The sequence below is a fragment of the Opisthocomus hoazin genome, chromosome 4 (assembly GCF_030867145.1).
Source record: "Opisthocomus hoazin isolate bOpiHoa1 chromosome 4, bOpiHoa1.hap1, whole genome shotgun sequence".
NCBI classification, from domain to species: domain Eukaryota; kingdom Metazoa; phylum Chordata; class Aves; order Opisthocomiformes; family Opisthocomidae; genus Opisthocomus; species Opisthocomus hoazin.
In genome coordinates this window covers 77,618,178-77,752,308 of record NC_134417.1, presented here as the reverse complement: position 1 = coordinate 77,752,308, position 134,131 = coordinate 77,618,178, and the positions used below count along the sequence as shown (strand labels likewise).

General features: G+C 41.8%; 1 protein-coding gene across 8 annotated transcripts; it reads left to right on the top strand.

Moving 5' to 3' along the window:
- Positions 1-42,009: 42,009 nt before the first annotated feature.
- On the top strand, positions 42,010-101,089 carry ZNF438 (zinc finger protein 438). Of its 8 annotated transcripts, none has more exons than XM_075419648.1 (8): positions 42,461-42,914; positions 43,991-44,072; positions 44,607-44,622; positions 72,647-72,784; positions 79,747-79,803; positions 89,066-89,170; positions 93,834-95,685; positions 97,280-101,089. In XM_075419648.1, the coding sequence occupies exons 5-8, from the start codon at positions 79,776-79,778 to the stop codon at positions 97,890-97,892; spliced, it is 2,598 nt and encodes an 865-aa protein (XP_075275763.1). In that variant the 5' UTR covers positions 42,461-42,914; positions 43,991-44,072; positions 44,607-44,622; positions 72,647-72,784; positions 79,747-79,775; the 3' UTR covers positions 97,893-101,089. The 8 variants fall into 8 exon arrangements, with proteins under 8 accessions (XP_075275764.1, XP_075275767.1, XP_075275765.1 ...); XM_075419646.1 differs by having other exon boundaries at positions 44,569-44,622; XM_075419647.1 differs by lacking the exon at positions 72,647-72,784 and adding an exon at positions 57,858-57,932 and having other exon boundaries at positions 44,569-44,622.
- Positions 101,090-134,131: the final 33,042 nt, after the last annotated feature.

Here is a 134,131-nt window from a genome sequence, read left to right as displayed (position 1 = left end):
GCTAATTCAGCAGGCCACCACTCCCCAGACACAACGTGTAGTGCTCTGACACCCCCTTTTCTTTGAGATTTCAGGCATTCCAATATTTTGGGCCATTTATTGTAGAAGTCTCCTGGCTTCTGTTTGAGAAAAAAAACAATTTACTCCAACAGGAGGTAGTCCCTTATGAGATACATCCAGCTGGCCACAGCGGGGGCCGGCCTTGTAGTCTTTACAAGCAGGATACGTTCACATGCCAAGATCAGCAGAAACAAAATAGATGACACATCTACAGTCTGAAGGTTTGTATTCCCAACAAACCCAAGCAGAAATAAGACAGGATGGGGAGCCAGGTCCAAATCAAGCATTTAATTCAAACATTTACATGCCTGAGATCAAACTCTTGGATTATGGATTAAATCCATAAGATGTATAGGAAGGCGGGAGCTGCCTGTGAATTGTCTCTTAGACATGTCTGGGGACATTTTGTGACATCTGTTGTACAAGCTTGGGTTTGTAAAACCCACATGCAAAACAGTGGGTTGAGACCAAACTGCTCATGTCTGAAATTTTCACTCTGCTTGATACGAGGCACTGCCAAACCTCCAGCAGTATCTGTGTCTGAGGCTCTTTTTCCTCTCATGCCACACACCTTGACCTGATTGTTGCTTGTGCAACCACTTGATGCTTTGGGAGCCATGTATCAAGGAGAGACCTGCCTGGGAGGAGAGAACAGGGATTCTGTCTGTTCTCTGATCCTTAATGTAGTTTTCAGCTGGAGTTGATTTAAGTCTTTCTGTTCAAAAAATCTGACATCAGTCATGCACTCTCAGCCACATGAGGTAACTCAAGATTTACAGCTTTCTGTTGGGTGACGATTCAGTTTGGAGTAGTTTTGTCAGGATGATGTTCACTGCTGTGATCTGGGGACACTTTTGGCTCACCCTTGTGCTCAGGATTTGATGTCCCAGCACAGAAAGCAGAAGAGCACTGTAGCTCAATAGCACTTTGCAAAACATGCTCCCAGGACCTCCTGGTGAAGTTGCTACAGAGCCCCAAGCCACCTTCTCTGTCTTCTCCTGGTATTTTTCATAAGGAACGTGCTTCTAACAATTATTTCTACTGAAGGTTCTTGCAGCTTTGTGGACTGAAGCCTTGAGCACTGACCAGAGAAGGCCCTGATGAGGCTCACCCCTACCAACAGGTGCCTGACTGCAGGGCATGCCCCAGCTCTTCCTCCAGCCCCCTCACAGCTGGAGGGTGACAGCCTTGAGGGTGCAAACCTGCACAGTGCTGGAAGCCAAGAGCTGCTTTCAGGGGCACCTGGAGGAGCCAAAGGTACCAGATCACTGCTAAGGGCACCTTGTTGTTTCTATTTTGAACTAACCAGAGCGGACTTTCTCTTTCACCACACATTTTGGTTTGAGAAGAAGCTGGTGTCAGCAGCTGCCCATCACTGAGAGACAGAAAGTGCCGGATCAGGAGCTAAAATGGGCCTCTGTGCAGACCTGGCACTTCAGCTCTGCATTCACTGGGGAACAATTCAGGGCTTCTCTGTGCTCAGTGAAATACGGCACAAGAGGTGTCCTACCCCAGGCAGTTTTGGGTGCCTGTTGCATTTGAAAACTGCCTAGCAGTGGGCTGATGATTTTTAGAGCAGTTATGGACCTTTGGGAAATCTTGTGTGATAGAAAAGTCCAGAGGGAACAAAATATGATACTGTTATTGTTGGGGGACTGGGGTAAGGCTGCTTGTGATAGTCATGAAAGATACGTCGATGCTGTGCTGGTACAGACAGCTCCCTTGTCACACAAACTCTCAGAAAACAAGGGCACTTGAGGCTAGGAGGTGCAGAGCTCCATGAACACAGTTTCATTGCCTGGAAATAAAAAGACCGTTGATTAAATGGACTTATTTCATATGTTTTTGACAGGTTGAGCTCCTCTTTTGTCTGTGCTTACTTTTTTTTCATCCTTCACTGCATACACTCCAAGTATTTGTTAACACTCTGGTTTTTCTACCAATAAAACCTCTTCTCTGAATTGCTCCCCGAATCTGTGTAGCTGCATTCCTCCCTGTCTTGACAGAGCTCCAAGACACCATCCCACAGATAACTTGCCATGCAACATCTGTCTGTGTGTATGTAAATATATATATGTAGTGCACTTGGTGTCCCCTGTAAAGGCAGGACTGTATACCTTAGAGCTGTTTACCATCAGCGTGAGCTTGGGCAACAGATGTTTTTTGCATTTCGTTTTCTCCCTCCCCTCTTCACCAGAAAAGAGACTAAATAGAAGTTACTCATTTGACCAAGCTTCATTCCTGCTGGACAAATTTGGCACTCTAGGGGTGCCTGAACTGCAAGGGCTAGATCAGACCTGAAGCTGCTGTATTTGTGTAAGTTAGGCAACATGTGCAAGACAGCCAAAATCCCAGGCCAGCAGATCTGGGTGGTGACCTCTAGCAGAAGTAGAGAAAGCTGGCCGAGGCTGCACATGGAGCTGTGCTGGCAGCATCAGTGGCTGAACGCTGCCTGGAAGTGTGGGCTGCCAGCAAGGAACACGCAGGAGCAGAGTCCGTGGCTGTGCCCTGCCAACACCCAGCGATGGGCAGAGGAGTGGTGCGACGTCTGTCCACGGGCAGGAGTGTAGGCAGCATCTTCCAGCAGGCAGGATGAGGCTGGCTGGTGCCCACAGGGAGGTAGAGCTCTGCGATGCCACCCCATGCCCTGCGGCTCAATGACACCAAGAAGAATTTGCACCCAAGACATCTTTTCCTTCCAGTTAAAAAAATGCAGCTAGCAGTGAGTTGAGTGAAGAGTGAACTCTCAACGCACACATCTCACATCTAAGTGTCTTTTGAAGGCTTCTAACTATTTATTCTCAGCCCTGTTATTGCTTTCTGTCAGCCGCCCTTCCCCCTTCCCCATCCTCTGAAAGTTTCTCCCGGCTTCCCAGCGGAGCGAAGCAGCCAGCTCCAGCATCTGCTCCGTGGTCACCCAGAGGCGTGTGGGACCGGGCTGAGCTAAAAGCCCCGGCTCGGCTGAGCTGCATGGAGCCGCCTCAGCTGGCTTAGGCCCGGGATGCAGCTTATCTGCCAACGGAGAAGCCACCCATGGATAATGGAAAGTGAGTGTAGCAATGGAACATGTTACAAAACTCCTATTGACTTCATGGGAGCCGACCGGCAGAAATAACTGTGTACTTACACTAGGGAAGTAACCTGGGACAGTAAATTAATCTCAGCAGTCCTAGCTTCAGGGGTTCTTGAAGCTATTTTGTGCAGTTTTGGTTTGCATGGATTTGTTCCCTATTAAATTCATAAGGATGGAGCCAAACTTCTCTCAAACTGCTGAGCCGTGCTTTGTTTGGGGATTGTCAGAAAAACAGACAAAGCCAGAGCTTTGTCTGACTCCCACCTGGAAGCAGAAATCGGTCCACGTCTGCTGAAAGGCTTGTGAATCTCTGCAAACTTGAGTCAAACTTGGCCTGGGATCCATATCTGTGTCCACCTGGCTTCACGCCTCCTTACAGGAGATCCACCCAGCTGTAGCTCAGGGGTAGGACGAGTCAAGCTTCGTGTATGAGCTGGACCACCCATGATACTGGTTGAGTCAAAATGCAAAAATAAGAGCCATAATCACAGCAAATAGTGGAAATTTTGGTTTCCTCTTTAATAAGAGATGTGTGAAATTCAGGGGAATAAGAGTAGAATGTCTACATGACGTAGGGAGCACGTATATTACTCATTTCACTTTTTGCAGTTAAAAATGGGCCCAGCCCAAGCACCTCCAGGGAAGATCAGATTTGTTTCCAGACCGATGTTGGTATTCCATTTTTGAATGTCAGTGGAGCAGAAAACAATGTTTTTCTTTTAAAGTTGAATTTCCAGCTGTAGCGCTGTGAGGAGCAACTCTGTGGTAAGAGAGAAGAGAGAGGAAACCTCTTGAGTTGTTGAGGATTATCATGCAGCACGGGGAGCAAGGGGATGAATGCTCTCATTATAAAGGTGCCTGGGCATGGGGGAAACAGCTTTCCCTCCATGGGTGCAGGGGCTGTCTGGGCTGCGGCATTAGCTGGGCTGCTTCTCAAGAGTTGCCCCTCACCTCCTTCCTGCCTACCCACATGAACATCTTGCCTGACAAGGATTATGGGCTAGAAAGAAGATGCTGCTCTCCCTCTACCCTGCCCGCTGCATGGGGTAGTGCAGCCCCTCACAGCACTGTGACTGGTAGAAATCCTAGAAATATAGGTGGCACAGGTGGGGAGCGTGGCTATAGTAGGGGCACCATCACTGAGTTGGAACACTTCTGGGGAAGCCTCAAGTCACCTGAGATAATTCTTCTCTGGAGCCGCAGCTTGGCGGGCACAGCCCCACCTGCAAGAGCCATCAAAGGCACCACCATGGGGAACAGGGTCCCCATCACAGCCACTTGAGCGAGCACTCACTGCAAGAAAGAAATTGAGGTGCTGGAGCACGTCCAGGGCAGGGCAACGAGGCTGGTGAGGGGTCTAGAGAACAAGTCTTATGAGGAGCGACTGAAGGAACTGGGACTGTTTAGTCTGGAGAAGAGGAGGCTGAGGGGGGAGCTTATCGCTCTCTACAACTACCTGAAAGGAGGTTGTAGTGAGGCAGGTGTTGGTCTGTTCTCCCAGGTAACTAGCAATAGGACAAGAGGCAATGGCCTCAAGTTGCATCAGGGGAGGTTTAGACTGGATATTAGGAAGATTTTCTTTACTGAAAGAGTGGTCAGACATTGGAACAGGCTGCCCAGGGAAGTGGTTGAGTCCCCATCCCTAGAGGTGTTCAAAAGATGTGTAGATGTGGCACTTCAGGACATGGTTCAATAGGAATGGTGGTGTTGGGTTGATGGTTGGACTTGATGATCTCAGAGGTCTTTTGCAACCTATGATTCTACGATTCACTCAAGAAGCAAGTCCATGCAGTCTTTCTTCCTCTGCCCCAACTCACCCCTCTGCGCTTCTAGCCTGGAGACCACCCAGCTCCCTTGGGTCGCCCAGAGCCCTCTGCCTTTCAGGAGCACAGCTGTTGAGTGACCTGACAAAGAAACAACAAATTTGTTACGCCTGTTTTATATTTTTATTGGCACTAGAACTTGCGTGACAGGAGAAAGGGAGAAGTGAAGGACATGCTCATGTATCGTCACTGATAACACTGGAAGACAGCCACAAGAAAAGTCCTCACTCACTATGCAGCAGCCCTGTAACCTGTAGAGGAAGCAAGATGCGCTCTGCTGGAAACTTCTGTTTGCTTTCACTTGAGAACTAGCACCAAGGCAAAGATCACACTCTGCCAGGTCTGCTTTTGCCTCAGCACAGGCGAAAGCTTTATTGCTTGTAGAATTAAACATAGGTTTCAGATTGTTTTTCTTAAAGTGGTTTTTTCCCTTCATGCTTGCTTAGCTGCCTTTACAACGGTGCTGCTGGCCGGATGTGCACATTGCAGCAAGCACGAACATTTGTAACCTTCTGTGAGCTGAGACACTTTCTTTTCCCTTCAAAGGTTCCCACAGCTGATGCTGAGTGGCTTCCCCTTTCTATTCCTGCACCAGTGAGTCATTTCCCCATCTACCTTCTGCCTACACAGCCCAGGTGCTGACGGCTTCTCTGGGATGCTTCATACCAAAGAGATTTGCTGAATCAAGGCTACATTAAAGTATTTCCTTTTTGTTGACTTTTTCAAAGATTTCCCAACTCTTTTTTTTTTTTTTTTCATCTCTCTCTTATTGTAATGTTTCATCACATCTACAAATTAGCTTCATCTGCAGACTTCATTCATTTTCCATTGATGGCCACGCCAAAGAGAGGTGCTTTCAAATTGATTTTTTTCCTCTCTCTGCAGTGGAGAGAGAGATGCCAGCTGGGGAGCAGGAGGTGTGTATGTAAACTGCTGCGGGGAGGACAGGGAAGCAGCTCATTTAATCAGGGCTACAAGGAGGTTATCAAAAGGTGAGATTTGGAAACATGCTGCTGTGAAGTCTGTGCGCTTAAATGGAGGATCCAAAGGAACTGTGAGAGTAAGGTCCAAACTTGAACTCTGGTGCACCTACATCAGTGTCTTAGTTTGGACCAGCAGCCAACTTCCAAAGCGAGTCTCCCAGTTGTCCTTGCCTCCTGTGCTTCCTTTTGACTTGTGGAGTGGATAAACCCAACGCCTTTCAGATGAAACTCCCTCTTGAAAGCATGCTCCGGGAGCCCACCTGGTGCACTCCATCTGCAAACCCACATTCAGGCAACGTCACGCTTCAGGTAGCCCGTCATTCCCATGCAGCAGCTGATGAGGGGCCTGAATTTTAGGCTTAAACTAATAAAAAATCAAACCTTCAACATGAACAAAGGAACAGTGGCCAGCGCTCCACTGTGCATCATACACAGAACACCTATTGATATTTCAGAATAAGACCATCTACGTTCAATAACCGTGTTTAAAAAGATGTTCATGAAGTGACATATGTCATGAGAGTTATCAGTACAGAGCTGTCTAAAAGATGTTACCTATATTGCATATGAAGCCCTTTTACACATTTTAGAACCCGTTTAGTCTCCCTGAAAATACATATATTAATATCTATGTAATATATAGATAATAATTATTTATATATATTATATACACATAAGATAGTCTCCCGGTGTATGTTGTGGCTTTCAACATAGAGGATCTATTCTTCACTCATGCTAATCTCTGTAAGGGAATACATAGGTTCTGTAACACGTTGTTTTGTCCCAGTTCTTCTCTTGTACACAGAAACCCTGTAAAATTACTGAGGTATAACCTGAAAACAAATAAATCTTAATATCTGAAACATAAACTTTGCTGCCGCTGCTGTATCTTGCTCTACAGGATACAAGGATCATGAAAAGCAGTTATAGTAGTGAAAGCTTAATTATTCTTTACTAATTACTGGCTGAAAGAAATTAAATGTCAAGGGCGTCTGTAGTAAAAAATGGCATCATGTATGATATAATTAAATACACAAAACCATGTTTAAATAGCTGTAAGTTTCTGGCTAAACCAAATCAACCAAAAAATTCAAAGACAATATTGACAAAAGCCTTTACATCATGCTGTTGTGAATAAAAGTTTGCCATAGATACCTTGTTAGTTTTAATTACGAATTCTCTGGTAGGTTAAGGTTTATTCTGCATTTTTATGATTATTCATTTTTATTTCTATGGTAACAAAAGCCAATAAAAATGTTATATTAAACAGTTGGCATATTTTGGGGGAGATAAAAAGATAAAAATGAGTTGATCAATGTATAATATCACCTTGTTACATATATAGATACGGATATAGATATAGATATGTTATGTAAAGGCTCTGGGAAGAGCTATCAAAATCTGTAGTGTAACTGCTACCAAGTTTTGTGTCTTCAGCAGTTTTGACCTCACGTGATCACAACAAAATGTCTTAAACTGGATGTTCCCGATGTCAGCGTGACTTGAAAATGTTCGTGCCACCTGAGCGAGGCATACAAAAGCCTGAGCAGAGCAGGGATTTGCGGTGGCTCCAGGGTAAGTTTGATGATCAGCTGGGGCTTCTCCCTTGCTGCAGCTCCGGAGAATCTCAGTGTTGCTCTCGCTGACAACTTTTATCCTAGGTTTCAGGATGAAGCAGACATTACCGGCATTAAAAGAGGAATGTATGTAGTGTAAATGCTGACAGAGACCAAACAGGAGCAGCATGAACTGTTACGGTAATGGAAATCCTTAAAAGAAGTGTCCTAACTCTACATTATTTAACCCCACAAACCTTGATTAATGTTTATGCCCATCGACACGTTCAGTTTTTAACATCAGGTGCTTCCATCTGATTTGAGAGGCGGAAGCGCAGCCACCCCAGCTCTTCGGCCGCGGTGCCAGCAGTGCCGGCGGCAGTCGGGCAGCAGGCTGGCTGCCGGCAATCTTTGTTCTTTTGTTCCCCCCGGCCCCACTTCCCGGCCCGGACCAACCTCCGCGCAGCCTGGTCGTGGCTTTGCTTTTTCCCCCCCTGCTCCTTGCTCACCTGCAGTCTCTGTTCATATTGTTTTATGGTACTTTGGACAACGGGTTTTAACAGCTAAACATAAAAGCCACTGAGAGCATAAACAGGAAACTTGTGTTTAGGTGGGAGTGCCTAGGAATTTTATACTGCTGACCACAGAGGCCATGGGAGAAAGGAAATAGGAAAAACACTGTAAATACCTGGGTGACTAATGACTTGTGCTGCTCATCTGGCTTTTCAGAACATGAAAAGTTCAGCCTCTTCCAGGCAAACCAGTGCAGGGCAGGCACAATTTCTCAGGTCGATACTCTCCATGGCCCTCGGCTGCCTGTCTCCCCGCTCCGCTCCCACCGCAGAAAGCAGCTCGTTCCTAAGAAGCCAAATAGACCCGCAATAAATTTCCGCCTGGCCCTCGAGGCTGCGCGGATTGCCGGCGGAGGGAGGGAGCGTATCGCGGGACGGTGCGTGCCCGCTCTCCACGTTCGCACCGCCTAAGAGGATTTAGATGAAAGAAACCAAATTTGCACCCCCCTGTTTTGAGCTGAGGCAGCAGCTGGGGTTTGGGGCAGCGTGCGCCTTTGTCCGGCCTTCCGTCGCCGGCTCCTGAAGGGGCTGCCATTGTTCCTGAGGGGCCTCCGGGGGCCGCTCCCTTTTATCGCCAACCGCATGGCTTGCGAGAGGTTTTGTCTTTTGCTGACGGCAGCAGATTTGGCTGATCGGCATCTCCCACGCGACGGCGCTGGGGCGGGCCTTCCGAGTTGGCCATCTGCACAGGGGGGACCGGCAGAGCGGGGCGTTGTGGGGGCCTGGCCAGTCCCCTCCCGGGGCCGGCGCTGCTGGTGACACCGCGACATCTGGCCACCTTCACCAGGAGCGCGGGGTCCGGTTTCACTCAAAAGCCAGGACGCTTTCTCAGACTGAGGTTGTGAGGCGGCAGAGATGGGGTGAAAGCAGATGAGGATGCTCCCCAAGTGTCACATCTCTGGAGAAAAACAGAATGACTTGTCCACTTTCCGTCAAGCTCCCATGAAAAAAAATAACCTGCAAGTAATACTGGTGTGCCCAGGCCGCTTCAGAGAAGGGCCAGGGATGGGAGTCCTGGTTCAGCAGCTGGGGCTTGCCGAAATGAAGCGTGTTACTAAATAGGGGTGGAATTTCACTCATGGAAAGTTAAGCACATCTGTAAGCATTTCTCTGAGTCCAGGCTGGGATTTCATCCATAATGAACTTGTTTGATTGTGATACGATAAGCCCTGGCAATGTTTGGCAGGGAGCTGGGGAGGACAACTTTGTTAACATCCAGGCATGATCACTTCCAGACTGTCCAAACACCAAAGTTTTACTGATACAGAGCTATGTATACACTTGTACGTATATACTACTTGTATGTGTACTTGTGTCTATAGGTTATGTAGATGTACAGGTGTAGGTACAAATTGACCCAGTCTATAATAGCATGTACCTTTTCCTATGCAGTTATAAAAACAGATAGGGAAGGTGCTGTGATCACAGAACAGGAGGCGAAACAGCTACAGTTAGTCTCCTTCATTTTTCCATGAATATTGGAAAAGCGCAATGAAAGATGCCGGGCTCTCTAAAGTCTCCTCTTTTCCTAAGGACAAGCATAGACCAAGAATACAGCTGGACAAGATGACCAACACTGTGTTTCCATCCCAATTTGAGAGCACCCGCTCAGACTCTGTCTTCTCAGTGGGCAGTGCCTCACCTGCAGCAAGCACACAACCCTCCACTGCCGAAGCAAATAGCTAAAGGCTTGTCAGGCAGCTGAAAAACAACATTGCCAAGTGGCAGCCCCAGGGCCAAAGTCCCAGAGGGACTTGGCAGTAGCAGTGTTGCGCTGGTGAAGCCCTGGCTCCCCACCGCAGCCCGTGCAATGTGGGTGCCTTGCTTTCCTTGCGTGTCACCTGGAGGGGGTCGCGGTGCTCGGAGGGCAGCAAAGCACCCACAGCACTGCCCACAACGTGCTGCATGGCTAATTCGGGGTGGGAAGGGCATCGCTCCTTCCGCTGAGCTGGGTACCGAAGCCAGCTCTCACACACTGACCCTGAAGCTGTGTCCAGAAGAGCGTAGTGGCCAAAGCACCTCTCAGGGTTTTACTTTGAAATCCCTTTTCCCGCATAATACTGAAAAGGGGCTGTGACCCAAGACTCTCCTCGGCTAAATACCCGAGCTGCCAAGCTGCAGATTTCAGGGATTCCTTTTGAAACTCTTCCACTTTGTACAAAGCGATTAAATATTCATTGGCGCGGGGACCGGGAGCCGGTCTCCTGGATGAGCACCCCCACCGCAAGCCGCAGAACCCTTTTCACTCCCACCCTCTGAATGTTTAATCAGCTCATACAAAGCAGAGCGGCTTCAGCAGGGGGGCCTGGGAGAGACTTACTGGTCACGGTACACAGCAGAGGGACCTGATCCCAGGCCGCTGCTCCAACACAGGCAGATGAAGGATTGAAGCGTTCGGCCCAGCATGGCTGCGAGCGTGTTCTCTATTCACAGCGGAGGATGTGACACTCCCTTTCTCTCCTCCCCCCCATGCCGGCATTCATGCCGGTTAGATGTGGTTTAACCACCTTCGAGTCCAGCAAGAAGACAGGATGAGGAATGCTTCATTTGTGTCCTGAAAACTGTACAAAATGAACGGATGAAAATTTGATGAGAAGTTTTTCAGACATTCAAGCACCTCTCTTAATAATTCAGATGTTTGACTTTTTTCTTCAGTATGCAGTAAGGATTAACGCACTTTGGAGATGATATAGAAACTTTAGTTTTCAGAAAAGAAAAAAAGCCTCAGATTTTAGAACAAAAATCCCATCTAGGAATTTGGCACTATTCTGTGAGCTTCTATCCTCCTGATTCTCTAAACTGGTGACTGGCACAGGCTTTGCACTGAGATTTCAGCACAGAGAGATCTTTTGCAGCCAACCTCTAATAAACAAAGTTCACAGCGGAAATGCTGACAGGCAGTGATCAAAGCAGCACCCTCAGGTGTTGCTGTGATATACTGCTTGCTTACTAAAACACAGCAGTTCAAACAGCCTGGCTGTATTTAATTGGGATATACAGTATTTCCAGATCAGAGAGCTCAACAGCAGAGAGGGTTTCTCTTCCATCTTTCGCTCTGCCATTGTTCTGCTATTTGCTCAGAAGACAGACATTTAGGACACCAAGTTTTGGTGTTTCATCTGGAACAAGGACTCTAGGACTAGCCCTAGCGTTGCCTTCAGTTTTACAGGAGTCTGCCCTGTGAGCACTCACCTGCTGTTCCCACTCAGAAGACCATGCTCTCCTCTGCACAGCTGCATGGAGCAGCCCTTCCCCACTGGCAGCTGAACATATTTACCTCAGTCACACCAATTGCCTATGTAAAAAAGTGACACTAACAGTACACCATAATGTAGTGTTGTAATGTTGTAGTGCTGTATTACAACAGAGAAGGAGCAAACCATCCCACTGATGAATTCTTGGAATTACCAACACAGACTCTACCAGTCACCATTTAGGACTTGCTAGAGTCTGGAGCAGTGCTTGGCTCCATACTCAAAGTCCACAACTCATTCTCTGAAATACAGATGTGTGTCTAAAAGTTTGGCTTTGCCTGACTGTTGGAGATACACGTCATATCTCAAGGACGCCAGCTGGATCTGAACTGCTCTAACCCTCAAACTGGGATTAGTACTGAGAGACTTCTGTAGCAACATTTCTTTCAAGAGACCTCTGCAGCAGTTAGAGAGAATGGAAGGGAAGCCTTTCAGACAGTAGGATCCGCTCCTATCCCAGGGAAAGCAAGGGAAACCTTGCCTGCCAGGTGCTACATACTAAACATGATGGATCCAGGTTCGAGGTGAAGCCAACTCCTTTGGGGTACGGTCTTCTCTACTCTCAACACCATGCCCTTGGATGCTGCACATGGAACAGGGTCCATAAGATGGGGAGGGCACAAGCCAAATGCAGAACCGTGGATGAGCATGGTTCTCTCCACACTCTTTCACCACTGAGTCATGGCAGGGGACAGGCTTTGACACCCAAAAGCGTGTCCAGAGAAGGGCAACGAGGCTGGTGAAGGGTCTAGAGAACAAGTCTTACGAGAAGTGACTGAAGGAACTGGGGCTGTTTAGTCCAAAGAAGAATAGGCTAAGGGGGGACCTGATCGCTCTCTACAACTACCTGAAAGGAGGTTGTAGTGAGGCAGGTGTTGGTCTGTTCTCCCAGGTAACTAGCAATAGGATGAGAGGCAATGGCCTCAAGTTGCATCAGGGGAGGTTTAGGTTAGATATTAGGAAAAATTTCTTTACTGAAAGAGTGGTCAGGCATTGAAATAGGCTGCCCAGGGAGGTGGTTGAGTCCCCATCCCTGGAGGTGTTCAAAAGAAGTGTAGATGTGGCACTTTGGGATACGGTTTAGTAGGCATGGTGTTGTTGGGTTCACGGTTGGACTTGATGATCTCAGAGGTCTTTTCCAACCTATGATTCTATGATTAAGATGACAGTGATGTTGCATGAGGGAAATGTCAGAGAGAACAAAGGACTTCTCAGGAAAGCATATTTATTTCTTGCCCAGTTCTCTCACAAAATCCACTGCAGTCCTGGATCCTGGCTCTCAGCCTTAGTCGTCTTAACTGAGCAGTTCAGACCCCACCACTGTCACCTCCCTCCCTCTTTTGTTGGTGAATTCCTATTCATAATCAGTTTCTACTTCTTGGTCCCACCATCTATTTGTGTTTTTCCTTTAGTCAATTTTTTGCCTCCTTTCCAGTTGCTCTGAAGAATTCCTTGTTTACACTGTCTCCATGCTGGCAAGGATGTTTCTGAGAGCTCCCATCCCTGAATTATACCTGGAGCAACCACTACTGGAGAAATCCACTTTCTTTGACTTTGGATGGAGTATGTTCAGCCTGTGGTGAAGATGGTGCACACATTAGCTTTGTCCCAGGCGGGAGCTGAGAGGTGACATAGCATGTGCAGTCACTCTGGGTGGACGAATAGCATCTTCTCTGCTCCACTTTAGAAGCTCTGAGAAACCTGCATGTGTGCCTTAAAGATGGGATGTATGGGGATATTAGTTGCTAAAATAAAAATGTCTCTACTGAGCATGGGCAAAGTAGGTGTTATTTTAAAAGTGTCTGACTGGAACTAAACGAGAGACTTCTATAGAAACACCAACAGGCATTTCACAACTGAAAAGACCACTTTGCCTCCCCTCCTACATTTTGAGTCACTGCTACAAAGCCCTGAGAAATTAGATCTTTCTGAAAAACAGTTTGTTAGCATTTTTCGTAATGTGAACAAAACAAAATATTTTCTCAATTCCTGTTCCCAGAATCCGCTAAACTGTTTTGATGAAATTTTTTCCAAAAATTCAGCCTTAGGCATACACCTGGAATATAAAATAGCAGCCCAAATGGTTAAAGTTTGACAAAGTCTCAAAATGTGGTTTTATAATAGGAAATATTGGGAAAATTTCATATTATGCACTGTTAGCCCCGCCTATTAAAAATATTTCCTTATGTGTAGCAAAGAGCTTTACACAAACTAGCATTTGCAGATGTCATCACTATTTCCTAGTTTGCAATAGCTCAGTAATTTTGACTTTTTCAAAATTACCAAGTGCAACAGGACAATATTAATGGAATAATCCCCTTGATGAATTGATTTTTTAAAATAAAAGCTTGCTTTGAATAATGCTGAAGAAAAATACATCTCTAAATCAACTAATTTCCATTTAATTACATGGATATTAGTTAAAAACAGCTGAACAGACTTCTTATTTTTTAATTGTGAAAATTCTCTCCCAGGCTGAACTGTGCTATGCCAAGTTTCTGTGCCGAGCACATTTTTACGGTCTAGTTATAAACCCTAGAAAAACAACGTTTATAGGAAATGTTGACACAACCTTAACTAAAGTGGTGCTAGCTGACACCTCTATATTTTCAATTTGGGGATTTCTACTGGGAAAATATAAACACTAATGCAGTAAAGGAAGCCAACTATAATAAAACCCTCATAGTCTTCCTGTTCACCCCATGAAGACCTACTTCAAAAAGCACCAACTCAGACTGGAGATGAGTTGAAGTTAACTGCATTCCTCTGAGGGTACTAAAAATTACCTGCAGGTAGTTCAGCCTTACAGTTACTTGCAAGACCTCAGTTTGGTCAAAGCCACGTGAATATCCATTAAAAAGTCCTGAAAAGAAAACGAGAATGTGCATAAGCTTAAAAAAGGGTGCTAGTCCATTTATATCCTTCCTAGCACAACATAAAAAGAGGAAAATAGACTTTATAGATTCTATTGAAACAAATGTAATTACACACAGGGGACAAATACAAAGATGGAAAGTGCAAAGTGAAGTTAGCTTTCCTACCTGTATCTTTTAAGTCTGGCTCACCTAAAATTAATTAATAAATGGAGAGCTGGGGCCCTGCTTAGCCTTCTTTTTAAATGTGTTTTCACAGATTCATGGACCAAGTAAGATCAGAGTGATTGCCAGGGCAGCTTCTGGGTCTTGATGAAAGAGATCTGAAAGTCTTGGGTAGTTGATCCTGCCTCAAGAATGAAAGCCAATCATGTTAGTGATATACTGGAAGTGATATATAGTGAGATGGTGTTGGAGGGAGGAGTGTTGGAAAAGGTGGTAGAGTAATCTCAGAACTTAAATATGATGGAGCCCTGGAACAGGCTGCCCAGAGAGGTTGTGGAGTCTCCTTCTCTGGAGATATTCAAAACCCTCCTGGACGAGGTCCTGTGCAGCCTGCTCTAGGTGACCCTGCTTCAGCAGGGGGGTTGGACTAGAGGATCCCCAGAGGTCCCTTCCAACCCCTACCATTCTGTGATTCTGTGAAATTCAGAATGAAAAAGAAATTATATTGTTTTAGGGCAAATTGTGCTGAACCAGCCTGATCGCCTTCTGTGATGAGATGACTGGCATCGTACATAAGGGAAGCACAATGGATGGCATTTACCTTGATTTTGGCAAGATTTTGTAGATTATTTCCCGTAGCATCCTTGTAGCCAAACTTGGGAGATATGGCCTGGACGGCTGGACTTGAAGATGTGTGGTAAACTGGTTGAATCACCAGGTTCAAAGGACAGCAGCCAATGGTTCACAGTCTAACCGGTAATCAGTTAAGTGGCTTTCTAGGTTTAACAGTGGGATTGATAGCGTTTGATGTCTTCCTTAGTTTCTTGGACAATAATCTATAATGCACTCTCAGCAAATTTGTAGATGATATCAAGTTAGGGACAGTGGTCAATATGCTGGAGGGAAGAGCTGCTGTTCAGGAGGACCTTGAGAAGCTGGAGGAATGGGCCACAAGGAAACTTCAAGTTCAACAAGGCAAAATGCAAGTCCTGCACCTGATCTGAATTAACACCATGCAGCAGAACAGGGTCAAGTCAGCTGATTTAGTAGTGGCTCGCCAAGATGCTGAACATGTCAGTAGTGTGCTCTGTGGCAGCAAAGGTCCACCTGCGTACTAGGCTTTATTAGGAAGAGGAAAGCCAGCAGGTCAAAGGAAGTGACCATTCTCCTCTCTTTGACACTCATGAGACCTTGTATGAAATAATGTGTCCAATTTGGGGTACCCTGGTACAAGAGAGATATTGATAAATGGTGGAGAGTCCAGAAAAAGGCCAGCAAGATGCTCAAGGGGCTGGAGTACCAGGCACATAAGGTGAGGCTGAGAGCACTGGCTTTGCTGAGCCTGGAGATCAGAAGGATAAGGAGAAATCTTACTGTTGTCTTCAATTGCCTAAGAAGTGGTTGTAGAGAAGATAGAGCTGACTCTTCTTGAAGCTGCACAGCAGAAAGATAACAAGTAAGACACATCAGAATGGAAAATTCCAGTTGGACACAGGGGAGAAAAAATCCCCATGAGAATAGCTGGACAATGGCCAGGCTGCCCAGGGATGTTGTGATAACTTTGCCCTTAGAGATACTCAAAACTCAGCTGGATAAGCTAACCCTGCTTTGAGGAGCAGGTTGGGCAAGGTGACATCCAGAAGACCTTTTCAACCTGAATGGTTCTGTTTCTATTTGCTATTTAGAAACCGTCCTGACTTGCCAGTTCAAGATCTGGGTGGGGAAACCAAGACTTTCCGATGTCACTTCTGGCATTTACTTGCTCAGCGGAAAAGGAGCCTGTGGGACAGTGGCACTCTGAGCAGCAGGCTGATGGGTTTCAGATGCCGTTCAGATTCCTCCTTCAGACAAACTGGCTGCTGATGGAGTTGGAGACTTGACTTTTCTGAGAGTCCAGCCTTCTCTGTTTTTAAAGAAAGGCAGGCTGAACTCTAGCAACATTAGGAAGTATTAGCCTGACTTTTTCTTCAGTTGGTATCATACATAACCTTCACCTCTTCAGAGGTGAACACTAAAAAGTTATGTAAAAAGCCAAACTGAATCACCCCAGTAAACAAATGCAAAACATATTGACCTTGTCTCAGACCTGTAATGACCTACCCTTCTACAGCTGTAACCCAGGCCATTTCATGCAGTTAACAAACTGTAGTCCCCTGATTCAGTGAGACACTTGCTGCTTTTACCATTACTTTTGTGTTAAGCCTAATTGTCTATTAAGAAGGTAATTTGGGTTACACTGCAATTAAAGTCAGACGTACCTGACCTTCTGCAGCTCCTAAGAGACTTTTTGCTAAGGTATCTCTATGAGCAGAAAAGCTTTGGATGATGTTTTTTTTAACCTTGCTAACGTTTCAGCCATGCTGGCAGCAATTCATGTAGTTTCTGCCCGCTGTCTCCTCCTTCTGTTTTCCTCAAAAGGTTTCTCAAGATATCACAGTAACCTTGGCAAAAATGTGAAGTGTACTTTAAGGTTAATGCTAAACTTCTGTAGTACATTATTTTAAGGTTTAAAAGAAAGATAGTAAGTTCCAGTATGTACCTGTCAGTACTAAATGATTGTTCATTTCCTGTGAATTGGGAATAAAGTAATAACACACATCTGGTGAGCAAAGACATGTTGCTTATTTCTTTTTCTTCTCTGAGCCATATCCTTTACCAGCTGTGAGACATCACCATGCAGAATCTCCAAATACCTTTGAGGAAAATTAAAACAAAGGAACAGAGGGCTTGAAGGGACTCCCTGTGTCTCGGAGCCCAGTCCCCCGCTAGCCCCAGGCCACATCACAAGATGCCTTTTATCAGCTGTTCTCACTCCAGCCTACAACCCTCTTTGTGCCCCCATACCCCATTGGAAGTCTGCTCGCTCCACTGTTGATTGCTCAGCTGGCTAGGTAACGTCTTTCAGCTTCCAGTTAAAATGCATTCATGGGCAGTGTATGCCCATTTGTTCTTGTGCCAGCACTGTACTTTATCTTCAAAAGATCTTTTCCTTCCTTGATACTTGACCTCTTAGTATATTTATGGTGAGCAATGACATTCCGTATCAGCTTTTGTTTTGCTACACTAAATAAGTCAAGTGCTTCTGGCCTCCTTATGCAAAGTAGGCTTTCCATTCCCTGTCATCACAGTATCTCTCTGCTGGCCTTGTTCCCAGGTCATCTTTGACCCAGGGGGGGCATTGCTGGACAAGATGTTCCAGATAAGGTCTCACCAACTTATTTTGTTAGTTGCTAACCATTTTCTCATGTGACTCATGCCAGAAGATGACATGCGAAAAGGATATACATCACCAAATGTACTAAATACATTGAGAAAAATCCAATTGTAAATATCCTTCCCTTCTTTAATGTAATATTTCTAAATGTTAGGTGCTTGTAGGCCTTGCAAGACAGTGGAGTTTTGATGGCAGATTCTGAAGCACACATTAGAGCCTAGAAAAGGAGGCTGAGATATGAAAACAACAGCCATGGAAACACAGTGACCAGAATGAAAAGAGTCCAAGGGAGAGCTGAAGTAAGATTTATTACTGTACTGCAACGGATGATAAAGGAGGTGATTAGAAATTAACTGTCAAATTCAATTCTTTATACTCTCCTGGCATGAAAAACACTTGAAACATAAAGATACACATTTACATGAATAAAAATCTCAGCCTGTGGCATTTTCACAACATCTTCCATTTGAAAGCATTAAGGATGGCAAGTGAAATTTACTTTATGCTATAAATACTGTTTGCTTCCTTCATATCTCCAAGTCAGAACAATAGAAAAATGTAACCAGTATGATTAACTGGAGAAAAGAAGATCCTTTGCATTTTTCTGGACATGCATTCAGACTACTTAGCTCTTGAGTAACTTAATGTAAAAGTTTAAATTTTATGTTCTCATTGTTCATTTCCGAGGCGTGACCTGAATAAAATGCCTGGGGGAAAGAAACCTGAAACAAAAGGTCTCATTAATTGAACATTAGTATATGGTCTTTTATGGAATAAAATTGAAATGTATACATTGTTTATTATGATACTAAAATTACAAATTTCTTCAGACTTTCACAGCAGTTCCAGAAATCAAGAGTCTCTTTCATGATTGCTGGCAGCACTGAGCTATGCCCCAGTAGAGTAATTTTCTCTAGTATCATACACCACATAAATATCACAGCTTTTTCGGATGGTAATGAATCTTAGAGGCAAAAATTTTTTTCCAGCACTTTCATATTATATTCATAAAGGTGTGAGGGCAGCTTGAATCATTAAACATTAAACTGAAGGCAGCATTTAGAAGAGATCTGAATGGGGACCTCCCCGCTGGATTAAACGTAATGTTCTCCTAGCAGAAAATGGCTAACTCGGCTCCACGCAGGAGGTTAGCTCAACCGCTGCGATAGTTCTCAGAGAGAAGAAATTGTGGTTTGTGCAATTTTGCTTTATGTAAGGAGCAGATTCCCAGTCATCGTTTAGATGCAGTTGCATTACGCAAAGTCTTTGTACCTTTTCTGCCCTTTGTGGTTCTCTAGACACATGAGTGTTGTCTTTCTGCATGTAAATCTCGGTGTGTTTTGAAGATATTTTTTGTTCGTGACCTGCCTACTGGCTACGGCTCAGATTACAGTGGTTTTCAATGGACGTTAAGCACATGCCGGTACTTTTTCAGGCAGGAATGACCTCTTGAATGTGGAGCTGTAAAATGCAGCTACTGTGTTTACTCAGTTGAGGGACAAATCGTGCTCCACAGGTCTCGTATTCTCAGGCTGGTTGTAAACCTTTTTGTTTTGCTTATACTACATTCTGGGACTCAAATTTCTCACCTTCCTGGGGTCGCTGCCTGTACAAGACTCTTGAAAAATAAGACTGATTCAGGCCTAGTTGTGCGTCAGTCACACATCCAAATCCCTGTCAGCTCAAGCATAACGCCCAATAATGGAGAAAACTCAGCTGCACTGTTGCTACATGGGATTGTCTTTTTTATTCTACTGTCTTCAAATGAGGCTATTTCAGGAACTGAGAATAATTCCCTTCAAGCAACAAAGTTTATATAGCCAACATAAACAAACCTATGCCTGCTTCATGCCAGGGGAGGAGAGAAGGGGATGATATTTCTCTTGCTACCAACATAAGCTCTTTGGCTTGAATAGTATTTTTGGCAGATGCTACCATATTTAACTTCCCACAATGGCACTGTTTATTTAAGGTCAATGTAAAACATCCCTGGCCCTTCTCTTAGATTTTTCAGTCCGCCAGTTGACATTCATGTATCCTTTTAAGCACATTTTTTTGTGGTGCCTTTGGAATTACTACTTGGTGCCTTTAAACTAAATACATCCAAGCAACGAGAACTCCATCTTAGCAGGGCAAGGAGATCAGCTGCACCAGCTACACAACAGCTCATGGATTTCACTGCTTTCTGTACATCCTGTTCTCACAAGTAGTTCAGAGGAACAAAATAACTGCCAAACCAGCGGTCTACCTAGCCAAGTACCTTGTCACCAGCAAAGATCAGCTGTGATTACTTAGAGAAGAGTGTTAAAAAAGTATAGAGGTGCTCTGCCTAATATGTACTTGACCTTCTGGAGATCATTTTGCCCAAGGCTGCAGTGTTTTGTTTTATCAGACTGACCTATGAGTAATTTACTTCTGGTTTTTGCTCTCTGCATTTTTGTGGTATAGGAAATGTATTCGCAGCTATAAATCTTCCCCAGCTTTGCATTTGATTTTAAATATGGTATCTGTAGCTGTAAAAATAAGTTTCAAATCCTTACAGCAAGTTTACTAGGTCCTTACAGACAATGGCTTATGGTCAGCCAACACAGCTTCAGTTTTCTACAGAACATAGTCGCTATTTTTCACCCACAATTTCAGGGTGAAGCCTCCTTCTCTAGTGAGTCCAGTGACACTGTTCCCATTTATACTCGTTATGTGCAAGTTGCTGGTCTCTGGCTTTGCGTATGCCAGAGTAGAACTGCGCTCCAACCAAAGCCACTGCCTCATAATATCCAGCTGCTCTGCAAGTTGCCACAGCTGCTGCTGAGCCACCACGGGCTGCCCCTGTGAGTCTCTGTGGCCACAGCCATAGGACATCTCTGGCCAGGAGCACCCTGCAGGTTTGGGGTCAGACAGCTTGAGCAGCCAGTACTTGCCCTGGCATTCCCCAGGGATGGCTGGGGAATTCAGTCTTCACCTTTCTTGTCTGCTGCAGCAAATATGCTGGGGATGGACTTACTATCTGCATCCTGCCTAATGTTTCTCCCAGATGTGTTATTTCTGCTAAACAGCGTTTACTGTTGGTATTTAGGTAAAGCTTTGGCTCTGGATGCGCAGAGCTTCTGGTCATGCTCTTCTACTGTTTTCCTCAGGTGATAACATCACCTATTACTTTGGCACCCTCATCACCTTCACTGCTTTTTTCCTGTACTTCCCTGTGACATAGTGTGGGTGCCAAACACAACCCAAACAGCTGTCTGCAGAAACAGTGTCTCCCAGAGGAGGGGCAGAATGTGCACAAACAAGGGCTCTGTTTTCCTAAGGACACCTGCCAGAATCCTGCTGATGCACCAAGCATAGGAAAATATTTGGCACAAGCCACGTCTCCAAAGATTTCTCTCCTTGTAGGTACTGGAAAATATTTCAATTTTAACATACGTATTTCATTTTTTTGGTTCTGTCTCTATAAGTGAATGCTTCTGCCTTTCCCTGCTGCAGTGTCCCACCAGCACCACCACTCGCAGTTTCTCAGCTCTCTCAGAGCACTTACCCAGCCCTATTTTAGCTCCTGCCTCAAGGTGAGTGGTGTGAACTGCTGTCACGCTGCACTCTCTCTGCTCTGTCCTGTGCTTCTGAGAGTTTTCTTTTTCCTCAGAAGACTTCCCCTAACACTTTTTCAGTTTTTTAAGTCCTTGGACTTTCCAACAAATGCATCTTCTTAATGGCACTAAGATTATTTTTTTTTTAACCCATTAATGGGTACTGCCTTCACTGCTATACTTACAAATTGTGCTGAGGTAGTGGCATGACTAGAATATTAATAAACAAAGCACTAGCTTGCTCAGGAAACACAGGCAAGATTAGATGGAAGGAGATACACTGCTCTGCATTCAAGGGCACATGTGTGTGCTGGGAGACCCAGAACATGGAAGAAGTTACAATCTCTGGAAGCTAAAAGGGGAAAAGAATATGAGGGTTTTGATTGCAGAGATTATGAAATATTAAATAGGGAAGACCTGAGTCTTTTTGTGTCCAAAAAGAAGAATCAGCCAAAGGACACGATTTTATATTAATGAGGGATTTCAACAATCAGGTATTCATTGGGGAAAGAATGCAACAGAACGCTGATGTCCAGAGAGTTCAATGTCCAGAGAGTGGCAATGTCGTTTAGAAAAGTGGAGGAAGGAGTCAGAACGTGGGCTTTTCCGGATTTGATGCTAAGCAGTAAAGAATTACGTGAGAGTGTGTGGCAAAAGATAACGTGAAAGAGTAACCTTGGTGTCAGAGGGTATATGATCCTTGGAAAGGAAATGAAGAAGAGAAAAAAAAAAGGTGATGGACTAGAAGTATGGAGGCTTCAATGAACTAATGATAGCTGATAGCTAAGAGCACATAAGCATTAAAGACAGCTGTAAATTCCTCAAAGAAATGTTTCTAAGGACAATAGTATACATTATTCCACATCAGAGAAACTATAGACAGTGTAAAGAGAGACCAAACTGGCTGAGCTATGATCATTCACAATATGTGCCCAAAGGAAGTAAAATAAAACCAAGTCAGATTACTCAGGGCACAGAAAAAAAGTAGCCTGACCATGTAGGACCAAAATCTGTGCTTTGTCTTTCCTGGTTCTGTTTTTTCTGATCCAAAATTAGATGCAAAGAGGAAGAGACATGAAGCCAACAAATTCAGCAGTAATGAAGGCGAATCCAAGGAAAGTGATGGTTTCTATTTAAAAATGAAGGAAAGCTATAAAGCCAAGAAGGCTGAAGTAGATAATTTTGCATCACTTTTCACTCAAATAATCAGCTCTAACCAGCTGTCTAGTGCAATTAAGACTAACGATTGCAGAGTTTAGAACAGAGAATAGCTAAAGGAACTCCTAGACAAGGCTAGGTGCTTTCACTTCAGTTGCACCTGCTTGATAAACTCCATCTGTGGATGGCACAAAACCTTGGTTAGAAAACTGTACCCAGAAGAAAAAAATCTATCAGCAGTTCTCTGTTACAGTACAGGTATATTTCTGGAGGGCTTCCATAGGAATCTGTTCTGGATCATTTTCTGCTTGATGTCTTTCCTGAGGGTCTGAATAATGCAATATATTTAATGAGTTTGCAGATGACATGGAGATGGAGGGACTGCAGATGGACTGAACAACGGGATTAGAATTCAAAATTATCTTGAAGAAATTTATTGAAGAAATGACCTCCAAAACCAGAATGAAAATGAATAGGGACAAGTGCAAAGAACTATGCTTGGGCAAGAATGATCACCTGAGCGGGTCGCAGGGGGACCTGGCTGCCGGTCAGCTCTTCAGGTAGGAGTCTGGAGTTGCAGTGGGTCACAAGCTGGGCAGGGCTCAGCACAATCACGCTGTTTCAAGATGACAAACTCAATACTGGAGGGCATCAGCTGGAGCACCATACCCAGTTTTAACCCATGCCTCTCAAAAAGCATGGAAACTAGTTCAGAATGATTCAGCAGAGACCAGCATGAATGACTGGCAGTCAGAAACACGACCTGGGAGGAAAGCCTGAGAGAAACACCCTTGCACAGCCTAAACAACACAGAAAGAAGATAGAGGGAAAAGGAACTATACATGATAACTGTTTTCAAATATATAAAAGGTCCCATTAAAAAAAGTGGGGTTTTTTGTAAAACCACAGGCTTAGATTATAGCAAAATTCTTAAATTCAGCATCAGGTAAAACTAACTAGTGGTAAAGTAGTAGAGAGCTAGATTAGATTGCCTGCGAGTGGGGAAATCACAGAACTGCCATCACTGGAGGTTTGTAGGAACAGGTGAGACAGACAGCCGTCAAAATACGCCTAGAAGTAGTTTTTCCTGTTAGTGGGTAAAGAGTTGGGCTTCATGATCTCTTGACTACCATTCTAGCCATATATTCAATTTTATGGAACTGTGCTCATTTATCATTCAATTTTGCAATTTGTTCACATGCTCCCTTTGGAAGGAGTTCATTACTTAGAGGCCTAAACCTTACTTGTTTATCACTTGCTTTTGGTGGATTTTTAGTGTTAAAATTCATGATGGTCCTGCTTTGGCTAGTATACCTCTGTCCTCCTTAAAATTTGGAGCCATCCCACTTGCTTTCAGGTTTATAATCCATGCATTTTTGATGACAACATTTCCCTCTGACTCTACAAAAACCATCCTCTGAACTGGAAGTGCTGTTCTTGCCCTTCTCATTCCTGCTGGGCACACTTCCCTGCCACTTGGAAAGTCTCACACAGTGATGCTGTCTTTCTGGTCTTGCACCTTATTCCACAGATCAGCATTAATTTCCCTATGTTGTCTGCACAGAATACAGCTCCACAGACTGTTTTGAGGGACACTAATTCTTGGCATCAGACTAGACTATGTAACTCTTTTTGCATGGTCAAACCTATTCTGTGGTAAATAAAATCAGGAAGGATTAACTGGATCACTGTTTCTATCCCTATCTATGCTATCATTCCTAGATAGAAGATATTGAACAGAAACTTGAAAAAGAAAAGAGTATTTTGAGACTAGACTAATGGTAAGCATATTCAACTTTTTAAGATGATGGGTGTTTGCCCTTCAAAATACAAAGAGGAGAATGATTAGAAGAATGAAGGATGGCGGCAGGAGCACATGGCTTGAGTGTCACTTCATGGTACAGGGACAGGTTTTGTTGATCTTCAAGATTTTCCCTGGAGTAAGCGGCAAGGTAAGAAAGAGAATCAGGAGGACCTGATGACTGAGGCCAGCTCCTCCTCTTTTCCTTAACCCCGCTCTTCTCAGCAATTCATTCTTAGAGATTTTGACTTGTGCTCAATTTCCCTAGCAGCAGAGTTCATATGTACTTGATTACTTACACAGGAGAAAATTTAACCATGAAAACCTCATATGTGAGGGATTAGCTGAGGGCAAAGTAGGGCTCTTAAACTCTTAATGTAAGTATGGTCATGACAGCACAGTTTGATTAAATTGAAACATTTCACTTAGCAAAGTATAGATTTAATTCTAATAATTTCAAAGGTGTCAAAAAGGAAGGGGTACTCATTTCACTCATCGTGTACTGTCTGCACATCTGTCTCCCTGAGGGGAACAACGAACAAACCCTGCATGGAAAAAATAAACCATTACCTTTCCTGTACATCACTCATCTTCTGGTACTTGCAGTTGTTATGGACACATCTGCATGATTTCTACAAATCCTATTACACCTCATATACAGAAATGAGGTTAGCGATATCAAGTTTTATTTGAGAGGCAGGACACACTGAGGCAGACACTGTTTGTCTGTATTAAGATAAAATATACTTATAAAAGTTCTGTCTTTTATTTTCTGCAGATATAAAAAAAGCCTTACTTGTCATGCAAATGTTCTTCAGGATACTACTGCTATCTTTTTTATATTGTAAGTTTCCTCACTGACCATGGTTTTCATTCTTAATTTTTATGTTTACCATCAGTCATGCAATTCCAATTGACATATGATTTGATTTTTCTGCTACATAAACCAATTTTACATCAGTGTAGTTCCAGTAACCAGGGCTACACACGCCATAAGAAAAGCACCAAGCTCTTTTTTATTTCCTTTAGATTTTCCTTCCTAAAGTTCTCGGGACAGATTCTTCGCTGATTTATTTTTTTCTCTGTTGTCTTCTACATGGCTCTGCTGACTTACTCTGTTGGCAAAATCTGCCCTCCATTGTTGCAAGTTAACTTTGAAATGAGTCAGTTAAAATTTCTGCTGTTTTGTTTTCTTGAAACCTTTCCTCTGGGTTGAACATTTTGAGCCCTCTTCCTGCCCCCGTAGGCACCCATGTGATTTGCTAAAAAAATTGGTGTGAAATTGCTGGCCCAACTTGCAAGAGAGGTGCCTAAAAATAACCACCTTGCAATCAATGGCCGATCTGAAGAAATCTGGTTTATACTTTTTATGTGATGTGATAAATTACTGCTGTGCTGTATTACGAGTTTATACTGAGAGTGACTCAGGTGGATGGTATGAGCTGCTCTATCCACCAGCTAAGGATCTGCCTCACTTCTGCTTCATAGAGAAGTGAAAAAAGCAAAGCAGATTTCTGACTGGTTCTGACTTCAGTAACAGCGAAGCAACTCTGCAGGTGTGTGTGGAGACTGAGAAAGCGTGCAGTCGTCACCCTCTTACTATTGCCACAATTTAAAAGCCAGTCGGCAGCAGGAACAGGAAGCGAAAAGGTCACAAGAGGACAGTGTCCATGGCCAGCATCAGGTTTCAGAGTAGGGACCATAAGGGAGAAAATGAAAAACATTTGGACTTAATCAAGGCACTGAACTAGAAAAATGAAGAACAGTTGAAAGCTGCAGAGATGGGGCATTGTACAAACTTCTTTCCTTGACTGCAAAGTAACCTTGCAGTAGCTTCGGCTACTGAGAATAAGGAAGGAAGAGGTTGGTAGAAACTGTGGCTCTGAGATCTACCCTAGAGCACTGGCTTTCTATAGTGTAGTAGCAACAATAAAGGCAGAGGAGGGAGTACAATAGGAAAGGGGTCTGGGAGAAAATGACATACATTGCTTAGAGCTTTGCTCCTCAGCAGATAGCGCTTTTGCGTCTTTGAAAATATGCATTTCTCCTAGAAGTAGCTTTTCAGTTGCCATCTTCAATTTTCTGCTCAAGAATTCTCCTTGTCTTTACATATACTATGTAAATAGCAGGTAAATCTTGAGTTATATAAAATAACATTGTGGATAATATGCACATATATTTGCTTGTATTTATGTAAAAAAAAAAAGTGGTGAGGACAGCGGCACAAAATGAGATGAAAGAAGACAAGATGCTGGAGTCCTTCCTACCCTTTGAAAGGCCTGTCTGCACTACAGCTTTAATGAGCTAAAGGCGAGGGTATCTAACTTAGTTCCAGTCCTTTGTGTTTTGTCACTAGTTTGGAAAAAACAGTGCTGAAGCACAAAATCAGGGGACTTTCTTACATTTGGTGGCCTGCCCATACTTCAACATGAAAGCATATTAGAAAAACTGTAGTCCTGGGCATCCCAGACAGGCAGACACTGAAAATGCTCGACCTCAAAGGCTATCCTTTCAACTGCTGTAAATTGGCGTAGCTACTCAACCGAGCAATGCAGTGCTGCTCGATATGGCAGTGGTATAAATTTACCCATCAGAAGCTGTACGCGCATGTATGAGGTTATTGAATAAGCAGGGATTCCAGTTAGATGAGGGTCAAAATGGATGTTGTGTGTCTAAATGCATAATTTCTTTTTTTCTTTACAGCCAAAACAAAAACTAAGAAAAATATATTTTGTTCATGTGCAGAGACTAAGGCAGATTTGCTATAAGACTGGGTAAGCATGTCTTCTGCAAAATTTTCTACAGAAAGACAGATTTCTAGCCCAAGATTCAGGACAGAGGGATGCTCGTGAGTAGGAAAAAAGGGACACAGCAATTATTTTACATGGGCTGTCTTCTACCTTTTAGAATCACATTTAATGAAGCGAGACAATTAATTTTCAGTATAATCAAATGAAAAGTTGGACATTAAACTCTTTTTCCCATTCTAGTTTGCAGCTGCAATTTCTCAGCTTTACCAGCTTGAGGACCCCTATGGCCACATCCTTATCTACAGAAAACTGGCTCCATTAAGAATAGAATGATGTTGACTTATATTATATAGAGGTGTGGCCCTCAGTCCAGGTATGTCTTCAGTTGGATGTGGGACCCTGATTCTCCCATGCATTGCTTCGTATGCAGCTGTCTGGGCAAACCAGCTGCAAACTGTGCATAGAAAGCTGCTCAAGTACCAGATAGTAGCCTGCATCTATTTTGCATGAGAAGTATCATACATAAAGACAAGGTAGTGCAGAATCAAAGCAACCTCTTGTTCCCTCCCATAACATACAGGAAAAGGATGGAGCATTGATCCCCACTGAGGTAAAGATTATGTAATAATAATATATTAATACAGAGAAAAATGAAATACAAGTAATTTTTTGATAGAAATATGTTCTTTTCAGTAAGGAGACTTAGAAGTTTGTGGGTCTCACATAAAAGTTCTTTTTAAATTACGTTTTGTGGCAATTCTTTCTAAAAATGGCTGTGGCGTGCAGTAAATAGTACAGTCATTGCTTTGAAAAAGGCTGTGTCTGCAGTGGTATGAAAATAAAATCCCACATCAAAGAGTACAGTACAAGTTAGCCCTGACCCACAGACAAAGGATATTTATGCACGGATGTGTGTGGAGTTTTTTCTAAGCAATGCTTTTCCATTTTGTTGTTTTTGAACTGCAAATATTTTTCTCTTTTGTTTTCCCATCACTGCTGAAATGTGTTCTTTTTCAACCTTGGCAGAGTACTGGGCAGGTGTACTGAACGCCCCAAACCTGAAACTGAAGGGATGCTCGCATGGTTCACTCGAAGCTGGTAGAGTTTATTCTGGTATCATTTAAGCCAGATTTATGCTGATGGAACACCTCTGGGTGAAGTCCAGGTCTTCTTGAACTCAGGGCAAAGACTGACTCCAAGGAAAGCCAAATGAAATCACCTTACAGAGAAAGTGTTGGAAATACCTTTGTTATTTATACATTCGACTTCAACCAAGTGATCTAATTGTTGATGAGTTTCAGTAAAGTACATCCCAACTGATACCATTAAAGTCAACCGAGTTTATCTTTTTTTACATATGTGGGATCAGGATCCGGGTTTGTCTAAAGATTTTTATCATTCATTTAAGTGGAAGAAGCAAAGCTAAAGGTTCTTATTTACAGCCGAATAAAGATGTAAAAATAAGAGTAGACGTAGAGAAAAAGGAGAATTACAGTGAAATCCTCTGAAGTGTCCGGCCTACTAGGGAGCAGCTTCTGTTGCTACTGCCTCTGCCAGCCTGTACAGTTACATGCCATCCTTATGTTTCTCTTCCAAAAGCCTCATCAAGGAGGTTTCTGCCTTTTCTTATGTTACCTTGCTCACCTAGAATATCACCAAGCAGGTTTTGTACTCCTTTTTACCTCTTGAAAGTGTTGGCAGCATTTTAATGTTTGTAAGTGGTATCTGTGCCAGCTAGATGGGAACTCCTTTTCTTTTTTTCAGCCGTTACTGCTGTCAGAGGCAAATTTAGCCATAGGTGCCAGGCAGTACTCATTAATGTCCTACCATGTACGTGTGTGGACTGCTGCAGAGGTCCTGGGCTCAGTCCTCTCCTTCAGAAGTGGTACGTTTAGTTCCAGCTAGGAGTCACTGAACATGAACATCTAGCAGGCACTGTCAGAGCAAATGAAGCAGAAAAGGTGCTCCCAAAAATCAGTGGACACAAATATCTCCCCTCTGCTTTCTGAAGAGATGCCAATTCCTCCTGCGTATACACCTGGTAGAGCAGCACTGCTCAAAGAAACATCTCAATCTTCCATGGCAACAAGCCCAGAAGCTGATCTGCCAGCCCCAGCCTGGTTAGATACTAACAGGCAGTAAGTGGGGGTAGCCAGCTTCCCAAGGAGCAAGAGCAACCTAGTTCTTCTGCATCATGGACAACTTTCACACTGCTGCTCTGGTGCTGCAACTCTTAGGTGACTTCTAGGACACAGATTTCTAGGAACTGTCCTTTGCCTTTCTCACAATTTTCTAGGAGGCCCGATCATCCAAGCTCTGTTTCACCACCTATCCCAGGAGTCCTGCTAGCTGCCTGAGCCCACAAGCATGTCTCATATCACGTGCAGTGATTCCAGAAGAATAGCTCTTCAGTCTTCACCTTCCTGCTCCTTCTTCATTAAGCATATTTCCATGTCCTCAGAAGCCCTATGAAACTACACTGCCAAATCTGTTTGCCCACACGCCTGCCGATGCAGGTGTACTCTGACAGACCTGCTTGTGGCACTCAGCAGCGTCCCCAGCATGGCCTGTCCGCAGGTCAAGAGCGGCACTGGCAAAATCATTAGATGCCAGTGGAAGAATCATGGCAGTTGCCAGTTTTAAGCCCAGTCTCCAAATTCCTATAGTTTCTGGTAGGCATCCTAGAATTCTCCATTAGAGAAACCACTGTGGAATAGCTTCACGGAATACTGAAGAGTTTATTCATATAGGCATAGAGCTGCAGAGACTGTATGATTAACAAGAAAAGCACCTTGACTCTGGAAAAAAAAAGTGGTACGGGTGCACTGCTGTTTAATATGCTTTAATTACTTCACTTTTAATGAATGAATAAACCAATCCAATGGAACAACCCTGAGCAGACTTATCTTGGAATATCTCACTGATGTCCCCCATGGCATACCCACTCTTTGCATCTTTCCTGTCTATTGTTTAGTAAAAAGGACTTCTAATTTTGTACACTTTATTCTTCAGCCTGTTGTAATTAGGAGTATCCCTTCAAAAACTTTATTTCATTCTCTCTTCTGTAGAGAGAAAGCTTTTACATTAAAAATCAAAACCGCCCTTCTCCCATATTCTGGTTTGGTATTGTGCATACTCTGGCATCTTGAATTTTACCAATGCAAATTTAGAGACGGGAAAGATGTAGTTATTTATCCATAACATAAAACATGCTTTGGTACATGTTCCTAGCTAAATATATAAAAAAAGACAACGACCAACTCAACAACATCTCCTGAAAAATTTACATTCTCAATTCAGTGACATTTTTCATTATGTACCTTCATTTGGCTTAGTACGCTATGCATGAAAGCATCAGATCTAGAATTATCAGTGACAGTTACTAAACTTCAGCTTTTACCTCCTGTTACTAGGGTTGGTTTTTTTTATTTCAACATAATTCTGACTACATTTTCAAGTCTAAAGCATATAATTCATAAAAAATATTAAACAGACATTCAGATGCATTAGAACCTTTGTTCTCTTCTCAGAGTCACCCATTTCATCTCTAGGACTACACTTATGTGTTAAAGGCTTGAAAATCTTGTACTGAGTGTCAATATCAATTAATTAGTGATGATTTAAATAACCTTATTGTGTGTCATTTGGGAAAAACCTGGTGATAGCAAAACTTATACTTTCTCCTTGTTCCTTCCAGGTACAAATCAAAGTTTGACTCCCTCACACTCAGCCTGTCTTTCAGATGTGTAATTTATATCCATTACATTTCATCTCTAGATATGATGCTCTGACTCTCATGTAACCTAAATTATGTAATATGCATGCTCATGAATGAAAGGATAGTTGTTGCTTTTTTAAAGGAAATAAACAGCAGGGTATACATCATCATTGTTATCAAAGAGAGCTTTATTGAATTATTCCTTTGACTCTAATATGAAACACCCCATTTTAAAACTCAGTAACTCAAGTATGAACAAATGGACTAATAACATACTTTTCTGACCAAAGATTCCTCTATTCCAGTGTCCTATCCCTTAGCAGATATGTAGGGAAGAGTATTACAACAAAAGCATATTTCAGTACTTCCTTGGAACACCCTCCCACCTTCCATAACTTGCAGACCCGCGGCTGCCTATTTTAAAATTATTTTTAACTATATTTTATATATTAAGATGATATTATCAGAATATAATAATATGTACTGTATATTATTATAGAGATTATATTTAGCATACTTGTCATTATTAGGCTAACACCTTTCTTTAGCTTTACTCCACAAGCTGCAAATTCTAGCTAGATTGCTTGTGCCAAACAAAAGCACCCTCCTCGCTTTTTTCCGGACTGGCCCTGCTGCTCTGGAACTCGGCATGGGGGGAGCACCTGTGGGAGACTTCACGTCTCAACAAGGCCTTGGCATGGAAGCAATCCCAGCAGATTTCAAACTCCTCACATCTTGGGTGCATCTATTGCATAATGACCAGGATCTGTCTTATTCCTTTGCTGTCCTCTGTACCAGAGGTATCACGAGGTTCCTGAGACCAGTCATCTCCGTTCTTCTCTCTTACATCTGCTAAGTAATTCAGCGAGTATATTAAATTTCCCTTCACTTGTGTTCTTGTTACTATGTGGACTATAATTGGTAGGAATTCCCTACGATATCCTGCATCCTTCTTGTGACATATTTTGCCCTTAACCAAGGAGACAAATTACCAAAATGGTTCCATTTCTTTCTGTGCAAGACACAGATGTCCTGGCACAGGATTTGCACTGAAGAATCACAGCTCAGTATTACCTGTCTTTTCCTTCATCTCACTGCTAGACTGCTCGTGGCCAAGAGCTGGACTGTCACAGGTCTTACAAGCTTCTTTCCTTAACTTCGCTGCTTAAGAGATATTTGCAATATCGCTTTTTCTCTGGTTTGGTTTTTTTTTTCCTGCCGGTCAGTCCCCTGGTAGTAACATAGGAATCCATTGAGAAACTTTGTCGACATCTGAAAGAGGAAGAGTCTTAAGCGTCTAGAAGAATATTATGTCCTTACTGGTTTTGCAGCAATAAGTAGGTAGGGGAGTACAGTGACCTAAAATAGTACCGTTGTGTGGGATTATTGGACATAAATTGTGACATATTTTAGGTGGCAGTGGCTGGCTGAGCTAGCAAGCTCAGAGCATCCCAGACGTAGTACTGGTGTCCTTTGAAAAACTGGGATTCAGGATGGTCCTGAATGGGACAGAGGTGGACAAATGTATAGGGAATCAAGGTTCAGGAATTTTAAGACTATTGGAACAACATTTCTTGCCTTATGCTGTCCTTTTAAGAACATACTGTTCATGGTTTTAAAGCTAAAATTTGGTTTGGTGCTTGTATAACTTTTCTATTTAAGGATCACAATGTACTATGAGCATTAGATTATTTTCACACACACCTTCTGAAATTAGGCACTTGCTATATTAATAAGCAAAACACATAAACTGGCTTTTCTCATTTAAAGTACAGCTCTAGCTTTTTCTTGGTGGACCTTACTCTCTAACACCTTTTAAATATACCTATGTACAAATAATACATATGAAAAATAACAATAAATGTGTCAACTATGTAAAACACTCGGATAATAAACTATGAAAATTATTAAGCTTCTTCACTATTGATTAAAAACTATAATAGTTGGTTTCATATATAGAATCATAGAATCATAGAAAGTTTTGGGTCGGAAGGGACCCCTAGAGGTCATCTAGTCCAACCCCCCTGCAGCGAGCAGGATATATATGTACGACATGAATCCTGAAAAGAGAAAGTACAAAGAATTATGAAGAATAAACATAAATTTTGAATGCTTTTAAACATACTGATTTTCTGGGGGTTTCAGAGGACAGACTTTTGTTTAATTGAATTTCTGGGCTGTTGCCAGGCTGTCACTATTCCCTAGAGCAGATTCTCTGGACATCAGAAGCTCTCCCCTGGAGTTGCATCTATAGACATTAAAGATTCAGGGTCATTAGATACCTTAAGCTGGAGAGACAGAGGACTAGGTCCTAATTACAGCTTATGCCCATTTAAGGTTCTTTAAGCTTGATGCAGAAGCCTTGCTGCAAATGAAAATCAGGACCTCAGTCGCTTCAAAAGCACTGACAAAAAAGGTTAAAATTCTGTTTAACTTTCTCTTCTTATCAAAGTCTTGGAAAAAGAGAGCCTTTCTACAACCACCGAGGCACTGCATGTTTTATCTGAAGTCTGCTGTTTAAAAAGGGCAATTGATTTTTCCACATTAAGGGCAAAATAGCAGGAGATCTGTGCCTCACTAACTCTTACACACATACCTGCTAGCAACAGAGAAGCTCACTATTCAAATCAAAATGGGATTTCTGGGTTTTAACTGTGGGTTGCAAGGCTCAATTCCTTTTGCCTTGTCTTAAATTAAGAGCCAGAAATTATTTCCCCATGAGACTTCAAGTTAGATCTTTGCCAAGTCCATGGGTCACTTGATTGCATCCTGAAGTTTACTCTAAACTTAGCTGGTGATGTGTCGATGTGATGAGGTTTCAGCACATGATACTTCACAGTGACCGAAGCTGGTTCCCATGATTTTTTAATTCCATTGGGGAATAGGAGTACCTAAAATCTGAATATAATTTTCAGGTTTTTATTCCATGTTATATTTTTCCAGAAATGCAAGCACTTAGGAGGACCTTTGATTTCTCACTTCTGTCTGTAGGCCACAGAGTTATTCATGGAAATGAAAAACAAACCTGCCATGTAGATGCACTGCTGTGAAAAAAAATATTACTAATTAACTGTGGAGTAAGTGACGGTGATAAAACCTCTTGGTAATATGCCTGGCCACTGTGGGACAAGAGGTCACGCTTCACGTGCCAAGAATGACAGCGTGATGCTACAGGGCTTTGAGAACCAGTCGGAGAGTCAGTTCTCTAGTTCAGTGACCTCACTTCAGTGGGAACTGTACAAACACAGAAGTTGACCAAATAAATTTAGATGTATTTATAACTCTCCTGTGTAGTGAAGTATGCTGAAGACAAGGGATGTAGAAATTGCAGATTGCCAGTAATGGTAAAAGAAAACAACAACAAACACAACTTTAAATATATATTATATAGAGCAGACAAGAAGAAAAAAACAACAAAACAAACCAAACTTTCCAGAGAAGACTGACAAAAGCTCAGTGACACTCAGCTTTTCCATATCAGGATCCTTTTCCTATCTGGTTCGCCCCTGAGAGGAGCCTCCATCTTCTTTAACAGTCTGGGCAGAACAGATTGGCTAGGGTCCTCCGAGGAACCTTGCAACAACATTAAGGCTTCCTTGCCTCAGTGCCTAACCGGAAAAGGAGAATATCGTTTTCTTGCTCACTGGGTATCATTACAGAGAAAGTATTCGAATTATTTCTTTAAAATGAAAGAAAGGAAATACTAAGTAAGAACTGCTTGAAGAGGTATTAAAGAACTATTTTAAATTTCTTGAGGTTAAAATGAAGACAATTCTTTGCAGTCCAGTCTCCCACACATCCCTTTCCCCTCACTTTGCAGAGACCTATGGGATGATGTAAAACAAGTCCAGAAGCAGCACAGGAGATTGCAATTTTCATTAAAACCATGGGCTTATACTGTGATTCAAGAGCAATTCTCTCACCCTCAGCTCTGCAGCTCTGCCAGACAGTGCTCCATGCGTCACCTCTGCACTCCCAGCAGGCCTTGTGCAAACTGTATCCTGGGACAATCGCCCGCAAGCAGCGAAGACCCAACGAGCAAGTCTTCTGCATTGTGAAACTGAAACACAGAGAGGCAATTCCTTGTACTACAGCACAGACATACTGCAAAAACACATACAAATGAAGATTTTTATGAGAACGTGCAATAAACCCTCCAGAAAGCTAGTAGTGCATCCTTGCCATGGATCATCAGGTGTTAAAAGAAGAGTTACCTGCGCAGGGTTCCTGCTCTAGTCATTGCCTTGAAAGCGCTCTCTATGAGCTGTAATCGTCATTCAGAGGTTTATTTTTACGAAGCACCTCTTCATCGTCAGCGTAACAGCTTCACCAACTAACTCAAAATTCTAAGCAAAACTAACAATCCTTCAGTCTCTGAAGCACGGCATCATTTATTACTACACAGCATTTCTGGAATAAGAAATACGCTGGCAAAGTATTATTTCCTGCATTTCTGTTACAAAGGGCATTCTATGCTTTCTTTGGAAAAAGACGCCATATTTGAATTTTTTCAGTCTTGTAGTACTTGTCCCTCCTTTCAGGCTTCATTGACAGTGCTACAGGAAGATTCGTAGCAAATACCCTTTATTCCCTCGGATGCGTAGCAGCTGGGCTGGTTGACAGACTTACAACTCTGCACATTTTTCAAATGTTTCCTTAACTGCTTTTTAGGAACAGCTATTTTTAAACACCCTTTGTTACTTCTAAGTTGTCCAACCTTTATGGAAATTTCTTTCCAAATGATTACAAAATGGCCTCTTCGCTACTTCTGAATCATTCATTTCTGTCCTTCCCATTTAATCTTGTGTTTATTTTCAGTTTCCCTTCCCTCTTTTTATTCTGTTTGCGAAAGCTTATTTTTCCCGTATTTTTAAGTAAAATTTCATTTTTTCTATCCTCCCACTTTAATAATATTTTTATTTATGTACTTATTTCTCTTATCTTCCTATTTCCCAAAAATTTCTGCTTTTTTTTTTTTTCTTTTGCTTTCCATTGCTATAGTTCTTTGTGGAGGCATTTTAGTCCACAGCAGTAGTAAAAAATATTTTGTGATGCTAAGAGAAGTGAGTTTGCTTCTTCCTGCTTGCAAGCCTGCAGGTTTCCTCTCAGTCATCTGGGTTTCCTTGGCTTCTCATTAAGAAAAACAAAAAAAGAGACAAGAACTATGTGTTCTTGGCTTGTCATAGTATTTTATTACCTTGAAGCACAGAGATCAACTTGTTGGGCATAAAATGAAAACTTCATAACAAGCAGCTTGTTTTTTTAAAATAATTTTTATTTGGCACCACCAGTTCATTCCTTTCATGTTGCTGAAATCTATTGCTGTCTTTGAAAAATCAGTCATCCTAAGCTGGTACAAAATCAGTTCAAAGAGAGATTTTTCTTACTTCATGATTTCTTAGAAGCTTTCGAAAGTGTCACCTCAAGAGAAGGATAATAAATACTTAAAATATGTCCTACTCTCTTCCATGAAGCAATAATAACGGATATAAATTCTGGCCTTCCACATATCAAAACACAAAAGCTATGCTGAAAGATTATTAGGAGGTTGAGAAATCACATCCTGAGAAGTTAGGAAACGCCAACCAGCATTATTCTGGTTTTCATGCACTTGAAGATGATGATACAGTTCTTAGTTATGTGTGTCCCCTTTTTTTTTTTTTTTCAAAACAGAACAAAGGTTCACTAAGTGAGCAATTACCGTGTATTTGCTTTTTCTTCATGGCTAGGTAAGTGATGCACCCTACAGACCTCCGTTGTTTTGGCTACTGGGCCAACCACTAACAGTGACGGATTCTCATCTTCTGTGGAAATGAAGTTGGTTTTGACCTTTAGTCTGCAAATTTATATTATTGTAAGGGGAAATATGAAAATTAAGCATTTTGGATCCATTCCAGGATCTGGAATGGGATGTGTTCTTTGTGTGCAAGACCATTCTGCTTGTTGTCCCCAAATTTGATCCTTCCTTCTTCTACCTACTCCTGCAAGTCTAGCTTGTCTCATTTCAGCAGACTGAAGTCTATCATCTACTTCCCTATGGACTTCTGCCCAATCTCAGTCTTCTTGTGCAGTTAGTTTTAAGATACGATCAAAATCATTATCTGAAAACCTCCATTCGGCCATCCTCTAACACTGGTACTTGAACTCTGAAGAGCTGGGGTTCATCTACTTGAGGTAGTTGCCGTAGGATCCTCTTAACCGCCAGAGGAGAAGAAATGGGAATTTACTGGGCACCACTGATCCATTAGAGACTTCAGGAGATAAATTGCTGCCCAGGCTTCTCTGAAACACTGCCTTAACACTCATTCACTCTGAATATTCACACAAAGGTGTTTCTTAGTAACATAGTAACTGCCCTTCCAATTGCTGGCAGGATTTGTTTCAGATTTTCGTCTCATTTTCGTGAGCTGTACCTTTTTAGATCTGCTCTTTTCCTTGGATTTTTTCCCCCATATTTATTTTACTTGCTTGTTCGGCTTAGTAGATCTGGATCTTGGCTTCTTTATTATCTTAATTGGCATTTCTCCTTTTTTTTTCTCCAAGAGCAGTGTTTCAGCATTTAAAGGTTTGACAGGTTAATGATGACAAAAAGGAATATACTTAAACCTCATTATATTTTTGAACTTCAAAGAGTTTTCCTCATATTTATTAATGTATCCTCACAATATTTAAGTCAGAATTATCACTGCTGTTTCAAAGCTAGGGGAACTGAGGTGCAGGCATTAAAGCCTTACTGTCATATATATTTGGTAGAATAGCCAGCAGGAGGCCTAATCTGTGGGAAGCAGGAGAAGTCTGGTACTTAGAGGTTTCTCGAAGCTTGTGTTCGGTGTTGTCCAAGTTCCCCAAACTCTTTGAGTCTGTGCTCTAGTGCAGTGAATTTAAATACCCTAATCATCTTTTAAAAAAACACAGTATTCTCAAAGGCTGCTGTAGTACTCCAAACTTAACTTAGCTAAACCACAACTAACCTAAACCATTCTCTACCTGGTCTAAACCAAACCAGTACTATGCAATAATACCTTACTGCATGTGGGTGGATTTTCTCCCAACATGATACAAAATTCCTCCATGTACACCAATGTGCAAGAGAGGATAGCAGACTAACGATTCATGTTCTGACACTTCACGGATGATGTGAGGGAGGGAATATTACAGCTGTCTGTTCAAGCTGCTCTCCCCATCAAGGCTTCAGTTCAAAGCACTACAGAAGATAGTTTACTATAACGTATTGGCATTTCCATTTGTGCTGATATATGGCAAAAGCATTACTGTGCAAACATCTCTATCGATTTAATTCTGAAAATACACTACATATTGCTAAATATAAAGAAATGAATGTGGATTTTAATAGCATGAACGTTTTTCAGCCAGTTTATTACCCTAAACTACTAAGTAGTCCACATTAATACTGTACATCATAAAATTCTTAATCAGGTCAGTATACTCTTCAGTTATGTGACAACAGTTACTATGTGATAGTCCACTACCACTCTTAAAATTTATAGATGAGGGAGGAATAATATTCTCTACATAATATTTATTCCAAATCACTACCAATGCAATCTTTAAAACATCAGCTCTTTGTCCATTGTAGGTTGCAAAAGGAGAAAGAAATATCTTCATTGGGTATCATAGCTTTCATTTTATTCTATTGTGTTGATTGGTCATTGGTTACTAAATTCTGTTTACTTTCCATTCTTAGTACAAACTTATTCTATACTTTGCTTTTAAGAAAAACTCCTTCACAAAACCCTGTAAAAGAGAATTGAGATCACTGATACACTTTTCCATAAAATATTCAGGAAACAGTACTTCAGAATATCATAACCTAGGATGTTGAGGTGCTACTCTACACCAAGTATTATATTCAATAAGTTACAATGAAATAATTTTGCCAGCATTGTTTTAAAACTTGATATTCCAGATTGACATAAAGTTCTGTTGCTACAAAGTTTCTATTGTTTATCATGAACGAGGTTTGAGGAAAATTAATATGCTATTAGAAATAACTGATCTTTTCTGTGCATACTGAAAACAGGCTATAATGGAAGCTTGTATTGTCATCAGATCTCTTTTCTTTTTCACCAGGAACAGATACATCCATCATAGTATTTTATTATATTTTTAAATGAAAACTAATAGCTGGTAAAGGCACAAACACATTTGCACATCAGAATGAATATTTTGTGTCTCTCTGAGTGGCATGTAATATATCAAGAAACATCGTATGCTATTCATGCATCATTTGTGGTTCAGAAAGGCAGTACAGTTACTGAATATAGCAATGGTTTTGCTTAAGCAACAGTTAAGACTTGTGTGACTTCAAAAGGTATTATAATTATTTAAGACCACTTGGAGGATTCACCTTCTAATTAATTGTATTTTATAGGTTCTGTAACTGCAAAACACTTCAGCTTTAGTAGGCACAAAAAGGTGAAGAAAGTTTATTTTTAATTTTCAGTTCCTGCTGAAATTATAAATTACTTTTAAATGAAGTATTCTGAGCACAGGAACAGTTATTTCAGATAGAGAGCCTCCAAGTGGAACACGCAACTGAAGGACAGTATCGTCTCATAAATGTACGTTGGTTCTGAAATGACTTTGAGCCAGCCTGCCTGTTTTATCACCTCACATTTCATTTGCCAAGATGCAGTTACTGTATTCATAAAATTGTGTTTATGGTCAAAATAACTAATTCTAATTCACATATATTTTCATGAAATCTGAGTTCAAAAGGAGACTAAACTTTTAAGTTCCTTTTATTGTTTGGATACACTAGAAAAACAGTTTTCAGGCCCAAAGGCTTGGGATATCTGCTTCCTTAGCTGTCACTTTGCAGTGAGCATCAGAAAGAGATTTTCTGAAAACTGCACATATATTTTAAATATACTTCTAATTGTTAGCATACTGTGTAAACCTACACAGTTCAAATTTCAGCTTTAGGTACCTGTAGAGAAATGTAGATATTTGGAAGTCATTTCATATTCCTTGTATCTTCTCCCACACTGACCCCTATTTTTGCCATTTTTGGTGCTTTTGGACTTAATGCCACAGCAGCAGCATGATTCTAAGCACATGATAGCAAAATATGTCAGAATTAAATGCTTGCCCTAACCCCATTTTCCCCCTTTCCCTTGCTCCCACTTCTCAGGAGCTGTGCCAATGCTACTTCACAGAATCTTTGTTCCGGCAGCGGCTGGGGGTTCCTTCTCATCCCCTTTTTCCAGCAAAGGGCTACGGCACAACAGAACAGCTGTGCTGAGTGTGGGCTTACAGGAGATGGGGGTGTCCTGGAAAAGCACACGCGAGCGAGGAGGTTGTGGAGATGGGAGACAGTTCTGCATCACAGGACGATACTGGAAAAGGAGGTGGCCCCAGCGACCAATAATTTTTTAAGTCCTGCAGGAAGAAGTCTTTTTCTTCTCCACAAGGATCAGTTTTGTTGAAGAAAAGATGGTTAGAAGGAGGAAAAAAAAAAGTTTTTTTCTGACTGTTACATTTCCCTTCTCTTTACGTACATATTCTACACTTCCCTTCTTTCTTCTGCACCTTCTCACCTCCCTCCTGCCCAACTTACTTCTCCCTTCAGCCTTCCCTTAAATCCTGTATTATCCTGTCTTTGTCACACTTCCATTTTGTCTTTCATAGAATCATTTAGGTTGGAAAAGACTCTTAAGATCATCAAGCCCAGTCGTAAATCTAACACTACCAAGTCCACCACTAAACCATGTCCCTAAGCACCACGTCTCCACATTTTTTAAATACCTCCAGGGATGGTGACTCAACCACTTCCCTGGGCAGCCTGCTCCAATGCTTGGCAACCGTTTCAGTGAAGTTTTTCCTAATATCCCATCTAAACCTCCCCTGGTGCAATTTGAGGCTGTTTCACTTCGTCCTATCACTTATTAGGTGGAAAAGGAGACCAACACCCACCTGGGCACACTGCTGGCTCACGTTCAGCTGGCTGTCGACCAACACCCCCAGGTCTGTTTCTGCTGAGCAGCTTTCCAGCCACTCTTCCCCAAGCCCGCAGCGTTGCATGGGGTTGTTTTGACCAAAGTGCGGGACCCAGCACTTGGCCTTGTTGAACGTCATACTATGGCGCTCGGACCATCAATCCAGCCTGTCCAGATCCCTCTGTGCAGCCTTCCTGTCCTTGAGCAGATCGACATTCCTGTCCAACTTGGTGTCATCTGCAAACTTGCTGAGGGTCCACTTGACCCCCTCGTCCAGATCACTAATGAAGATATTAAACAGAACTGGTCCCAGTACTGAGCCCTGGAGAACACCACTCGTGACTGGCCACCAGCTGGACTCAACTTCCACAACTCATTGTGCCTGGCCATCCAGCTATTTTTTTACCCAGCAAAGAGGATGCCTATCCAAGCCATGAGCAGCCAGTTTCTCCAGGAGAATGCTGTGGGAAATGTTGTCAAAGGCTTTGCTAAAGTCTAGATGGACAACACCCACAGCCTTTCCCTCATCCACTAAGCGGGTCACCTAGACATAGAAGGAGGTCAGGTTAGTCAAACAGGACCTGCCTTTCATAAACCTGTGCTGACTGGGCCTGGTGACTTCGCTGTCCTGTACATGCTGTGTGATGGCACTCAAGATGGTCTGCTCCATAACATCCAATCTAAACCTCCCCTGAAGCAACTCAAGACCATTTCCTCTTCTCCTATCATTCATTACTTGGGAGAAGAGACCAACCCCCAACTCACTACAACCTTCTTTCAGGTGGTTGTAGAGAGCGATAAGGTCTCCCGTCAGCCTCCTCTTCTCCAGGCTGAATGACCCCAGTTCCCTCAGCTGCTCCTCGTAAGACTTGCTCTCTAGACCCCTCACCAACCTCACAGCCCTTCTCTGGACACCCTCCAGCACCTCAATGTCCTTCTTGTAGTGAGGGGCCCAAAACTGAACACAGTGCTCGAGATGCGGCCTCACCAGTGCCGAGTACAGGGGCACAATCACCTCCCTGCTCCTGCTGGTCACACTATTCCTGAGACAAGCCAGGATGCCATTGGCCTTCTCAGCCACCTGGGCACACTGCTGGCTCATGCTTAGCCGGCTGTGCTCCCCTCTGACCCGCTGCTTGCAGGTCCCTCACGCCCATTTCTCAGCACAACTCCTCTACTTTCCAGAGACTCCCGTTTTCCAGCCCGCCTTCCCGAAACCCCCAGTCCCACCGCCCCTAACCCGCGGCACAATGACGGTCGGTTCTGGGGCCGGCTGGGAGCCCGGCTGCCCCCACGCCAACAGCTGGCTTGGGAGGGGAGGCCGCACCTCAAGCACAACGGTGCCCGGGCAGTGCCAAGGGCGGCGCGGCCGAGGCCCGGGCGCTGCCCACCGCCGCTTTCCCGCCAACGCCACCCCCCGGCGGCGGCACTGCGCCTGCGCCGTGCAGCGGGCTGCCCGCCCACACGCGTACGGCCTTCCCGCGGGCCGGGAGGCCGCGCCGTCGCCGTGACGTCGCGGCGGCGTGACGCAGGCACGCAGAGGGGCGCGTTCGTAAGTTCCCTTCCCCCCGTGGTGGTGGGGGCTGTGGCCGGCGTGGGCGGGCGGCGCTGGGGACGGCGCGGGGCGCGGCTGCTCTCGCGGCTGCTCTCGCGGCTGCTCTCGCGGCTGCTCTCGCGGCTGCTCTCGCGGCTGCTCTCGCCCTCCCCGCTCCGGGCCGTGGGGCCGGGCGGCGGCAGGGCAGCGCGGAGGTGCGCGCTCTCCCCGGCGGGCCCCGAGGCCGCGGCCTCGCCCGGTGAGAGGAGTGCGGGCCCCGAGCGCGGCCCGCGGGAGCGCTGCGTTAGGGGGTGCCAGGCCCTGCCGGCGCAGCAGGGAGCGGCTGCGGTCGCCCGGCGTGGCGGGCGGTGTAGTAAAGGTCGGCGGCCGGGCTGCCGGGAGGCGCGGAAGCGACTTCTGCGGTTCTCTTGCGCCTGTTCGTCAGCGCACGTGGCCGTGGGCGGGAGCGCGCGGGGTCCCTCTGCCAGCGCGGGTCGGGGCCGGGCCCGGCGCTGGCGCTGCCGTGGGAGCACAGGCGCTGGGGCTGGGGCCGTGGCCAGGAGCCCGGGGGCCGGAGGGCTGCCGGCCCTGCCGTGGCTGCGGAAGCGAGCGCAGTCAGCGGGCGCGGTGTTCGCCCGTGGCGGTGCTGGGGCTGCCGGCTCGGGGGTCTGGTGCAACTTTTGGTGATAAGGAAATAAAGCACACCGCCCAGCTGCTGAGGGGTCTGGTGCGGGTGGCGTTGGCAAATTAGGGAGGAAACTGTCTGAAAGCAGCGTGAAGGGAGTTCTGGAGCGACTGCGGCACCATCCGCGGCGCGGCGGGTTTGGAACAACCCGAGAGGTTCGCTGGTTTAAATTTGTAGTGTCCAGAAGTCGTGCTTTATTAGAAGACTTACCTGAATTAAAATTGGTCTGGGACATCTTATGTTTTGTTGGCACTCTTTTTATGCTGTCTTGTGCCCAGTTCCTTTCTTTTTCTCCACGCCAAGTAAATCTCGTCGAAGCTTTTTAATGTGTGTTGAAATCTCGGTCAACAGTCTAGCCCTTAAATGATGTGTAGGTTACCTGGCTTCATGTAGATATTATGGTCTTGAATTTGCTTGTACTGATTCATTTGAACCTGTAATATGCTATTAAAGATGGTCATTCATATTATTATTCCATAATAAAAAGGAAAGAGGAGGGTAACATAAGTTGGTGTGGCACAGCTCACTTGGATTACAGTAGGTTTTGTGTGTAGTTTTTTGGGGTTTTTTTTTTTGCAAGACCATTTATCAACCAAAACCCTGAGCTGCTTCTCTTTTTTATCTTTTTTCTTTTTTCTTTTTTTCCCTTTTTTCCTTTTTTTTTGTCTAACCTTATTGGAGCTAGTTATTTTTAGTACTAATTCCAGTAATTTTTTTAAAGTTATTTTTATGCAAAGCAAAATATGTAGTTCAGGAATGAATGAAATTTTTTTCCACTTCAGTAGTGAGAAGAACAGGATTTTTTCAAACTTAGTTTGTCAAAAATCAAAACAGAAGAGGAAAGAAAAAAGCTTTTGACAGTTTTGGTGAATGTTTAAAATATTTTTTGTGATGATCTGATAATGATGTTCTGAGCGTTTAATTAAAAATATTATTGGGTAGTGATAACTGGAGAATCAAAAGAAAACTAGCCCTGTGATATGGTCCAAATGTTTTTAACTTCTGGGCATGCCGTTGAAGTAATAGATTTTGGGGTGACTAAAACTTTGCTTTGAAAAACATTCTAATTACATTCATGAAGGAAATACTGGCTTCCTATGTATCCTTTACATCTCATTTGTGAGAGTATCAGAACTAGCAATGATAGTGACAGGGTGAGGTATTTCTCACTTTCACATAAAAGTTTAGATATATGTAGTGGTTGTCATACCTATATGTTTTTGATGTACAGGTTCAATGGTTATGCTGCGTTAGATGGAAGGAGCATTCTTCATCTGTGACTTGGGGTGTTTCGAGGATTTTTATGTGCAGAGGTAATAAGTTATTTATGGAAGTGGTTTAACATTTTAAGTGTCTATATGAAACTGGTGATGGTTTCATGTATTTATTTGCACCTAAGGAGGTAGATGTTGTCAGGTCAAAGTGAAATGGTCAAATGGTGAAAGTACAACTTTGATCTGAGGTTGGCTGAGTGTTACTGCAGTTACAATTACAGAAACTTACAGGGTTTTAAAAGTATGTGGTCAAATCAGGAATGTGTGAACTTTATCAGTTATTTTAGCAATATTTATTCAAATAGTTATTATTGCAATTTCTAATCTGAGGTACTGTTAATGTATGGTAAGCTTCAGAAGAGAAGCCATTGTATTTGATCTATTGAGAGCAAACATGTTTAGTAGAATTCTTGTTTTTTTACCGCTTTCTAAAATGTATGCCTCTTTTTTATTTAATATGATTTTCTGTCCTTTGCTAAATACATTTCCTGAGATATTGGGACTTTCTGGTTTTTTTTTGTTTTCCTTGAAACAGGAATTAAGATGGCTGAAATATTTTATTGGCCTTAGCAGCAGCAGGATGTATAAGGTGGGTATGTTGAAAGAGTATGGTTAATATCCTTGCAGAATATTTAAATTTTTGATTACATGTCTGAACACAAAGAAATGACATACAGTAAGCTAGGGTTCTTCCCAGTGGCAGATGTAGGTAGCTTCCCTACTTTCAGTTGTGGTAAGCTGCTACATGCTTAGCAAAGGTTACACGAGTAGATGCAGGCAGCATTAGGTAGCTGATGCTTTTTCATTTTGCATGCTTTAATAGAAATTTTTCTTTTGTAAAACTGGCCTGAGAAAATACCACAAAATTTTTTTGAATCTTCTATTCAGTGTTCTGGTTAAATGTGATCAAAGAAGAAAAAGATTCAGTTGCTATCCATGTACTGTGCTTGTTACGTAGACAGTGTTTATTTCTATATTTGATTTGCTGTTTGTTGGTTGTTTTTAATTCTTTAACATCATTGAGGGTGTACTCCAGTGGGAGTGTAGTCCAATGATAGGAATGGTTTTCAGAATTTCCATAAAATATGTTAGTGGTTCAGCAGCAATAAAAGATGTTTTGATGCTCATCCTCATCTGCAGTCAATTTAAGATTTTTGTCCTTATTTGCTTAGACTTAATGCTTAATGTTTATCATTATAATTCACTTATGGAAATCCAGAATGTGTTTTTATGTAAAAAGATCTTTTTTAAACAAAATTTAAAACATGAACATACTTTACAAGACTGACATTGGCAAACAAGAACAGCGATGCTTGCATAATAGTTGAGCACTTTCTCATGAAGTGTATTTGCATGTTGTTGTTATCAAAGTTGAATGAAATGCAAACTTATTCACAATCTAACGATTAAAAATAATATAGATGGTGTGGATCTTTAATGTTGGGGTTTTTTAGTTTTGAAAAGAAGTTGTGATGATTTTTTGATTTCATGCTTTCTCTTGCTGATATAACAAACAGGTTCTTACTGTCAGCTTAAAATAGCGTTTGGAGAATGCTGTCTTCTTTGTATTGTGCTTGCTGTATATTACTGTTGGTCTTGTCAACCCTTCATGACAACACACAGAACAACTGGGTAGAAACCATCCTGTTCTTCCTGAGATTTTTTAATAAAGTGTGTCTTTGGCTTATTATAGCACTATATTTGCAGGTATTGGTTTGTACTTAGTAAGCTGGTTAAACCCAGCATAAGTAGTATTCAAGTATTATTTTTTTTAAAGGACCAATTCCATGGGTGTCTGTGGTGTAATTAAATGCTGTAGGAAATGTTATCATTGTTTGTGGAGCAATACATCTTACTGTGATAATTCTTCCTAATTAATATCAAAAATGTAATCAAAACACCATAAACCGAATTGTGGTAGTACTGTACTGTGTATTAAACATGGATACAAATGTGCATAAATTAAGGAGAAACTATCTTTCACTTGTCATTTCAGTCTTTTACCATTTCAGGAAAGAACTACTTCCTCACCTAAACTGTGAACTGTTCTTTGTATCATTGGTTCTTTCTTGCATCTTTTTGAAGGGCGTACAGTACTGAAAGCCTTGCCTGAAGAGAGGCTAGCCGGTGTCCTGGTACCAGAACAGGCTTAGTGTTGAGCTGTCAGTGTACTTTCAACTATTGTGCAAATGGGAAGGAAAGAATATAAAAGTAGCTCGATGCATCTTTCAGAGTTGTAATGCATTGTGGTCACTTCATTTCTGGTTAAGCTTTTCTAAAAAAAAAAAAAAAAACAAAAACCTTTATTTTTTTTGAAGAGTGAGTTGTTTTCTTCATGGGATCATATAAAGAGTAAAACTATGTGCTACTGAGTAATGAATGTATGTATTTTTTGTAGTGGGACTTTTAGAGGCTGCTATAGGATGTTAATTTCTGTGTGTGAGTCCTGTAGTTTCATTCTGTGGCTTAGTCCTTCATTGTTTTTCAGAAAGTCTAAGCCCAAGATCATTGGTTTAGGAAAGGTATCATGGTTAATGCTAAGAAGGGGTCACGTGCCGACCTGAGCTTCAGAGCTGAACTGTCCCAGCCCAGCTGAAATGCCTGTGTCACCGCAAGTCACTGGACAGGTGGGGAGGTAGGAGTGTTCTTGAGGCTTGCTTGGGTGTTTGCCAGGAGAAGCAGGTGCAAATGAAATGGAAAAGCAGCTCAGAAAATTTGCTTGATGGGCATAGGAGTTGTTGGGGCACATAAACTGCTCCTGGCAGACTTACTAGGACCTATTAGTGATGTTGGTTTGGGATATTAAGTGTCTTCTAAGTTAGTTTCATGGAAAATTTTTGCTGTTTGTTTGAGTTTGGCTGACAGATCAGAGCAATGTTTCCACACTCAGCCTTCCACATGAAGCCCTATGTTACTGGTAAGTGAAGGTTGAAATGTCTGTAGGAAGTATTTAATGATTCTACCTGACCCAAAACAGAAACCAAATGAAACCCTTAAAGGTGCGTTGTCTTATTTTTGGTGCATTATTAATCTGTTGTAAAGGACAATTGCAAGGGACTCTCAGAACCTTGTCCCTAGGGAAAGGTCTTCAGAAGAGAAAGGGATACATGATTACAAATTACAGCTTAGACCAATGTCACTTCTATTGTTCCCGTGCATCTTTGCCACTTCGATTTTCTTACATATATGTTTGTGGTTCTTTTGGGTGAACCGTAGAAAATAGGGATGTTCCTGTTACTGATTTCTGTCATTTTGAGCACACTTTAGTCTTAGACATGTCATTGATTTTAAATAGCAGTGATACAGAACTTAATTTTGGTGTTTTATTTGGCTATACTTGACTGGTTAGCCTCCCTAAGTGAGGTTACAGTCTGCCAATTTTCTCTGAGTGCCTCATATTTATATCAGGCTGCTGTTTCAGTGAAGTAGTGCTACATACACTAGGACATGAGCTTCTGACAGTTCTTGGTTTTGCTCAGCTCAGTCAAAGCAAAACAGGTGGTGGAGAAATAAGGTAGTTCCATATTTTTAGGAAGCAAGGCAGTAAAGTTTAAATATCGGCATTCAGTCTGAGGTCAGTCACCGCTGATGATACACATTGTCCTAAAGGTAACAGTATATGAACCCCCAAAATACTGTTAAGGAATCAAGAAGGATCAGTCTATGAAAACCCACGTAGTTATGTTGTGTATAGAAGTGTGCTCTGTGTCTGCACACTTACGTTATCAGTCTGCTAGTGAAATGTCCTCAGTTAACAATGTGGATGTATAGTGGGTTTTATTGCTTTTGTCATCAACACGTTTTGAGGCTTTACTGAAGAAGGAAAACAAATTAGTATTGGATTTAGAAAGAAGGGACTGTTCTGTATTACAGGACTGTGACTGAGACCACCCAAATGCCTTCAGCTGGTTTTTGTTATTTTCACAAATAGATTGTTCTTTCAGCAGAGTGTTTAAGAACAGAGAGTTGGGTCGATCACTCTATTATGTTTTTCCCTAAATGGCAGTATTAAACTTTACAATACTGTTCATGATTGAGAAAAGAAATCTTAGACTTTTTATTCTCTTGTAGTTTTTTCGCTTCTTCAGATGCACCTTTTTCTTGGAAACTTGTGTAGTTTTGGCTGGCTGTGCACTCCTTAAGGGTCAAAGTAATATCTATCATAATTTATCATATTTTAGTAAGTTAATTCAGGGATGTTGTATGTTTTCCATAGTTCTTGTAGGGTAAGTAGGATGTAGAACGTTCTTGCCGTCCTTGTATGCTTGCATGATGTTTTCTGTTAAAGTCTTAATTTTTCAAAGGGCAGATCTGCTGTGTTACGTTACAGACTTGTTCTTACACCAAAGACACCACACTTGGTGCCTCATTGAAGGTCTAAAGATGAAAAGTTCACGTACCTGCAGTTCAGGGCAGTTACCTTAAGCTTAGTCTGTGTTTATGTTCTCTTGGAAACGAGTGATTTTCTTTCTAGGGAGATATTCTGATGGGCATATGACAAAGATCAGTGGACTGTAATGGGTGAGATATGAGGAAGAAATTATGCTGAAGGATAAAAAAGCAAAGACTACCCTGGCCTGAAATAGTAAGTCTTCACTTGTTCACAGTGTGACATATTCAAAGTGAGGGATTGCGTGTTAAAAATCTTGTTTCCAAGAGCTCTGTTAACTTCTGATATCTGTGATTATACTTGCAATCGGAGTAGACAAAGGAGAACAGCATGAGGCATGCCATCACAGTGTATGTGGTGCTGGATGCCTCCTCTAAAAAGGAAGGTGTAGAGGAGAGGAGATTCAGAGAAAAGGCTAAAAGAATGATCTACAGGCATAGAAATTTCCTTATATGAAGTGAAATTGAAAAAAAATGTTAGATTGTTTAGCCTTTGAAAGGCAGTGAATATGATGAAGTGTAACACAAGTACACAGAATGATGAATGGTTTGAGAAGTAATTCAAGAGCTTTTGTTCTGTTGGCTCATGCTATAAGAGTAAGGGGATGTTCTATGAAATTAGGGTGGCACATTGAGAAAGGAAACTTGAGAAAGGATGTATTTCTTAGTAAACTGATAAGACAGCTCTGAAACGTAGCGATAATTTTAATTTAGAAAAAGTCTAATAGAAATTGGATAATTTAGAATGCGAGAATATTTACACAAGCTCAGGTTACCTTTTTTGTGAAAGAATATAACGCCTCAGTTTTGTCACTTATAAGATTATTTTTACCATCATGATTTTTTTCTAAAGCTCATCTAAAAACTGTGTATTTATGATGGGAGTAAAGGAATTATGTTTTTCCCTAGTTTGTTTACAAGAGAAGTGGTTACAGTGTCTCACTAATTTGTTTGGTCTGTATCCCTCTGTTAGGTTATATCTAGGTGAAATACCTGCCAGGTACTATGTGTAGCTCTCTTAGGAGTATCCACTTTGTTTTTCTTGTCAGTGGGGATGTTGAGGATGAAGCTTTGGGGAGTAGCATCAGGGTCCTCATCAACCTGGAGAGAAATTACGTAGGGCAGTTGTGTTTGTGACTTGCCACTTGTGAGATGCTGTTCTGTTCAGCTTTGATTTTTCTGTTGCCTGGGCTCATGCATTAAGTAGGTGTTCCTGCAGTAATTTGATCCAAGTCAGTACACAAATTTGTTCTGTACCTAGAGAGATGGAATATTTAGGGTGGGTGAGATGAGCTAACACTGGCCTTCTGTGTCATCCAGCCAACTTCCAGCAAGTATGTAAAAAGTCATAAAAAATAGCAGTAGGGGTATCTTAATTAAATGAGCATGCTTGTCGCTCTGCCAGTCTCTCCTCTTGGCATGGTTCAAGTCCTAGAAACTGTGTTTGTTTTCAGTCTCTATCAAACTCAAATACAAAGTTCTGTGATAAAAGCACCAAAAGCAGTGTTCAGCAGTAAAAGACTACAGAATCAGCTTTTGCTCATTCCTACTGAAATGTCCTTTTCACTCTGTTTAATGGAGGCTGCAGTTTTTACTTTTGTTGTGTTTAGCAACAGATTGGCTTAGATATGTTGTATTTGGCTCTAGAGCAGCAAAGAACAGATGTCAGAGAGGTGCTGTGACAGGAATAAAAAGATTCAGAAGGCTTGTGGGAATTTGGAGAGTGAGGGGGAAATCTTCCTCCTATTTTGTCCCTGCTAGAATCCATATTATAACATTTAGAGTTGCAATTCAGTTCAAAACTTGCTGTGCTGTAAGGCTTGGTGCGTTGGCGCAGGCATTCTTTCCCACAGCTCAAATTGTGGAAAGAGAGTTTATTTATAAAATAAAATATGCCTGTGAAATTATAATTGATACCTTAATTGTGGATAACTCGCTTGAAAGATGGTAGCTTAGTGACCTGCGGAATGTGTTCCTGGTTTAGAATAGCCACGATTTATACTGAAACATTCGCCCTGTATGAATCTTAAAAACGGAATTCCCCTGTCAAGGCAGACAAACTTCGGTAACTGAGAGGTGGTCTGTCAGGGATGATGACCCTAAAATAATGGTTAATTTTTAAACATTATTTAGGGTTGGAACATCTAAATAGTAAGTTTTGCCATTTGGGAATTGTTGCTATTTCCAAAAAACTCATTTAAAAGCCACCACTACATGTTGCCAGTCTTTACATAAGCAGGTGGGTGCCAGATGTATGTGGGATCCTGGAGAAGTTTGTTTTGGTTTCTTTAGAAAAGCTGAAAAATTATGGGTTCTGTATTTAAAGACTTTGTTCTAGATCATTTAATCGTAAGTACTTGTAAGGTTTCTTTTACATGGCAAGATTTCACTTTTAAAAGAAGCATGAAACTGTAGATTCCATTTAGGCTAACTCAAGATCTGCAAGGATCGTACCCGTTGTGGGTTTTTTTATGCTTTCGTGCAAGTATTAAACCTACGTTATGTACCAGCATGCTGTGAAGTTAGCTGTGTACTGCAAGGAGAGCTGGTTTGAGATGATATTAAGATGTAATTGATCTAATTCACTAGAAGTTTTGAAACCTTTTTTGAAGGTGTTCTTCCATCTAAAAATCTTCAAGCACTTGGTATATAATATTGATGGCCATGGGAAAGTGAATTTTTTTTCTGATTTTGAGACACAGCAGCATATTTTCACAAGGTTAAAGTAGAGCAAGCTCTTTTATTTTGCTTTTTTCATTTTTAAAATGAAACTGCAGTTGCAGAAATGCAGAGAAGCAGAAAAAGTTATTAACCAACTAAGTTCGTGGGAACTCCTGACTGTAGAACGGGTTTGTTCTGCAGATGTCTCTTCCTCTTTCAGGAAGCTGTTCATTTCTGGAAAAAAGCAAAAAAAAAATCAAGAACTATGAAATGTTAATTACAGAAGTGGAGTAATGGACTTTAATTGGACCATCGAAAATGCAAGCCAAGGAAACAGAGTGAAGTCTTGATGGCAATATCTAATGATTTGCAAAGCATCCTACCCCTGGAAAACAAGAAGCGGAAAAAGAATTGTCATTTGGATACTGGACTGTACCTATATACTATTGAAACTACCCTGTCTTAACAGAAGAATAGGACAGGAGAACTATCCCAGGCCTTGTTTAACCTGGGGAGATTTCAGTGATGGGAGAAATAATCATCTTGGGCAGTCTAAGCCTTTTTTTGTCTTAGTGGAATTGTGTTTTAAAGCGTGTGATGTTCAATAATGAAAACAGTTTACTTGAGTTGTCACTTTATGACATTTCATACATGAAACACTAGAAAGGCCATTTCTAAAATGTTTATTAATAATAAAAAGTTAATAGATAAACTTCAAAAATTGGTGGAGTTTAGTACTGGTTGGCCCAGAATAACAGTCGTGCTTGCTTGGAGGGTATTTACAAAGAAAAGTTTCAGGTTTTCTTTAGCAGTCTCTCTCTCCAATACTTGTCTGTGAATGGTGTAGTTATCTGATAATTCAGTCTTTGGCAGTTAAATTTAGAAAACTGCTTTATATTGGAAGGAGGAAACATTTAGCATATATACTTGCAGTATATATGCCATATACTTGGATGGGTATATTAACAAATGTGTTGACTGAATGTAGATGCCCCCAAAAGAGGAAGTTTTAAATTTCAGTTGAAATCTAGTTGTATTATAAATAATTGTATTTAGAAGCTTAATATTTTTCAAAACTAGTATCTTTGGAATTCACTTTTTCATTATGAAGTGGGTTCATAGGCTCAGAATATGACATCCTTCACTTCCAGGTTTTTAGAGTTAATTGTATTTCTTTCTGGAAATAAGATGAATGCTAATAACCTCTCCATTAAAAACATTACTAGTACTGGTACATTACTAATTTTCAGATGTAAATTCTAAAGAGATTCTATAAAGAGCAGATGTGGTCAGGTGGAAAATGTTGTTGGTTTGCAAAGGAATTGTACGTTGGTGGTGCACACTGTTACGAGCCACAGTGCTGCTTCAGGGTCCAGCAGATGAATCAGTTGCAAAGTGATGTATTCGGCTTCTGACATGCTGCCTGCACTTGCGAGGCACAGAAAACACTGCCCAGTGCAGTTGCCATCAATTCGTTTGCGCGGTAAGGGTCCTTGTAGTTTGCTCGTGGCTTCTAACAGACTTCAGAATTGTCAGTTCACCTTGCTGTGAGAAAGGCTGGGGTTTTATGCACGTTGGAACTGTCACAGGTCGCTGAAGAAGCAATAGCAGTATTACTGGGAGTATTTTTGCTTTACCTCTACAAGTGCTTTGCAGACAGAGTGTCTTGCAACAATATGGAAATATTTTTCTGACCGATCAACAAATGGTGTTATGTGCTGTGGACAGATTTGTGTTGAGTTTATAGCCATCGAAAATCTAGTGTCTCATCTATGATTGCAGTTTTCTTGGTAAACATCTTGTATGGATATTGTACTGCTGAATATTTGATCTTCTGTGGAGACAGGCAATTTTAGGAGAAGTGACTTTAATCTTAGAAGAGTGTATATTGACTGAGAGAGGTAGTTCAGTTTGTTTTCGCAAATCACTAGCCCTTAGAAGTGGGATTAGGCTTAGTGCAGGAGAAAATGGAATGTTCCCTTTGTCTCCAGAATAGGTCAGGGTGCTTGCTCTTTTCAGCCGCAATCTCAGTAAAACAATCAAAAATATAATTGTTTCATATTTCAGTTTTATTTCCTGAAGAATGGGAGTTAGTTACTTGTGCAGGCCATAATGTCAGCAATGACTTTTAGGTCCTCTTGATTGTTACTTCTGCACTGCACCACATCTGCCCTGTTTGCATGCCTGTGCTTGGAATTCTTATGTGCTGTTTTTGGATTTTTTTCCCCCTTCAATTTTATTTGTTTAGCAATTCCACTGAGCGGGTAGCTGAGTAGACTTCGGTCATGCAGGAGTTGGTTGTGCATGCGGTGTTAGTCAAGGCAAAGACCCGCCTTAGATGTGAAGGCAAGGAAAAGGAAACTAGATAGAATCCAACAGAACAGATGAGAAAGAAGACTTTGGTAGTAAAGAAAGGTATGTAGATGCACTGCAAATGCAGTGTGTGGTGATGCGGTTCTGATTTGTACTTTTAAGAACAACTAAAGAAGCACGTAGTTTAAAGTAGTAAGATAATTTATTGAGTTTTTTAATCGTATAAGTATCTATCTCTTTTGGGTAGATCAGGTATAGACTAATAGTCATTTTAGGGAAGCTTATTATTTTTATTTACTATAGTGAGAATATATTAATCATAGTTTTAATCAATGAATTAATAAAACCACTAATGTTTGGTTGCTCTATGCTCATCTCTCTTTAGCATCTGGTCAGGGTTATGTGCTAATACTTTATCTGGTATCTTTATCTTGGCATTATCTGTTGGTAGATATAAAGGAATACAATTTTGCTCAGTGGGGAGCTTAAAAAAAGTCTCTTGCTCCATTAAGATGGTTCCCAGGTCTGTGTGAAGAACATGCGTGTGTGATCACTGTTTACTTTCAAAATGGCACTTGGAGGCTTTGTAATTAGGTTGACCTACAGTCAGATTACTCAAATTCTCTAGTGTCCCTAGAGAATAGAAATTGCTTCACCAGCAAGCACGTAGGGTAGCTTGAGCCCAATCTGTTGAGCTGTGGGGTTTATTTCAGAATTTGGGAAATTGATTTTTATGGAACAGATAACTGAGGGAGTTGGCATTCTTGCTTGGATAATGTACTATTTAGTTTGAAAGGAAGTTTCCCATGACTAAATAAGAACAAGATGTTTGACCACCTTCTAGGGAGGAGACTGTGTGGTCAGCATAAAATGAAAAGAAATAATTCAGAAGAGAGAACTGATCATTCTTACATGATGTTTGAACATTTGCGTGTTTCTTCTGGGCGTTAATTATACTGCATACACATGGCAAGAGGAAAGACCAGAGGTTTTGTTCTCTTCTTGGAAGTATAGCTTTATCACATTGTTGGGAATTTATAGCCTAGTAATATATAGTGTTTTTTCCATTCCTGCATTTTGCAATTGGTTTGTGCAGCCTTATAGTTTGGCAGCTGGGCGCTCACTTTTTCATGATTTTTTTTGGCAAGAAAGGGTTACTGTTCACATTTCCTGTGTAATTCCTTCTGATCTTGCTGGGCTGTAATTACTTTCTTGATGTTAAACATTCCCAGGCTCCTATAACCTTCTAGCCTGCTTGCACTGGCCAAGTTTGTCCCAGGTGATCATGTGGGCGAACCTCCTGTTTTTAAGGATAAAAATCTCTCCTTCCTGTGTAAGATAGGCTACATACTCTTTCCTTTGCTGTGCAATCCCAAGAGAAATCTTTTAAAAAATAATAATAAGGTAACACATCACTCTTTGAGGGTCAGATTTAGCAGCCAAATAGACAATAAATTAAATGTATGGGTTTAGAATTTGCTGAATCTTGGTTGAATGCGAGTTCGCTTTAAAGATTATTTTTTCTTAATACATTTGGAAAATAGGTAATGATATAAAAGAGTTTTTGACTGTAGTGTCTTACTTTTGACCATACAATTGGCAAAACATTTTAAGCTAGTTTAAATATAGAACTACTTAGTTGAGCCTTCAGGATTTTTTTTTCTTTTGAATTCTTTGCAGTAGCTGCATATCTTACAGAAAACGAGAGGATATTACTCGATTCTCTTTCCCATGTAGTTCAATTATCCTGTATTTCTTCTGCTTTTCAGTTTGTGGTATATAAGCAGTAAACACAAGGTATTATTTTGTTTTTAAATAGAAGTGACTGCATACCGCTGAAAAATTTTGACTTCAGAGGTGTGGGAACTGAAGTGTTCTGTTCTGCAAAGGCACAGAAAGGTTCTACGTGCCACTGCTCAGCTGCTCTTTAGCTTTAATCTGGAGGAGCCACCTGTAAGAATGCAAGTGAAGGTTGCTTTCCATGACCTTTATGCTATTTTCCCACAGTGCCAAGAAAGGTGCAAGATCATGATGGCAGGCTTTTTTTAGGATGTGAGGAGTTATAGTGTGCTGATACATTGACATCGGTGGGTGGGTTTTTTTTGCTGCTGACAATGTCAGAGAAAGTAGATGGAGGTTCTGTGCACCATTGGTTCAAGAAGTAGCTCAAATTTTGATACTTCATTCCAGAGTGATCTCATTGGCTTATTATCCTGTTACAGATTATTTTTTTGTCCTGGTGCTAGTCTTACTACCTCGTGTATTTAAATGGCTGCTGTGTGAAATTCTCAGGCTGCTAGTAATTCTATTTTGTTTAGCTGTGGTATTGTGCTTGCAACTCAGATACTCAGAAGTCTTCCCAGTAAATGACTGACTGAAGTCTCATGAACGCGTAACTGTGTGTGAGCTCAGTTGGGATTATACTTCGAAGAAAATGTTATGTAGGTAATAAATTGTAGGAGTTCCAGCCCTTTTCTTAGTTAAATTTTCATGCATACCAATGCCAGTATATAAATAGAAGTTAGGGCAGTTGTCGTATGTGTTGTTAACTATGCTGCTATGCTAGTGAAGGATAGGAAGAGTAGATTTTAATGAAAATGTCTTTTTAGTTTTTATCAGGAAGTCTTCTTGAATTTGATGGCTTAGTTATAATTGGCATGCAGTCAGTGTGCTGCCCAGTTGTTAATTGCATGCTCTGTCATATAATTGGGAACATGGCTGTCAGAGAAGCCTGATTTTGTTGATGAACGCAGAGGTTCTTACTGGCATATTATTCAACACACAGAAAACCAGTCCTGGGATAAAGTATTTATACAGTAGTCAAAAAAACCTATGAAGCACTGAGTAAAACTGAACAGACAGAAGATGATACTGGTGGTATCTTGTAATTAGACTGTTCCTTTATCATTTTGTCATGGTCTGCATGGGATCTCCAGGTACCTGAGATTTTATAGGAGGCTTCATATGAAGAGGGCTTACCTAAACACATCCACTTGGGTATGCGTTAAACATGTTGCAAACATTCTAGGCTTCCTGTGCTACGAAGTGCAGCAGGATAGTTATTTGGTTAAAGCTTTTTTCAAAACAGCTTACTTGTCACTTTATATTATGAAAGCACTGATGAATTTAGAGTTAGTTGAAAGAGAGTACAACTGTATTGAAGCCTGCTTTCTATCTAATAGGATGTATAGATCGTCTTTCCTTTCTCTTTTCCTGTGTAATTTTGCTCGTGCTCAGATGAAGACAGTGAGGAATTACACATCATATTGTAATTAAAGGTAGTCTGTTTTAAATTTACTTTGTAAAGTGCTTAGAGTGTAACTGACCTGACTCTCCTTTATAAATTTTGCCTTTGCAGTGGAAAAATACCCTGACTGGTAATGAATTTTATTCTACAAAAAATAAGTGGTTTCACAGTCCTATGCAAATAACCTCTTTTTTATGTAGAAGGCATGTTACAGGACGTAAGTTGGTGGTGTTGATCTTGTGTGTGTGTGCAGCTTGATCTTCTAGTGGTTTAACGTAAAACTTTTGCATTTATTATCTCTAATGTACTGAAGGCAAGGTGATGCACGTAGCTGTGATGCAGGAAAGAACTGCACCTAATCTTAAGTGTATTCAGTGCAGAGAAAGCAGCTGTTTGGTTTTAATGAGCTACTATAGAATTAAGGAATAATCTGAATTTAGGTGAGCTTTTAAGCTTTCGGACAATGTAGTCAGCTGTATTTTTATATTCAGAGTTCTAAAAGTTCTCTCCTTGAGAAGACATATAAATTATTGTTATGACAAAATGCATAAATATGTCTAGGATTTGATGGTAATTAATTCATTTCACTTATCTAAGGCAAGATTGAATGCCTCAGTTTGAACCTGGCTATAAAAAGTAACATGTAGACAAATTTAACACGCATCAGGTTTAATAGCACAGTTCGTAGAACTGCAGACACTTTGCTTTTTAAATGCAGTGGTTTCTCACTTTCAATGTTCACAAACTGAAGTTTAGTCACAGAGTGCCTCTTGAATGGATTTTTAAGCGCATTTTTTATGACCCTGCCTTTCTTGAGTGACTTGAACTATATGTAACAAAGTATTAAGTACTGCTAAAATGTTGACTAGTGCTCTGATAGAATTATGTTGTTTACCATTGGTGTGCAAAAAGAATGATTGGTTCTTTGAGTTTTCTTGGATTTGTCCTGGTTCAGAAGATGCTGTGTATCTGCTGATGGGAGAATCTTGGAACACATGTTCTTTGTGCAGCTGTCTTTAAGGATCGTTTTTCTAGAGACTGGATTTGGTGAGCTATCTACATGAGAGTTCCACAACGTTTTGGCTTCAAAATGGATTTGTGTTGCACATCAGCTTTTTTGTGGTCTACATTTCATCTTTGGTTCTTTGTGTTTACACACATATTACATACATATAAATATATATGTAAATGTGTTAACACTGATGTTTTTATAGGAATTGGCTGTAGTCTTCATTCTTAGACAAGTATTAAACATACATAAGATCTTTTGGCAGTCCTTTGTATACTAGGTATGTACATTTTAATTCCATCTTTCTGATTCCTGTTTATGTAGTAATGGTTGCTGACTTGATGCACCTACTTTTGCTAATATTTATTCTTTAATGTATTTACGTATTTTCATTCTTAGAGTTCTATATTGATGCATTAGGGAGAAAGAGAGGTGAATCACAGAGCAGAGATCCCAGTGATGCAGGGGGAGAAGGTGTGAGGGTACTGTAGTTGCACAGTGAGAGGTTTTAGAAAGCAGAAATGCCAAAGTTATTCCAATCATCATTTCTTTTGAAAAGTTCATTTGTTATTTAACAGACTTTGTTATTTAACAGACACATATGTCAGAAAGCAAGAATTAGCAAGTTTGAAAAGGATGTGCTAAAAGGTAGTGTGTTCTTATGGGTACACATTACAGAATCATAGAAAAAGTTATTTTGGAAAGGAGCACTGGAGGTCATCTGCTCAAATGCCCAGGTCAGAACAGGGCTACCTTCACAGTTAGGTGAGGTTGTGGAAGACTTTATTTAGCTGAGTCGTCATCTCCATGGATGGATACTACATAGCATCTGGACAACCTTTTCCAGTGTTTGACCACTTCCACTGTGATTTTTTTTTTTTCCTAATACCTTGATTTCCCACATGGCAACTGGCCTGTAGACTTCTATCCTTCTCTTGTACAGCCTGAAGGACAGTCTGCCCTCATCTTCCATACACCCTCCTATTTTAGGTAGGTGAAGATAGCAGTAGGATTCCCAGCTTTGTCTTCCTGCAGCTGAACTTGGGTATGTCTGTGGGGAACGCCAACATAAGCACAGTCCTGTAAGTGCAGATTAGATGGGAGTATTCAGTTTCCTCAGCTTGCTCTTGCATATCTCTGGAAGCCTTTCGTGGTCTGTCACATCCCTTGCTAGTTGCAACTCCAAATGGTCTTTGTTTTGCTATTTCTGTGTACGTGCCCTCAGACAATATTTCTGTATTCTTCCTGTTAGCTTCTTCCTCTTCTACCTTGTGTATGCTGCTTTTGTCTTGGAGCTCAGTTAGGAGTACTGTATTCACCTGTGTTGGCTGCTTCACATCTGATGCATGTCAAAGTGCTGGGCCATTCTTAGAATCATAGAGTGGTAAGGGTTGGAAAGGACCGTAAAGATCATCTGGTTCCAACACCCCTGCCATCAGCAGGGACATCTTCCCACTAGACCAGGCTGCTCCAAGCCCCGTCCAACCTGGCCTTGAACACTGCCATGGAGGGGGCAGCCACAGCTTCTCTGGGCAACCTGTTCCAGTGTTTCACGACCCTCATGGTGAAGAATTTCTTCCTAATATCTAATCTAAATCTGCCCTCTTTTAGTTTACAGCCATTCCCCCTTGTCCTATCACTACACACCCTTGTGAAAAGTCCCTCTCCAGCCTTCCTGTAGGCCCCCTTCAGGTACTGGAAGGCTGCTATCAGGTCACCTCTTGTACTTTGAAGAGGTTGACCTTGCGTATCGACCAGTTCTCCAGGGCTCCCGTATGTTTCAGGGTGGCCCTTTCGAAATGCTTACACCAACTAGCTTTCTGAACAAGCACAAATGTTTTCTCAAGTCCAGGACTGCAGGTTTTTTATTAGTCTTGATTGCTTTTCTCAGGAGCTTAAGATTCACGATCTCCTACAGCTAAGGCTGCCATTGACTTTCACATTCCTGACCAGTTCTTCCTTTAGCTTCCCCCTGTCACTTTGGAAGACTGTGTTAAATCATCACCATATTTTCCCTCTGAAAATATTTAAGTGTTGTTATAAAATACTGGCAACATGTAGCAGGAGAGACTGTTGAAAAAATAGGTAATACAGCTACAGTTTCTGTTCTTGGTAGGAAATAAGGTTTTTGTGACCCGAATGTTAGAAGAATTAAGTACTCGTCTGCCTGTTGTTGCCTGAAAATGAAAATGTTTGGCATAAAAGCTTGAAAATGGTCTTGAAATGTTAATGGAAACAATTTTCTTAGTTTGTCAAAAATGCGTATGAGGAACAAAAGAGGAATAGAACAGTTTGTCAGACTGTATAGTTGCTACCTGATGCAAAAATCTCTCTTCTGTTACACTGCCCACTCAGAATTTGTTGGTTTGAGCACTGCAGGTAGGGGAAGAAAACAGGTATCCTGGGTAAAACTGCCATTTTTTGTTTAAAAACTGAAATGGGCATGATTTCTGTAGCTTAGAATTAGATAATACTCGGCTGACAAAAGCAACTGTGCATTAAAGACTTGACACTGAAAACAGTAATTTCAGATTAGATGAGAATCTCTGCCACTGTAATAAGTTAGTTGGTGGACTGTTGTCTTGGACTTGGTGATCTGCACAAACTCTTTTGCATTCTGAATCATACCAGTTGAGAAATAAAAAAGTTTGTTGTTTACCTGAAATAATTTAAACCAGTGCATGTCTTCATATATGTTAATGAATTTCAGGTGGCATTGTTTTGTTCTAGAATGGGAAACAAAAAGATTGGGGTACTGGGGAGATATTTTTCCCATAATACTCCATAATATTCCTGTTTCACATAATATTCCCTAATATTTAACAGTTCCTTTTTTATTTCTGGACAATTAATATATTTTTGAAAGTATCTCTCTTTGAAGTTCACAAAGTGTGCATCCAGCTTGTACTAATTCACTGGATTTTTACTAAATAAAATAGGCAGTGATTTTTGAAGGGGGGGAAAAAAACCTGTAAACACCCTTGCTCTCTAATTTATTGATGTTTACAGTAGTGTAACAAGCAAGATCCCTGGTGGCTGTTATTTCTGACCATTTACGGAAAGCATGAAAGTTCTGTGGTGGAAATAGCTTATTTGCAGCTCTTACTGACTAGGTAAAACATTTTCTGTCCCCCATAGATAAATATAGGACCAAAGATGCCTGATAGGCGTAGCTAATGTTAACTTTCAGTGCCCAGTTTACCACATTTAGAGACTACTATTTAGTAAATGAAGTGGATTAAGTGTAATGGTAGACATGCTTGCATTTTTTCTCTGCCAGGAGAAAATGAAGAATCATGACACTTTTGACAGATGAAGTACCCCCTGGAATTGTTTTGAAGTTCTGTCTAAATTTTTTAAGCTTTTTAACTGTGTGGTCTTAGATGAACAGTCATGAAAAAACTTGAAAAGATATTTTACAATTTGAGAGGGGGTTAGGAAACAGGAATACACTGTGTCTTTATTATACATGTGTTTCTCCTGTGTAGAGAGTTCTATTCCTGCCGTCTAGTCTGATGCCCAAAGTAGTTTTATGCTTTCTATGTGATCTGCTAAATGTATATATATTGTCTAAATTAGTTACTTATTCAAAGCTTCTTTTAAAAATCCTGTCCAAAACATTGCATTTCAGAAACTTACAGCTTATTCTTCCATCTGTAGAAATTAATTTGTTTTCCAGTCTGTGGATTTTCATGATCTTTAAATGCAGTAGATGTTATAGCTATTGGACAGTTTTGCAAATACTTGCAAATTATGTGTTTATGTAGCCTGAAATATTGTAAAAATGAGTTACCTATTTATCTTTAAAGATAACTGTCATCAGTGGAGTGACCTATTTTTTTAGATTAATCAAAGGACAGTGGGTTTGAGTGGAACTCTGTCATTGCCATTGTGTGTTTCTTTTTTAAGGTTAATGCAGTTTAAACTTCTAGCATGATCATTGACATTTACATGCTATGAATCATGAAGCGTGCATGCAGTAAGTGAATTCACACGGACCAGAAATATTTGTAGAAGAAAAGTGGGAAATGCCTTTGGCAGTTATCATTATTTTTTCTTTCCTCTTCTCCCTTTCAGTACTCTAAAAAAAAAAAAAGTAACTGGGCTGAATGAATGAATGTTTGATGCAGAAAAAGTTGCAGGTTGTTCACAAGTTCGCTAGTGAAGAATACAAAATTTACAACACAACTTATGTCATGGTTAGTGAAAGGTGAATGGACTTCACAGAAAAAGTGAATGTGATAGAAATAACATGCAGTTTTCTGCTTTGCTGCAAGGGGAGCATTGATGTTTATTTTTATAGAAATACACTAACTTTTGTTCTTTCCATATTAAAATTCTTATCTATATCTTAGGGGATATCGTGGGTTTTGTACAGACTTGTATATTTCTGCTATTTAGTGCGAATTTTTTGAGATAAAGCAAATTGATTAATTAAAAAAAAACAAATCACAGCTTTGTAATGAAAATGATAGTGGACCCAAATAACTTGTATGTCAAACATTTTTAATGAGTATGTGCTGGAGAACCTCTGTGAAAACTGAGTTGTCACAACAAAATTCTATAGACTTTTCTGTGGTCTTGTGTATTGAACATTTTGTTGCCTACATTAACAGTTCTCAGAATTCGGAAGACAAGTAGAGTGGTACTGTGCCAGTGTTTTCATTGACAAAATATATTGGAGGCTTTTTATGAATGTAATTCAGATCCTATAAACACAAGTATTTCCTTAAAACTGATTCTGTATTGAGTCAAGGAAAATTATCCACCTGGTGGAAAGCCATGTCCTCTGCGCTGACCTGGATGGATGTGGGAATCCAGACAGAGCTCACACAAGCCCACGCAGCCATCCAGGCCTCGGGCGGTGGGGAGAGCTGGAGCGTTTCGCTGGTGGCAGACGGCAGGCGGTGAGAAGAGCTGTGTGGGGTGTGACTGGGTGGACGATCTGCGCAGCCTGGAGGCAGAGCTATGAGAGGAAGAAGAAAGGTTAAGGAGCAGCAAGGAGTCTGAGAAAGAGGTAGGCTGGTGGAACCATGCTCTGCCCTCCCTGAAACAGAAACAGGGACAGCCACCAGAAAAAAAGACAAGATCAAGGGGATCCTGTAGCCTCCCTTCGCCAGGCTGAAGGCAGTATCTTAAAGGAGAGGAGTGAATGGAGGCAAGTCCATGCTCAGGGCGGCAGGCGAACCCCCTCCTCGCCTACCTCGCCTTCCCAGGTGCCTGTGTACAGCAGGTACGAGGCTCTGGGTGTGGAAGGCCAGTCAATGGATGATGGTCCATCTACACCAGAGGTGTTGCCAAGATCAGAAAGGCCTACCCGCTGTATCTTGAGCACCTCTACAAGAAAGAAAAGGCAGGTTATAGTTGTAGGTGACTGCCTTCTGAGGGGAACAGAGGGTCCAATATGCCGGACAGACCCTCCTCTCAGGGAAGTCTGCTGCCTCCCTGGGACCCGGGTTAAGGACATGACTAAGAAACTTCGTAGCCTGGTACAGCCCTTGGACTATTACCCATTACTGCACTTCCATATGGGTAGCAATGAAGTTGCAACACGTAGTCCACAGGCAATTTAAAGAGACTTCAGGGGCTTGGGACAGTTGGCAAAGGAGTCTGGAGCACAGGTTATTTTTTCCTTCATCCTTCCAGTTGCGGGCAGCGACACTGAAAGACAGGCCCAGTCTATTAATATGTGGCTCCACGGCTGGTGTCACTGCCACAGTTTTGGGTTATTTTTGGTAATGAGATGGCCTACATAGCACCAGGCTTGCTGGCATCTGATGGGATTCACCTTTATCAAAGGGGGAGGAGGGTCTTTGCTCACGAGCTAGTGGGACTCGTTGACAGGGCTTTAAACTAGACTTGAAGGAGGAGGGGGATAATACCAGGCTTGCCCATGACCATCTGTGGGATGACACGCCAAGGTTAGAGGCATGGGCTGCTAGCAAGGGCTCTCAGCCCAGTGCTCTGAGATGTGCTGGGTGCACTGCAGCACACCTGAAGTCTTATGGAGGTGAGCCAGGGGCTCCTGAGGTAATAGGGGCTAACAGGGAAACACCAGTGAAGTTGCTCAAAGGAATTAAGGGGTGTTCCTGTGAGGAGGTGACATGGCCAACAGCCCAGCTGAAGTGCCTCTACACCAACGCACGCAGCATGTGCAACAAACAGGAGGAACTGGAAGCCACTGTGCTGCTAGATATATATGACCTAGTTGCCCTTACTGAAACTCCGTGGGACAAATCCCATGACTGGAGTGAGGCTATCGATGGCTACAGGCTGTTCATGAGGGTCAGAGGTGTTGCCCTCTAGATCAAGAAAAGGATAGAGTGAGAAGAACTGTCTCTGCAGAATAGCCACAAGCAGGTAGAAAGCTTACTGATAAGAATTGGAGACTGAGGCAGCAAAGGGAACCTTGTGGTTGGTGTCTACTCCAGGCTGTCTGATCAAGGAAAGCCTATTGATGAGGCCTTCTTCCTCCAGCTCCAGGAGGCATTGCGTTTGCAGGCTCTCATCCTGCTGGGAGGACTTCAGCCACCCCAACATCTGCTGGAAAAGTAGCCTGATGAGCTGTAGGCAATCCAGGAGACTCCTGGAGTGCATTGAGGATAACTTCTTAAGCCAGGTAAGATACACGCCTACCAGAGGGGATGCAATACTGAACCAGATGGTCACCAGTGCAAGTGAGCTCATCAGTGACATCAAGATTGGAGGCAGCTTGGGCTGCAGTGGTCACACACTGGTGGAGTTCGCAGTCCTGAGGGGTATGGGTCAGGTGAAGACAGAACTCGGGACCCTGAATTTTAGGAAAGCAAACTTCCATCTGTTCAAGGAATTTATCGATAGGACCCCCTGGGAAACTACCCTCAGGGACAAGGAAGGAGAACAGAGCTGGCAGATCTTTAAGGACACTTTCCGTAGAGTGCAAGAGCTCTTGATCCACAGGTGTGAGAAATCAGGAAAGGAAAGCAAGAGACTGGCATGGCTGGTCAAGCTGAAGGGCAAGAAGGAAATAGCACAGGCATTGGAAACGGGGACAGGTATCCTGGGAAGAGTGTAAGGACGTTTTGTGTAGGGATGGGGTCACAAATACCAAGGCGCAGCTGGAGCTGAACTTGACAAGGGATGCAAAGAATAATAAGGGCTTCTACAGGTGTGTCAGCCAGAAAAGGAAGGTCAAAGAAAGCATATGTCCCCTGATGAGCAAGACTGGTGAACTGGTAACAATGGACAAGGAGAAGAATGAGGTACTTAACTTTTTTTGCCTCAGTCTTCACTGGCAACCTCTTTTCCCACATCTCTTGAGTGGATGGACTGCAAGATGGGACTGGGGGAGAAAAGTTGCTCGCATTGTAAGACAAGATCAGGTTCATGACCACCTGAGGAACCTGAATATATGAAAGTCTATGGGACCTGACGAGATGCATCCCAGAGTTCTGAGGGAATTGGCTGGTGTAGTTGCCAAGCCACTCTCCATAACTTTTGACAGGTCATGGCAGTCAGGTGAAGTCCCTGGTGACTGGAAAAAGGGAAACATTGCACCCACTTTTAAAAGGGGTTGAAAGGAGAACCCTGGGAACTACCAACTTGTCAGCCACATCTCTGTGCCTGGGAAGACTGTGGAACAGATCCTCCTAGCAGCTATGCTAAGGCACATGTAAGGCAGGGAGGTCACTTGAGACAGCCAGCATGGCTTTACCAAGGGCAAGTCCTGCCTGATCAACCTAGTGGTCTGCTGTGAAGGAGTGACGACTACAGTGGACAAGGGAAGAGTTATGGATGTCGTCTGTCTGGACTTCTGTAAGGCCTTTGACATAGTGCCCCCCAACATCCTTCTCTCTAAATTGGGGAGATACGAATTTGATGGGTGGACTGTTTGGTCGATTGTCTGGACGCAGTCCTGTGCAGCCTGCTCTAGGTGAGCCTGCTTTGGCAGGGGGGTTGGACTAGATGATCCCCAGAGGTCCCTTCCAACCCCTTCCTTTCTGTGATTCTGTGCATGAGAATTGGTTGAATGGTCATATCTGGAGGGTAGTGGTCAATGGCTCCTTGTCCAGACGGAGACTGGTGATAGGTGGTGTCCCTCGGGGGTCCGGATTGGCACCAGTACAGTTTAGTATCTTCATCAATAACCTCAACAGCAGCACTGAGTGCACCCTCAGCAAATCTGCAGATGACACTGAGCTGAGTGGTGCGGGTGACACACCTGAGAGACGGATGCAATTCAGAGGGACCTGGACAAGCTCAAGAAGTGGGCCTGTGTGAACCTCACAAGACCAAGTGCAGGGTCCTGCCCCTGGGTTGGGGCAAACCAATACCCCCCAGTATACAGGCTGGGGCAGGAAGGGATTTGGAGCAGCCCAGCCGAGAAGGACTTGGGGGTACTGGGGGATGAAAAGCTGCACATGAGCTGTCAATGTGCGCTCACAGCCCGAAAAGCGAAGCATATCCTGGGCTGCATCAAAAGAAGCATGGCCGGCAGGGTGAGGGAGGGGTTTCTGCCCCTCTGCTCCACTCTGGTGGGACGTCACCTGGAGTCCCGTGTCCAGCTCTGCGTCCCCCAGCACAAGAAGGACATGGAGCTGTTGGAGCGGGTCCAGAGGAGGGCCACAGAAATGATCAGAGGGCTGGAACACCTCTCCTGTGAGGAAAGGCTGAGAGAGTTGGGGCTGTTCAGCCTGGAGAAGAGAAGGCTGCAGGGAGACCTTATTGCGGCCTTTCAGTGTTTGAAGAGGGCTTATAAGAAAGATGGGGACAACCTTCTTAGCAGGGCCTGTTGCAGTAGAACAAGGTGTAATGATTTTAAACTAAGAGGGTAGATTTAGACTGGATAAAAGGAAGACATTTTTCGTGATGAGGGTGGTGAAACACTGGAACTGGTTGCCCGGAGGGGTGGTGGATGCCCCGTCCCTGGAGACACTGAAGGCGAGGTTGGATGGGGCTCTGAGCAACCTTATCTAGTGGTAGATGTGCCTGCTCATTGCAGAGTGTTGGACTAGATGACCTTTAGGGTGCCATCCAACACAAACTATTCTATGATTCTGTGAAGATAAGGAAAGTTCAACCTGGTGCATGTATGGAGAGTTTTTTTATGATAAATCAGATGGCCACTGATCTATTTCTGAAGCTTCTGATATACTTGTTCATGCATGTATGTCTGACAGTTTTCTAAAAATAAAAGCCATATTATTCTGATTAGTTCTGTACAGGTTTTATTTCTGATCCATGTGAAATAAATAGTGCAGGTATGTTAGGCACTGTGACTTAACTTTTCATACTAGGAGCCAAAAACAAGTTCTGCATGCACATATCTCCTACTTTAATCTTTAAAATGAGCAATTGTTAAAAGCAAGGAATGCTTGAGCAGAAGAATCTGACTAACTTGACAATTGCTTGCTCATTTAGATACTCCCAGAGCGATTCTTATTTTAGGAAACATGATTTGTTTGCTTAAAACAAGGTAAGAAGGGGAGTGATGTTAGCAATACAGTTTAAAGAATGGGGAGCTGATGATGGCAAGCACTACATGGCTTGGAGAATGTTGGTTAAGAAGGTAAAGATATTAATAAAAATCTGTGGGCAGTAGAGTACAATAGAGTTCTTTAAATATAGAGGGTGTTCTTGAAGGACACAAGAGCTTAGTAATGATAGAAGTCCAATAACGGGCAAGGCTGATAGATTTTTGCTGTGCAGAAAAAGGCATAAATATTCAATAAATATTATGTTCTGTATTGAGAAAGAGGCTGGATTATGCTTTTACATCTCACCTCCATCATTAGTGATGGAAAGAACATATTATCACTGTACCAGCAACTATTAACGTTAAATGTTTTTAAATCTGCTGCACTGACACCTACAGATACTAAAAAAAAAAAAGCCTAGAAGCTATATGAATCACTAATTTTGAGTTTTAACAAATCATAGAACAGTGTAGAAGTTCTAGAAGGCTGGAGGGGAAGGGGAACTAATGTGCCCAAATTTAGAAAGTATAATATGAGCACCTTCAAAAGGCGGATAGTAGTATGCCATCAGTGAAGACTTAAAGAATTGCGTGATTAATGTTGATCCAGATGGGCAAGTCAGCGCCCTACCTTGTACTGCTGCATGGGGTTACTGCTGAATTTCACAGATTCCTGGTAGTTCTTTCTTCCAGCCTGTCTAGGTCCTTCTGAATAGAGGCCCTGTCCTCCAGCTCCCAGTTTCATATCAGTTACACAAATGCTAGGAGTGCACTCTGCCTTATCCAGGTCATTAGTAAAGATGTTGAACAATGTTGGCGCCAGGACTGATCCCAGAGGTGTACCACTGGTAACTGGTTGCCAGTTGAACTTTATACCACTGCTAACCACCACCCTTTAGCCCAACAGTCCAGCTGGTTTTCCGTGGACCTTATCGTCCACTTTCCAGTACATATCTCACCAATTTGGCTGTGAGGTTACTGGGGGAGTCCGTGTCAAAGACCTTCATAAAGTCAAGATGAACAACACCTACTGCCCTCACTTTATCCACAAGACTAGTCGTCTCATCACAGAAAGTAGTTAGGTTAGTTGGATATGATTTACCCTTGATAAATCTGCACTGGCTGTTCACAGCCTCCTCCCTGTCCCTCACACGGCTGAAAATGGCTTCAAGGAGGCTTTGCTCTATAACATTTCTGTCGGCTGCGATTAGGCTGACTGGCCTGTAGTTCCACAGATCCTGTTTCTTCCCTGTCTTGAAGATGGGTGTGCTGTGTACCATTTCCCAGTCTCTAGGAATCTCCTTTGATGCCTTGACTTTTAAAAGATGCTAGAGTGCATCCTTGCAGTAACACTGACCAACTCCCTCAGCACTCTTGGATACATCCTTCTGATCCTATGGATTTGCACATGTCCGGTTGTATTCTCTTACTGAACTGCATCTTCGTCTACTGCTGGTGACATTATCTTAGTACCTCAGCCTTTTCCATGCCTTCTGTCACCTGGTCCCCTTCCCCGTTAATCTTTAGGCCCACATTTTTCTTAGCCTTTCTGTTGTTGCCAGTGCACTTGCAGAATTCTTGTCACCTTTCACATCCCATGCTAGCTGCAACTCCAGGTGACCTTTGCCTTTCCTAACTCTCTCTTTGCATGCTTGAGCAGTGTCTCAAATACTTAAAACTCTACTGAAATTTAGAGACACTGAATATGACTACCAAAGTTTGAATTTGGCCATAATGTAGGAATTGGTGCCATTATTCAAAAAAATAGTTGGTCATTTAATTATCCTGAGTGGAACTTCAGTGTTAGAATTTGAAGACTTGACATGACTCAAGCTGTATAGGTGTCCCACGGCATGGTTTTTATGGGAAATTAATTAAAAGGTACTGTGCATCAAACCACACAAGCCTAGTTGTTTTAAAAGCTTAGTTATGCTTAATTGTTTTTCTCTTGAAGTACTGATTCAGTTTGGGCTTGCTTAGTTTGAGATGTAACTGAATGAATTAGGAAAACAAATATCCTTAGGAACAGAAGGCAAAGCTGGAGGCCCAGAAAGAAAGAAGAATGTTCCCAGGGTTAGCATAGTTGCGCACCACAGCTGGCTGGTGGACAGTGGCCAGGAACAATTTTGACATGTTTATTTCACATTTTTTCTCCATGAACGTGTTATGAGAACACTTCACTGAGTATGTCTGATGGTCTTTGAAGCTCTGTGCCTTCAACGTTTTTCAAACAACAAACAGGATGGGGGATACAAAAGTGAAAATTATATTGTCTTGTGCAATTTCCTATTTGCACAAGGAAAACAACACAAGATAAGTGAGCGAAGGCAGCTAACTAGGAGAGGTTAGACTTTGATTTATTCTTTTTTGTATGTTTATCTGTGTGAAGGTTTTGTAAATAGAAGGCATGTTTCATCAGTAGCATTGAACTGACAGACATTAATGAATAATGAAAGAAAAGGTGTCATTTAAGTAAATTGTGGAATATGGATATACACTTTGTCTTGCAAATGTTGTCCTGTATACTGCATGGTGAATGGCTTACCAGTTTCAACAACAGCTGCTCTTGTGTGCTGCTTGTGAACGTTAATCAAGCGATGTCATCTAATCTAGATAAGCCTGTGGAATATTTCTGTCTATCTAAATTATACGATTGGTATTAAAAAATGTGTTTATACCAGATTGACTAGAAAATACACTCTGTTATGTTCTAATCATTCTTAAAATAAACGATATATCAGTCGCTTTGGCCCAGCAGTTACTTTGTCAGTTGGGTCAGAGCTCTGGGAGCTCTCAGTCAGGGAACTGGGATGTTCCATGCGGGCGAATCCTTCGAAGCGGTGACAGCCCTCTTCCAGAAAGTGAGAGGGATACGGCTGAGCAAAGAATGCGTACGAACAGCTGAAGGTCTCTGCTGGGGTCTGTATGAAAGAGTTTTAGCAGAGCAGCAGCAGGGAGGGAGGGAGGGAGGGTGCTGCCTCCTCTACATGTGCTCAGCACACAGCTGGGCGATTGCTTCTCTGGCTGCTGTTTCCACAAGGGTTCCACAGCTGTACTCTGCTTCTTTGGCTGTGGAAGCTGAACTGCTCTTAGATTTGCAAGATAATTTTGACTATGCTGGTTGTGTGTTGGGAATTCTTTTTATCTACAAGTATAAAATTTATGGAGTATTCTTTAACACTTAAGGTACTTACTGTCACAGAACTCATATAAAATGCATTCTTTTAATTTTTGCATTAAACTTGGAACTCTGGGTTTTATGACGGTATTTCTGTGAGATCACGTTCTAATTTGTAAACTTAATATTTGATGGTTCTTCCAATGTAGAACAGTTTATTATATGCTTAGGAGACAGTAAAGGTGGAAGCCATACAGGATTTAAGTTGCTTACGCCAGTCATTAGATTTTTACGTGTTTTTTTTGAGTGTGACCTATTAAGTACATACTCCTTTCTGGTCAGTAGGATCGTGTTTGGGAAACACAGGATATAATTCATAGCTGGGCAATGTTTTTAATGATCCACATCATTAGGAAAATCTCACTATTTTATATCTCTGGTTTTAAAAGTGTATGTGTTCTTAAAGTGTACTAGGCACTCAGCTATCCGGAAAAAGAGTCCCTGAAACACAGTCTGGGGTAGCAATGTTAGAGTCAAAGTTTGAGGGCAGATCCAGTGTAGCACCAAAACAGTTGAAACAGGTCTTAGTACAATATCTGATGAGTTGTCTGTGTATTTTTCAGTATAGGGCAATCTGCAAGGACCAGCTGTGCCTTAGAATGGTTACACATTCTCAAGTGAATTCTTCTTCTGTAGAATTTAGAGGTTATTTTTGAATTCAGCTGAAGAAAATAGGCCTTTTCCTTCAATGTAAGAAACTAAATATTTCAGTGTATACTTCGTATTAAGAGTTTTTTTGGTTGAGAGAAATTAGGCCTTAGAATCTAATGTGCTTTGATTGGTCTTAGGCATTGGTCAGTGTTACTTTTTTTTTTTTTGGCTCTAATACCCTTTTTCTCTTTTCTTTAACTTCTGCCTTAGAAATGTGTGTGTTACAGGTGAGCCATTTGAGGGGGATGATGTTCTCTTTAAAGTTGTTAGTTTATAGGCAATTTGATTTTTAACATCCTGGAAATACATGCTATCTTGGCCTAGCTCATTTATTGCTTGATCAGGCACAGTCACAGGTTTGCCTTCTCACTTTGTCCTCCACGTTGTGTAACAATAAGCTCCTTTTATTTTTGTTTTCCCCAGTTATTGAATGCTTGTTTTGCTTGAGTCTGCAAAGAAGATGCATTGAATTTACTTTACAAAACACAGTGTATTTTTCATATGGGGGGTACTGCTGCACAAGTATTACAAATGTCAAAATGTAGCTTTCTGACTGAAAGCTGTCTAACTGACTTTCTAAGAAATTCTAAGAATTTCTACGGGAAATTCTTATAGAAACAACTATAGATGATGCTCACTTTATTTACATAGTACCATGGCAGAATTTAGTACTACGCTCAAGTTTACAGCTGTAAAGTCAGAAACAATTCCTTTGAGTTTGAATTGCAAAGGCAATTCACTTTGCAAAGTTTGGAGTTGTTTTTTGCTTTTTGTTAGCTTTCTTCTAAGTAGAACATTAACAACATGTCCAGACTTTATTATAAAACCCTGTACAAAACCCTTCCTGAATGACACAGTAAGTTTTATCCTATCTTCATCCCCTGAGTGATTCAGGTTAGTGTCCAAATAACCCAAAACACCATAGTCAAAACAGAAGAGGTGGTTAGGGATTAATTGTTTCTTGTTTAGTCTTCACATAATCTAAGGGCCAGCTGTGATTCTGTGAAGACTTAAGTGCCACGTTTCAAACTTCAGTCAGCCAGGTTGTGCAGGTGAATGTGCTGTACTCTTGTCTTAATCCTTCAATTATTAACGGAATTTTAAGGGCTGTGTTACCTGAGACATTCAAATACATGTTCACTAGGTACGAATAAGTTCTGAGGTATCAAATATCTCTGAAATATGTTAGGACTACCAGACTGGAAAAACAGAACACTTGCTCTCCTTTCAGCATTGCAGTCCTGGCTGGTTATGTCTGTAGTCTAAACTGATAGTTAACAGAATCCTAAAACTTCATTTTCACCAGAAAATTGTCATTATGCTACCATACACAAGTAACGTTTTTTTGTTCTTTCCTTTAGTCATCTTTATTTAATTTGGTTGGTACCTTTGTCCTACGTTAACCTCATGCTACTCTTTGAAATAACCTGTTTATCTGTAGTGTAAGAGCAAGTAAATAAAATGTATATATGGCAATTTATTATTAAATATCTTTGTTCTCTGCCACTCAGTCAAATTCTCTTTAATCCTTCAGCATAGCATGATATACAGGAAGGTTTTTTTGAATACCTTTTTAGCTAATTCTGAAGTATGGCGAGAGCATTGCAGCAGGATTTGCTGGAACAATCTGTCCTACGTACGCAGACCCTATGTTACTGTGATTTTCAGGCTATCCTTTGTTGTTAACTGGTAAATATAATTTCATTTCTAGAAGTCACTCGTTGAGCTTGGAGGCTCTCAAGACCCAAGAGCCATCTGGACAAAGCCCTAAGCTCAGTGTTGACCCTGCTTTAAGCAGGGAAGTTGGACAGGATGACCTAGCACAGTCCCTGCCAACCTGAATGATTATGTGAGTACCTGCGTGTGCAGTTGCAGACGTTTGTCTAATGCTATGTAAGTTTTATTGTAACTGCTATGAATTAGCTGTTTAGTATTTGTGACATTGTTTATCTGAAAAGAAAGCTAATGTATTGCAGCAGATACATAGTGAAAGATAAATTATGTATTCTGTCCTTATCAGACCAAAACAGTCATTAATTATGAACAACAGCAAAGTCAAAAAGTCTCAAAATGGAATCAGGCATTGCAAACTGAAAACCATAATGGTGTACTGCTATTCCACTATGAAGGACATTACATACTGCTAACAGAATTGTAAGATATGTAGGTTCTGTTTTATGAAACTGCATTATTGAGAATCCTGGCAGAACTTCTTAGCAGTTTGGACTCAAGCAGTAAATTAATGCTTAGTTTAGGACTAGGATAATGGGAGCCGGGGGGGAACAGGAGTAAGAGGAATTGCAGAGCTTGAATTATAAAGTAAATTCTAGAGTAGTCATTGCCAAGTAAGAGTGCTAGATGTTTCTGTTTCTTGATTTTTTAAAAATACTAACTTAATTTGAATTTAAGTTGTAAGAATTATTGATAGCATAGATTTCATGTAGTATCTATAAAAATGAAATGATTACTTTGTATTTTCCAGAACTATTGTTTCCAGCTGCCCTCAGAATCAATAACAAAACGTAGGAATTTGTACTGATTCATCATTTCACAGTTACTTTCACAACAGTAAGGTCCAAGACTGTTATTTTAAAATCAGAAGCTTTGACCTTTTAATATAGAATGATGGCAATGATGTCTAATACAGATGTAGAACTTACACAGTACTTCCAGTTTGCAGCATTCAAAGCAGTACTACTGAGAAGGTATTTACTGAAGGAAAACATGAAGTGACAATCTGTCATTTTGAATTGGAAACTTGGAAAAAAGATTGCAAAAAAATTTGGCATTCTATGAATTGTCTAATATTAGGCATAAAAGCAACTGTGCTGTTCCTTGCCCTTTTTTTAGTTTTTCAGAGTGGAGTTGTTTTCTCAAATGAAAAATAGTTGGGGTTATTTACAGTGGTAAAAACTGTTCAACTGCAATTTATTCAATACACATATATTTCATGAAATGAAGAATCGCTATTGCTCCTTCTTTAGCCTTATCTTCTCCCAGGTGTCCTTTTGAGAAACTTAGCTTTTATAAATTTTTTCTCAGGTCCTTGAATTTGCTTTCTTGGAGATAGCTATAGCTGTAAAATAAGAATTACTGAGACTGCATGCTGGACTGTCTGCAATAGTAGAAAATGTGTGGAACATCCTCATTTCTTGCAGTGTATGTGCTAGTCTTTATTCATACTATTGAAAAACCTTAGAAGTTGGTTTCAAAAGATTTATCTCCTCAAGAAAAGCAATCATTTTTCATTTGCTTTTTATTTGAAGCCAGATGTTGAAGTTGCCCTATGTTGTTCCATAAATAAGCTTTTATTATCAGCAACATGTTATTGAAAGTAGCATAGAACCTGTCGTGTAGGCACAGTTCCACTCTGACAGATGGGCATAGTGTAGGCATGCCAGCCAACCACCCTACACATCACCTAACAGAGTATGAAGGGAAGGGGTTTTGTCCAAGGTTGCCACTGTGGCATTCAGTGCCTGTAAGGCTTGAAGTTCAGGAAGTGCGCTTGGACCGGTCCATCTCATAGGATGACCAAAAATTTACAAATAGCCTGGGTTTTAGATTCGGCTGGGTTTGTACTGGGAAAAAGTGAGCAGTTGTAATGAGGCTTCTGTTTCTTTTTGGCTGTCTGCTGAAGTCACCTGATGGGCCCAGCCAAGAGAATTCTGCCACGGACACACATTTCTCCCTGATTAATTACCTAAGCATGGAAGCATAAGCAGTGTGTAATTTCTCTTGTAAGAAAGCTGCTGTTTGTGACAACGTACATATCTCTTTGGATATGGAATAGGAGGATAAGGATCTGCTGATGTAGAATGAAATTGTGATGTGAAAATATGATTTAAAATAGAAAATTTTGAATAAGAATAAATCACACTTCTGCAACTGAAGATTTGGATGGTGAAATGCAGAATATTTCTGCAGGTTTTCTGAAGTGTAAATCAGCTTTTGCTTGGTTATTGGGTTTGGGGTTTTGAAGGGGTTTTTTATTTTTTAACAAATTGGCTTAATGCCTTGTGCTTGATTTTATAAAGTAGCCAAGCACTGCAGGCTTTTGGCAAATATGCGTGCTTGAACAAATGCTTTTGTGTGTTACACTAATCAGCCTTTGTGTGTGTCACTTTTACCTTCCTCAGTGTTTTTGCATAGCTTCAATGTTTTAATCATTTATTTCAAGTCTTAACTCGGTCTTTAAATACCAATTGATTTTGTTAACTTTCCTGGAAGTTATGCTGGTATGATTCATTCAGGCTTTGTAGGGAACTTGGTTGCTGTTGAAGAGTTTCTAAATTTTGGCAAATAATGGTTGCATACCACTGTCGTTTACAAGATGGCACAGTGTGTGAAAGAACAGGTGTGAAAAATGAAGTAAATAAAATTACTTTTGAAATACAAATTGACATTTCATGGGCTTCTGTTAGGAGGACATCTTTTCTAAACTGTACTAAGTATTTAGTTTTTCTTTTTAGCTGTATGTTTTCCTTTTGAAATGAAATTACATAATAATATTTAACTAACACTTCTTTACATGCCTGGTTTTAAATTAAAATTCATAATTAAGCTTAATGTGAAATTATAAGATTTGATTTAATGCTTTCTTCCAGTATCTGAACTAATGTTCACTGCATTAGAAGGTGCAGTCATCATTGAGAAGCTTTGTTCTTTTAACAAAAGGTATCAAAAATAATTTCATTTAGGGTCATAGAGGTTTAGTTTGATACTGCTGTGATAATGAGTACTATAATTACTTTCAGATAGTTCTTCCTTCCCAGAGGATGAGACTTTTAGTTTTGATGCCTGCTTAAAGCATGAGAGTGACAGTAAAATTAATGCCATAACCTTTACAGCATATTTATTGTTTTTTTGTGTAGTGTCCTACAGGATTTTCTGTAACATCTAAAATAAATGTCTTAGTATGGACAAGCATCAAAGTAGGTTAATTGGGTTCACCTGATATTCAGATTCAGTCTATCAGGACACCAGTTTCATATAAAAGACCTGTGGGTATCTTTCTGTGAAAATTGCTTTTAAATTATTACGTGTATATGCTCTGCTTCCTTTGATTGTTAGAGACCAATTTACAGTGTAGTTTTTTTCCAGTTTATTTGTTATTTTTGCTTCTTCTGGTTGAAAATTCATTTATCCTTTCATTCTGTGGTAACATAGGGAGTAGTATAGGCATAATAGAGCTTATTTTATGGCAGTAAGATAAATTTTACCTTTTAATTCTGTCCAGCTTCCACTCCGCTTCACTTGAAATTCTTGTAATAGATTTCTTTTCCTCTCTGACCAGTCAGCAGCAGTTCAAGAGAACTGTTTTGAGTTCTGCAGTACTGTGACTTGAATGATTTTATTTATTGTCCTACGGTAGAGTTACAAATTGAGCAAAACAGATTTTGATATTATACAGAATTTTAAAAATTTTATCATTGGGATAGTCTCTCAGGTGGAAAAAAATTGATGATAATGCCAGATAGAAATTATTAATAACATCTTCTGTATTTGGAAAGAACTGGTATTGGACTCAAGTATAACCAAGGAGGACTATAAGAATGTTTACCTCCTCAGTATTAAATAAAAACAAGAGGCATCCTGAATTTTTATTCATGTCCAACCTAAAATTTGTTCTGGATGTAAGAGTGTAAGCCAGGTACAAAATTTAGTTAATAATTTCATTTCTAAGGTTGTCTCTTTTTTCAACATCAGCGTGTTTTTTTTTTATGGCAAGTAGTCATGCCAAGCCAGACTTATGGTCAAATGAAAATAAAATCGATTCAGCTGAGAGCTGGTATAGGTAGCTCTATAGATGTTATATCCTTCAACTTCTGTACTGTGCATTAATTCAGAATTTCAGAACTTTTTAATAAGGCTGCAGTTTGATGCATATCCTAAACATAGAGATCTGTAGTCGTTAAGTAACTGTTAAACATGTTACAAGTTGGCTGAAGGATGTCAGAAACTGTCAATGAGAAAGGAACATGAATCATTATACTTGCAGTAAGGTTGTGGTGGGACTGGTTCCAAGACTAGCACTAGGCAGTGATGAAAAAGACAGTACACTGTTGATAAATGTGAAAATAGTGTAAAAAGCAGACAGGACAGTCACACAAAGTTATGTGGTTTGCTTTGTAAACTGTATTTGTATTCAAAGAAAACATACTTTAATACAGTCATACATACAATAATGTACAGAAAAAATTGAATGAGTGACAAGAAGCAGCTTGCCCTGACTTCAGAATCTTGAGGTGTTCAGTTTTTCCAAAAAGGAAAGTTACTTGATTAAATATCAGCAAAGATAAAGGGCAGTGAAAGTTTCTTCAGTATAACAACAACTAAAAAAATATTAATGAATGGCTAGAAGATGAAAAGTTAATTTGAGAAATTATACCTTTTTTTTTTAATTGACAGTAGCTGATCAATGTATTAGTCTGTCAAATAAGCACTGTATTGTCTAGAGCAAGACCGTTATCTTACTGCAGTTAGGGTTGAATTCGAATCAGAGATGACTGTACAAAATGTTTGGATCTGTATGGTCCAGTTTTCTGTCCTAGCATTAGGGTTTGTAAATGATTGGAAGAAGATGTGGAGCTTGTGTTTCCACATGGTATTCTAAGAATTATTGATCCATATCCTGGAAGTCTGGTTTGTTTGCTATAATTCTGAGAGGAATTAGTAACTACAAGTGGGGCACCCTATTAAAGGATTTTGTGCTCCCTACAACTGGGAGGGACTGTGAAAACCTATAAAAATGTGACTTCGGAATAATAATTTTAGGGAACCTTCATTTGGACATCATTTCTTACTTTTTTTTTTTTTTTACAAGAATGTGCATTGCTGTAATTACTTCAGTATGTTTGCAATTGTTGGAAATCCTAAAGTGGAAGAAGAACTTCTGACTTCGTTTCTGTAAAAAGATCTTGTCGAGTAGTACGGCCTTAAAGAGGGACGTCTTACACTGTGGGTGGCACGTTGAAGACCCACACTGGTTCCTAGAAGTGTTTTGCCATTCCAAAATTACATCCGTGTGGGCTGTTCCATTATTGCAGGTTAGGAGGTAGTTGGCTATGTGTTAGCACAGCGTGAAGCTACCTGTAGGTGAGCTGACATACGTGTGTATGCTGGGTCTGGCAGCTGAGCGGTGAGCTCTCTGAAGCACCACGGACAGAGGCTCTTGGAGGCAGCCCGGGGATCTGCTGGTGAGTGTTGACAGACCTAGGCCAGGTCAATGTGGAAGGGCTTCTTATTACCTGTGGCTCAGCAGAGAGCATGCAGGTACCAAAGAGCCTCACATTTGCTGTGGGAGAGGTCTCCTCACAGCAGCCATGCTCAGTTTTCTTTTATGCTTTTGGTATTGAACTTCCTGGACAAACTGAAGCACAGGAAGTTCCGTCTGAACATGAGGAAGAACTTCTTCCCTCTGAGGGTGACGGAGCCCTGGAACAGGCTGCCCAGGGAGGTTGTGGAGTCTCCTTCTCTGGAAATATTCAAGACCCGCCTGGACAAGGTCCTCTGCAGCTTGCTGTAGGTGACCCTGCTTCGGCAGGAGGGTTGGACTAGATGACCCACAGAGGTCCCTTCCAGCCCCTACCATTCTGTGATTCTGTGAAATGGAATTGGTTTTGCCTCTTTTATACTTTACTACTGCCCACAGAACCACCTCCTTCCTGGAACCTCTCCATTGCTTTTTGAGAGTCAATTGCTTAATAGTAAAGAAACATATTCAAGACTATTTATCCAAAACCTATCTTTTGGCATTTCATGTGCTCAGAAGGGGGCTCTGGAGTGCGTGTCTGGAATGCTTTTTATGTAAGATTCTTCTGGCTGTTAAATTGGTCAGGAAAGTAAACAAGCTCCACATCTGCACCGCTGGCTCTGATCATGGGAAATGTTATAGATATGCACTGATATGAAAGCCTAGATCCAAGTAAATTCCCAGGTAGTTGGAGTTTCATCTGCGTCAGTCAGTAGACTTGTCTGTTACCTTCCCAAAGCCTCCAACTGCATCAGGAGAACAAGAGTTTTATACCCTGTGTGATTTATAACATTTAAGTGGTGTTCAGCTGAACCAAACTATTGTGCAGCCATGCTAGACCATTTTATGATGAACAAAATCTAAGTGGATAATAACGCAATTTTATATTGTCATTATATTATACTGTGTCTTTCTTACTTGACTGTTGAATCACGCTTGATCAAAGCTTAAGCAACACACTGCCTGCAATGGAAAGAAAAAGCCAACTCTTAAGTTACTGGGTGGGCACTTGATGTAATGGTATTTTATGTCAAACATTATGCATCAAATTTTGCGATGAGTACCAACGTCAAATTCAGGAGAGGTGGCAGTGTAATGTTTGCTTCACAAATGCAAGCTAATATCTTCATTGTAGTATCCATGGAAGATTCTGCTTGTCAGTCAGTTATATGGGATCCATGCAGTCAGATGTTTGAAGGAAAATGCTTGCTTAGCCCGACGTTGTCTGGGATTCTTCAGAACTGGGGTTCATGACATGTCCTCTCTTCTGGCTTTAACAGGGGTTTTCAATTACAAGAAGCCCAAGCTAGTTGTACCCAGTGTTGAAATATGGAGAGTGCATATAAGAGTATGTGTGATTCAGAGAAACACTTGCTTTGAAACTCTGGTGGTGTTTTGCATGAGGTATGGACATACTGGGATCCATTCTGAAACAGAATTTCAGAAAACTATTGCCATTGTCCTGGGTTTGTTTTTTTGTTTGTTTTGTTTTGTTTTGTTTTTTAGTTTATGAAAAATTACCAGAACTTTTAAGTATCTGTATTTCTTCTTTCCAGGAACGTGGTCACATCTATTAAAGGGCATAATGCAGAATCCTTTAACTTTTTCTGCAGGTATAGTATACTTTCTATATTTTTTTAAGAAATTAGATGCTTGTGATTCAAAATGTGAAAAAAAAATCATCATCATTAATAAATCACTGTATAACTCATGTCTACTACCCTAATATGATTAAAAAAAGAGAAGCCATTCTACTGCAGCATTTATCACTAAACAATTGCAACAGGTAAGATTATTTTCTTCTTTAGGACATGGCTAATTACTGTTATCGCCTATAGTTGAAATATATAAATCTGCTTCTTGTCTGATTCAGCGGAATTAAGTGTTCAGGGTTTATTATAATTTTTTTATCCTCATATTTGAAAATCATTGTCATATTTGACCCCCATATAATTGGAGGTCAAATCTATTTGCAAGTTATGCTACAAGACTAGCACAAACAAGGAAATAAACATTTTTTTAAACATAAACTTAGATTTTTAGGTGTCTTTTCTCCATCATTCCTATCCTTACTAACATTTTTTTGTGTTTAACTATATTTCTTCTATGTTTTGTATCTTCAGAAGTCATCTTTTGTTGATTTAGTTTTCAGTAGGGTTAGCATCTTGAATTTTTCCGAGTTAGTAGTATTTGTGCTGCAACTCTGTATTCCCAAGCCTCTAAATGTGCAGCCGTAAATTTAATTTCCTTTCCCTTTTGTTCTGTGCCACAATGTTAATGTTTAAATATGATTTTTAACTTGAATGTCATTTTTAATGATACTTCTTAAATGTGAGTGAATGTTTGATGGATATGACATAAGCTCTAATGGACCTTTCAGAACCATTGCAAGTTGTCTGTTAAGTTTCCATTGTTAGTACTTATGTTAATTAAAAAAAGCACGATATATTACTTAACTTGAAGCCTTGAGCTTTTACTGTCATGTAAGTTTATACTTCACCTGTTTTGTGAAGATGGAGTATTTTTATGATACTGTAATAATTCTGGGGAAGCTCTTCCAGCAGAATGTCATGCAAATTGATCTTAGTTGATGAGTTCTGTGTCTAATGGGACTGTTCTTTCAAGGGAAACTACTCACTGTTGTGTAAAGCTGTCCACCCTGCAGTGTACTCTACGTCTGTATGCTGAGGACTGAAATACTTAATTCAAATACTTGAAAGCCTTAATTTATTTTTTCCTTTAAATTACAGGAATTTGACCACTGTTGTAGTCAAATTGAGTGTGTTACCTTTATGTTAAAGCCATTGCTGAGTAACAGGAGGAGAATATAGACTGTGAAGCTGTTTGCAAACTTGAAACTTGTGAAGCATTTGCTCTGAGGTTTTTTTTGAAGACTTTTTTTTTTTCCTAAGCAAAAATACATTCCAGTCAGTATCCTGTTACCCACTTGTACCCAGAGTGACTTATAAGAGCCATGTTGTAAAATTTGGAAGTGAGGTATCATGTTAGAAGTTATAACCAAATCTTGACTAAGAGCTCTATCAGTGTGAAAACAGGATATTCTACAAATATACTAGTCTCAGTACATTTTTTTGTATTCTTTTACTGTCACTCTGTTTGTCCTCGTATCGAGCATAGCTTTTGTTTCTTAAACGTTTTGTGGCACTTTGAAAATGGTGCGGCTATTAGCAATTTATGATGATTTATGTACAACTATGACCTTGGTACATTTCTTACAAATAAAAGGTTTGAAAATAAATGGCATTGGAAGTATAACCTATCCATCAGTTACATTCAGTATAGCAGTTTTGCCTTTCTGTGTTTTGAAAGTGCTTGTTATTTTTCAGTTGAGTATGGAAGTAACAGTTAGTGCAAGTTCTTTGAGTGACAACATAAATTCTTCACTGCTACCATTTGTCATGTAATAGCAAGAGTTCTGTAATTTGATACATACTTCTTCAGGTCATCTGTATTTTTCTTGATTTGAAATACAAGGAATGTGATTATAATTTATATAACAAGCAGTTTTAACGCCATGTTCAAACAGATGCACTTTTCTGAATAATGATAAATATTTAATGTATAAGATTTTAATTTTTTCCTAGGAATTATGAAACCATCATTGAAGCATCATATTCTGTCGTTTACACTCATGTTAATATTTGCTGTGGAGCAAGTGCTGGGTTTTTTAATAGTGCTCCATAATGACATAAAATACCAGTGTGCCTTAGAGAACTGAAATACCTTTGGCAGTGACAGATTTATAAAACGTTTTTGTTAAATGACTCCAGCATGAAATAATTGTGTATCTTACACAATTATTGTGCTAAATATGAGGCGGTCCTGGTTTATCTAGGAATTTATTGAATACTTTTTTAAATATACATTGGAGAACTATAGGACAGGCTGAAATCATAGTTTTGGTCCTTGAGTATGTTTATTTTAATTTTTAGAAAGAGCCTATAGTTTTTTAAAAAGTTATAGTACATTTTGTATCCATGTTAGTACGGTCATTTGGTGCTGGGAGATCTCAAACTTCAATTAGCCATGTAAATGTGTTTCTTAGCATCAAGTCTCACTTTGCTGGAACCCCTGCTGCCTTTATATCATTAACATAAATGCAGGTGCAAATAGCATTTATGTACTTTGATAGAAAGCAGTTGGAGACATTTCACTGTGGGACACGACACTTTCGGATTGCGTACATCTGTTCAAATAACGTATCCAAGCCAGTGACATGAATGCGAGGATAAAAACATCTGCCCCTGAGACCATTTGCCATACAGCAGATGCTTACATCTTTATTTATGCAGATGGTTTGTGTGATGAGCTGAGCCATGATGAAAGCAAGAAAGTTTGACAGAGATTTCAGGGCCTTGCTTGGGATGGGAAAATGTGTTTGGTAACAGTGCTTCATTTTCGGGTATCCGCTAAAAGAAGAACATCTGTTGTAAATACTGATGGTTTTAGTAACATGGACAAGTTATTTGGGACATTGACTAGATCAACACAAAATCAGTAATGGATTTTTTTTTTTTTAAAGTTTCTTGAACAAAAGCTGTGCTGCTGTTATAGAAAATACTAAATAGTTTAATAGAAGTAATTAATTTTAACAGGAAGGCTCAGCTGCTTTGCTTCAAGATGTTCTCAAGTTTATACAAAACACTGAACTGACTGAAAAGTTTGCAAAGGCAGAATATTTTGAAATCATAACACAACTCGTGAAGTTGTTTAGAGGTGCTGTAAAACATGTCATGGCTTTGGGGATTTTTCTGTAGAAGCCGTATTTAGTGCTACGAAATGATTAGACAGGTAGTTTAGCCTTCCTGTGGTTTGACAATTACTGTAGGGTAGTCGCCATGAGCTGCAGATCTGCACTGAGCTGGCACTTCAAAGAACGAGCAGCAAGTGGCCCTACGAGGCCCTCCTGGGCGCGGGACCTTGCCCGCGGGGGGCTGCGGGCCTTGCCCTGCCGGGTGCGGGCCTTGCCCTGCCGGGCGGGCCGGGGGCGGCGGCGGGCGCCTGCCTTCCCCTGCTGGACTCGGCGCCGAGGGGCGCCTCGGGTTGGGTGAGAAATGTGCCGCGGTTTGGGCCCAGGGCACGCTAAGGAATCCATCTCTCGGGCCCGCGTTCCTGCTTGCATTCCCTGGTGTGCTGGCACCCGCGGCAGCGCCTGCGGGCGCGTCGCCACCGAGCAGCGCCGGGCGCAGTCAGTTCCCCCACGGCAGGTCCAGTACCCAGTGGGGGCTGGGGCTGCCTGCAGACAGCACAGTGGCTGGCGTGGGCAAGCTTAGCAGTGCCAACAGGCGTTGCAAATATTTGTGATGATGCACAGAGGGAGGAAAAACATGTAGATACTATAACTTAAATTGTTTTCTGCGCCATCCTACTGCCGGAAAGGCCTGGCTATGTTCAGGTTCAGCTGCAAGTGATGCTTCTATGTGTTCTGAAAACTAACGCCTTCCTAGCCAGAACCATAGTCTTTTTGAAGATGTTCTGGTTTTCCTATGCTATACAGCACTGTGTCTGTCTTTGGAAAAATACACATATCTATTTGAAGTACTGTGGAGATCCTCTAATCGTTATTTTTGCATTAATTGTTAGTGGTATTGACTACAGGTGGAAAAGTTTTGCATATCTCAGCCAGAGCTGTAGAGTCTTTTTCTGAAGAAATTTGGGTCATGAAGAAGGAAAAGGGGGGAGAGCTAGAGCAAATAAAAACCCTGGGTAGAGATTCCCTATTCAAAGGTTAGATTGCTTAGGTCATTTTCAAAAGAAATGAGTTATTTACAAAGTCCTGCAGAAAATACTCTCCAACTATCACCTGAGTTTAATAATGTATCCTCTGTTCTGGCCCTTTCTTTGGGGAATGATAAACCCCGTGTATGGTTCATACTGGAAAACTCAAAATAGGGCAGGCCAAGACTGACAGTCTTCTGATCCTCTGTTCATCTTTAATGAGGAGGTTTGTAGTACAGAAGTCACTGTACGGATGCTTTTAATGCCTCAAGTGAAATATATTTTCTCTGTTGAGCCAAAGTGGTGAATTAATTGTGTTTTTTTCTATTACATACAGGCTCTCTTCAGAAAGAAGTGCTCTGATTTTCACAAAAAAAGTGATACTCTATAAAAGGAGTAATTGTTTTGCTGTTCTGTTGTGCTCTCTATTTGCAACAAATACATTTTGGGATTAAGAGGCATAATTCCCTTACTGCAATGAGATGTACGTGTTTTCTGTCCCGTGGAGGGAAGGGAGGAGTTTTGAACTCTCAGCAAGATGAAGATAGATTCTATTCCCAGCTTATTTGAAAGGGGAGCAAGAGTCTAGTTAGAAAATATTTCATGTTTTATTCATAAAATGGTTCTACTTGACCTTTTTGTGCTGCATAGTTTCGGAAGAATTCTGCCTTCCTTTTTGTAGCAGACCTGCTCATTATTGTTTCCTGCACTTAACGAAAAAAGAAGTCTATTAATTACCACTTACATTAGGCACATCAAGATTTTGTCCAGGTTGATGTGATCTTGATAGTCCTTTTAAAAAGGACTTTACATTGACATTGACTTTACAGTGAATGAATTACTGTTCAGGTTCATATCTTTCTTGAATCACACTAAAAGAAATTTCAACTGGCAGTTCTCCCAGAAAATAATTTTTAAGAATCCAATTACAACCTTTTCTTTTGACTCTTCTGTTTATCCTCACCTTCTAAGGTATCTACTTTATATTTGCAATGTCCCTGAAGGTTTATATATTATGAGTTTATGACCAGTGCTTCCATCACCTCCCTTCAGTTATTTTCTGAACAATTAGTTCCCCCAAGTGGCTGCCTCACTGAAGCCTTGCTTTGCAAATCTCAAAGGATCATGTCCTTTATGGAGCAGAATGACTGGGAAAAACTGACAAAGATAAACCACTGCATTTGCAGTGATACCAGAATAATTTCCATTCTACTCAGCTGAGTCCTTTTGGGGCAGCATGGTGTGTAGACAGTGCCCACCTGAAGTTTGGCATGGTTGGTAGCTGAAACTAGTAGAGGCATATAGAAGCTGAAACACAGTCTTTGATGATGTATCTAACAGTCTCTCTGACAGAAGTTCCATGCTTAAAAAGAAAAGAAACAGTGTTTTCATCATTGGTAGTGATTTGTGTGGTTGCAGAGGCCAAGCACCATCTTGAGCCCATAGATTTATCTGTATAAACCTTATTCCTAAGTACTCTTATTGCCGAAGTGAGAAAAATCTGTGTGATTTCTTCAGCTGTAAAGGTGGGAAAAGTTATAAATAATTACAGATGCTTTATGTCTTTATCTCTTCATGTCAGTTTTCATTTCTTGATAGGAAAATATTTTGAACTGCTTAAAACCTGTTAATTATGTTAAACTTAATATGAAATGAGTAGCTTATAACTTGAAAGACTGTGCCTTCAAAAAATGGAAAGCTTTTAACGTTCACAAACACTGTGTGAGAGGTGTTAAGAGAACATGTGGATCTGCTAATAAATGCATTTCAAATTCATTTCAAAAGAGTGTTTAAAAATCTCTTGTATATGTGTTCTGACTTTTAAGAAAGACTTCCAAGACTTTCCTCCTTTATACAGTAGCACAGAATTGGCTTTTTTTTTTGAAGGAGGCTGTGTTAAGCCTTGCATTGCCCACATTTTATATGCGATGTCACTTTTGAATATTGATTTACCCACATGTGGCTAATACTGTTGATACTACAACTCAAAACGGTTACCTTAAAGCTGCTTGCCACTTGTTATTCCCTATAGAAATAGGATTTTGTACATATTGTTGAAGTTACTTGTGTTGGGACAGTACAGAGATATATTTCTCATATATCTATGAGAAATCAAAAATGATGTCTTAGATTATTATTGTTGCTAATGCTGATAATACAGTATCCAGATGCCTTGATTTCTTGATGTGTTAACTTTTGTTTAACAGATCTGCTTTTGCGTTGGTATTGTTTTATGTTACACTTTTCTCTGAGGACAGAGATACTGGAGCCAGGATGCTGGCAAGATTGTGTTCACAGAAAGAAGCCTTGATTGCAGAAAGAAACCTTAAATAGAATCGTAGATGGTTTGGGTTGAAGTAGACCTTTAAAGGTCATCTAGTCCCAATGAGCAGGAACATCTTCCTCTAGACGAGGTTGCTCAGAGCCCCGTCCAACCTGACCTTCAGTGTCTCCAGGGATGGGGCGTCCACTACCTCTCTGGGCAGCTTGTGTTTCACCACTCTCATCGTGAAAAATGAGTTCCTTATATCCAGTCTAAATCCACCCTCTTTTAGTTTAAAACCATTATCCCTTGTCCTATCACTACAGGCCCTGCTAAAAAGTTTGTCCCTGTCTTTCTTAGAAGTCCCCTTTAAGTACTGAAAGGCCGCAATAAGGTCTTCCCTCAGCCTTCTCTTCTCCAGGCTGAACAGCCCCAACTCCCTCAGCCTTTCCTTGCAGGAGAGGTGTTCCAGCCCTCTGATCATCTTTGTGGCCTCCTCTGGACCTGCTCCAACAGGTCCATGTCTTTCCTGTGCTGGGGGATCCAGAGCTGGATGCAGGACTCCCGGTGGTGTCTCACCAGATCAGAGCAGAGGGGCAGAATCCCCTCCCTCTCCCTGCTGGCGATGCTGCTTTTGATGGAGCCCAGGAGACAGTTGGTGTTCTGGGCTGTGAGCGCACATTGCTGGGTCATGTTTTGCTTCTTGTAAACCAGCAACCCCAAGTCCTGCTCGGCAGGGCTACCCTCAATTCCTTCATCCCCCAGCCTGTATTGTTACCAGGGATTGCTCCAATCCATGTGCAGGACCTTGCACTTGGCCTTGTTGAACCTCGTGAGGTTCGCATGAGCCCACTTCTTGAGCTTGTCCAGGTCCCTCTGGATGGTATCCTGTCCCTTAGGCTTGTTAACTGCACCACTCAGCTTGGTGTCATCTGCAGACTTGCTGAGGGTGCACTTGATCTTGCTTTCTATGTCACTGATAAAGAAACTAAACAGTACCGGTCCCAGTACAGACCCCTGAGGGATACCACTCATCACTGATCTCCATCTGAACATGGAGCCATTGACCACTACTCTCTGGATGTGACCATCCAACCAATTCCAACAGTCCATCTGTCAAATACATATCTATTCTATTTAAAGAGAAGAATGTTGTGGGGGACCGTGCCTAAAGCTTTACAGAAGTCCAGATAGATCACAGCATTGTAATGAAGGAACTCCATGTAAGTGGAGTTACCTAACAGTAGAGGTTATTAATATTTTTTTCTCCATGCCCCCCCTTTTTTTTTTTTACATAAGTTATGGTAGATACTAATCTTCTGAAAAGTAGATCTGTATGAACTTTGGCATGTATCAATATATACTTGATAGTGCAATAAGGATATGTTGAGAAAAAAAAAAAAAGACTGAATTAGGAAACTGAAGAAGTTCCCTAAATATGAACTATGTACTTAAGATCTTGGATTACTGTATGAGTTACCTCTCCACAATGGCTGTTTATGCAAAAAGTAGTTTTAGCTTATTGCTACACTGAAAAATGTCACTAGAAATTTTAAGGCTGAATGCCTGCTTTAGTGGAGTCCTGTTAATGTCAAAAAAACATCTTTACTGTGTAACTTTGTTGTTGTAATGCTCTCTTCTGCGAAAGAGAGTCTTCTGGAGACTGTGTAAGGAATCCAGGAAGTATCCCACTGCTCACAGAATTTGTTTAAATGCACTGTAATTCTAATCCCTGAAGATAATAAACTTGTACAGACTTTAAAGCAAAGAATTCCTTCCTAAATAATGAAATGCATAGTGCACAACTAGCAAATCACATTGATGCTCAAATCAGAATTAATTATATATAGCTTTAAAGAGGTCAAATACTCCCTTTTAGAATTTTATCAAACTATTTTGATCTTTTTTATCCTTGGTGTACCAGCATGCGTTTTCTAAGCATATTTGTACGATCTCTGTCTTAGTATTTGCATGAATGATGTATTGTGATTTTCCAGTCTTGGATTAGAATACTTTATTACATTGTTTATTTTTCTAATATATTTTAAAGGACTCCTGTGTAGACATAATTCTATTACTCTGTAAAAATCAAGTACTAAAGAGGTAAGAAATGCAAGATAGGAGGTCATCCCTTTGTCTTAAATGCTTCTCTTTTCCAAATCCCATGTAATAGTAATGCTTGTTACCCATCGCAAGTCTTTGTTTAATTCCCCTATCCCACCCTGACTTTTTGGCATAGACGCAGGCAGATACCCAAAACAGAACATTCTACCTAAATAGTTATTCTTAGGCAAAGATAGAAAAAACTGCAAATTAATTGTTACAGTGTGTAGCATTGGGCACTCCTGGTTTGTAGGCTTTATTAATTACCAGTCTTACTTCATGTAGATGTGCGGCCTAGTTTTGAACATAGAAGGCCGAATTGTATCATCTAGAATATCTGCAGTTCCACTGATTTATGTGGGATTTTGGAAAGTGTAAATCTGAATAGAATTTACCCCCTGTATTTAAAAGTCTCACTAAAGCTACTGAACCTTCATTTTTCTGAGCTTTTTGTTCTCGTGCTGTTGACTGACTGCCATGACACTGAAGCTGAGCATCCCATCTGTTTACCACGTTAACCAGCTTTACTCAATTACTAAGCTATTACCTTGCATTTGGTGTGTAATATATTAGATTTTAAAACATTTTTTGAAGAGAGAAAAATGGCAAAGAGCAAGAAACGGTAGCTTTCTTAATATGCATTAACTGGAAGTTAATGTTTTATATTGTCCATTTATATTTGCTTTTTCTGGATTTTGTTGGGTTTGGGGGTTGTTGGGCGTTTTTTTTGTCCTGGGATCTATTTATAACTGACTGAAGCACTTTTGCAGGTGGTGGTTTTTTGCATGCTAATCCTGCAGAGAAACATTGTGTCCAACAAAGTATGCTGGGTCAGCAAAAACAAGAAAGTTGTGCTGGAGAGACAGTATCCACAGGTATTTAGTGTGTATGGAGATTTGGCAAAACGAATGATTAACTATCACTGGCAGAAGCAAATCTAGTATTGTCTGTTAGAAAGTTGTGCATTTTTTTATTTTTCATAGAACAGATATTCTTCCTTTCAAAGTCAGTAAAAGACTCAGCAATGTAAACGTGCATTTAATAAAATACTTCATTAATCATTTTCAACTATATTCTGCCTTTCCCTTCAAAACAAGACGATCCTTTTTTCGTGTTATTCACTGTCACTTGTCCAGTCATACGCAAATTAAATACATACCTGCTCAAGTGAGGTGGTCTTACAAGGATTATTTAAAAAATGAACACTGTTACACAGTGGTTTCTGGCATTTTGGTGTTTATTTTAATGTTCAAAAAAGACAACATTAGTGGAGAAAATGAAATTTCTTCTGATGCTTTCTACAGTTTCTTGAGTTCACTAGTGTTACATGCTGTACATAGAGAACAAAAGGAAGGAGGTACAAAAAGAAGGCAGAACAGACTGGAATAGACTCGACATGAATAACCTGGGAAGGAGAGGGAACCATGAATGAACAGCAGCCCCATGGAAGACTTTCAGTCCTCTAGAGGACTCTTCCTGGCATGCCTCTATCAGAGACTTTGATCACCATTGATTTTTTTTTTTATTGGTGTATCACTGTCCAGTCCTATACAATTTTAAGGTTATTTAGAAGGAGTGAAAGCTTATGACATCTTATGAGTTTCAGAGAGATTTGATACTTGCAGGTACTAGCATGGTAACTGTTAATCTTTTAACAGAGACTTTTAATGTAAGTGAATTGAATTGCATTTGATTTGACCTTGTGCTTAGTTATTTAAACATGTCTAGTGCCCCAACTCCATGCCTATTCAAAAGACTGAGAACAGCAGCAGTTAAAAAAGAGCTTCATGTCATTCAGATATTGAATCTAATATATTTATTAATTTCTTTTATTCTTAATGAAAATTTTAGAGAACGTATAAAAATTGTTGCCTTCCAGTGAAGGACCTGTAGACTTGTAGAAAGAATGTTGTCTAAAACCAAGGACCATCCTCAAAAATGCCATTGCAGAGCCTCCCTTAACTGAAAATTCCCCTTCTCAGGTGCAAGACTTCATGGGTTTAAATAGGAATGAAGGTATTCCTCAGGTCATGACTGACATGTCAAAATGAGTCCTTTGAATCAGAGACAGAAGTAATTTGGAAGATGGTGTGGAACAGAAGTGAAAGATGCATGTTAAGTTTCCAAGTGGCCTGCTGGTACAGTGACAGCCAGAGCAAATTCAAGTTCTTCAGGGTCAAGATGGCAAAAACATGAATTACTGTAGTGATCACTGTGTGTAAAGAAATAGTTAAAACTGTTTGCCAAGTATAAATGGAAAAAATAGTTTTGGTCACTGATACATGGACACTCTAGGTCAGGTTAGTAGGACCTCCGGTCTGTGAATTGACTGATTGCTTTTTCCTGATCCAAGATGCTACAATAGTCTTCCACCAGTTCTTCTGATTAGCTTTCCCAGTCCACAAGCAAAACCTTAACCGAGGCTGAAGGATCATTAGGCAGCTAGTCTGCATCTAGCCCATCTCTATATTTAGACACTGGCTAAGCTGCTTAACTACAGCAGCTGTGTTGAATGAGAGAGAAAGGCAGAGCTGAATATCCTTTACTTACCAGAGGCACTGCAATGAATGTTTCTGCACGACTGTCTAATGTAAACTTGGCCCCCCCCAAAAAAAAAGTTGTACTGAAGGCTGATACCAAATATGGGGTACCTGGAAGAAGTATTTACCATAAAATTACACTAGTTGGAAAAAGAGCGTTTGTATAAAAATCCCTTCTCAAACAGTTATATCAATGCTTAGCATTGTATTAACTACATAAGAAGAATATTCATCTAAACGGACATTGTTTCAAAGAGCATTTTGTGGTTGATAGTCATGAAGGTCTTGGATTCTAGACCGGTACTTTCTTGTACTGAGGAAATACGTAGGAGAGACTATTTAAATAAAAGTGATTTTACCGCCTAGATTCCCAATGGGCATGTCAGTGTATTTGAGAAGCATATTCTTATTTTTAAAGCTGGTGTAATGCACTATTTCTACAAATATTTCCTCCTAACGTCAAGTTAATCATTCTTTTGTGGTGCTTTGGCTGACATTTTTGCACTTCTGTAGAAGTGGCATGTCCTCAGCAAAATTTCCATATTTTTCTGAACTCACATCATTTGCTACCAGTGGTTGGAGAGCGGGTACCTTATGACGTGGAGCGTGAAATAGCACAGGTTGCAGTCTGCTGAAGTGCTGGCTTTCCTAAAAAGTTTACGCAAATCAGTGAATGAATTTTTGAAATAAAAAGCGCAAGCCAAATGTGAAGAGAGAACGGAAACTGCTTTGTGTTTGATACTGCGGTAAGATGAATAACTGCTGATTTGGAAAAAAGTCTTTAATTGTCAGTATATGGCAAGCAAATCTGGAAAATAAGAGCAGGCTCTGTCCGCTAAAAGAAAATACACTAGTTTTGTGATCTACTGTACTGAAGCTGTACAATTTGACCTGTAACTAGCGTTGAAGTTCAGGGCTAGTTTGGTTAATGATTACAATACTTTACATAATTTTATTGTACTTCTCTAGAAGCTCTTAAAAGTGTGTTCTCGAAAGCAGCCACAAGAAGATACCCTGCAGGAAACAAAAAAATAGTCTGAGCATTATTAGCAATCTTAGCAGTTGAAAAAATACAGGTTTCTATACATCTTGTGATTGCAAATTGGCAAAAATGGAAGTTCTTAGTGAGAAATAGTACATACTCCTAGCTTTTGGAGAATAAAAAGGGCTGTAGGGAAAGAGAATTTTAAAGTGACCATGTTTCTGCTTTTTCCAGGTTGCCGAAACTTTGTAGGCCTGGATTTATCCCTGTGTATAGGGATTTCTTATTTTGGGGCAGGATTTCCATATCTATGGTAGTCTGCTCTGCACAGAATATCTAGAAATTCTGGAGGACATCTCTACATACATTGAGCAGAAAGAAAATTATGGTGGTGCCCAGAAGTTTCACTTGATTTGGGGATCAAGAAGGTGCATAATAGACTTGGGGTTTGATGCTGTAGATGACAATAGAAGGATCAAAGTTTTATGCCCTGTGTGCTTACTCTATGAAGCTGCTTGGGTCAAAGAGTTTTGAGAAGCATCAGACCTGCTGTGTGTGAACTGTACAGTTTATATGTGATTGCTCAGTGAATCTAGCATGTCCTGAAGGCAGTATATTTACTGCACGCATGCCTACCATCAGTATGCACCTATGTCTGTCCAGGAGTTCTGGTCATGAAATGTGATAGCTCTGTAACTTACAGTGCACATTGTAAAGTGCGTAGTGTCTGAAAACAACATCCAGGATTAAGATAAACTTACTAGTAGTAATTCACAGTTACCTCTGTAAGTCCATAACCATGTATAAATGCATTTGTAATACGAGGCTTTAAAATGATAAGGAACGGTAACTTTCCTATGGCATTACCTTACTGCAGTATTTCAAGGTCCCAGCATTTATTTTTACATACTGTATTCAAATGTGATCCCTCTCTAGAAATTAACTTTTCTTACATTGTTGCCTTCCTAAATTGCCTTTCTTCTTGGGAGCTTTGTAGTTGAATTTTCAGTGATTGAGATTGTTGGGAATTTTTTTTTCTTCAGAAAACCTATCTCAGTTTTTGAGAACTGGAAGCATCAGTAATTGAATGTGAGAGTGGATAATGAGGCTGTTATATGAAATGGTAGTGGTACAATTAACTATATATATCAAATCGTTTTTGATAGAGTGCCTGAAAGGTCAGCATGTATCTTTGCTGCTCAAGCAGATTATATCTTACGCATTTTACCTTTTTCCTTTTATTTGTTTTACCTAAGTATCCTCACATTCCTCTTTACTAAAAATGTTGGCAACATTTACCAACACAAGTGGAAACAGGAAGGAACCGTGATTATAACCTTGATAAATTGCATCTTTCAAGAAAATATTTGAATAACATCCTACAATAGTTCTATCGTGCATTAAAGGCACATAAGCAATGTGTGTGATTGGGTATTTAACAATGGTACATCTTCTCTCAAGTCCTCTGATTTTATTACGCGTTATTTGCATGTTGTATAGTAGTAGGTCTTTTAAGACTTCATCAGATAAGCATTGGTCTCTGTCTGATAAAACCCACAAACTCTAAATGTTACAGAAACTCTGAAAGATAGCAGAAGTCTGATTGAGAGATATGATCAGAGCAAGTTCTGTATCGTGGAGTTTGAATCTTGTCCCTGTTCTTCTGGCTGAATATTGCCAGCATGTTAGTGCAGGTTTTCCAGGGCAGAAGAGGCTTGTAAGTGTATTTGTTCTGAAATGCCATGTGTTTCTAACCGAGAATGAAACAGCCATTTAAGATTAGGAGGGGGTTTTTTTGCATACCTATATTCGAGCACAATGCTTCAGGGAATATTTTTGTTTTGCCCATGGAACTTCTGCAATTCTAAACTTAATGGTCATTTAAAGACCTAAAGATTTTTTTAATAAGTTTTTGTGTAATAATATCCTTTGTAAGCAGTTTTATTTTTGATACAGTAATTTTGTAAAAAGAAATACTATATATTATACTACATCTTTGTTCTGTTATTATTACAGATAGACACAAATCCCCTTCGGATATAATACAAAGTTTTCAGACGAAAAGTCAGTTTAGGACCATTGCTCCGAAAATGGTACCAAAAATTTTAACATCTGGAGTGGTTTCTTGTCTTCAGTCATCTTTGCCAGAGCCAAATACACCAATTTCAGCTGCGGGTTCTAAACCGCTGGTGGTACCAACTCAAAACTATGCTGTCATGCAGGTGGCTGGCCATGAGGGGACTTTTTCTCTGTTGGCCTTGCCATATGTTGCCCCTGCTCTAACGCAGCAAGTCCAGAAGTCAAACGTGGCCCCTTCTGAAAACCTAAAGCTGCCTATCCCTAGGTACCAGTCTGTAAGAAATAAGTTGCTGAGTAACAAAAAACTGGCACAAGTCTCTGTCTTGGGTGCACATAACATGACTCCTACCAAAGCATCGATCTCATCACAGACTTCCCCCATGACTACTTTGACTGAAGACTGTCCTGAAACTCATTCTAGTGCAGATTCAACTGAGCAAGTGATGCTAGCAGACCGTGACTCAGCTGAAATTACAGCTGCCACATTAGTAAATAAAAGCAATTGTGTGGAGTCTGGATCTCCTTTAGTGAACAAAACTGAAATTGCTAATGGTAATGTTTCTGGGCCATCTGTAGCTGAAGACTCTCTATCCAAGCCAGCAAGTACAATTAATCCCATGAAACTAAGTTTACACTCTGTGAAGAGAGCATCTGAAACCACAAGAGAGTCACTCATACTGTCTGAAAAACAAGAGGAAAAACCCACAAATTCTGCAAATTCTGTTGCTGTCCTGTCACCGGCAGTTTTTAGCAGTACAATACAGATGACTCCATCAGCACCAAAAGGAAAACTTCCTATTTTGCCTTACTCAAGGATGAAAAATTCAGTGTTCTGTAAAGCTAAGCAGAATACTGTTATGGATGTATCTGGTCCTTCACCAAGATCTGAATGTGAAAAGATACCAGCTTTGACAAAATCCTTTGATGTTCCTACTAAAGCATCTGATAAACGATTAGCTGTATCATTTACAGAAGTCCCCAGACAAACCATTCGAGAAAATACCTTCTCTCCGTCCAATAAAGTGGATGTCGACAGTCTTAAAAAATTGAACGGTGAAGCCTGTAAAAGAAGAGGCAGGAAAAGAAGAGCCCCAGATGATTTATTGGCTTTTCAGACCAAGCGAAGGAAATGCATCATTAATAAGTTTAGAGAAGGAAGAGAGAGGGCGAAAGTTGATCTTCAGCCATCTGAAGACCAAAAAGCAGAGACAGTGAAGAAATACCGTAGTATTAGACCCAAACCCGTGGTAGTTGTGCAGGCTTTTGCACCACTGACTTCTGCAGCAATAGTAGAGACACCATCTCCTGACCAAGATATGGTTTTAAGCAGTTCACTTCCCAACAAATATTTAAGTTACAAGCATAGTGATGCCACATCAGCTAAATCAAGTGATTTAAGTAGAAATGCGTGTTCAGCCATACCTAAGCCGTCACATAAATGCCATGTTTGTAACCATATCTTCCAGTTTAAACACCATCTTCAGGACCATATGAACACGCATACAAACAAGCGGCCTTACAGCTGTCGAATTTGCCGGAAAGCGTATATTCACTCTGGAAGCCTGAGCACGCATATGAAACTTCATCACAACCAAGGCAAGCCCAAAAAATTTGTGTGTTGTGAATTCTGTGCTAAAGTTTTTGGCCATGCAAAAGTGTATTTTGGTCACCTAAGAGAAGTGCACAGGGTTGTTATCAGCACAGAGCCCTCTACCAGTGAGCAACAGATGCAAGATGCTTTAAAGAAGAGAGACACAAACATCAAAGAAGCAGAAGCAGCAGCAGAGAGGTGAGTGTTTTCACTAATTAAATGCTGATGAAAATTTGTTGCTTTTTGCCTCATCTTTTTTTCCCCCAAAGCAAGATTCCTCAGGGTTTAAATATTTTGTTAAAGAATCTAGTCAATCCATTAGACCATCTGGTATATTTTAGCTGATTTATTGAATATAAATTATTAGTGACACTTGAATATCCAAAGTAATTTTGCATGTATTCAGGTAATACCCAATATACTGCCAGCGGAGCTACTTTAATCAGTTGATTTCTCACAGCTAATGCTTTTTTTGTAAATCTGCACTGTCTTCTGTGTTCTGCCCATTTTACATTTTCCCCAGAAGATAAGTGAACCAACTGCAGTAAGTGCGAAGCAATTCGTATGTCAGGATTAGCTTGTAGTTTGTTTACCTTATTAAGTATCATTATCCCGTTTTCTTCTCTGGAGTGCTGTGAGCTAATCTGTTTTATGTGTTCATTACTGCTGCTCTTGCGATCACTTAGCCAAGTAGAAAAGTTAACATTTACTGTATTAAGATGGAAAGAACATTCTTTTATCTCTGCATTATGATTTTGAGATGAAATTTCTTGACAGAGTATAAATGTTGGCTTTTTTTGTTTGTTCCACTGTGCATTTACTTTCATTGAAGTACACTTTAATAAGCTCAGGGCTTTAACCTGACGCCTCACTGCAACACTACAGTTCAATTTTACACGTTTTGCTTTGCATAGCTCTGCTCTCTGGGGCATCAGTTAGAAATTTTTAAGGTATTGAACCTAAGAAACACCAGCACTTTTCTTTCAGCCATACTAGCCTTCATACAATGAATCATTTAGTTTATCTATATTGATGAGTGATGTGTCTAATGTATATAAATACACAGTATTATGTGGTCCTTTTCATCGACCTTGTGAGAAGATTTCTGTGGAGGTCTTCTTGTGATTGGCTTTACTTAAACCAGGGGCTTGCTGCCTCTGTGCATCTGTTTGCTTTATACTGCAGAGCCGTCCTAAATCAATGAGAGCCCCTGTCCAATTGCAGATCAGGTATTTAAACTTTTTTAAACTGTGTTACAAACTTTTAGGAGAACAAAACAGAAACTTTGAAGTTTCATTGTTTCCATGTTGGAGTGGGAGGTGGGACGTGTGGTTTTGCCTTAAATTGACCTGAGATCCTTCAGTGTAAGCAAGTTAGTTTCCCTTAGAAGTTGGCTAGAGGTAATATTCGTTTTCACTTTTCCAGCCCAGAGCTAGAACTGTTTGGATTGACCTAACTAAATCAGAAACTTAAAAAACAGTTATTACCTTTTGTTAAAAGGTTAGTGTCATTAAAAGATTATTTCTACCAAGGCTAATTCTGGAGGCAATTCTGAAACTCAGCAGTATCGAGTAACATTTAGTTTTAGTTGTTTCCTAATCAGCCTTATTACTATTTTCTCTTTTCTTTTCTGTTCCAAATAAATGAGATACTGTAGCAACAGAGCCTGTTTTTAATTAAAAGAATGTTTCATGAATGTCATCTCTTCTTGGAACTTATAAGGACAGAAATTGCCATCTCTGTTCTGTGCGTGGCTAATACTGAAATAGTTCGTATTTCCTTTTCTTAACAGGGGAAGTAAGTGCAATTTTGAGGACCTATTCCATAACCCAGGAGAAGTGAAATTACAGATCAAATGTGGTCGATGCCAGTTTATTGCACAGTCTTTTGGTGAAATGAAATTTCACTTACTGTGCTCTCACGGAGAAGAGATCCAGGGAAGAGTGAAAGAAGGGGTATTGCAGGGAAATAGAGGAGCTAAAGGGGAACTGATCAAACACACAACCCACTTCTGGAAACAGCGCCATGAAAGAAGACATTTAGCAAAATGCAGTGCCCATGAGGAGGAGTTTTATACTTTTCCAAAACTGAAAAGACACCTATACTTCCACCATCAAAATAATGTCAATATGTTACCTAAAAGTGAACTGACTCAGTCGGGAAGCGGTGAAGCAGCCAAGGAGATGCAAAAGGTAGGTTTTGGTATACCAAGCAAAAAACCAGAAATTTGGTCTAAAGCAGGCTATAACTGTATTTTATGCAAACAGTTATTTGGAAGAAAAGAGGACCTTTGTAATCATTGGCAGAGTCATCATAACTGTGAAGACCCTTCCACTCTATGGACAATTTTTAGTTTGTTATCCAAACAAGGAATTATTGAACTTTCTAGTAATGGTGAATATTGAAGCTCAGTTCTATAGTGCTATGAAAAACATCAACTACCTTACTGAATTGTTTATGGTTTTTTGCTGCATTGCTAAACTAACTCAAGAGATGTATCACTTCAGAGGTTTGTCTGGTGGGTTCGTTGGGGTTTTATTTAAGTTATGCTAACCTTTATTTTGTTAAATAGAAAATGAATTTATCCAGTGTCATTCCACATGGGTACATGCAAGCTGACTATTAAACACTGTGCTTAAAATTCGTGCTTAAGGAACTTAGCAGCAGCAAATACGCAATACTAATGGTTAACATCAAGTAAAAAGATTTTCAAGTTAAGTTATGCTATACACACAAAAATAAATCAGTTTATATGAGGTAATGTCAATCTTGAATGAAATGACAAACCAGACCTAAAGTGTAATTTCAGTCTCAACTGTGCTTCCAGGTTTTATGGTAAAATCTGTTTCCATGCAGTTCTCTGAATCATCTGAACATGCATACATACAGCCGACGTTCAGGAGCTTTATAATCTGTTATTTAAGAGCTTTTAATTCTTGTTTTCTTGATGTTAGTGTCTTCAACCATGTTAATTGCTTGCAGGTTTGTTATTGGCAGGTCTTCTAGGTGTTGTATTCTGTCCTGGTAACAGCAAGGATCTTCAGATTTTTAAAGTGAACAATCTACATGTATTTTTTTGCCTGTAGCTCTTTGGGTTGAAGACAAGTTAGTTGCCACCCGTGAAGGTGGAACCCTCAAAGCCTGACTGCTTTATGAAATAAACCAAGTTTGTTTTAAAAAGAGTAATCTGAGTTGGTTGCTCCTGGGAAGTCTGACATTCTGCAGTAGACTGTGTGTTTCACAGTGAACTTTTGGCATATTCATTGCACCTTCTGTGACAGCTGCACTACTGTTGCCAACACTGTTAGCGCTCTGCCTTTAACACTCTTGGTATGTAGCTTTTGTACCTCTGCAGCTGACCCAGTCTGTGACTTTAAAGGGAAATGGTTCCTTCACTTCTAAGTCTATGGTATACGTAATGAGATTTTTTTCACCTGTGTTGCCACGTTTACTGTACCAGAGGAATTGCACACAGCACCTTAACCTTCCAATGTCAGGAGCCGGTAACAGTTGCCTTACCAGCATGCAAAGCTGTAGCAGGCTGTAATGCAGGAATAGCATTACAGCAGCTATGTCCGCTGCTACAGGTCACAGTAAGTGACCATTTCAGCACATCTCCAAGGGGGCAAGTCAGTTCAGGCAGTGAGGAGATGGAGTTCTGGAGCTCAGTTTTGATGACAAAGTCATTGAATCATTGAATCTAGTTTGAAATTGGTGTTTAAACTGCTGTCACGTAGAGCCTTATGTACCTCTGGGTTATTCTGGGAGCAATAATGGAGGCAGCATAAGAAGTCACTATGTCACTGTTCAACGGAAGTCAGAGCACATCAGAGGGCAGCCTGAAAAATCGACCAATACTGTCTCTGCAATACTACTCTACCCATTTCTTCTTGTGGTCAAACTATAATTGAGGGATTGCAGTTTTGAAGGAGTCATGCCTAAGATGTCCTGGGTGGCTTCTCAGTGTTTTGCAGAAATTGTGGTGATGAGAACATGAGAAGAGATCTAAAAATGCTGGGTTTGCTGAGTGGATTTCCAGGAGATGTTGCAATATTTTGTGTACATGTTTTGGTTTTAAACAGTAAAGGTAGTTCTGGTGCGCTAATAGTTTTGAGTGTAATTTCTTGCATGGTGCTTTGCACTGGAGTTGAACTGTAAGACTGGAGCCAAGAAAAATAAAAGACAAAAGGAAAATAGAACTATCCAGATGCCTTGTAAGGTGGAAGAATCCTCGTGGATTTTCAAAACTTACTTTGTATTACCTGTTGCTGTAAATGCAAATTTGTGGTTGTTTCTTTGCTTTCGTATATTACTTTTGTGTGCTGAACTACGTCAAAAATACTGCTTGTTCTTACTTTTGGGTATGGCACACCCATCTTAGTGCGCACAATGTATTCGTATTTATTTTCGCTGGGTAGATGGAGGAGAACGTATAGTGTATTTGGAAAGGGATAGCTAATTTTAAAGTCAGTGTTTCATATCAAACTGAGACTATATTTAACTTAGTAGAGTGTGTTTGCATTTAGAAGCGTTTTCTTCCCCCATCTTAATCCTTTAATTTTCAAAATCAAACAGCTTGATGTTTTCTCTGAAGCAGAAATGTGAGAACAATCCCTCCTTCACATAGCTATAGCATATCAAAGGGAAGTGGATTCTCAGCATAAAGCATGCATTATGAGAGCTGAGGGAAAAAAAACCCAAAACAATAAAAAGGTTTGATCATGTTCATTATTTAGAACTGGTGTTAAATCACCTTTTGTGCAGTATCACCTATTCCTTGGTGTAGTTTAAAATGAGCTGAAATGAATGCAGCTCTGACACGGAGTCCCTTCTGTTCAGGAACCGCACCAATGATAGCAGAGTTGTCCTTCAAAAATAGTTTCAAAAAGTGTTTGTTAAAAATGGTGGTGCATCTGCACCAGTGATAGAGGTGACTTGCTTGGTGGTGGTGATCACGCAAGAAGAGTGAATCCCTTTCATTCCATGTAAAAGTGGGGGGAGTTGCAGTGATGATGGAAGGGAGGAGGTTTGGGACGAGGGAGTGGGTTACAATTTTTTTTAAATGGAAATTTTCATGTACAGTCTTCTCATCTATTTTTGTGCTTCTCTCCTTCTCTGTAGTCCAGGCCAAATAGGTAAAGAGGTTTCAGCTTTCAGCAATTTAAAGCCTGAAAACATGTTTTGAAGTATGGTTCTAAGCCACTTCTCAGTGTCCTCGTAAACATTTAAAATCAGAAGCCTTTTTTTCTAAGCCTGAAAGCATTCTTATGTTTCAGGCTATTATGATTATGGTAGATTATGAAAGGTTGGGATTTTTGAAAATAGCTTTGCATTAAATACAGATGTGTCCTTTGTTTGAAATGTGTTTGGTTTGCATTTGTGTTCACTTTGATAACATTTGAAGGTATGAAGTGAGGCTTATTTACAGCAACATTTAATAGTGTGTGTTTGCTGTTCAGCAGAAGGGTTGTTATGAACACAGTTTGCTGTTTACCTTGAAGCTGGACAAGTTAACATCTGGTTTTGCACATAAATTATATTTCTAAATTGTTAAAACGAATGTTACTGGTTTTGTTGCTGTAGTTTTGTTCTCCTCTGATTTTTCATTACATCTCTGTTTCAGCTTCACTGTTCAACTTTAAAGCTGTTCCTCACATGGAAAGTTGTTCCTTCATCATCACACCATAAATAATCAGAGCTGGAGGAGTTCCATGGCTTCTCTGGCTTGCAGAGTATTGCCCTTCTCCAGCTGCAGAGCTACAGTTTCCTGTGGCTAACTTGACATAGTTGCTGGCAGTAAATGTTTTACTTCGTTTATTAGAATTTAGATCTCTGCTGTTTAGCTCCATCAGGGTTTCTGTCATACCTCATTAGATACTTATTTTATCTACTATTCACTGAGCTCTTTAGAGAAAGTGTCGTAAGAAGGATGAACAGGTATTTAGGAGAGCAGATTTCGACCCTAACTTTGTGCAGATGATGCTGACATTTGAGAATCACCGGCTTATCTAGGCTCAACTGTGTAGTATATTATATTTCTACAACACATCCACCTACATGCGCATCTGTTTTGGAAAGAAATGTATGCTTCACATTCAGCTGTCATTACTATCAAACCTGTACAATGTAGGCTTGCGATTATTATGCATAAAGATTAAAATGCTATTAACTGTAGTAGGTTTATTTGTCAAATTCCTTATAGCCCTGAAAAAGGAAAATCTCTGCGTGCTGAGTCTGACACAGAAACAGTCTAGTCTCATGGAGAGAATTCTGATGGCTTAAAGGTTGTCCTCATTTCAGTGTGTGCTCTCATAGCTGATCTGTCACATTGTAGGATTTTCTCGACTTTTTATTAAATTGCCAAAATTGGTTAGGAATACTGAAGAAGACCTGGGTCTGCAAGCAAGTTTCAGGAAAAAATGTGTTTCCTTCCTTTCTCCGTACAGGCAGACACGTCCGTGAAATCAAAATAGTCTTGATGGCCTTCATATGCACACGCACAGCGTGGGGCGGCATGCAAGATGTGGGCTTCGGTGTTTGACTTTATGTGGCTGACCGTTCTGCAGTTCCAAAGTAGAAACTGCAAATTTGAGTGTAAAAATAACTAGGTTTTCAGCCTTGAGTGAATTTCTAATACCTTATTGACAAACCTTCAAGAAATCCTAAAAAATGACAATAGCATACTTCTCTACTTGTGCTTTTTTTAACAATTTTATTGCTGTAGTAGTACCAGGAGTGTTCTAAAATATGATAGGTCTGATGCTGTCAAGTACAAAGGAAGAGCTCTCCCTTCCATTTTTTCACATTTTACTGACTTTTCCATGTAAGCATTAGAAATTATGGGATGGATTATGATTTCCGCTGCTGACAAATCCAGAAACATTATTTATTCTGAAGTTACTATGAAGAAATTTCCAGTTTAATCTAGAATAACAGATGAAATCAGTGAAAAGAAAATTCTGTTGGAAAGAGATACGTAATCAAACTGTCCCATATGTGGATTTCTTTGCACAATTACACCACTGTAGGGGAAATTTATAGATGATAGGTCTTCTGCTGGTAGGTACAAACAGTTTGTTCTTATCCAGAGTTATTTATAGAGTGGCCAAGGGAAGTAAGAATTTAAAAATGCCCATACCCTCTCTTTGACTTGAATTTTGTTAAACACTTCTACTGTTGTGCCAGTCCAGCTCATGGTCCAAGGCATGTAGATACTTTCTAGGGGCCTTAGAGCATAATTCAGTGGAGGAGAGGGGAAGGAATATGTGAAGGAAGTAATAGTGAGGAAGGTTGGCACAGCATATTGAATATAAAGTCAAGCTTCAGCATGACTATCCTTCAATGGCCTGTGCACATGGAAGTGTCCTGTAGCCGTAGTCTGATCTTCCCCCTGCCCCGCGGCTGCATGGTTCCAGAGTCTGCTTCTGCTTGGGGTACGTCAGTCTGGAGCATCCTCTCTTCCACATGGCGTAGCTGACTCTGTGAATGCCCTCTTCTTTTGATGTCTCAGTTAAACACTTGTAGTTAGGTGAGCCACGTGCTGGCTGCTGAGATCAGCTGCTGCCAGACTTGGAATGTGGTCTTTCAGTTTTCTGAGGAAAACATCTTTTAGCTTTAGTCCATAAAAGTGAAATCAAATGCTGCATCAGTCCTTGGCAAAATAGGCAAATGGCTCACTCAGGTTCCTGCAGATACAACACTGATAAGTAGTAGGGGAAAAAAGTGAATGGTTGCTGTAAGAAAAAGAAGCTGCTAAATGTGGTTTGGGGTCTTTATGGGCTTTTGGAAAAGACTAGAATGTCCCATCACCTAGTTAGAATCACAGACTAGAATTGTGGAATTCCACAGAAGTGTCTCAGGCAGATCTGATCGTGTAAAGCAGCAATTCAGAGACACTGTGACAGAGATTTTTCTTTTTCGTTCTTTTTGCTTCTTTCTTTGCTTTTTCTGTTTTCCTAACCACCCTACCTTTACAGCATCCGCTGTGAGCTGTTCTGGCTGAGTGCGATTTATAAATGTCATTCAACAAAGCCAGTGTTGTGTCTGGCATCTTTGCTACTAGCCAAAAGCCTGGGATTGAGTAGTTGTGACCGCTCTTTGGCCGAGTGTTTCATGAAGACCTGGGCCGCAGGGGACCCCGGAGGTCACGCGGGCCAGCCTCCTGCCCAAAACGGGGCTTAGCACTGGCCTGTGAGCAGAGCAGTGCTTGGCTTTTTGGAAACCATTTCTGTTGCTGTTCCCACTGGTCCATCTCCAGCGCTGGAGTCGCGAGAGTAACCATGGCTTCAGTACAGTGGCTGATACTTTGAGCACTGTCATAAGCAATTCTGTGATATTTGTAAAGAAAGCACAGAACTTGGGACAAAAAAGTCCCCGCAAAATCAAATAAAGGTACAGTTGCAGGTGGTGATCCTTCAGTAGTGAGAACTTCTGGCCCTGAACCCTGTTGGTTTTGTTGTTGTAGACCATGGCCAAGCCTCTTGTCTACCTGCACAAAGCAGCTTACGCTCTGGTGACTGCTCTGCTTTTTCTGGGACTTCAGGCTCTGTGCCTTTCACATGCACTGAGAATACTCCTTTTTTGTGAGCTGATTTAGAACAAAAGTGAAGTGTTGTATTTCCTGAATGCTGAGTAATTTTGAGCAGCTTCAGGTTTAATCTGACTTCTGAACATACACCCGATCAGGGAGATCAATACACCTTCCTGTTGCTGGAGGCAATAGATGACACGGTGAGGTAGGAAAGCGGTAACTGTCCCTGTGGCCATACCTTTGAAGCAATGCAGTAGCTTTCCACTGGAAGTTTAATTTCTTCATGTTTTCAGCTAAAAGCTTTTATTAATTTCAACTGAAGTAAATACACTGCTATACTTTGCTATTCAAATAAATCCTTTTTCAGCTCTGAGTCCTTGGAGTCTGAATCCTGTCCAGCCATTTTCTGCTATCTGCCAATTCCTTTCTAAGTGCAAACCTGACACTCTTGCCAATAAATCCACCTTCACACCATTTAAAGTCATCTGCCGTCTTTGCTTTGGAGCTAATCAAAGTTTGCGAGAAGATGTTTTTTAAAGGGAACCAGCTATAGAATTTAGGCCATTTAAATTACACAAGTTAATTAAAAGCAATTGTAGCAAACTATAAAATAGAGGAGTGGTACAGACTGTTTGAAAGCTCACTTGTTTTTATTCTCTTCTGTGAATAATTGGAGAGGAAGTTTTCCAGGGAAGAATTTATTTTTTTCATGCTGTTTTATGTGCTGCTCTCCTAATCCACTTTTTAGACTCTCCAAAGTACAGCACAGCAGAGCTCAGCCGTGCTTCATAAGTCGATTGCAGCCTGTTAAACTCAAAGCACCATTTTATTTTTACCTTGTGAGACAGCTGGGCTGATAAATGGATGGGATACCGGTACTCCAGGAGACAACTGCAATGTCTGCACAGGTTAATAGTCTCTTGTCTTTCCAGAGTGGCATTTCCAGTGTCTTTACACATGTGCACGCATGCACACACACACATGATCACACACACACGCATGCGATCACACACAAAATTATAAGAGTATTAAGTCTGCAGAACATTTTTAACTTGTGTGTTATTATCACACTGTACAGTGTATTTCAGTGATTTTTCTTCTATTAAAATGCAGTAACGGTGTCATTACTGTATTGCTAATGTATCTGTGGCTGATCTGAACCCTGAAATACACAGTGGCCACCTGCGTTCTTCCAGGAAATTGGATTAATTGTTGAATTGTTGGAATTTCTTTTTAAAAGCGTGCTACTCCTGCTGGTTAACACCACATGTAGGGTTTAAGTGATATTCCTTAGAGTGATTTATTGGTCCAGCAGAAAAGTCTGGTGCGAAACCTTTCCACTGGGATTTGCTTACATTAGGAAGCAATACAGGTGGCAGTCTATTTCAACACGGAATGGATTTTTCCCCTTTTTCTGATAAATGAAGTGCTTATGTAAGGTGAGAGATGACTGAAAAAAATGAGAAGCCTGAAGCCCTCAGAGGATGCATCTGCAAGCTCCCTGGGCGGGCAGAGGAGAGCAGGGTACATCCAATGCGGTGTCTGTACCCACTTGCCTCTGGCGTGCCAGGACCCTCTGGCTGCACCTTGGCCGAGAGCTTGCATTTAGGAACGTTCAGCGTTACGTCCAGCACAAGAGCATGTTTTGATGCCAAAATAATTTCATCCATCACTTGATAATATATCGTGCCCCTATCTTCGTGGCAGGCATCCTCTGTTCTTTGAGCTTTTGCCTCGTGTTTTCATTTGGTGCATAGTAGATGGGATCTGGGTTTAAATTGGTGCTCAAAAATTTGATAGTTTTTACTGTCAAATATTATATGTAAATGTCCTACCAGTGTCGTATTCTGAAATTATTGTAGTGCTTGATTAAATTAGCCCTTTTAAAAAGGATCCAGGTTCACTAATAGTGTTTCCTGCAATGCACATCTCCAGAGAAAACTCAGATCTGACTTTTATAGTCAGAACCAATTAGGCTCATGCTTTTTTTCCCCCCCTTCCCTCCGCAGCGTGCAGATGAATCGCATTTTTCAGGCAGTTCAAGCAGACTGTCAGGTCTCCGGGGCTCTGTGCCTCCTGGGCTCCACGTTCCCACTGTCAGCTGTGAAAAATAATTCCACCTTTGCAGTTGTGTCCAAGGAAAGTAAGATGATAAATCCACAAGTTAGATTTAAGAGAGGGGAAGTGCATTATTGTTTACTCAGCACTGAATAAGGTTTTGTTCTAGGAGATATGGCTGCTGTGAGGCATGGGAAAGCGTTTTCAGTTTTAAAGCTTGCTAGCTCATGAAGTTGTTAGGATTCATTCTCACGTAAAGGAAAATTTAGGGGCTTGTTCTTAGGTACTCCTAAAAGATTCTGACTAAAACATGGCAGTGGTTTTGAAAAGCACCAGGCTGAAAACTATAGAAAAGGAAAAAGAGAGTGAACTGTAAACACAGCATGATGAAGCCTCGAGAAAAAATCAACAAAAAAATCTCCAACATGTGCAGGCTATTTGAGTGTAAATAACTTCTTTCAGATAAAATTCATGATAGAGTCAGCTTGCTGTTCAGCTGCTCTGATGAAACTGCAGTATAATTAAGAAGAACTTTTGAACCAGAAGAAAATGATAGATCTTCTAGCTTTGGAGGACTGAGACATTCTCCCTGCAGCAGAGGAGAGGTGCAGGTATGAAGTGTCTCAGTTCTCTGTGCAGCATTTGTTTGCAATATTCTTTTCTTTGCTGCAATGCCATGGTAGTGCTCTGCTGTGGAGAACAGATGCTAGAACTTTAATTACTGCTAAGTCTGCGAAGTGATTGAATCTTCAGTTTACAGTGACAGAAGTTTCCAGTTTAAAAAAACAAAACAAAACCATTATAATGAAGCCTTGGGTGTCTTGCCGCTCACCTTTTCACCTTTCAAGTTTCCTGCCCCTCATTAGATCAGTGTTAGGTTTAATACACATCAGTACCAATTCAGCACAGCCATCCAGCATCCTTGCTCTGTACAGGCAAGCCCTGTCACTATTCTCATAAACCTTTAAATGTATCCAAATCCTTCTCAAGGCTTTCAGACAACACAGCAAGTAGTGCTTTGCTCGCTGTCAAATTGAAGTGATTAGTTTATTTCTAAATGCCAGGCTTCTGAGAAATAAAGCAGCATGGTAAATGCAGCCACCTTCCTTTTTTAACTTGGTTTTAATAGCGTGCTGTACTAATGGCCAGAGCTGTAATTGGGTGGGAGAACTTTGCACTGCTCTATATTTCAACTGATGGAATATTAATGTTATATATTGGAAACATTTTCATAGACCGCAAAAGGCTAATGTATCTCGGGAGTGAGATTTGTTCAGGAGGGGCCAAGGTCACCATGCATCTCAGCTGCCTGCTCCCAGGCAAGCCAAGCGTGGAGCCAGGTGCGTCAAGCCCCGTCCCTGCGGTCCCCTGGCCCACCCTCTGCGTCTCCCTGTCGCAGGGTGCTGTGGCTGCAAGGGATGCAATCTGACAATCCGTGGTGCTGCCTCCAGCCGAAGGACCTGCTGGACGAGCTGCCATGCCATGCCGGCCAACCTCCCAGCAAGCGGTTGGAGCATTCCTGCAAAGACTTAATTTTCAGGAACTTTGGGCATTCCTGTGGCAGCTGATGGTGTTCTCACAGAAGCCTCTGCATCAAGAAGAGTGTGGCCAGCAGGACGAGGGAGGTTCTCCTTCCCCTCTACACTGCCCTGGTGAGGCTTCATCTGGAGTACTCTGTCCAGTTCTGGGCTCCCCACTTCAAGAAAGATGAAGAGCTACTGGAGAGAGTCCAGCGGAGGGCTACGAGGATGATGAGGGGACTGGAACATCTCCCCTACGAGGAGAGGTTGAGCGAGCTGGGCTTGTTCAGCCTGAAGAAGAGAAGGCTGCGAGGGGACCTTATAAATGCTTACAAATATCTGAAGGGTGGGTGTCAGGAGGATGGGGCCAAGCTCTTTTCAGTGGTGCCCAGTGACAGGACAAGGGGCAGTGGGCACAAACTGAAGCACAGGAAGTTCCGTCTGAACATGAGGAAGAACTTCTTCCCTGTGAGGGTGACGGAGCACTGGAACAGGCTGCCCAGGGAGGTGGTGGAGTCTCCTTCTCTGGAGATATTCAAGACCCGCCTGGACAAGGTCCTGTGCACCTTGCTGTAGGTGACCCTGCTTCGGCAGGAGGGTTGGACTAGATGACCCACAGAGGTCCCTTCCAACCCCTACTATTCTGTGTGATTCTGTGAGTGATGCCCATGATGCGACATCTGTGACACCCGGCTGCTTCTGGCATGAGGTGGGTGCCCATTAGCCAACAGTCGTGGCACTGGGTGAGTGTACATGAGCATACAGTGAAAAGGGAGAATTAATTTGAATTACGGAGTAGCATATCTTATCTCTTCTAATTAATTCATGATTAAATTGCATGTGTAACAAGAAAAATCCTGTTCCTTGTGCTGATTACAGTGATCCAGACAGGTCAAGAAATCCCAGTACAAGAACCTTACTTGGACTTCAGCGAATGTCCTCACTGGTAGGTTATTACCCTGCAAGCATTAGTAATTATGAGATGAAGCCTAAACTGAGACAGAGGAAAACCAAGGAGTAGTTTTACTTACTTAGTTACAAAGAAAAAGGTTAATTGTATGCAATTACAGTACAAATTGGAATAAATTCGTCTGAACTCACCCACCAAATTGCAGTTTCCAGAAGGTACTGAACCAAGGGAATAAAAGCTGGAGAGGAACTGAAGTAATTCAGAAGTATTTCCAGAGCTGGAATAGTTGGTAAGAATGAAGGCAAATAAAGCTAACTGAAAAGGTACATAATTTTTTTTTTTTATACCTGCCAAAGTCACTGCAATGGATTAAAAGGAAAGAGCGTTTGGTTGAATTCACTGGGGAGCTTTTCCTCCCCTCCTGTTTGCTCCTTCACACATGGCTGCACCCCCTGTGCGAAGACTCCAGTGCGCAGGCACGCGATGCACAGGCTCGCTGCGCCCCTGCCGACTGCACCTGGGGGTCTGGTCAGCAAAAAATCCCTGGTTGTCATTTTCTTTACTGTAACCTGCCAAAAAAATCATATACTCTCTGCAAAGATTAGCAGTACCTAATGCTAAGTAGAAATTACTGATTGAGCAATGACTGGCCATGGGTGGCCACGGAGTGATTTCTTTCTCATAGACTTAAAAAGTACATTGTTTGCTTTAGGTTTTTCTCCCTCACACAGAGGTTTCCTACCTGTACATTGGTTTTTGATTGACGTTTTATAGACCATCTGGGAAAACTAATTAAGACAAGCGGGTCTGGAAGTATTTTCAGGGATTTCAGACAGAGGAAGATTGAAATATACTTGGAGAAATAGCCTTGAAAATGTAATAGCAGCTTGGTTTTCAGGTGTGCTGTGGCAAACAGTATTTTTTGTTGTTTTTCTAGCTGTCTCCCCCTCCTGTCTGCAGGCAGCAGTCGTTTCCAGCAAAATCCTTTTTAGTCATTCAATGTATAAGAAACTTTTAAAAAATGTTAGAAATGAACAAGCAAAAACCCAGGTGGTTTTTTACCAGGTGGTAAAGCTGAGCATCGAAGCTGACCGAAGTGCACCCATGGACATGTCATGGAAGCCCTTTTCCTCTGGGGAGACACGTGGCCGGGGAAGGGGAGAGGTACAAGCTCACCGAGCCCATGGCTGTTATTTCAGCGTTTCCCATTGCTGCTGAGCCGCGGCCTTCCCAGGGACGGTGTTGCCACCGCCGGAGCTGTTTGCAGGCTCCAGCAGTGTCCGAATGAGAAAAACGTGACTCGTTGCTGGGAACAGAATACTTTTTATCCCATATGAAGTGCTTTGCTGGTGAAATCTGATACAGGCTTCGTGTTAAAACAATCAATGTGAAGTTCAGTTTGCTGCACTTTGACATTTCAGCACTGCGGGCACTTTGGGCGACGAGCGGGAGCAGGGAGCACGCAGCCCTCTCCCTCGCCCTGAGCCCGGTGGCAAAGGGGGGGGTGGGTGTTGGAGACGGTGACAGGTTGGGAAAGCAGCCCATGGCTTTCACTGCCCAGCTGCGAGGATGGCTTAAAGACTCGGCCAAGCTTCAGAGGCAGTGCAAAGGTTGACATGGTTTTATTTTGCTGTCTCTCATTCTCCGGTGAGGTGCGAGTGCCCTGAGCTGCTCCCCCCGCAAGCAGCCCCGGAGCTCTGCTGCCGGGCGGGAGGGTTAGGGCAGCTCCCGTGGGGCCACAGGCAGCGGGGAAAAATGGAGCTGGTTCAGTGAAAGCCTGACTGATAGTGGGTGAAGCTCAGAGCAATAGGAATAAACTTCTCAGGTCATAAAGTTTGATCTCCTTCCGTACTGCCTCATTGCTCTGGTAGCTCGTAATCGTCTTGTGAGCTAATGGCCCTCCTCTTTCGCTGTCGAAGCCAAAGAACAAGTCCCCCTGCTAAAGCTACAGTTCCACTTAGGTGTCTCCAGCTGTGTGACGTGGAGTTGGTGAAATCAAATTTGATCCATCTCTAGTATTCCAACCCACAAAGTCATCTAAGTCTCATACAGAATATTGTGGTATTCCCATCACCCTCACAATACCAAATAACTGTCAGATCCACATATTTCATTGGGATTCTCCTACCTGGTTAATAAAAAACATTAAATAATTTTAAATGCTGAGCCTTCAAAAATGGTGGTACCTATCTTTACCTGATGGCTCCCATCTCAGCACAGCCCATGGTCATCTTCCTCTTGGCCAGCTTCTGCCCATGACAAACGTTTTAGGTTAAATAACCGGTTTCTGTATGGCACCTCCGAAGTGAGACGTGGGGAGCTTAAACCCAACATACCCACCAGGTGAAAGGTTCCTTGTCTTACTGAAGAACGGTACGAGATTCAGTTGAAGGTCGACAGCTTTGGGGAGTATATGCAGACTTTCAAGTCTTTAATTATCTTTTGACTTCATAAACATTTCCAAATCATAGTTCAATATTGAGCACAGACTAAAATGGCTACAGTTGTTGAGATTGCTTGGTTTTCCCTCTTTACAATGTATTTTTGGCTCACATATTGATGCTCTTCGTTCAATAGATGTTTCGCAGCGGAGACAGACTGGTCATTCCCAGATTCGGTGCAACAAAATCTTTTTCAGATGGGATATGGGCATTGCCAGTTTTACATTCACATTCCCATTGAATTTCCTGTGCAGCATCTAAGTGGGTTTGTCCACATCCCTACAGCTTCTTACCTGTAAGAGTTAACTTTGCTTTGCCGAGAAGTTTTGTTTTCAGTAACTGATTCGGTGCTTACTCCTGCCAGCCTCCCTGAGGTGACAGGGTAAGGCGTCTTCCTTACTACAAGCTTTTTCTCCTTGCTTGGGATGATGGTTTTTAAATAACATTTTTATGTTTATGGAGAGAAATGTCATGCTTGTCCCACACTCGAGTTCTTCAGTTCAGCTGACGTCATTAGCCTGTTTCACTGATTTCTTAAATCTTGACATTAGAAAATCTGACTCAAATACTTGAATTGCTTTTTTTCCCCTTTTAGTGTAAAAGAAATCAAGTTGTAAGGAAGTGGCATCAATGTCTTACCCAGACAGACATCAGCTAAGACAATTTAGCTCCATTCCATAGTGGGTTTTGGCATATGGAACAATCCTCGGCCAGGCTCACTATCAGGTGGGTGCAGAGATCCCTGCCGTGGGCAGGGAAACCGCAGAGCAGAAGGAAAACATTAAGTGTTTTGAAACAGTTGTGAGAGGCTCTGCAGAATTTATGGCCTTCGGGGGCCCGTGAGAGGTTTATGAGGCCGGAAGGTTTCTGGGGAGCACTTTTGTGTGGGCTTTTGCAGGTGGCTCCCCGAGATCATACGTCTCCCGTTCGCTGGAATCGCCTTGTTGCTGGAACTGGTGCTGCTTTGAGGGACGAGGCACGTCTTTCTGGGGAAACGGGCAGTTCTGCTGCAGAGCGGCCATCAGGGCTCGGCCCCTCTGCATCACCAGGAGGAGGGCACCTCCTGGCACGTACCATCAGTATCAGTGATCGGTGAGGATCAATACACTGTTTTGAAAAACAGTTGTTTGTAAAATGTGCAAGGCCAGAAGGAAAAAAGCGCCTTGTATTCAGGTCAGCCTTAACTGAACACATTTGTTCCTCCAGGTGGTTTTATTTTTCAGTGAAGCGTCTTGCAACCATACAGAACACAGCGAGAGACGTGCTGCAGAAATCTAGCTTTGTGTATATTCTCTTTGACTTTTCATCAGAGGCCTATTAGATGTTTTCTGATCATCCTTTGTTATAATCCCATTAAATAGCAACAACATATTTTCAAGCGGTTTGCTGAGCGTAATGCACAAAGATTGTAATGAGCCAGAAACCTCTCCAGGACCGGTGGCCATGTCAGTGTCTCCTTCCCTGAGAATATCTCTCTAGTCATTAGGAGCTCACTACAGCTATTGAGCACAGCTGGGAACAGGTGTCCTTGCCAGTATTTCCTAGGCTTTTCATCCATTGACCACGAAGCTTCACTTGCGGTTCCGCCCCGACTCACGCCGTGACGCTGGTGGGAGGTAAGCACACGAGCTTGCAGCTCCACGTGTGCTGTCCACAGGCGACGGCAGGGTTTCCCTCTGCGGGGGACCTGTGCGGTGTGGGGTGAAATGCAGCCACGCAGGTACCTGGCTGGTGTTACAAATTCACGACAGATTAATTCTCCTTGTGGTCTGGTGGGTCTCCCCCTCGCAGGCTTTGAGGCAACGCTTCCAGTGAGAGCAAAGTCCGTGGCTTCCCCACCCAGCTGGGCTCGGCAGCAGCAGGTCCCAGTGCTGTGTCCCAGCCCATGCTGGAGAAGTTGGGAAGCTCCCACGCTGGTCCCAGAGGATGGAGGTTACTCTGATTTCCCCAGGATTGCCTCAGTGGTCACTCCTGCCTTCCAGACGCGTTGCTGTTCTGCTGCCTGTCTTGTCCGTATTGAACATCTTTTGGCTTAAATCCCATTTCTTATGGCTTTGGCGGGAAAGGAAAGCGATGGAGAGGGAGGCCTCTGCCCCATGCTGAGACTGCGTGGGGGTTCCCCACTGCTTCCCAGGCCGGAGCACGTCCTATTGCATGTCCCACTGGCAAGCTGCGTGCTGGGGAGGCGAGCTCAAGCATTTACTCGGCTTCCAAAAAAATCCCTGCTGGGGCTGAGAGTCAGAAAGAATATAGGAACTGATAATTTAGTTTTATGAATCACGAAACCAGGCAGCTAAAACTTGAACAAAGAGCTATTTGTTAACTTATAGCATAACCTGCTCACCGTCTAAAGGTATTATCCATCCTTGAAGAGATTGCTTTAGCTGTGTTTTGAGGGATATACCTGAATGTAGTTATTTCTCTTGGGTTTTGCTCTCCTATAGGGCTAGCAGCTGGAGAGCATGCTTTCTGATCATATTTTGGTCTTATTTTTAATTCATTTCCCCCACCTTAAAGTATTCATCAGCTGTTGTATCCTGTTGTTTCAGACAGCTGCTAGATCCTAGCTGATGGAGTTTATTGATTTCTGACTCTGATCTCTCAGAGCCTATTTCGAATTCATCACCTGCCGGGGCTGCGCTGGGAGCCTGAGCTGAACCGCAGCGTATTACAGATGAGAGAGCTCTCTCGTGGGCTTTCTCGTGCCACCAGCTGCGAAGCCCCTCCGCATCCCCTGCTCTGGAGCAGCCCACCCTGATGCTCTGAGAGGCCTCAGGGCAAACCCTGAGCCCTTCCCCTCCCGCATCCCTGTGCACGGCTGTGCCTGATGCCTCGGCGTGCCCGATGCCTCGGCGTGCCAGCCCCGGCCGTGCCGTGCCGTGCCATGCCGTGGGAGAGGGCGGGCGAGGAGCTGTGCATGGCAGATGTCAGGCAGTGGCTTGGCGGCCCCAGCGCGGTGGGTGGCAAGCCCTCCATGCCAGCCCACCCCCAGGCCAACACAAGTTATGGTCCCCGTCCTCTCCACTGCAACGGAAAGGCTGAAAACCTGGACCAGATGCAAGGTTTCACCTGAGTTTACAGACAGCCTGGAAGCAATAACTTCAGGAGGTATAAACTGCTCCTTTCATCGTAATAGGATGTTAACGGGGGGAAAGCCCCGCTGCTCCAGGCGGTTCTCTATTAACGCCGCCGCAGCGACTGGGAAAGGGGGATCTGCTGGCTCCATTTCCGCAGTGCCCAGCCCGATGCATCCCCCATGCCCGCGGCTTGGGGTCCCCAGTCACACCTTGCCCCGCTCCCGAGGCAGAGGGTGCCCGCTCGTCCCCCCGCACAGCTCCCGATCCCCCTGTGGTCCCCAGCTCTTGGACAAGGGCGGTGGGCAGCAGCGCGCAGTGCTCCTCGGAGGGCTGAACAAAACATCTGTTTGCCATCGCTTTGGGTTGTTTATGGCGTTTTGATGCTCCCTTCTGCAACATTTTCTTTTAAGGAGCCTGGTGATACTCCCGTGCACAGTGCAACAGAAGTGTGGCTTGCTCCTGGTTTATGTGTTTCAGCGACGGTTGCCTAATAATTTGTGAAGTTCACAGAGCACGCTCCCCTCCGACGCTAAGCCAGATGCAAGAGCATCTCTCCCAGCTCTCGCGTTGCCAGCTGCAAGCCGAGCTGCTCCGCTCCCCCCCTTGCTTTCTACGGGAAGGGATGTTTGGGCAAAACCAAACGGGCCCTTCTTTAACTTGAGGTAAAAAAAAATCAATCCCATCAGAACTTTAGCAGCCAGGCTGCAATTTCTCATCACGTGGCGTGGGATCAGAGAAGCAAAACCAGCCAGTGCCCTCCTCTGCAGTGCTCTGTGCCTGCTCGCTGTTCTGCAGTGGAAAGCCCTCACGTGCGGGACGCGGCTGGGGCAGCGTTGAGGCCGGGAGGAACAGAGAGGTGATGTCTTTTCTGCCAGGCAACCTTATCTGCGCTGATTGTGCTGGATTCTCAGCTAAGTGTGACTGTGAAGGATAATTACCATCATGTGTTACCTGAGATTACAGGGTTGCTTTCCAACTAATGACACTAGGAGAACCAAGCAGTTGTTAATATTTAATCAGACTCTTGGCTTAACAATTGGATAAATGAGGTGTGTAATTACACAATTACAGAAGACATTTCAGGTACGAACTGTGCTGTTATTAATAGTGAAGGTGAAAGCTGGTGAACACACACTGTTCAGTCCCATCGAGTGCATCATTTTAAAGAGATCTTCAGCACGAGAGTAGAACAACATGTCCTATGAGATGGTAAACAGAGGTTTCAGCTGCTTTTGGGATAAAAAATCCTGCTTGGCCAAGAGGTTTCAATGTAAGAAAAATACCAGGCCAGATGTTTTGTTGATGTGGCAAGCTGTAATCAGAGGTAACTGGGGAACATTTAAATACATACACAGAGTATACCATGCATTTGTGGCCGTGCTTTATGTATCGTTTCTCAGCAATCAGGCAATTACTTTCCCTAGGCTATCCATTTTTAATTTTATAGGAAACATAGAGGTACCTTTTAATTCAGTGTAGTACTTACCTGCCCAGTGGAACTTTTCTTTAAAATAAATGTTTGTTGTATAGCACATGCAAGGTGTTGTGTTGGATCGCAAAATACCAGTCAGAATGAAAATGGACATGCTGTCTATAATAATGTCATTAGTTTGTTCTTTTAATCCTGTACTTTATCTCAGGTCCTTAAGAACATTTCATTTTTTCAAGTAATCTTGATTTAAAAAGATTGCAATAGTTGGAGTTCTTCAGTGCGCTGCTACAGTAAGCACTAACTGTAAATCTCTCGAGAGTCAGTTAGTGGGATACTGGAAAGTTGACATCAAAATCAAAAGCTTATTGACCAACATGGTTGCAGGTTAGTGATATGAATCTGAATAGTGCACGACATTAAATCTGAGAAATGCTTCACACAATGCAATGAGGCAGCATTCTGGTGTTAATATGGTTTCTCAAATAAGCAGTTGTAGAATCAAGAAGCACATTTCTTGGCAGATACTATGGGCAGTAGTGTTTGATCCCTTCCTCTTCCCAAATAGCATTCCTGATAAGTTTTCAGTGATCCAGATCTGGATGCACAGACATTGCTGAATTTATCCGTGTCCGGTTCTGTGACAAGATACCACCACCTCTGGAGTGTGCTTGGAGATCTGGGGAAGAAATGTCCTGTCAAAGTCACGCAAAGGTTTTTCTTCTAGAGACATTTCTATTAAGAAATCATGTAACCAGAACGAAGGCTTGCATGCTCACTGCTCCGCTGAGTGCTGGGTTTGTGCCAGAGCCTGAGCCGCACCATGAGCTGTCAAGGCCTCTGGGCACACGTGAGTACGTTGGTTCCTCCCTAACAGTTTGTACTTCGTGTTGAGTTCATGCTGTGAAAGGAGCAGAACCCTTCAATTACAGCGATGCAGAGCCAACAGAGATAATTAGGAAAATATGCTCTCAGCCCCGACTAGGTAAAGATTTACCTATACAACATGTTGGCATAGAACTGTAAAGGAGATATAAAGTAGTGCACAACCAGAATAATTTCCTATGGCATGTTACCTTGTGATCCAGGTTAATGCGAACTGTTTCTTCATCCGCTTTCTTCTCTGCCTCACCTTGAGTCTGCTAATCCTGTTTTACCCAAACTGGTCCCACTGGAATAATTTTCCTCTGTTGTGACTTTGTCACGCACCTTCCGAAGTCTGCACCTCTGCGGCTCCCAGCCTCACTTTTCAGTTCTGTGTAGCCACTGACTGCACCTTCCAACCTCCTCAGCAGATCGCTCTTACTCGTACATGACACCCACCTCCATGTGCTCCCCATTCCTCCTAGTACTTTCACTGTTATTGCCACCAAGAACATCTTTGACAAACAAAGAGCCTTGCAGCTCTCTCTCCTTTGCAAGACGTGATTCCTCTGTTCTGCTTTCCGCATGGGCTACCTCCAAACTCCTGGATGAAATATGGTTTAGAAACCCAGGAACACTGGAGCAGTAGTATTTGAACATTGCCCAGACAAGCTAAAATACATTGAACCTGTTTGGTTAAAACACATCTTTCTTTCCTTTTTTGCTGAGAACCCACCCTCATGGCAACTCCATCCGTGAATTGTCCAGGCTGTACATTCCCCGAAGAAGGACCACCTATGGCACTTGGCTGTGAAACACTTTACATCTTTATATCCCTGCATAGACCGATGGGGGATAACGCAATAAGCAACACGCAAGGCTTTCTGCCCCCAGCCTACAGACCCACGCTAGCCTGCCCTCTGAGGGGCGAGCGTCCATGGGTGAAACCTCTTTTGGCCCCTTCGACACACAGTTTTTCAGTGACTGGCAGGGAAAATGCTGCTGGCTGCCGGGTTTGTGGTGGGGTGGTGAGAGAGCTGCGTACAAGGGCCTGCCTGCTGGGAGCTTGGGCATGGTGATGCCTGCAGCGAAGTCCAGCCTCCTGTCAATGCACTGCTTTTAAGAGGTGGTTTCATTATCTCTAAAGCTTTTTATTTCATCACGTCCCATTAGTCAAGACATGAGCTGTGCTCAGTGCGACTCCAGCAGTTGCAATAAAGGCCTTTGCTGTTGGCTTTTGGGGGAACGTCCAAGACTGACAGAGAGACTTTTCTAGTTAAGGCAAGTAAGATTTATTTGTTAATTAACTTTTGTGGCACCTTGAAAACAGAAAATGCTGTGTATGTACTTACATATTTTTCTAATGCCAAAATGGCTTGCATTTAAACCTTTTGAAGCCCTAATGACGTGGTCTGTGAATACCCAATCTACTCTATCTATAAAATTAAAAATGAAACAGAAAGATATTGAGTCCTGGCATCTGAAGAAGATTCCTCTCCTCCCATGTGTGGGGTATTCCCTTTTGTACCTCTCGGAGGTTTTAGGTCCAGAAGACTGCAGAGTCAGTGACCATAAAGCACTTGTGGCATGAATGCATAAAACATGTACTTAATTAAAATGTTAAAATACGTAGAATGTTTCAAGGATGCTGCTTTGTAGATTTCTGCGGATTTGGCACACCAGTAATTTATGTGCTGTCTGGCTTTGCATGTTGTGCCGGGCTGTTCACTCTGGTCCTCAACCGAAACCCGGACCACGGCAGCCCTGCCGCTGTGTGCACCGGCCCGGTGAGACAGGGCGCTTTGCGAAGGGAACGCACAGTGACAGACGCCGTCTCATGACCAGATGAAGCGGTGCACACGCAGATACACACGGACAAGCAATTCTCAAAGAAAGATGAGGCGCTGTTAGCGTGGAGCTTGGGAGTAAATTTAACTTTCTGCCAGACTGATACTTCCACTTCTGTAGTCATGATTTGCAAAGGCAGCTTTCATGGGGTTTATAAAATCACTTTGTTTCTGTCTTTTCCTTCGAAGAAAGTCAGTGTCACCCAGAACTCACAGAGCTCTCAGCTGGACGCACATGTTGGCTGCCCTGTTTGATCCCCACTGAGCTGAATGTGTTTGTTTGCCTGTAACCTCCCTGGAAGGGAGAGGGAGCCCAGTAACGTATCGTCTCTCTCTGCCGAGCCAGCCAGATCCGTAATCCTGTGGCTTATCCCACAGCCCCCAGAGGTGGTATTCAGGGCACTCTGTAACAGCTTAGAGACACCAGCTATTCCTCTATGTGATAACTCCCGAAATAAAGAAATAAATAGAGGTTGCATAGAGTGTGGATAACCTTCAGGGCACATCTGGCCTTTTAATGAAACTCTAAATATCAAAAGTAAATGTGCTAACGCGGGTGGTGCTAGTCAATCGAGAGTAATCAGAAGGCTTGCTTGACTTGCTTTGAAGGTCTGAATAAAGAAGGGTTTCTTTCAGTGCTTCAAATTCTGGTAGATGGGCATGTTCAGTGAAATGCAGTCAATGAAGTGCAGAGAAGCAGAATGGCTGGGGAAGCCCAGGGAGCGGGAAGACAAGCAATGAGCTCGTGTTCTGACAGGGAGGTGACTGCAAGCCTGAACTCACTTCAGCATAAAGAGACAAGTGAAATAAGGCAGCGTTGGGTTCTGCAGGACCCACTTATCTTTTATCTGTAGAATTTAATTTCTGTTTGTAAAAGAATAGATGGATGTTATGCAACACTCTTCTAATACTCCAGCTGTGATAAACAAACCACATCTGGCACGTAAAATAAGAATTAAATTATCTGAAAGCTGTACTGTTTTTAAAAGCAGCTACAAGTATGTGTTCAGATAACTTCCTGGAAAAGAATAGATCCAATTTGTCAGACGGTAATACATAAGCTTAGAAGGAGGGGAAAAATTAAGCCAAGAGAAATATTGCACTTCAGAGAGTTCAAATAAAGAGGTTCCTTTCGACCAAACTTCTGTGGACTTGCAAGGCATAAATTACACAAACAGCATTTTAAAACAGGAATGCAAAAATCAAAGAGCGAAATTAAAAGCTCTGTTCGTGTTCCAGCCATGTAACAAGTGTGGACCAGATGTTGGAGGCCTGTGGTTGAGAAATCCCCTGCTCTGGATGCACAACTTCCAGCGTGTCCTGCCGGCCCGCACCTGAAGGTAGGCTGTAACCAGCGTACTGTCAGCTACGTGAAATGCAGAGTCCGTCGGAAGAGGAAATGCGGCAAATCTGGCAGTGGCGCTTGTCCTTGTGTTTCTCTGACGAAGCTGCTATTTCATAGTGTTCCTGAACGAGGTGGCACCGGTGGCCCGAGAGCTGTCACACTCCGTCTCGGGGCAGACTCGCCGCCCTTCCCGGTTCCTCTCTCATGCTAGTGCTGAGGTTTCCAGTGAAGCACGAGGTAACTCGCTGCATCTTAAAATGGAGCAGTTCACCTTAACTGCAGCTGACGTTTGGGTTCGGAGGATGTATGCCGCTTTCATGGTCCGTTGTGCCCTATTTGGGTGAAGAGACCTGTGCTGCCAAAGGCAGAAAGGAGTAAGAAAAGTAAACAGCAGATTTAAACAGTTTGGCTGAGGGAAAATGTCAAAAGACTGTTGATTTGTTTCTTTGTTTGTATGTTTAAGGGGAATTCTAAAGCTAAAGTTTGATAATGTTCTTAAAATATGTCAGACTTTACACATTAAGTGGTAGAAAAATACCATGCCTCCTACACTCACAGCAGCGGCAAAGCATGTTGTGATGACTGCATAAAGCCCTTCCTGCAACTGAGTCATTCTTAATTTAAATATTTCTATCTACCAAACAGTAATAAAACATCAGTCAATACCACACACAGATCCCAGATGAATGCAAGACTGGGTGTAAATGAAAGGCTTCGCTGACAGCCTAAACAAGAGCGGTTTTCATGCAGGTCTGCAGTCTTGACATTAAGGATCAGGTCCTTGTTTAAACAAACTCCCCTTTACATCACCTCTGCAGCTGCAGTGGACCTTATTGTGGGAGTAAATTACACGCCCGCGTAATCTGAGAGGGTTTAGATTAAATGCGAAGTGTCATCCTGGGGGTGGAGAGGACGGGCTGGCGGGGGAGAGGGCGGTGGCAGCGGGAGATGCTGCCTACGAGCCCGAGTGAAAGCACAGGAGCTAATTCTGCTCTGCGTACCTTTTATTCCTCAGAACAGATGTGAGTCTGAGCAGACTCCTGCGATGGGAAAGGCTGATTGTCCACACCTCCTCCCTCCTATTACTGAAAAGATTAAGAACAAGTATGCTCAGATCCACAATTCCAATATGTTTATTAATATGAAAAATATAAAGTTTTTGGAGTCCAGCAGTGCAAGAGCAAAGCATGGGAAAGCAGGTGTAAAATGTACTGTTTCGTGTCGGCGGCAGCTGCAGTTTCATTTCTGTGGCAGAGTGATAAATGACAGGAATTCACAATTTTCTCCCAACTCCCTTGGAAGATGTATTCTATAGGATGAAAATAGAAGCACTGAATTATTAAGAATCATCCCCTTTACATATGAAAATGGTATGGTGTCATGTTAAATACACCGTATTAAGAGGTCAATTAGAGACCTATTTTGAGTTAATGGAATTAGTTCTTCTTTTATTTTACATTTTAAATGCAATCTTTCAAGGTGTGCTGGAGATCGAAGGAATATAAAATAGAGTAATCCAGCTAAAGGCAGTTAATGCTTGCAGAATGCTGGAGAGCAATGCTGGCGGGTGAGAGGGTGCGATGGGGCAAGGGCTGAGCAGCACCCTTTTCTTCCCATCTACATCAACTCCCCTGTGCATGTGAGAGAGAAATGCTATATTTTTTTTTTTAATACATTCCCTATATCTGAATAGACCATAAAGAAGGGAAAATGTGCTTGGGCCCTGGCTCTCAACCACAGCCCTCATTTCACCAAATTTTACAGCTCTTTCTTTAAATGGGGGTTGGACTAGATGACCCACAGAGGTCCCTTCCAACCCCGAACATTCTGTGTGAAATCCTATTTGGTTCAGTGGAAATTGAGTATATACAGAATTCCTGAGCACGGTATTGCAACTGGTCGAGGTACAGTTGCTGCATTAGTCACTGGACAGTTGTTCAGCTGCAGATTTGTATTGGAATCGGCTCCAAAGGGAAATAGCTAGAAAGAGCTTCTCTGCTCTTCAAAGGATTTGCTGCTGTCATGATGCCCCTGGAATATTAATGCGCATGGAAATTGCCCCCCTCAGTTATGAGAGAGGAGGTGGCTGCAAAAGGGGAAGCCGCTGGACCAAAGGATAAATCAGTAAGTGAGATGCTAGGAGTATTCTGACATCCAAGGACAGTCCTGCCCACACATCCCTCGGTCCCTTGTTAACTGTCTCCATCCACCCTGCCCAAGCTCACATGTCCATTTGTGCAGTTGCACTGGGGGCTGGCAAAGGGGGATGGATTCAGGGAGAAAATGAAATAAAGAAAAAAAAGACTGCTTTTCTTCCAGTTGACTTATTCTTGCCCATGTGGCATAAACCACTGCAAAAATATAAGTATGTATCTACACCCTCATTTTGTCTGGTCTCTAGATAAGGTGCACACAGTGGTTTCGTATTAGGAACACTGTTTACAGTATAGAGATGCAGGATGGCAACTTCTGTGGCCAGAGCTACTGCTTAGCTGTAGAGGTGAGACCTACAGTGTGTGAAAGGGGACACGTTTATGCTGTGCAGAAGTGCCTGGCAGTTTATGCTGTGCAGAAGTGCCTGGCAGTAGTTTAGCTCATGCTTGGCCCTGTGAACACACACGCTACCGCTGCAGTGTCTGTGCCGGAGAGACTCAGCCGCTCTCCGAAGGGCACCGCTGCACGAGTGCTGGCCCCATGGCTCCGTTGCTGCAGCACAGCAGGCGTGAATTCCTCTTGATTCATCTTGTCTGGTCACAGTTCAGGCTTCCAAAACACTTTGGGCCAAGGATTTATTTTGATTTGGTGATTTGCTCCCTGCAGAGCAAATTATTGGCACGTGACAAAGAAAGCCACCGATTCTAAGCAACTCCAACGCTTGTATCATGGCAATTTGAAAACTATATTGGGCATAAGATTAAGAATGTTGCGTTTTTAGTTGGTTGAACCATGTACTGGGTAGGGCTCCTCTCTGTGTAGCTGGTGGGGCTAAAGGGTGGATGCCAGTGTTAAGGTTAGGAGGAGACTTGTCATCCAGGGCTTTGCCACAGAGCCCGCATCGCTACCTCCTGCTATGGCTGCGGCCAGACCCTGCACCGCAGAGATGCCGGCTACCAGCCAGCCCTCCTGGCTCGAGAGTACGAGCCACTCACTTTCCTGTAAGCTAGGCCATGAGACCGCGCATTTCCTGGCACTTTCTGACTCTCGATCTTATTCCACTGATTTTTGCTTTGCAAACAACAGGGGAAAAGCTGGGAAAGCTGTGGAAATCAGAAAGGAGAAATAGGTCACACTAGAAATTCTGAAACCTCAGCAAAGCTCTTGTTTAAAGTGATTAATTCAGTGACCTCTGACCACAAAGCAGACCTTCAGTTTGCCAGCAGAGGATAAAAGAGTCAAGATCTGAATGAGTAAAGAAAGGATGAAGGGTGAGTTAATCCAGTAACTGTGAAGGAACACTGGAAAGAAAAATACTCGACACATATTCGTCTTCTCTTTAGCCCTTTTATTGCATGCAGTTTATTTCTGGGTATGCTGGAATATCAGGTACATTTATATTCTTTTTGATCTCCACTGTTTGATCCAGATCCAGCAGAGCAGACTGATACTCTTAATGCTATTAAGCAGCACAGTCTGCATTTATTTATTTTTCAGAAATGAAACTTGAAAAGTACTTGCAAAATGGTACAGGGTTAAAAGGAAGTTAGGTACTCCAGCAGCTGGTAACAGTTCCATCTTTAGTTGCTGAGGTTTCTCATCCTAAAATACACATTTTTTGTGATGGAAAGTGAAACAATGGTTAGTGACATTGAACACTTGCCTGAGTTGCCTGCAAAACTCCCATGCGGAATATAATCTTTCATCTATAGTTATAAGCCTGTAAGCTGCTTATACTATTTTTACTCTAAATTCACATTTCATTTGGTTAGTCTCCAGCAATTCAGACCAAATTTACACTCGGAAGTTCCCTACACCATTAAAAAGTGAGAAAGGAGCCTTGAAATAAATTGTCTCAGTAATTCAGACATTTTTTCTGCTGGACAGTAAGCAGATACCTCATTTGTAGTATCCAGTCTCCTTCGTATGATGTCTTTGATCGTACCATTTTCTCCCAAGTAGAAAAGAAGACTTGTGGGAAAATCATTTTGAAAATGCTACCATTCAACAATGCTAATGGCGTGAAGACTTCGCCGTACTTGTTTACACCAGTAGCCCTTTAAAATGAGAGAAAGAGACCTTGGAGTAACATAAAACACCTGACTGGTACCTCCTATAGTCCATTACTTAGTTAAGGATCAATCACTAAAGGTTCACATGTTACTCAAACAATTTTCCACTTTCATGTGTGGTTTAGGTTACATTTTACAGCAGCAAAATACCAGGCTATTACTGATTATTTGGTTTTACTGTAAAGAATAAATGAAGAAGTGAAGATAAAATGTATAATAAAAACCTTGTCTTCACAACATCATAAATATTTTAAGATTCAACCAATAATGTATTAGACTTTAATCCTTTCCTCAAATAGAAAAACACTTCTTCGAACTGTGTATTAACTCTTATTTAAGTGCAGTATTTTTTTTTATGGTTCTCAAGAAGGAATCCTGAGAAAACCAATAACTCTGTTTATGCCTGCACAGCAAAACTACCGTTTGAGTTGTCTTTGATTAAATCATTATCTTTTTTCTTCTGCTTTATCCCCTCCAGAGACATCAGAAGACATTAGTAGCAGAGATCAAGCTGTTAAGAGTCCAAGAAACAAAAATGGGAGATTATTTATATTCAGCTGTCCGGTAAAAGATTGGAAAACTAAGTATATTTATTTTATAATACTATAGTAAAGGATGAGGTAAAGTTTTGGCTTTTGACAGGTATGGTGTGGTAAAACCTGAACTGCCTATAATTAGTATTTAGTATTTAGTATTTACTGAGCATGCTAAAGTGCATACTGATTTACAGGGAAATATACAGATACAATCCCCCAGACAGGAACTTTATGTAACCAAATAAATCATAACAAAACTGATGGTGACAAGGAGGGTCCGTATCCCTCCCCCACTTTCCAAGGAAGAGCCCTACAGCTCCTTAGAGAGCAAAACTTTCTCACCTTGTGCTAATTAAGCCCATTGCTGATTTAATGTTTGCTCTGCCAGATATGGACCACCACCTAAATTCCAATGCTACTGCATTATAGTTGCAAGGAATATTCTGCTTAAATCCAGAAAAGGATGCCAGTATTTGGTGTAATATACAACATCCTCCAAACACATTAGCAGGGATCACGCCGACGATAGCTGCAAGTGCGAGTAACAGAAAAACATGGACACTATCAATCACAACAGAGCCTCAGCAGCCGTTAAGATTTACGATGTCAACCCTATAATGCAGAGCTGTTAATGCAAATAGAAGATTGAAACAATACTGATTTATTGGTTCAGGCACATGAAGACTTTAATCAGAGCATCCTTCCATTGCATGGCTACTTGGGGCTCTCCCACTGTTGCAGGACCCTCGGTAGTTACAGCCCTTACACATTGCCACCAATAGAATTCTAAATGGAATTTTGAAAAGTTTAGGTTTTCCTCAAGAAATGACCGTGGATATGAGGCTGCTGTTCTTCAAATATTAGCTTTGTGGGCTTAAAATTAATAGTAAAAATTATAGATAAGAGGCAGAACTGATCCATTAATGCCTAAAATGTTTGGTGTTCAGGACCAAATTTAGTATAGAAAATAATGGGGGGGGCGGGGCGGGGAGGGAAATCATCTAACTATGCAGAAGCCTGGTGAGTTGTAGGGGCTTGTATTTTTAGAAGTATACTCAGGCCTCTGAAGTTGGCTATTGCACAGCCAGAGACCTGCCCCATCATAGCCGAGCCTAATTCAGGAAAGGTTTGATCTGATACTCAGCTCTCCTTTGCTCTCATTGCCAACATTCAATTCAGCAGAGCAGTAATGGTCCCTGCCTTAAAAAATGCAGAAAACCAGAAAAATCCCCAACAGAGGCAGACGCTTCTTCCCTGCTGCCCTTGCAGCTCACGTGCCCTCAATGGAAGTCCAAGACAGAGCAAGTGGCTGTGGTTACTTTCAAATTAATAACTTTTTGAAAAAAAAATCTCAGAATTCCTGAAAAATTTCTCAGCATCACCTGATACTTTGAGAAGCTGTTTTTCAGTTGAAATACCATATTCCTAGGGTCAAAGTCTGGTAAATAGGGAAAACACATCCTGAGTTTGAGTGTCTAATCATAACTAGTGATCATAGAATCATTAAGGCTGGAAGAGACCTCTAAGATCATCAGCTCCAACCATCAACCCAACACTACCATGCCTACTAAACCATGTTCTGAAGTGCCACATCTACACATCTTTTGAACACCTCCAGAGATGGTGACTCCACCACTTCTCTGGGCAGCCTGTTCCAATGCCTGACCACTCTTTCAGTAAAGAAATTTTTCCTAATATCCAATCTAAACCTCCCCTGATGCAAAAAATAATAATAAATACACCTGCCTACCTATTCCCCCCAAATTCATCACATATATTAAGCAGAGTATGTGTGCATACGTGCAGACAACTTCTTAAAATAAGCCTCTTAATAATCCATGTCTACCTGATTTTGCATTTCCTCCAAGGTTGTGTGGGCATGTAATGGATACACCGCTATAGCTAAGCATACATGGAGATGTCTACAAGTAGAGCTATCAAAAAAGGAACCATCCTTGGTGGCTCTTCCTCTCGTCAGATGGCTGTCTGGAGAAAGGTTTTAGTGCTAAGATGTAATGATTTTCAAGAATAAGATACACAGCCCATGCCAACAGGATTAAACTACGCTTCAAAGCAGGAGGAACTGTGTTTGCCCTCCTCCTGCACATCAGTGTGATGAGGAGATGTCTCAGACCATGGGCCCAGTGTCCAGAGAAGAAGAGCAAAGAGGGGATGCCGCAGGAGCAGACCCTTTCCCCTCTGCTCCGCTGTCAGCAGTTTATCACTTGTCCTTGTCTGTGATAGTGTTGCTAATGTCTGTCTTTGCATGCATGCCCCATGCCCTTTCTTAGCCTTAATGAAGGAACAGAAGGCACGGGAGGCCATAGTATCCAAATGCCCATCTTCCTTAAAATCTGTCCCTGCTCTGATACCTCCATGCAGCTCATGAGCTGTGACGACCACTGCCTGTCATGCAGATCGCTGTTCCTTAGCTGTCCCCCGATCTGGCTTTTCAAGTCCACAAGTACCTCCTGACCAGCATATGTCTTGGTGGCCCAGGCACCCCTCGGCCACTGCCAAGGACTGAGGAACAGCTGGCAGGGCTGCAGGTGGTGGGAAGGTATCGCACACCCCCAAGCCTTCTGCTTGGAAGATCCTTTTTAAATGAAATCCTCTCTGGCTCAAGGTGACGGCTGAAATCTATCCTCATTCCTCCCACATCCCTACGGGCACAGCAATGGCATGCAACAGACTGGACCCCACTATGCCTGGCACCCTGCACATAAATGAAAGAGATGTTCCTTGTGCACCCACTCTCTGGTCCCCACTTCAGGTTTGATGTATTTCTTCATGACTGCTTTCCTACCTTGAGAACTGGGGTGGTTAATGCCATAGCATTTTTTGGGTGTTGGCTGTAACTGTTTGAAATGTGGTTCTAACCTTGTAAGTGGATGCAACACAGTTAATGACTCCTCAAAAACTGGTGTGACATACAGGCGTCAGTGCTATTATCTGCATTTAACAGCTACAAAGGTCAAAGCTAGAAAGGAAGCTGCAAACACTTGTGTAAAGAACACAAAGAAACATGTTGCTGTGATTAGACTTCAGGAATTCCTTCTTTACCAGCATTATTTTAATTGTTGGACCAAGCCCTACTCTCCAACATGGCTTTTACATGCTTCGTAAACACAGGAATTTTCCTATTGATCAGCCAATAATTTGTCCTCTAAGATCTGTGCACAAGTCAAGTCAGCACGACTTGGAGATTGAGGTGGATTGATTCCTCCTCATCAGCAGTATTTACAAAACTGACCTCAGTTTCAAGACACACACCTAGTAACAGCAAAGTCAAAGGGTGGTCATGGCTAGGAAAAAAGTGTTTGACATTTTGCTGCCATAAGTTCTTCTATTTTAGTTATAGCTTAGTTTGTTTTTTCAAATTCGCTGTATGTTAATATAAAAAGGAATTCAAGCTGAAATAGTTACCATCTGCCTGAAAGACGACAGGAAAACGTGGTTACAAAAGAATGTCTAAAGTGTGGAGCAAAATACCATCCTGCTAATGGTAACATTTCTGTCATTAACATTAAAGATTAAAGGCTATAATATACAGGAAAATGTATTGCACGGCTTATCACATTTTTAATGAAGGGTTCAGTCTTATAGCAGGCAAGCGCTGAGAAGAAAAATGTACCTCTTGGATTTTATTTGATCTCTTGGGAAACTACCCTATCATGATTGTAGCCTGTAGGACCAGCCAAATGAACACCAGGCAGTAAGTCAGCAGTCCCCAAAAGGTTAACAGAGCTTCTTCCTAATGTTACAGCAATGATTAAAAAAATTAGCTCACATTAACCTTTCACCTTTTGGTGGATGGTTCAAATCTAGTGTGGGTTGGTAGCGATTGACAGTGGTTACTAGAAGTTTAATGTTTTTTTGGTGGCTTACAGAATGCGAGCGGGTGGTCTCATGCTGCTTCCCAGGGGAGGTGTGTCTGCCCTATTAAAACCCCCAAATAACTTGCCTCAATTGGTGCTAATTGGAAACCTCCCTGGCAATTGCAGCCGAGACCTGCACATGGTCGCAGGCACCGAACAAGCTTCTACAGATCACGACTGCAGCAAAGGCTGCCCTTGGACACACTGGCTTCCCAGCAAGGTTTCACAGTCCTGAATTTTTGAATAAAGCAGGTTTGCCCATCTTTAGTGCTGAGCCTCCCCAGGGCCCTGCTCTAGCTTTAGTCCCTTCACCCTCTTCCTGTCCTCCCAAGGGTGCTCCTTAACTTCTCATCCCCACACACAGGACTTGACCTTCATGCATGGGTCTTGCTGGACAAAATATGGGGACACGGCCTGGCTGTGTGAGATTAGGTGAGTGCTTCTCTACACCCTAAAGTAACGTAAGGTGGAGGTGACCTTCACCCTATAATCACTGGCAACGAATGCAACGGCTGCAGCAGCCCACTTACCCCCTGCATTTGTGTACCTTGACCATCTCCAGCCCGTGCCCCTTGCCCACTGCCCCAAACCAAGACCCACAGGCTACGTGTGCCCATGAGGCAAACCAGAATTGCCACAAGGTAACTGGCACAGCACCGTCTGAGAGCAGGGAGGTCTGGCCCAATGATGTGGCCTCAAGAGTACAAGGTCCAATGCACCCCATGGTTCACTGCGATGACCAAGGCAACGTTAGCACAACCCCAGGATGTCTGGCTCCCTGGGTGCCTTCAAACCTTATACCAGTTGTAAACATTTAATCAATGACTCATGAACAAACACAAGTTCTCCGGAAATCCTGCTTGTTTTCTGCAGAAAGCCCTTTACCTGGTCTAACAACCTACTCCCCTTCTTCTTCTGTTGTATTTTGCAGCTAGAAAAAATTCTCAGGCTCTGGCCGTACGTATTTCTTGCTTCTTGGGTGAGAAAGAAAGCAATCAGCACTCTGGATTTTTTTCTTTCTTGGGTAAATAGTTCTTGTTAAACCAACCTAAGTAAGGTGATTTGCAGTATGGATTTTTCCCATCTAAGTTATTAGAATAAGTTCAGTCAGCACATTCAACCCTAGTCTCTAGTGGTATATAAATTTAATGCAACACTCAACTCTCCTTCAGCATTTTTGGTGTATACTCGAGTTTTTCTTGGCACAGCGAGAAGTGGCAGGTAGAGTGATCAGAGACTTTTTTCCTTCAAAGTGAGATTAGGAGTTTTTTTAGGTTCCTTTGTTCTGTAAAAGCCTTGGTCTAATTCACTACAAGCTATCTAGGACTGAGAATGCCATTTCTTTACTAATTTATATGTTTGGTTTAAAGCTGTGCACTGATCTCAGTGGAGTTTCTCTATTTTTAGTATCCTGCTAAGATTTTTTAACCAAAGGGTTTTATGTGCAACAAGGGCAGATTTTGTTGTGATTTCTGCATTTTTGCGTTGCACTATCAAAGGCAAATGGTTTCCTCTTTCTTCCCCCTGCTCACTTCTTATCTCAGCAAGAGAAAGTGGGACACCCAGGCTAGCTCGAGGCAACGGAAACCTGCCAGCGTCTGTTCAGGACACCACTGATTGACTTGAGCCCAGGCTGAGCTGCGTAACTTAAAGTTAAAATCCCCCAGCGCACGCGAGGAAGTGTGCTGGGGAAGGAGAAATAGGAGAAGGAGAAATAGGATTTGTAATGAGCTGTCTTCTCCGGGAATATACTAAATAGAATTCACCTAGCAAAGAGAATCAGGGAATGCATGCAGCTTTCTTGGCAGGTGCAGAGAAGGCCTTTGACATGATTTAATGGTATTTTAAAAGGCAAGCACTAGAAACAAATGGGAGTGTGCTGGGTTGAATTAGATGGATTAAGATTCAATGTGATAACCTAACAACCTCAGGAATAACTAATGACCTACCCTAACAGAAATGTCTACTGGGCAGGGAACGAGGCAAAGCTGTTCACTTTAATGATTCTGCTGGCACTGAAGCCTCTCATTTGGGATGTTCAGCAAGAACAGCTTATAACAAGTATTGGCTGAAGTCCTCAATCTGTGCAAATTGTCTTGGTTCCTTTGGCATCAGACGTGTGACCCTCTGCCCCATTGGAACATCTGCTTCGTCCTGGTAACAAGACAGAAATCAATGCAGATCTCCATGTGAATGATCTATGGATGGCTGAGATACTCTTGTTTATAGAAATGTTTTCATAATACCAGGAACACGACAGCCTAGATTTTAACATCCAGAGGCGCTAGGGACTGCCCCAAATGCTTTATGTGTAAAGAAGTGACAGCAGCCGTTAAAACATCTGAAAGGCTGACTGTGGTGTCAGGCGGGGGTCTGACACCCAGCAAGACTCTCTTCCATCGTATGAGTGCTGCTTTGCTCCAGTGACGTTTGAGATAAGAAATGAACAATAGTGTACCCAAGAACTGTCCTTAAAATGAGTACTTCGCCTCAACTTCGTTTTAGACTGATAATTGTTCACTGCATTGGTTCAAAAGGAAAATTATCATGAACTTGGCTGAACAAACTAAAAAAATCTCCTAGCATATCAATTAACAAATTGTGTAAGAGCATTGCAATTAATTTGTTTAATTGAAGTCCCTATTTCTTAGCAGTTCCAGGCTGATTTAGTGCCTTGAAGGACACAGATACTCTGCAGAAATGAAGAAAATGCGCTGCTCACAGGAATGAAAATCCCCTTTCTGCAGTCCTTTACAGGATGAGAACACTGTGTCCATAAATCTCAGCTTGGCCACTTGTCTTGCCAGCAAGTCAGAGCCACAGAGAATCCACCTGGAAGGCGGAGGGCCGTTACCCACGCGGTGCGTTCACCGCAGCTGTGAGGGGCTGTGGGTGCTTTCTGCCAGGGGAGCTATGGGGAAAACACGCAGATCTCCTGTACGTTCAGACTGCGTGGCGCAGATCACAGTAGCATCCAAACACGACTTAAATCTCTCCCATAGCTTTCCATGGGATTAGAGCAGCCCTCAGGCTCTATGCAGCAGTAGACAGCACCGCTGCCAAAGGACCAAGCATATATTCCCAGTTCAGGTGGGATGGGGTGAGATCAGTTCATTGTTGTAACGTATATGCTCTATACCAGCACTGGCTCATACTCCCTTGCACAGCTCTTTCTTTCCCCTCACAAAAAACGCTGCTGCACAATGAAGAGCTGCACAGCCATTAAGCCCTTGATGGGGATACAGCCTGTACAAGTGCAGATGCGGGTGTGTGGCCAGCTAATTGCAAACTGTGACTGTGTATGGTGCACGCAATTTAATACACTTGGAAGTTCAGAGCCTGACCTTCACAAAGGCTACATAAAAACGCTTCCCTTGATCAGCCTCAGCTCGTGATTTTAGCTGTGGCACCCATGAGGAATTGCCCTGGGCGTGGAAGATGTCTCTGTCCTGCAGCAGGGCCCTTGGTGACATTGCACTCTATCAGCTGTTATCAGCACCTTTAATTACTAACAGGTATGCTAGAAAGCATCCAAATTGTAATCAGACTGAAATAGACTTATAATGATATCTGATCTGGGAATTTAGTCCAAAGCTTTCCTTTTCCATGATGGTTTTCATTTCCTGTAATTTCAAGCTGGAAGCATTTATGGAATATCACATGGTTTTAGTTTACACAGGAAATCAGCTGCAGTTGTGGGAAGATACTGACTTAGGGGTTTTAGGGTTTGTTTTGTTGGGTTTTTTTTAGGAAATGAAGGTTGCTTCAGAGGAAAACGTTGCCGACTTGTACTTCTGCTGTCTGAAGCCTGTGTTCTGCAAAGCGATCTATGATTATATAGGAACAAGCAGTTTATTTCTGTTACATGATGATCACTTCATGTGAATGGAGCAATAAATGCCTTTCCTTTTTACAGTGAAGAGATAAACCAAGTGCAGGAAAAGATGTGGGGAGGGTGAGGGGAAGGGATGCTGGGCAGCTGCACCAAGGAAAACCTCCGAAGCAGGACATATCAAATACAGTGTGCAAGAAAAGCCTGAGATGACCAAATCAGATTAAAATGGGAAAAGGTTGTTACGTTTTTTGAGTCACAGCCCGCCATTTTAATCACTCTCTGCATGATTCCTGGGGAGGGGCTGGGGTACATCAGGAACAACACCATGCGATGCTGCACAACCCAGAACACACGGCGAAAGCCTTCTCCGTTCCCAGGGGCGAAAGACTGGTTCTCCTGATGGTACCGGACACGTTTCTCTTTTGGGTTAGGCTGCAAGGGCTGCAGTTTCAGTCTTGCAGGGTGGGAAAAGCACTTTTGAACTGCACTCCCACTAGTAACAACCACTCCTCTGAAAGCGCCAGCAGAGCGGCTCGGTGTGCTCCGGCTGGAAGACCAGGGCAGGGCGGGCTGGCATCCCTCGGGACACAAGCTGCGAAATGCTGGTCGGGAGATATCAAAGGGCAAGAAAGGCAGCAGGAAGGGGGGTGGAAGCCAGCAAGCTGCAATAAAAATTCATCTCTTCCCAAAGGCAGCCCTGCCCACTCCATGGGTCTCTCTGGTGCCAGAGCAGAGGGAGATGGCAGTCTGAGAGAAGAAAGAGATGGGCCGTGTAATCACTAGTGACTGATGAACCATGTTGGAAACACCATCAAAAGCAAAGAGCGGGATCTGCAGGATGGTGAGAGCAGAGGAGTGCTGGCTGCTCACTTTTTGCACACAGAGGTATATTATGATTTTAAATGAATCCAGAACAGCTGAGGCATTTGTGGACTAAACGCCAACATAACCATGACCATCTTAATCATCCCCTTGTAAAATGAGCAGCCATATGCGTGAAATCAGCCCATACATTTTATGGAATATCTGTTGTATGCTGGACAAGTACTTGGACTGAAGTTTATTTTCTCAGGACTTCAACTCCTGAAATATAAACCATGTAACCTTTCTCTTCATAAAACCAGAATTTAGAGAGGGGAGGGGGAATTCCCCCAAGCTTTGCACTGCGTGGCGTTGCCTCTCACATGTCGCTGCACTTGGCAAAGCCTGATGCTATAGTGGACCCTGTGAACAATGACTCCTTTACCATTCTGCTGCACAGCTCTTGTCATGACGGGGAGGGGCATTTAAACAAAGGTGGCATGGCTTATAATATTTGTTAGCGAGATATCAGAATATTTATATGCACAGTATTTCTTCACTTTACTTCTCAAAAGGCTGAGGTTAATAAAAAGAGGCCTGTTCCTTGCCTTAAAAAAAATCTTGTCCCGAGATACCTGCTCCTTAATCCCCAGAAAGCAATATCCTATTTCCTTACTGGTGGCTTCTCAGCTAATTGATTCAATATCAGAGGCAACGTTACACTGCATTAGGATTTCTCAGAGTGGGAGAGTTCCCCCTTGACCGTACCTCTCCCAGGCTCTGGTTCTGCCAGGTTTTGTGCATGTGTCCAACCATCTGCGCTGGACTAATTCCTCAGACCTCAGCAGGACCATTCATGTGCACCGTTACGCATACGCACAGGTCTTTGCAGGACTGTGGTCTGACTGTATTTTATGTTGTACCGTATCCTGCAATATATCACGTCATCACTGGCTCATATGTCACGAGTCCCTTCAGCTCCCGGAGCAAACTGTTGCAAGAGCGGTGGTTCATGAAGAATAGAGAGACCGCTCCTTGTGCTCATGGTATCGTCTTGGGCTTTTCCGCTTGTTCCACTCTCATCTTGTTCCATTCTGGTTCTTCAGCGTTTCTGAAGACTTGAGGCTCATTTTGCTCTCTCCTCTCTTACTGAAGTCCATATAAAACCACCAGGGAAAATGCCATAGCCCATCCTACCATATCCCAGTTGCTGTGTTTCTACTAGCTGGCAACAAAATCTACCTACACCATCCCATGAACAGTACTGGAAGGGAAACATGTCCAGAAGAGAAGATCACGTTGCCTGCGTGGGAGAAGATGATGCAGTTTAGCACCACTTATTTGGAG

Bases quoted from the DNA above. Each gene is read 5' to 3' on its own strand.
- ZNF438 (XM_075419649.1), top strand. From the start codon at position 79,776: ATGCAGAATCCTTTAACTTTTTCTGCAG. The intron at 89,171-93,833 runs GTATTTAGTGTG...TTATTATTACAG, and splicing joins TGGAGAGACAGTATCCACAG to ATAGACACAAATCCCCTTCG. The intron at 95,686-97,279 runs GTGAGTGTTTTC...TTTTCTTAACAG, and splicing joins GCAGAAGCAGCAGCAGAGAG to GGGAAGTAAGTGCAATTTTG.